This window comes from Falco peregrinus, chromosome 3 (genome assembly GCF_023634155.1).
Source record: "Falco peregrinus isolate bFalPer1 chromosome 3, bFalPer1.pri, whole genome shotgun sequence".
Classification (NCBI taxonomy): Eukaryota; Metazoa; Chordata; class Aves; order Falconiformes; family Falconidae; genus Falco; species Falco peregrinus.
The window spans coordinates 25,308,094-25,421,552 of record NC_073723.1 but is presented as its reverse complement, the minus strand read 5'-3'; the positions used below and the strand labels follow the sequence as shown (position 1 = coordinate 25,421,552).

General features: G+C 40.7%; 2 protein-coding genes across 7 annotated transcripts; one reads left to right on the top strand and one right to left on the bottom strand.

Annotated features, from left to right (window-relative positions):
- Positions 1-3,263: 3,263 nt before the first annotated feature.
- Positions 3,264-22,710, top strand: EBAG9 (estrogen receptor binding site associated antigen 9). 3 transcript variants are annotated; one of them, XM_055799391.1, is made up of 8 exons: positions 3,264-3,402; positions 9,413-9,587; positions 10,499-10,596; positions 13,917-13,995; positions 14,198-14,356; positions 15,715-15,822; positions 16,837-16,928; positions 22,172-22,710. In XM_055799391.1, the coding sequence occupies exons 3-8, from the start codon at positions 10,514-10,516 to the stop codon at positions 22,290-22,292; spliced, it is 642 nt and encodes a 213-aa protein (XP_055655366.1). In that variant the 5' UTR covers positions 3,264-3,402; positions 9,413-9,587; positions 10,499-10,513; the 3' UTR covers positions 22,293-22,710. The 3 variants fall into 3 exon arrangements, with proteins under 3 accessions (XP_055655366.1, XP_055655365.1, XP_027633398.1); XM_055799390.1 differs by lacking the exon at positions 9,413-9,587; XM_027777597.2 differs by lacking the exon at positions 3,264-3,402 and having other exon boundaries at positions 9,410-9,587.
- A 4,596-nt stretch (positions 22,711-27,306) lies between these two features.
- On the bottom strand, positions 27,307-68,636 carry SYBU (syntabulin). Of its 4 annotated transcripts, XM_055799387.1 has the most exons (7): positions 68,476-68,636; positions 68,091-68,277; positions 54,273-54,470; positions 34,334-34,436; positions 31,731-31,934; positions 30,632-30,781; positions 27,307-29,413 (listed from the first exon to the last, which is right to left on the bottom strand). In XM_055799387.1, the coding sequence occupies exons 1-7, from the start codon at positions 68,500-68,502 to the stop codon at positions 28,303-28,305; spliced, it is 1,980 nt and encodes a 659-aa protein (XP_055655362.1). In that variant the 5' UTR covers positions 68,503-68,636; the 3' UTR covers positions 27,307-28,302. The 4 variants fall into 4 exon arrangements, with proteins under 4 accessions (XP_055655362.1, XP_055655364.1, XP_055655363.1 ...); XM_055799389.1 differs by lacking the exon at positions 31,731-31,934 and having other exon boundaries at positions 68,476-68,634; XM_055799388.1 differs by lacking the exon at positions 54,273-54,470 and having other exon boundaries at positions 68,476-68,633.
- Between the last annotated feature and the right edge of the window lie 44,823 nt (positions 68,637-113,459).

Genomic DNA, 113,459 nt, shown 5'->3' with positions numbered 1-113,459 from the left:
TTCACATCACTGAACAAACCAACCAGCCTCTTCCAACCTGAGGTGGGTATACCTCTAGGCTGACTGAGGGTTCTAGCTGGCCAGGCTTCACTGTGAAGGTCAGTGCCTTGCAGAGAGATGCTAAAGAAGATCCCCTTGGATCACTCTCAGGGGAACAACGAAAACTGCCCAGTCCAGCAGAAGGTTGAATGTCTGCAATCTACTCTGAGCACGAGGAGATCTAGGCAGTTACTTGCTGCTCTTTGGTCTCTCTTGGCCACTGCTGGCAAAAAAATTACTTGGTGGACACCTTTCACTGTTTCAAATATATTTTTTAATATATCATATGCTTATTAAAAGTCAGTTTGTTGAATTTTCCTACAAACGTCTGTCACCAAGATCACCAGTCTGGAAATTTCCTCTACAAGGCGTATCAAGCCTTAATGTGCATGAGGGAAGGAATTTAAGGTATGTTGGCAGAGACAGTGGAGAGCAGAGCTTCAGCCTGGAGACCTTTAGAGAGAAAAGAGGCATTCATGACTACTTGCCTACTTACTTTGGAACGGGGACACATTTTCACACACACTAGGACACACATTTGCCTAAACTTAGGCAAACTTTTTTGACAGTACTTAGATTTTATGAAAAATAGCTGGATAGGAATACTGCAAAGGAATAGAAAATGTATCTAATGATGGAACTTCTCCATCTCATCTAGAGTTTCAGGACAGTTAACGATGAAATTTCAAAGAGCAGAATATTAATTTGTAGCAGCAGTATAGACATTTACTTCTGAATTTTATAGTAAAAACCTGCAATTTTTCTGTGGTTGAAATTATAAAAACTTTATTTTGACCAGAATCAAACACTTGTTGAGGGTAAAATCTCTTCTGCAAATGTCAAGCTCAAGTTACTGCACAATTCAACAGGACTGTAACTGAGGAAAAGTACACTTAGATAAAAAAGCTATTCATAGCTTTAACAAATTACTGAACAGTGAGAGAGCACACAAATAAATGAAGTGCATATACCAGAGGAAGAGGAATTCATATCGAAAGAGGGACTGTTTCCCTTTTATAGACAGAATGACATTATTACATAGAAACATGAACATATTGGGATGGCAACTATCCAGTGGCTGAGGTAGAAATTGCTTTAGATGTAAAGACATGACACTAGCAAGCTTGGAAATTGTCAGGTGAGGTGATTGGTATTTGTAATACCTAACACCTGTAAAAGAAAATTAAAAACACTAAAAAAAAAAAAAAGTAGTTCCCTAATAAACTTTATTAGTTTACTGTAGCAGTACTACATTTGCTGTGGCAATGAAATATCTAAGATTGAAGAAGATCTCTTTGGGAAAACTAATTGATCCAAAGGAATCCAAGTTAAAAACTTAAGAGGTAAGGGTTAATGACATTTTTGAACAGAGAAGTATTTATGCTTGCAAAATTTCTTTTAGAAATTTTGTTTATATTATTCCTAAATTTGAAATTGCAGAATTATGTTTTTATGAAGACAGTTATTTTTCATTAGTGATCTGCCAGTTTCCAGTTTTTTTACCCATTAATGTAACAGACACACACAGGTCTGTTGTGCACTTAGGAGGACAGTGTGGGTGAGCCACTCTGGCAGTATTTATATTAAGTATGTATGCTTATATGCATATTTTGAAATGTTTCATTCTCACTGTGGCATATTTCCTATTGAGTATATAGTCTATTAAGCCAAAACCTGAACGTGTCCTTGAAGGAAATGTCACTAGCTTTCTTCATAACCTGACCACCCCTAGTGTGCCACGTTTGCAGTTTTGCTTTTATGGGTAAATGCAGATGAAGATTATTTTCCAGTTGCTGCTTTAGTCAGAAAAGTATTCTGAAAGGTGTTACACTTTCAAAATCATAATCAAAAGGTGCTACACAAATAGTTTTGAAATGGTGCTTAAACTTAAAACCAGCATTGCATATATTTTCTCTTATTGAAGGCAGGTTCTGCAGAAACAAGGGTGTCAGTCCCCACCTGAGCAACACCATAGCACTGCTGCCTTTCAGCTTGGCCACAGCTGACTCCCTGTGGACTCTATTGATTCTGGACTAGCAGACTGACTCTCTGGTTTATCCTCAGATCTGCCTCATCACCAGAGGCCTGCCTGACAGTCTGGAGTCTGAGCTGCCTGAGCCTGCCCTGCTCGGGTCCTGGTTGGCAAGGCCCCTGCCATGCTGCCAGCCACATCATGCTCTGCTTCTTGTCCCTTTGGGGCCTGCTTCCTGATGGAGAGTTGTGGAAATCCAGTTACAGTGTCTGTCAGGACATGGGAAGAGGGAAACAAAAGATCCCTGTGTGTTACCAGTGGCTCCTCACAAGAGCCATTCTCCCAGCATCCATCTCCTCACTGCCTGAACCAACAGTCCAGAAAACAGTGGCTAGCGTGTTATCTGTACTGGCGTAACGGGAGGCCTTTAAGGGAAGATATTTTAAAAGAGTAGAAAGAACTGGGTGGTGTGGTTTGCAGTTCAAGGGACTTTTTATCAGCACTGCCTTAGAAGTTGGACTGGCCTCCCAGCGAGAGAAGTGGACAAAGTCTCCCTTCACCTCATCTACCGAGGCTGTCAAATGCAACTAGGGGTATATGCAGAGCTCTGGAAAATCTTACATTACTTATTATCTCCCTCCTTCCCTTTTCTGAGCATCAGCAGTGAATCAATACACCATACAGAGAGGCCGGCCAGTTAAATGCACAGGCACCTTTTGAAGCATCCGAGTGAACAAACTGCCACACTGGCAAGGCCCACTGCCAGCTGAGGCTACACCCTGTCAGAACCTACTTCAGCAATTTTTTTTTAGTAGGTTCCAGATTTACAGCTCAAAATCCAGCCAACCACATCGGAATACCTCTACAACAGACACTACAGACCAAGGCTTATTTGTCATAGCTCCCCGAAGTGACAAAACGCCCAGCTCAGGGTGCCCCGGGGCCAGGCGGCCGCAGCGGGCGGGAAGCGAGCAGCCTTCCTCGGGCCGCGGCGGGGCAGGAGGGCGGGAGAGGCTGGAGGCTGCCGGCGGGGCGGGCCCTGGGGCAGTCCTGCGGGCCCGCGCTGCGTTCCGAGCGCTGTCCCCGCAGGGAGGCCACGTCAACCCGGCGCGGCGCCTCGGCAGCCGCCGTCCCCGCAGCATTGGTTGGGCGGTAGCCGCGGGCCTAGGCGCGAGCGCCGGTTGGCGGCGCGAGGGGAAGAGGCGCGGCCGGAAGGGGCGGGCCCGTCTCCCGGGTGACAGGAGGCCGAGATGGCGGCGCGGGAGGCGGCGGCGAGGTGGTGCGCGCCTGGCTTTGAATGAGGGGCGGCCGGCGAGCGCGGAGGCTGCGGGAGCGGCCGCCTCGGCCCCTGGCGCCCCGCGCCCCACGAAGAGCCCTTCCCCGCGAGGCAGGTGAGCGGGGAGGGCCGCTTCCTTCACCGCCGGGTGCCTGCTTCCGTCTCGCCTCGCCTCGGGGCGGCGGGGCAGGGGGCTCGGCCTCAGCGCCATCCCACGGCGGGGTAGGCCCCGGTGGAGCTCCCTCAGTAACACCCCCGCCCCGCGCCCCTCCGCGCTCGGGGGCACCCCGTTCCCGGGGCGCTGTGGCCGCCGGCCCCTGCCCCGCGGCCCTAGCCCAGCGGCCCTAGCCCCGCGGCAGGCCTGCCCGGCCGGCTCCGGCAGCGCGGTGCCCGCGGCCGCCCCTTGGCTGTGGCGGGGGGCGGGAATTTCACGGGCGGGGAAAAACACGAAGTGACCGCCTAGTAGGTTGGCGGTGTTTGTGGACATGGAGGCTTGGCGCCCTGTGGAAAAGGATGGAGGCGAGGAGGGGCACGTTCTGTCAGAGCTGGCAGATTTAAGCTTTTTTTTGTGTGTGTTTCGAAGGGCTCTGTGGGACCACACTGCGTGGGGTTACCTAGTCTGAAATTTTTCTTTGTTCTTGCTGACTGACAAATTGTGTAAAACTTTATGGGAAAGTTGCTTAGCATGCATTTACAGACTTAAGAATCTCTAATAGGTCACAGAAAACTTAAGTACTACCATCTGGCTTCAGCGCTGTCTCTAATAATGCTCAAGCCTGGACTGCTCTGTAGAATGGTGGGGCACTACTTCATGGTCATGAATTCACAATGTAAGTGCCTCAGTTGCACATTTAATGAAAAATAGTATAGCTTGCTGCTTTATAGGCCTTCTGAATAATCTCAAAATACAGATATGCCCTGTAGAGATTTCATTAAGCTCTCTTGCACAGCATGTCTTGCAGTGTATCTTGATTGAAAATAGCTGGTGCTTGTTGAGACTATGGATGTTGCAAGATGATTTTGTAGTAGTAGCAATGAGGGTGTGTTAATTTGTTGGCTTTCCACGTAGCTACAGATAACTTTAGTCCAGGATGAGTAACAAGCACTGAAACAGAACTGAGTTCTCTTGAACTCTGGTTCTGTGTCAAGAACTTCGCCAGTGTTATGAACTGAGTTACATGAATTAATGTGTTATGTCAAAGATTTCTTGCAAATGTGAACAGAGTTGTGGTGTAGTATCACAGAATTGCATGACTCCAATCTTTGTGTTCTGTATGCTGGTTTTCAGAAGGCAGTAGTATATATAGATAATGAATTGTCAAAGAATGACTGTGACTAGTCGGTGGATGTAAACTTTCTCTTTTAATTAACATTGCCTTGAAAAGTAGAAATAATTTTAATTCAGAGCAGAAGGCCTCAAGAGTTCACATTAACAAGATTGGAGAGGCAGGGGTGGGATGAGGTGGTATTACTATAGAAGTTCTATGGCTCTAGGAGTAGCATGTTTAAAAAAAAAATCGGAAAATCTATGTGTCATAAAACAGAGTGTTGGGTGTCTAGGAATAACTTGGGAGTCACCAGCATGCATCAGTTTTTACTGCCTTTAGTCAGAAAGATGAACATTCAATCTTCTGCAGCCTCTGATACTCTTGAAATCTCTTCCTGGTTTTGAGCACCATGGATGACTTAACTCACTCTCATAAATCATAGGCAGGGTAGTCTTCCCTCCCAGCTACCTCAAAACAGCCTAGTTAGGGTGCTTGCATGGAAAGCTGGAGCATTAGTATTGAAACTACAATACCTGTTACGGACATTCCCCAACCACCTTGCCTCCTGTCTTCCCTTTGGATTCTGCTCCTCTCTCTACTGCCATAGTAGCATGGCTTCAAGGTTCAGTCATGTTGCAATTTAACCTATTCCTTTATCAAACACAGTGGTAAAGGCATTGACCTGCTAAGTTTTTTCCTCCTCCCCAAGTGTTCCCAATGTTATGTTTCTATATAAAGTGATTGGAAAAAATGAAAAACAAAAAAACCCCACCAAAATCAACCAGGAAGAAGGGAGTGGAACCTCCTTGTTAAGTGACAGAATCTTTGTTGCTGTCTCTGAAATGCAGGAGATGCTGGTTGTGTCTTTCAATACCTGACTGAATGCTGTCCTGAATCATTACTTTGCCTAAAATACAGAATATCTTTGTGCATCTTGTAATGTATGTGATTTAGAGGAGGGTTTGTGTGCTTGAAAATAAAAAGGGTTTTTAGCTCTATCTACTAATCTTCATAAGATTTCATCTCCCTAAAAACCTACGTGGGCATCTTCAGATTGATGTGGCCATTCTACTTTTGTAAAGTTTCATACAAAATGAGCTTTTAAGAAATCAGATCCTTGCCGCTGAAACTTTGGACTAATCTTACGGTACTTCCTAGGGTTTTATCAGCTGTTCTAGTGAAAACATACTGGTTTGGTGGTGCTTTTGTGGAGTTTTGGTGCTGACATATGTAAGCACTCAAGGCCACATGAAGTTTTTTGTACTAGGAAACGGACTACTCATTTTGCTTTAGAAAAGTGATGCTTTTCTTGTGGCTAATTATGTAAATACGTAGTTGGCAGGGAACCTTTCAATTTCAGAGAAGTTATTTTTAGTCTTGATTTAGGTGCCATCCTTTGGCTTTTTAGCTCACTGTGTTTAATATAAGTTAAACTCACTGCTTCCAAGTTGTCTTCATGTATTCATTCCAGAGTCACAGATGAGCTGATGTGAAAGAAAATGATCAGTTCACAAAGCACTGATAATTCAAGGCAGAAAATCCATTTTGAAGATGGTGATATCTAGAGAAACTGCACTGTAGAGGAACAGAGGAGCGCAGGATAGGTGCTCTAATACAAGTATTTTGACATCTTTTTCACTGGCCGTAGGAGGTGAGTTCACTAGGAGAAAACAAGTCTCTAAAGCTATTTTAGTGCCACAAAGTGACTTTATTTTAGAATCAGCTTTGTCTCTTGAAATACTGTTTAGGTGGTGTTTGTATGTGCAATTAGATATAAAAGAGGTCAGTTGAGGTGGCATGTGCTTGTTGTGCAGTGATGGCCAGTGAGAGTCTTGCTTGTTGCACCATAGTTGACTAATTCAGGTGGACTGTGCATGCTGTGGATAATTTGCTGGCTAGTGTTAGTGAAGTCAGAGGTGCCAGGAGTTCGAATAAACCACTGCTGCAAGGTGAAAGCAATGTTAAAATGTTAGAGTTCAATGAACTTATAGGCTTTCCCCTCCCTTCACTATATTTCCTTTATGGATTCATAAGATGGTTTTGGGGATAAGTTGCCTCATTCTTCTGACTTGTGTCTAATGTGTTTAACCTCCTGCTGCTGCCATGCTTTAATAATTTCTGTGCTCATCTCCTGTATGAGCAACTGATGTGACTTCTTAGCCGTAGAAGGCAGTATGAGCTATGAAAGTCAAACTCCAGCTAAATTTGGTGTCTGTTACAAAATTGTTGCATTGACTGCTAGAATTAATTAAGATTCATGTCCTGATTTGTTTGTTTATTTATATCTGTTGTAATGGAACTTAAAAGTTCAGTTGACAGTAAGTCTGATAAATGTAATACATTAGAAGCAATCTCAATAATGGGAGAAGGAAACTTCTATGCCATTCTACAAATGGGAGACTGGGGCATGCTATGCACAAGAGTATATCAGGCTGACAGCTCTATCAGACTTTCTGAATTCTAGTCCAGTGTTTCACCTTTGCCTCCATTAAGAAATGTTCTAGATTTCTTGCTGGAGCACTGGCACTTTGTATTGTAACTGTGCCATCCTGTATCATAGTTGGCTGCTGATATAATTGTAGTTCCTTTTGGTATTGATTATCAAGGAGAACAAAGGGAAGAAAGGAAGGTTATGGCTCTGCCATTTAGCATTGCACTGTTCAGTATTTTTTCCTATTCATGAGTTAAGGAAGATACATGGCTGTGTGTCTTTCCAGTGTTTGAGAAAGATGGACAAGAAAAGAATGAACACTTTGTTTCAATTGACAAATTTAATGTAATGCTATCAGGTGAATTGAGTTTGCAGTGAACTTGGGAAATACTAGAGTTCCGTTTATACAATTGCTTTGGAACATGAAATTATTTACCTTTGAGAAAATCAGTTAACTTAAAAAAGAAACCCAAACAAACCCACCCCCAAACAAACAAAATCCCCAAAGGCACAACCACCCCCCTCAAAACCATTAGCTAACCTTTAACTTTTCTTTTTGGGTAATGCTATCCTTAGAGCAGCAATGCAAATGTTTCAAGTACTCTTTCAGACACTGGGGAGAATGCTTGACTTGTGCTAATCTTGAGCTAGTAATTGGTTCAAGATTCTGTTTTAAACAGCTTTTAGCATATTATGTCATATGTTAATTAGCAGTATTAAAACTAGATACACTGGTGAAAGTGCTTTTTAAAGGTGGATGATTGCTAATACTACTATGGCTAGCTATTAGTGTATTGTTGCCAAAACTGATTGTACACTACAGATTGTCAGGTGTACAGAGCTTAACTTAATTGGGAAAACTGCAATCAAAACTCAGAAAAGAGGCAGGCAAAACAGTACTTACTGTCTTAAAGGGTCTAGCGCTGCCACAGTTGAAGTGAAATGTAGCTCTAACACAAATATGTTATGTGTTTGTGTGTGTGTGTCTCATAACTGAAATTTTTGCATGACAGATAGAAAGTGGAGAGAGACAAGTTACCTGATTGTTACAGAGCATGATAATGGCTATTGAACCCTGCCAAACAGGCATACTGGTGATATTGGAAGTGTAATCACTCATGTATAGGAATGACATGGGAGAAATGGATTAACTTCTGGTGGCTAACTTCACAAGCTTGCAAGCCAAACTTCTTGTGGATTCTGGTGTTTAACTTTGCATTGAAAGGTCAGTACAGTATACAATTTGATATATGAAAAATGGAGATGAGCTGAAAAACTGGGGATTTATATACACACATACATACATATGTATATATGTAACTGACACTTCAACATTGTTTTGGTTTCAGTTTTGTGCTTAAGTAGTAAACTTCCCAGTCCTTTGAATTTAGGCTTTGGTAGACTTTGAAAAAATAACATTGAGCGTGCAGAAGTTTTTCAGTAATGGTTGCTTTGTAAAACAGCCTTTTCAGTCAAGTTTGGTTTTTAATTTAAGATCTGTCTAGACTGTGGCAGTTAGGTAGGATAAAGAGTAGGGATTTTCGACTCTGCCCCCAAGCTGATAGAAAAGTGAATTCTGTTAGAGTGGAGTGAGCTTCTAAACAAGCTTCCTTTCAGAAAAGATGTATCTTTGTTCTCATTTCAGCAGGTCAGCTGTTCTTGATACCTTAAATCTCAGGTAAATGGCTTCTAGCTGACTCTTAACAGCGTCTTTCACCAATTCAGTGTTGGTTTTATTTCTACCTTTAGAGCAAAGAACTGTCCATCTAGTTACTATCCACTGTTGTTTCACTAACTTCCACTAGTTCTGCATCCTTCACATTCTTGACTGATGCATTCTCCTGTCACCTAGATATTGTCAAAATTGGTTAGGAATACTGTCCAGGAGGTTAGGAAGTGCTTGAGCACAATATGAAATTATAGTCTTGTCTTTAAAAGCTAGGCATGTTGTACTGCTCTTGCTTCTTTGTAGGAGGTTTGACTGTTGCCTTTTCCTGTTAGATGATGAGCCCATTTAATACCCACTCTTGTGTAAGGTTGTCTATGTTTTTAAGTCTCCCATGAAATGAGATTAAGACAATGCTAGTGTTGAAGTAGAGGTGAAATGTGTCCTATTAGGCCTTTCTCCTGAGCCGCAGCTTAGTAGTGCGATCTGTAATTTGGTCTGTAATTTGGCAATTACTCATTGATGTAAGCCTTCCATTTTAGGGTAATAAGGGCCTGTTTGTTTAATAGCCACCTTGTATGATTTTTGCAGTGGCAGACATTCCTAATCTGAACCATATGTGAAGCAATATCTCCAGTACTATATTACTGCAGTGTTTAGTACTAGTTATATTATCTAGCAAATGAGCACCAATAAAAAATAAATCTAAGCTCCATGAAGCTCACAAATCCCATTATGTACTTTTTAATAAAATTCTCAGGGCAGTATTGGAGCAGCCTACCTAATGATCCACCTTCCTGACTCTTCCTAACTTAAAGCCTGGAACATAAAAGGTGATTTAAATGCCATAGCGTATTTGAAATCAAGCTGTCCTTCCATGGAATACTCATGGCCTGAGGAAATGTCACAGGGCTGCCTTCTCTTCTCACCGGGAGGTATGTTAAACTTGTAACAAAAAGTGTTAACGAGTGTAGATGTATACAATGAAAAGCTCTTTGTGAAGTCTAACCTCTTATTCTTTATTCTGAGATCTTCACCTGTAGAAGAGAGAAAAGGGATTCTTGAATTATAGCAGATCATCCTGACTCAGTCTGTATCTATGTGAGGGGATCTTTTGGAATAATGTGATATTCTGAGTATAAATTCCCTGGATTATCAAATTGATACTGAAAAATAGCTGCCAACATCTGTGGCTTCAGCCAAACACAATTTTTTTTTTCTTGGCTGGGTTTCCTAGCATGGCATAGGAATATTGATAGATCTAGGGGTTAACTGGTGCTGTAGTGCACACACGATGAAGTCTTTGCTGTTTTTTTTTTTCAGTGAGACTACTAAAATAAATAATATTTGTTTTCATCATATATTTCCATCAAAATGGAAGCTAAATTTAAATGGCCAATTTTGTTTTTTAGCTTAGTGACTAAATTTATTATTTGTATATGCAAGACTTGCTCAAGCAAATGTGAGCTTCTTTCTGATGATTATTCTGTTCATACTTTTCATTGCTGGTGTTCAATGCCATTGTTAGTGTCTAAAACAGGTCAGCTGTAGTCACTGCAGTTGATTTACCTGCACTTCCCTTTTAGAAGTATCTTGAACTGTGACTTTACCTATGATTATGTGCTATTTCTCTAAAGGCTGTATACATTAGATACTTGTGTTACTTACATCAGTGAAATGTGCTGATAGTAGACAGGTAGTGTTTTTGTTCCTGGTACCTCCTTTCTTGTCTTGCATTAATACAGTTTCACAGAAAACTCCTTGCTTATCAGCAGCTAAGGAAATTGACTTTAAGAACTATGTAAAGATGTATAATCCTCTACACCTAACTTTTTTTCTTTTGCAGGAAGGGTTTCCCACCATGGCCATAACACAGTTTCGACTCTTTAAAATCTGTACTTGCCTGGCAGCAGTGCTTTCTTTCATTAAAAAGTTAATATGCAGGTAAACATGTCTTTTGGTTATCTTTTAATTTTTAATTGCAGGTTCTTGCACTTCTTTCCTTCTCTCAACACTCACCCAGCACTTTTCCCCGTTCTGATTTTACTAGTGGCAAAATGATAAGCCAGATAAAAACTAAGTCAAATTCATTCTTTAATCTGTATGTTCCCTCAGAGTTAAAAAGTCTACGTAGTACAGTTGTGAGTGTATTTTGTGGTATGATAGCTCTAATGGGGAGTGTTTTCTAAACAGCTGTGACAGGGTTTTTGCCTTTTAAAACTATTCTGTGTCTAACTTTAAGAAAAATTGTTCTCTGCTTTTTCTAGAAGTACTTGGCAAGTGATATTTTGTTTAAGAGATACAGTTAACGGTAGCATCCACCCAGTCATCAGTCAGAAGGCTTTCATTATAGAAGTGATTCTTATCCTGCTTTGTCAAGAAGCAGTTGCCTGAGACTTCAGGTTCTTCTACCTACTGAAGGTTCTTTGATTCTTTCAGAAGTTTGGAGAACAGTAATTAAAGTTCAAGGAAACTGCCTTTTTGTTTGTTTGTTTGTTTGTTAATTAACAGGACTGATTTTTTTGCTTAGTCTTGTAAGTTGTATGTAGTGTTCTTTTGAGTTGTAGGCCCGTGAACACAGCAGTGTGCTACCTAGGAGCATTCGAAAACCCATCAAGAGTTATGGTTGTATAATAGGAGAGTTCAATGGTACAGTAGCACAGTACCAGAGTTAGATCTTCTCAGCACTGTGCTGTCATACAAACTATTGCTGCTTCTTGCCACTCTTGCAGTATGTTGTTTTACATAAACAAATAGCAGTCTAGAGAAATGTATTCTACCTCTTGTGTATGATGACTACTACCTTGCCAGTGAGGTAAAGCATATGTGGTAGACACAAAGTAACTGTTTATTTCCTGTTCACCTTTACTTATTCCCGTAATAAAAGGAAGCTCTCAACTGATTGGTAAATTCACTACAGATCTAGTACAGGTTTAAAAAGATATATTTTAATGCTGCATACAACTGTGTAGATGACAACCTTAGTTCTGTGATTTGAATTCCAAATTAAATTAAGAATAGTTGCTGTTCAGTTTCTAAAAGAAGTCAAACACTTGAGTTGATGATAGCTTCTATGTTATGTTGCCCCTTCTTCTCTCGAGTGTTAAGATAGCTTTTATAAGCAGATAATTGTTTAGTACGTGTAATGACAGTATTTTCCTCCATTATTCAACTTCTGAATGAACTAAATCCTTGAACAGCTAAGGGAGTAAAAAGTAGGAGAATTTTTCTTCTGTGAATAACAATTAGTTGAAAGAATGAAAATGTAAGATCTTTCACATAAGCAAGTCAGAGGATCAAATATGTTCAGTCCATTAACTGCAGATGTTTCTCCTCTTGAATGTCAGCTGCAAAGCATAGCTTGACTAATTTTGTTTTCCTGTAATGCACACCTGCATATAAGTATGCCTGTTAACCAACAAATGTGATTGAACTAAACGTGCATTTTAATTTACTTACTTAGTCTACATAGTTTTATTAGTTTTTCATTTAAACAAGCACCTGTAGAGATTGTGCAACTTTCTAGTCAACATAAACCTGACATATAGTACTAGTCATCTCTTTAGTTAGAACTTTTTTTGATAAACAACAGCCTGCCTGAATCCACTGTTTCCAGAAAATAAAAGGTGTAAGTATATGAGGTAAAACTTCATTCTGTTTAAAATCTGTAGGTATCTCTCCAGCTGAGAAATCTGGATGCTGCTAATTAGCAAGGAGAAACCAAGAATTCTTGAGGCGTTTGGCATTCAGAGCAGTGATCAATATCTAATGATGGTTGTGACAAAACTCTTGCTATAAGCATCTTGTTACCTTTGGAGAAAAAGAAGTGGAGATGTGTAGCCTTCCTTAGTGCTGCCCTGCATAGCATATTCTTTCACATGTTGTATGACAGGAGCTTTTTCCTCCCACCTTCACCCTTGTCAGTGTAATAGTTTTGGCTAGATGAGTGTTTGTTACTTGCTGGAGTCTTCTAGATCATATAAATAGGGAAATATATATAATTGCAGAAGTGTCTTTAAGTTGTACAGATCTGAAGTAGGATGTTTTCAAGTATGGGTTTCCGGTAGTCATCAACTAAATCTGTCAGCCAGAACTGGAAGCCTCTAATGTGCTTGAGACAACAGTGTTTTCACCTTCCTTTACCACTAAAATGTGTTGCTTTTCAGCTTAAAGGAATAGTTTCTGAAGGGGCTAAAGTTAATTATATAAAGCTTGAAAATTTGGTGATAGCACCTGATCTTTTCCTAAGGAAGAATCTATTGGGCTTAAAGTAAGAAAAACAGATCTAATCACTCATCAGCATGCATCAGAGGTACTGTTACAAGCAATTCAGCTGTTCTGTGTCGATGGTAGAATGTTCTATAATAGCAAAACTAATGGGTGCAAACTTCAAATTGTACTTTCCCAGTTTTATTCTCATCAGCAGTAATAAATAAAACTTAACTTTTTCTGCATAACGTCAATTACATAATTGCCTTGCTATAGGAGCTTACATTCCTTGGGGAAAACATGAGCATGAGATTAAATCTTGTGTTGTAAAGCTTTAAAATATTGTGAATGTCAGCTAAGAATATTATTGTGATCTTTGAATGCCGTCACTAAGTAAGTATGTAGGTAGTTTATTTGCAATGCATTAGTGTTTGTTTTCAGTTAAAATTATTTGATACAGTTGCTGAAATGCTTTCATTGAAACAAAATTCTTGAAGTGAGTAGATGCATGTATTAAACAGAAACCATTGACTTGTGTAACCTTGTACTAACTGTTTAGACTTTGAAAAAGTGCTTCAGGGGGACTTCCAAATCAAGCAGCTCAGAAAGTGGTTTGTTAGACACAGCTTAGCATCTAAGACAAGTAGAAACATTTTTCAGTTTGCGGTAGAAATGGTTATCTGTGGACAAATGTAAATTGATAGCGTTTGCTTCACAAGCACTGACAATCTAAAAATTGTAACTGACTGTATGCAGTTAGCGGAGTTAATTTGTCCATTTTCATATTTCTTAGAGTTGCTTCTCCTCTATTTCCACTGGAGTTTGAAAAAAAATTATGCTTTTTGAAATTTTTGTGAACACTGTTTAAAATCATGATGAAACTCCTTTGTTTAGCACACTTGTACTGGCAGTAGTTAAAAATAAGGTAGTTGAAGCAGTTAATGTTTTAGGCATGACTATTTTCAGTAGCGCTGTTCTCAGACTTGCTTTTTGTTTTTTTTAAACTTAGTGCTCATGTTTTCAGAGCTTGGAGGAATCCTACATTTTTCTTTCAGGTCTGGAAGAGGGAGAAAGTTAAGTGGAGACCAAATAACTTTGCCAACGACAGTGGATTATTCATCTGTTCCTAAACAGGTAATTGCTTAAGTGGCAGGTCACTTAATAAGTAATCGCTTAACAGAGTGATTATGCCAGTCCTGCAACAGGTTTGGTATATATCTTAGAATATTATGAGGTATGCCACATAATATTAATATCTTATAAGTATCTTAGCAAGATATAAAGACAAGTTTTTACTTGCAGATAATATTAATTTGTACTGTATACTTCTATTCAGCCTGAAGTGGAAGACTGGTCTTCGTGGGATGAAGATGCACCTACCAGTGTGAAGATTGAGGGTGGCAATGGTAATGTGGCTGCTCAGCAAAATCCTTTGGAACAAATGGAACCTGATTATTTCAAAGATATGACACCAACCATAAGAAAAACTCAAAAAGTAAGTATTAGACTTTCCAAATACACTTACAGAGAGTTTTCCTTGCTTTAAAATAGGCTATAAGTAAATTGGCAACTTATGAAAGATGCTGCTGGTAAAACTGTTTCCTATTGACATGAGAATAGGTGCTGATGTGTAGTTTAACATGTCCTGTTAAAAGTACTCTTTGAGATCTTCATGAATGTGATGCTAGTTCATGTTTACATCTTCAGTTTTAATGTTAATGGTAACTGATGAATAATTCCTTAGTCTGAAGTGTCTGGGAAGCATAATGGAAGGACTCTCAAGTCTCTTTTAATTCTGAACATGGAACCACTGCACTAAGGTACTTGTGTTCATACCCTTCCATTATTTGAACAGAGACATTATGTCCTGCTCTACTTAAGTTTGAGGTAGCAGCACTGGTTTCAGAAAACAGTGGTTATTTGTTTCACCAATTATACTGGGGAGGCTGGAATTGGAGAGCTGATATTTCAAAATAGGTCTTCAAATATCTATTTTTATTATGGAGGCAAGACAGAAGGCCATATCCACAAGAGCATCAATGCCATAAATAAATGCTGATTAAACTGATGGTAATTGCAAGTTTTGTTTCTATGTGGAAATCTTCCAGCTGCGTACTTGCAGGGCTCTGAGTCAAGTAGAAAACTTTTTTCACAACAAAGGCAGTCACGTACTGGAGCAGGTTGCCAGAGAGGTTTGTGCAGGCTCCACCTCTGGAAGTTTTCAAGACCCAGGTGGATAAGCCCTGAATACTCTCGTCAGCCTCAGAGCTGACAGGGCTTTGAGGAAGATGCTGGATTACAGACTTCCTGAGGCCCCTTTCAATCTGAATCTTCCTGTAGTCCTAGGAACTGGAGAAGATACTGGGGTCACTTCTGTACCTCTAGGATCTGCAGTATTCTGTGTACTGAATTTTTTCTAAGGATTTTGATCTTTAAAAATCTGGGGAGCAGAGGAGGACGGGGGAAAGATAGATTTCTTCTTTTGTCCAATGACATTTTTTGTCTATTAGAATGAGCTTCAGGTTCAGAACGAAACTCGAAGAGTCCATGCTGTTTGAATACAGTGTACTGGGTTTGGTTTAAATGTAGCTCTAGGGGTGACTGCAGGCACCATGAAGGATGACGTCCAGAACCTGAACAGGTTTGAGACAAAGTGCAGTGTTGTGTAGCTACCTTCACAGGCACAGAGTTCTATGACCACCAAGGAATCTGTGCAGTACTTTGACTTAACAAAGTATTTGTAAAATATTTTTTTTATTTGAAAATACATAATTTTAAAAATATAAATTATATATAAAAAAACTTTGGCAAAGTACTTTGACTCTTTGTTCCTTTTTTTATATATATTTTCAGATAGTTATTAAAAAACGAGAACCTCTAAATTTTGGGATTCCAGAGGGAAACACAGGATTTTCTAGCAGATTAGCAGCTACACAAGATATTCCTTTTATTCACCAGTCTGTAAGTATGCTCTAAGTATGGATCTTATATTTGATAGTTAAATGACTGTTCTGTAGGAGAAAGAATAGTCTAACATGTGCATTGTGGGGAGGAAGAGGAATAGTTATGAAATAATATAAATCCGTTTCAAATTGAGTATTTGATGCAAAGCAATGAACTAGTTAGTCTAATTTTAACTGACATTCTATGGAGAGACTTAACAGATCAGTGATAAAAAGGTAAGAAGCTTCCAAACACTTGAACACTTGCAAATTTTTTAAAGCAAAGGACCGTACTTTTTGTGTACTTGGATTCTATGTGATAATTTTATTGGGTTTTTTGGTGCGTTGCATGGTTTGTTTGGTTTTTTTTTTCTTTTAAGGCTCGGGGTTACGTTTGCTTTATTACCTTGGACCCATTTTTAATTTTCTGCTTATCCCTTCCTTTCTGGAGGGATTGTATTCTAACAGCCTCCTAATTTTTGCTCTTTAGCCTTTGAAAAAATAGTCTAGTGACCTAATGGCCTGGCTGTTTATAGGGCTTGCTTTCCCTCCCTTCCCTTTTGCCTCCCTTACCAGTGCTTCTGCTTTGATTAATGTAGTGCACAGTGGCGTTTAGGCAGAAAGCAGTGCAGAATGGTCATTCCTTAGAATGTTCATGTGAAAATAATTCAGGAAAAGACATCTAGTGGTTGAAAGCAGCCACTCAAGTGACACTGGGTACACAGACATGTGGATGTACATATTGATTTGTCTTCCAGAAATCTCTTACACTATCTACTCATTTCATCTGCTCAATTTATCTTCTTCCTAAAAATGCACTCCAGAACTTTCTTCCTTCCTTTGTTACCCACCAATAGAATCCAAAAATACCTCCCAACAATTAACTGGAAAAATTAGAGCAGGGGAAAATGCATAGACAATAAGCTGAGAAGTACTGTCATATCTTAAATATTTCTGGAATTCTGAAGCATTAAGGATAAAAATGTGTTGTATCTAATTTTTCTATGTGCTTAGTGCTTCTCTTTTGTTTCAGCCTGAACTGGGAGACTTGGATACTTGGCAAGAAAATACTAATGCCTGGGAAGAAGAGGAAGATGCTGCCTGGCAGGCAGAAGAAGTTCTTAGGTAACTAGAAAATAATGTAACACCATGTAAACTTTTTGCATGTAAAAGAATCAAATACAGGTTCGTTTGTTGTAACACCTTTTGCTAAGTGCTAAGAATTGTTAAATAATTCTTAAGACAAATTATTTTTATACATCTAATTATGTATCTGGTACTTGGCAGAATATATTTTGGATCTAATTGGTACAGTAAATGAGATAATAGGGGAAATCTGAGAATCACTGGAACATTGGAACAACGTTACCCACTCCCCCTTCCAAAAAAAAAAAGCCACAAAAAAAACCCTGAACCCGAAAAAACAGCAACCAACCGACAAAGCAACTCAAACAATGTGTGTCCCCCAACCTCAACAATTTATTGTATACAAATAACATGTTTCAACTTGATCAAGTAAAATACCACTGGATGTCCTTATAAAAAGGATCATCATAGCAATGTGCTGTAAAGTAAAACCAGCTCAGAATAAAGGTGATGTGATAAACATGTTCTTGGAATCTGTGTAGGGACTATGCTTTTCCAGCTAACTTAACTAAACTAGCTGATAAGGCTTGAATGTAAAATCACTGTCTTGCACAAAGTTAGCGTGAATACTTCATTTGTTCCATTTGTAGGGTTTTTTTCCCCTCTTAACACAAGGAAGGAGTATGGAGGGTAAAGAGATGCAGATTGAGTTTAAGTTAATCACATCCAATGGCTTCAATTGGCAGTGACTTACATTAACCTGCTTCATTTCAAGGTTTTATCAAACTTTTAATTACTTGCTAGATCATCAGATAACCTGCCTTAGATGGCTCCAGCTTCCGAAATGCTCTTGTTCTGCTCACAAAATCACAAATACATGGTTTAAGTGGGACAATAGTGATAATATGAAATAAGGACGTGATATATTAAAAAAATCATTCTAGAACTGTGAATCTTTAAAGGAAAAATATTTTTGCAAAAAAAAAGATGATTCTGGTCAACTATTTATTGTAATATTTGGGAAAATCTACTTTTTCAATCAGTAGAAAGAAGGCAGTCACCAGCACACTTTTGATGCATTAATGATAGCTAATGAATTCAATCAATTCTAATTCTCTCAACCTTGCTCTGCAGCAGCTTAATATGTGAGAATAGGGTTGTAATACAAATATTTTCGTAAACTTAATCAGATACCTTTGTGTGTACATTCTGGTCAGTGTCTTGCATTTTTTTCTTTTTTTAACTTCAATACTGAAACTGGTTTAGGTTTTGTCTTTCAATGATGTATCACAGAAGTACAAGCTTTGTTGTATGAATGATGTGCCTTTGGGCTGGTTTTATTCCAGGGAGAGTACCTTTACCCATAAATAATATTGATAGGCTCAGGAAGATATTTAATCTCTAAAGTGCAATCTAGTGAGACTTAATCTATGATGCACTAGACAAAGAAAATGAAAGGCAATGAAAGATACTGCTTTTTTTGAACTGAGAAATGAAACAAACTGCAGAGGCCACATTGTACTTTACTTAACCCTTGCCACATTCCATTACAGATGTTTTTAGGACTATGAAAAGAAGTACTCAAACTTTCCAAAGCAGGGATTTATCTTAAAAAAATTAGCTACTAAAAATAAGCTGGTGTGTGCATATGCCAGTTTACTTCTGGAGCATAAAATTTGTGTAGTAGATACTTCCAGGATGGTCAAAGGTATATTGTGTGCCGATTGTCAGATTCATGCTCTAGAACATGTAGTAAAAGATCCTTCTTTCTTACTTATGAGGTGATAGCAGTGGAGTTTTCCCACAAAATCCATTTTTCAGAGTGTCATTTTATTTGGTTGAAGCTGTTCTGAAGATTTCAGCCTGACATTTTTATAGTTGAAAGGCTTCAGCTTAAGTGGCTGATTTTTCATAGAATTCCTTCCTGGCCTCATTAAGAAGTATCAAACTTGTTTAGAAGGGACATGTATGTGTCCAAATATTTCAAGTAAATAGAAGGAACGTGGTCAGGCCTGTAACTGTGTATTACATACTGCTTGGCCAGTTGTGAATGGCCCCCTCAGTATAACTGATGATTGTGTAAGCTGTATCCCGGTTGTGTGAAGTAAACCCTTTGTTTTATTTATGGCACATCAAATTAAATATTTTTCTGTAATTGAGGAAAGTGCTGGCTGATTTTTAGCAAGATTGATAGGAAATGCCTTCCGACTTTACAGTTTCGTTTGCAGTAGACATCTGTGGTATAATTAACATCTGACGTTTGACATAAAGCTTAAGTACGGTACTAGAGTACTTGACAGGCCTGGCTCTACAGACTAATAAGGAAGTGATCTGGCGTCTCTCCTTAATGTTATAAGACTGCGTCTTGGTCTACAAAATGACCTGAAGATTTCGGACTGCTAAATGGGGGACAAAGTCCCCCTAACCCTACAGAGCATTAATGCTGAGTGTACTCCAGCAGTGCTTTTTAAGAATGAAATGTGTGTGCAGATAAAGTAAGGATTACTCTTAGCTAGCTGTGTCTGGGTACCTTTTGATGCTCAGTTAGTATTCAGAACCGTCTGACTAGAATAATTTTTGTGTAATAATTGAGCACTGATCAATAATGTGAAAATGGGCTGTGGCCAGCTGAGTAGCAAAGAAAACTCTATCCTGTGGCCTCTCTGGTGACTTATTGCATATGCATACCAGTTGAAACAAGCATGTGTAGTAAACCAAATGCTTCCTGGAATCATAGCGTGCTGAAAGACAGTGCTGAGGTTGAAGGCTGTATTAGCTACTAGTGCCTGAGAAGTTCTTGTGGTCTGTGTTTTGGGGGGATTTTTTTTTCTCCCCGTTCCCCAGCTGGTTCTGGACTGGAGTGCACTGAATTTTTCCAGTCAGTGATGGTTCTCTGTAATGGATGATTAATTGGATTTTGAATTAATTGAAGTTATTTAGAACTGTTTCTTCTGCAAATTGTAGATACCTATCTGCACCTTTAGACTTTCTAATACCAATGAAGTTGTTTTTGCAGTGGGAACAGTTAAGCTAAATGCTGGTGCTTTTTTAGTTGTTGAAGACCAAATGGTATGAAATACTTTTATTACAGTTATTCAGAAGGTGTACAGTAACAGTGTTCTGATTATAATTTGTGTTCTGCTAACCAGTGAGAGAGGTTTTTTTGAATGTAACTTGTGTTAGGAATACAAAACAAGGCTGACATCAGGAATGGATACTTTTGTGGTTTAAACAACTTACATAAATCCATCCAAACTCTGCTGAATTCCTTGCTTTGCAACCCAGAAAATGTGAGTCAGAATGGCTGAAGTTTGTCATAGGCTCTTCCTTTTACTGAAAAATGAAAATCTGAGCCTGAAATGTAATAACTTTGTTGAAAACATGCATGAAGTTTGGAATAGCGATCAATGTTTTGAATAATAGACTAAGTAAAAGAGCAATGGAAAGGTAATCACTTTGTGGTAAGCTGCTTGTTTATATTTTTTTGGTGACTTCAGTTCCTTTGAGGTGATGTGAACTTCTCTTGGGCGTAACTGAAGTCCAATAAAAGGACTCGGCCAGCAGAGGGCATGGAAGCCACTCCTCTGTGCAGTTGTGTTGAGCAGTTTATAGGGGGGAGAAGAAACGTGATCTGTGATTTTCCTCACTTCAGAATGCACATGAATAGCAGCATTGCTTCATACGCAGCATTGCTTAACACAACATGTGGCATCTTTGAACTCTACTGTCTCTATATGCTGGCTGCTGCATGTGTAGCTTCTTCCTCTCTGCATTAGTTCAGAGGTGTGGGGAATATAAGGAAATCTGATATACTGTACATTGGCAAATACTATTACTCTGCATATACAAGGCTGACAGCACTGTCAGCTATCCAGGTTTCTGGTGGAATGTAGAATAGTGGATCATGATCTCAAAAAACAGCCCAAAAAATGGGCTTCCATTAACTTGGGAGATAGATCCTGATGTGAATGACTAATTTCATTCTTCCATGACAGACAGCAGAGCAGCTTAATAGAGTATAGGCAAACTTCTAGCCATTAATAACCAATCAAGGGAAACCATGAAGGTATTTAATAAGCACAGTCCATTTCCTGTCCATTACAAAGATAATACGTAGTCTTTGCACCTCAAATAATGTCTAAGTTTGTGTGCCCAGATTGTCCATAGTTGGAATCTGCCTGAGAAGGTTACTTCAGGTGATGATAGCTTTTAATTCTATTTGACACACTTTAATAAATTACCTATGCACATCCACTAGATACATTGAAAGTTAACTCCTTACTTCCATGTCAACTAGAATTCTTTATTCTCTTCTAATAAGCTTCTTTATTCTTACTGAATCTCTCTTAAATTTCACCTTTTCAACTTAATGAAGTTTCATTTTTATTTTTAAAGTCCTTATGCAAGCAACTTCGGAAATTTTTCATACTTAAACTGAATCCAAAGCAGGATGACCTCCTTATGCCATTCTATTACTACTTATGCGATACAGGATCCAGTTGTTGCCCTTGTACCATTCAGTGATATGTTCTAGCTGAAGTGGGGGAATAAAATTAATGGATTTCTGGGGTTTTTGTCCTTCACTTTAGTCAGCTATATACATACTGAAACTGGAAACTAATTTCTTGGATTCTTTGAGTTAGCAGATAGTGGTATCTGGGGTTTTATAACACTGGTAAGAATTAATGCTAAAAGGATACACAACTGAAGACTTAAATTTTTTTATTTCCTTATTTATATTTCTGCTGAACAATGGAGTACAAAACAGATGCTGAGCATGTAAAAAGGAGTATGAGAAGTTATCATCTCACCTGATCATGAGGAAAATGTAGTACTTCCCTAACAAAGAAAATAATTACTGATGCTTCTGCTGAGGGAAGGGAGGACGCAAATCAGTGTTCTAGACAAGTTGAACTATTTTGGTCTGAAATTGAAAAGATGGGTAATCTTGCTACTCAAAACATTAGCTTCTGCCCCCCTGCCTAAATAGCTCTAGGCCTTATAACTATCATGCACTCTCACTGATTTTACTTACTCTGAGTCTCAGAGAATTTAGTGGCTTTTAGATTGTAAAATAATTGAACAAATATTTCTGCCTAAGACTAGATTAATCTGAAAGGAGGACTTAACAATAAAAGAATAACTGTTCTGAGGCTAACTACAGTAGACTGAACTCTATTTTTATTAGTTATAAAAACCTATTTTTTGACAGGAACTTAAGGTAGGACATGCTGAAAATTGCATTCCTGTTATTTAGCTATTCATGTTTTCTTAACTTACAGACAACAGAAGATAGCAGAAAGGGAAAAAAGAGCAGCAGAACAACAACGAAAGAAAATGGAAAAAGAGGCCCAAAGGCTAATGAAAAAGGAACAAAATAAAATTGGTGTAAAACTGTCCTAACAGAAACCAGGCATCAGTGGCAGTGCCAGTGAAAAAGAGAATTTCAGCTCTACAACATACATATTGGTATTGATTTCAGTATTTCTAGGACTTGAAAACACTGGTTGGTTTCAATGCATTCTTCAGGTCATCTTGGAAGCCAGGATTCTCCCAAAATACCTTGAACTACAAGTAGGTGGTTCTTAAAGGAGAGAAAAAACCCCACAGAAAACCATGCCTTGATGGAATGATGTTTCCTGCAATAGTTCTATTCCAGCACCCTTCTTTGCAGCAAAAGTGATTGAACAAGGATGTTGATTGAAAGACACTCTTAATGAACAGTTCAAGCCTACAGAAAAGAATGTAAATATTCAGTGGTGGGAAATCTACTGTATTGTCTGTGCTTACCTGAAACATGTAATTAAATAGTTTTAAAGAACCCTTTGCTTCCTGCCTGGTAAAGAATGTCTACTATTGCCTTTTTATAAAAGTTTTTATGGATACTTCGGAGTTTTCCATAGGAGACCATACTGACCTGTGCAGAAAAAAATGACTTGTTATGGCGACCTGCAACTCTAAACTGGTAATCATGCTATGGTAGAGCACAAGTTACAGCCAAACACCAAAGTGGATTTTGTGTCCCTTTGTCACTTGCAGCTTCCTGTGCTACCGTGCCCATATACATGCAACACAGAAATGGCTACCAGCAGTGGCGTCACTACACAACAGTGCTGCATGCTGCTCCTTTCTTATAATGGCCGATGTCATGAATGTAGGGGAGGGATTTAATCACTTACTTTATTGGTAAATTTGTATTTCTAGCAGAAATTTTACTTCCTACAGTTAGGAAAAAACCCCATCCTTATACTAACACTTGTTGCATAGTTAGTATAACTGAAAAAAAGTGTCCTCCTGTTGATAAAGCTAGTATGAAAAATCTCAGTTCAGTTAACAGCGACTTCTCAAATACATTTTTTTTTTGTACATTTACTGTATGTGTTTACACTGAAATTCCTCTTGTAAAGTGTGCATGGTAAATATGCAGTTGAAGACAACAACACTTTAATGAAGAAGAAAAGTTTTAACATCTGCTGGAAGAAAAGGTGTATGGGAGGAGGGCAGTCTATGTGGTTCTTATGTCCAGCTCAGAGCTTCAGTGAATGCCTTTTCTGTCTTCTGTTGTGTGGATGTTATCCCTGAATTTGTGGGTTGTATGGATTTCTTGTCTTGTGACAGAGGAGTGAAGATGGCAAGTTTTATGCCTGAGACTTGTTGCCTCTGCATATAAGGAACAACAAAGTTGTTAAAGGATAGGAAGGCATGGGGAGCTATTTGACTAGATCATCCCTGCGTAGAAAAATAGAATTTTTAACTAAGTTGTAGTAGATTCTGATACAAGTTTTGCTTAAAAGGTAAGTAATTGAGAAAACAAGACAGTAAGAATTACCTTTAATGGCTTTAGTCATGGAGAAAAGCTTTTAAAAATATTTAAGTGTGCTTGTGTTTAAAAATCTTGCAGAAATCAACTGATTTGACAGAAAATTTTGGATACAAAAAGTCCTTGAAATACTAAATTATAAAATACTTTTTAGAAAGCAACACTGTGTACTGTTGCGCATATTTTCTGCACAAGTGTTCTGGCGGGAGTTGAATGGATGAACAGTGGTATGGCATGGAAATCTGCTCCTAGTACACACCTCTAAATATCTGATGGTGGGTGGGAGAGAAGGGGAAGATCTGAATAAGCTTTAATAACAGTCCATGTCTATCCTTTTAACCCCACTGATGAAGCGAGGAGGAACAAGTTGTAATTCTTTCACTATTGGTGGCACAGGGCAGAGAAACCTGATATCTATTGCCTATTTAAGGTAAAACCTGTTGGAAGCTACATCTCATCTTTTTAAAAAATTAGTGTAGTTCTTACTATTGCTATTTCTGAGACAATGTAGAATAGATGCATATAAATATTTATTAAAAATAACAAAACATGGGCTAGTTAATAAAAAGATAAAAAAGCCCTTTAATACATCATGGAAGTGTATGCTTTTTTTCAACCTTCAGCCTTTTTAAAAAATGTTTGGTGCTGCCACCTTGCACATCAGCCTCCCTGCGTCACTTTTCCCTCCCCTGTGCCATCCTGCTTTGCTGGTCTTCCTTCCTTCCTTTTGCTTTGCCTGTACTGTAGTGCAGCAGCTCTGGAGATTCATCCCATCTCCTATGCCCTGTGCTGACATAATGCCAGTGAGGATACAGTGCTCTTGGAGGTATTACTTTGCACGGTAAAAAACCATGCATTTGTATCTCATCTTTTTCCTGTGCTGTGTCTTTCCTCCTTCCTCTATCTTGATTTTTATCCTCAACAAATGTGAAAACACTTCTGCTAAACCTTTTATGTAGCTGCTGCTCCATTAGTGGTTTTGCTGTCCGTTTGAGTTTTTTGAGGGGGTCTTGTACACCCAGTGCATACGCCTATTTTCTTGCTCTTCTGCTGCCAGAGGCTCCTTTTCCCTCTACTACTTGGCCTGTTGACTACAGAGGACTGACTTGCCAGAATGATTGAAAAATCCTTTCCTTGACTGTGCTATAGCTGTTCATGTTTGCCGTGTCCTGTGTTCATTTGTCTGAAGGGTTTTGGAGCAAAATGCTGGCTTGTTGTTCTCATGTAGGATATATATAAAACTGCTTGCATTTTAGCATGTTCCTAGAGGTTAGGATTTAGGAGAGAGAGTTGATTTTGGGGGGAAAGGAAGGAGAAAGGAGTATGTAATTAGAAATTAACAGCCTTATGAGAGGGTGGACGTAAATAAAGGTGCAGTTGAATCTCTGCTGAGGAGGTGGGCAGTCCCTGAGGCTCTGTTTTTGGCAGCTTAGGGGCACGTCAGGTACCTCATAAGCTGAATATCAAAGAAAGGCTTTTTTGTTCCTGGGTTAGAAAGAAAAATTGTAATGGGATTACCAACGGGCATTGCTTCAGCCTGGGAAGGAGCTGACTTGGTTCTGATGCTATAAGCCTGAATTCAGGCACGTATCTGCTATTTCACCATTAGCCTGCGAGCTGCTTGTGCTCCCCACCTGTGTGCTTTGAGACAAGACTTTCCTGTGCAGTGTGGGTGTGGGTATGAGCATATTCTAAACTCAGGAGGAAAAGGATACTTTTCATTGAAGTGCTTGGACACTGATGGTCTTCCCTTAGCTACTCTGTACAGCACCAGTAGGATCCAGATGAGAAATGACTAAAGTGAAATATTAGAGGGGAAAAAAAATTAAGATGGTGTGTTTGTAGTGACAACTGGCATATCTTCTGTGGATCAGGGAACAAAGGCCAGTTCCTTAAAGCCCGAGTCTGGAGCACTTACCAAGGTATGTCAGGCCTCTTCTTACAAAGGGCACCTTGAGCCGTCTGCAGCCTTGCAGTGTGGAGGAGGAAAGGTGGATGCTTGGAAGCAAGCTGAATTTTGGGTAGAGATCAGAGCAAGGACTTCTATCAGGAATGTGATGGGAACTGTTACCTCTCGCTGAGTGTAGTTAAATAACTTATGAGAGTTGAGCAGGCTGAAAGATTTTTAAGGGCAGGAAGCAACGCTGGTGTTATTCTGGTGTTAGTGCGTTATGTCTTAAATAGCATGTTTGAAAACACTGCTGCTGAATGGAGCCTGCCCAAGAAATGAGTTCAGCCGATTGAAATTTTAAACATAAATAGGTTCGTGCTGCTTTGTTGCCTCTTGCTGCAAAAGAAACCCGTGTAGTCGCAGGTGAATGTCTCTCCTAGAGCTGAAGATCACTTTTCCCTCTAACTTGTGCTCCATTTCACCACCAAAGTGAAGATCACTTAATAGTGGGTGTAAGAGAAATCCAAAATTGTAATAACGTTGGTAATACGGGGTATAAAATACTGCTCTCTTGGCATTGAACAGACACAGTTTGAAGTAGGAATAAGGCATTTTCTGTAATGTGTTGCAGTCCTAAGATGAGATTTCAAGGTGAATGATGAAATTCCAGGGTTGTGTAAAATTTACATTACCCCCTGCCCCCCAACTATTAAAAGCTTTTCAAACTACTAAAGTGATCTTTGAGCAATACGTATTGCAGTAGTGTCATAAGGCAAGCCAGCTGGGCGGCAGGAGAACATGGAAGAGGAAGTTACGGGCAAAGAAAACAAGATGCTGTCATGGCCATCTTTGTGAACTCTTGGGGACTATGTTACATCAAACTGTTAGATTTCTCTTCCTTAATATAATGCTTAGCAAACCCTCTTGAATCTGTTGCAAACAGAAATGATTCAGAGCCCAGGCATCAAAGGGATGCAAAAAGTCTACCAGGTCGCCTCTGTAAGCATCAGTATGTATCACCACATGTTGCAAATGCTCCCTGCATGCTGCTGAATTATTCCTCCTCCCTTCTGGCTTACTAGAAACTCCTTTCTTCCCAAAAGCTGCAGAGCAGTGCTTGGCACTGCCAGGCTTTAGTAACCTCTCCTGCTCGGGGTTAGACAGGGAAATACTACACTTGCTTTGCTGAAGGGGTCAGTATGGTTTAAATGGCCAGAGGTGGTATTGAAAGCTTAAGTGGAGCCAGATAAGCTCCCGTTGCATCTGTTGGGTAATATTGCCCTCTGATCTATGCACAGAGCTGAAGTTTTGGACACGGAGAATTCATAGCATGATGCACCAAGACTGCATGACTGTCAGCTGGTTTACACAGGGCCTTCTGGACCTCTGTTAAATGCCTGGAGGACTGATGTTCTTCTGGGAGCGCAGAAGTTAGAAGTTTCCAGAAGATCGCATTGAGTTAAAGATCAGGTCACTTGAATCTGTCGGTGCCGTGTGGGTGCAGCAGCACGGGTGGCGTGCGTAGCTGAAGGTGGCTGGAGCCTTACTCTTGGAGCTCTGCTTAGGTTTTTCTCAGTCTATCTGTTCTCCAGGTCCTGATGATTCCTGGTACCCTGACAGAGTGCCTCCTCCCACTTGACCTGTCCCTGACAGCTCAGCTGAAACGAGGTATTTTTTTATAATTTTGCTACAATAAAACACCCACGTTTGACATTTCTAACATGCTTTACTGAACTTGTGATTATAGAGGTAATTTACAATAAAGCAATTAAATAAACAATAAGTTAAAACACAATACATTTATACATAGTATTTCAAAGGGCTCGAAAGACTATCAGGTTCCAATATGTTAAGACTTTAAAACAACATTAAGATCCAAAGTGTATCCACACCTATACTTATCATTGTAACAAGTTTTGAGACTCCCAACAATGTACATTTTTGGTTACAGTCCCCGTACACGCACAAGACCAGTGAAATGCTCGAGCAGTTGTACGATTGAGAAGAGCACTACATGAGACAGGCACGAACGATGTGCTGGAAGCTGCCTGGCAATAGGGGGTTTACCTCTACATTTGAATTGACACCTCGGACAACAAATGGAAAGTGCTAGCATGCTTTCTGAAGTGCATGTGTGACCCTTAGTGGGAACAAGCCTTCATGTCACTCATTTAACGCTGTAGTTTCACAAACGTTCTAGATTAGTGCTGCTTGAAGGATTACCCCACTTTTCTCTGGCCATTTGCTCCCACATGCATCTTGCGCTACCCTCGAGCCAGTGCAGTGCTCTTGTACATTTGCTCAGTGAACCATCCAGGGAAAGTGACTGAGCTTAACGCTGACTCAGCAAACACACGTGAAAGAGTGCTAGCTGTAATGCTGCTCGGTTCCCCCGGTCATGTTCACTGTACAGATGCACTGGCACCAGAAAGACACCAGCAGAAGGGAGGAACACAGTGCCTGGGAAGTGGAGGGCTATTTCTGTAGGCAGCAGTACTATTAAAAACATCTTGTGGAACTACAGGGTTCAGCTTTTTTTATTTTGAAACAAGAAACATGTTTTCAAACCAATTTATAGTGCAAATCAAAGAGTCAAAAGCAAAATGATGGACTCTGCCAGAATATACAATAACTTTTTATGATCTATCTCATCCCTCTTTCTCTCTGCCTCAGCCAGTTGGTGCCCAGGGACAGAGTGGACTTTAGGTTTTGATATTGAAGGGTGTACGGCGTAAAGAATGCAGGGCCACCAGGCAGCAACCACGAAGCAACGCTCCGATGTTATAAATGGGATCTGTTCCTCCCCTCTGAGTACTGAAAGCCCACATGATAGTTGGTACAACAGGGGCTGCTACAGCCAGAACATCTCTGAGGAGACTCCTGCTCCAGTATCTCCTCTTTATTCCTGCCTGAGAGAAAGTATTGACATACCCAAAGGCTTCATCATCATGAGGTTCTGTAAAATCAAGTTCTTTCATGAAACGGTTTCCATTAACTCTGTGCTCCACCTTCCTGCATGGAGACTCCATAGGAGACAAAAGGATGGCAGAGGTTGGATCACTTGGAGTTAAGTCCACAATGATACCAGAATCACTGAAGCTTCCAAGAGAATCACCCAATTCCTTCAGTGAAGAAGGTGGGCTTAGAGGACAGGCATCTTGAGCTCTGAAGATGTTTTGAATGAGCTGCTCCACATCTAGGCTATATGGCACCACATCAGTCTGCACAGACTGTTCCACCATCATGTTGCTTCTTTTCTCCTCCTCCTGGGAAGAAGTTAGTTTTTCATCCAGAACATTTTCAAGCATCCCTTTATTCACAGCAGAACTGGAGAGAGCTGGATCACTCAACTCAGAGGCCGTGGTGGTCAAACTCTCTTCAGATGAATCGCTCCCGTTAGCTGTGTCCTCATTAAGCAGCAGCCCACTGTCTGCCACCTCCTCCAGAGCCTGGTCCTCTGCGATGAGGCTGTCCGGCACTGTGGCACACAGCGCCAGCGGCTTCCCCTCTGAGTCACACACGTACTCCAGGCACTGCTCATCCCTCGCAGAGCCATTCTGAGCCATCTCCATGCTCTGCAGCAAAGATTCCAGTTTCTTGTTTTGAATGTTTATATCTATGAAGTATTTCTGAATTTTTTTGTCTTTCTCAGCCAAGCTGTTTTTCATGGTTTCAATAACCTGCTTGAGTTGTTTAATTTCGCTTCGTGCTTCCTTTAAGGCCAGCTCCGCCTCCACACGATTACACTCTTCTTCAATCCAGTCTTCCCTCATCCGTCCCAGCTGAGCTTTGAGCTCTTCTATTTCTGTTTCCCTGCAGCAAAATAAAAATGCTGTAACACTTCTGCTAACTGGTCAGTTAAAGAGTCAACATGAGGCTCCACCACACCGGGATCCTTATGCTGCCCAGATGCTCCAAGAAGGAAGCAATTTCCTCCATGCACGATTTGCTGCTGCCTCTGAAAGAGCTGGCAGAGACTGAAGCCAGCTGCCCAGACACCCGGGCTGACTGCTTAGGGGAGCCACTGACCCCGCCACACAGCCAGCAGCCTTGTGAGCTGTGCCATGATCCAAGACACCTTGAGGTACAAGTGGTGACCTTTAGGTCAGGTCCAATCGGTACAGCGCTTAACATCCCACCTGCTGCCTCGCCCCGGAGGAAATGAGGAGCAGCTACCTGGATGCATCCCCCATGCCTGCCAGCAGCTCGTTTTGTACAGCCAGGGCCAACACTGGCTGCGGAAAGCAGGACGGCTCGAGGCTGCAGACCCCTGGCTTGCTCTGCCCTGCATGGAGCCAGAGGCTGCCGTCTTGACTTGCAAGCGAGTGGGGCGAGGGGGCCCCGTGTGAGATCCAGCCCTGGCAGAGGCAGAGGATGGGCTGTCCCAAGCTGGACCACTGGGTCCCTGGGGACTCTGCCTGGGGGCTCCACTCAGACAGCCCTTTGTGCCCACTTGGGTTGGGTGCGCTGCAGAGCCAGCTCTCAGAGCACGGTTTTAGTAAAGCAGATTACATCTGTTGCTGTGTAAAGTACATGGTCTCTGCTTAGCATCCGTACAGAGGGCTATTGTGAAAAATTCGGTATTGAAGCAACAAAAATATAAGTGGCACACTGGCTTGTATAAGAGCCTGTCTTTCATTAGGGGAGAAGGGGGACACTTGTAGGCGTATTTCACTGAGTGAGGTAGAACGGCAGACTAAGGTAATGCATGCTGGCAGGTAGAAACTGTTTTATGTATAAAAGGTCCCAACGCTACATAGGAGTGGTAAAAAATTATCCTCTAAAAGTATTGGGAAAGTTCAAAAGAGGGAAAAGAAACAACGATGTTAATAACTAAACTGCATGGTGTGTATTCCCTGAGAATCCTATGAAACCAGAAATGCCTGAAAACAACACAGTCAGACTGATTATATTTCAAATTTCTTAATGAAAACTTTATGAGGTCAAGATATGATTAAAACGTTCAGAATTCCCACCCCTGAATGGTCCTGAGTAAATCTTTTTAACTCTCATTTCTAAAGCGAAATTTACCTTTCTTTAAGTTTGCTCTCAGATTCCTTCAGTTTTGTCTTCAAATGCCGTACTGTAACTTCTTTCTGCTGCAGAGGAGTCAAATACTGCTCTGGATTTTGTGGCTTAATGCTGTGATTGTCAGCACAAGAATTGTACCTCCCTGATCGCCTGAAAAGAAAAAAACCCACAAACCATCACATAATATCATTCCCACAGTTCTTCAGTCCTGGCAAAAAGAAAAACATCCTATTGACTGATACAAAACTTGAGTCATTTGGGGCTCCTCAGCATCCACACAAGCGACTCTCTAGCAAATCAGAGTACTTGAGAAACAGCTGATTTGTGGCTCTAGTGCAAAATCTACTATTTATTGTACTTGGTTTCAGTGCCATTACATGACATGAGACATCAAAATACCTAGCCACGCCCTCCCCAAAATGGATGGTGTGCCCAAGAGCAGGCAACCAAGCCACTGGCAAGGGCACCCAGCTGTAGACACGGCCAGGTGAGGACCAAGTGCAGCTCCACTCATGAGCTATGAAGCTGAGCACGCTGAAACCTGGATTCATCCTATCTAGCTTTACGTGTGTATCTGACATGCTCGGCTGTTGAGTTGCCTGAGGCAGGGAAACAGCAGCAGTGTGGTGGCAACTTCTCTGCCATACGTGTCACATGCTCTGGCAGGTATCTGTTTTCTTTCCTGTACAGGAAACTACACTCCTTACGGGAGGTGCCTAAGGCTGGGCAGGGTGAATTTTCACCTGAGTGTATGCTTTCTATACTACCCCACCCAACTGTCTCCAAAGTGAAAGGACCCTTAGACCAAAGAACCAGTAAATCCCCATGAGAATTGATGGCATGAAAGCACATGAAGGAGCCTGCCTCGGGGTGAAAAACAACTACATAGGACTTTGACTGAAAGTAACTGAATTTTGCAGCGCTGAAACAATAAGGGATGAAGCACCCTGTTGACCGTTGGAGCCACCAACATGAGGAGTCATGCCTATGCTGAGGAGCAAGGTGACCCGCTTGGCAACTCGTACAGCTGATCCCACGTTACAGTGCAGAGCAGGTACGTCAGTGCGCTGAACACCGGGATGCTGAAAGAAAGACTTGCCTCATCACTGGGCTGCTGTCGCTTCCTTTATATGAGCCTGAGTTGCTGCTGCTGGCTGAAGAAGCCCTGTAACTCTGATGGATGTTAGCAGGACTCAGCTGGTTTTTGCACAGTGTTGACAGAGAGTCCTTTTCACGGGAAGCAGGTGGGCTGGCTCCAGACTTGTAGGATAAGGATCCATTATTCCGACCATAAGGGCCACGACTGGAGGGGAACCAAAATGGTTAAAGCATACTGGATTATCCTCATCACACAACCCCACTACGCAAAGTTGTCTGAACTCTACACCTGGTAGATAATTGTGAGTGGTCAGGAAGAAAGAAAGTCCTGAAGTCACCAGCCACTGCATGTTCTTTCACTGACTGTGGGGCTCTCAGCCTGAATTACATGATCTAGGGAAACCTCAGCCATTTGCACATTTCTCTGTGGATAGAACAGTTCCCAGTGACTCCATCAGATCATCCATGTTCCCTGAACCTCTGACTCCATTAAGTAATGAAAGGACTGCAGCCTGGATTAGCTCCAAGAGAACCACACTTCAGCTTTCCCTGGCCAGGCTTGTGGAGCGATGCCCATCCGCAGAGGTTTGCTGTAAGGCTGCTTTTATGCTCCTCAGCAAGCAGCCCGAGGGATCACAGCATGCACTGAAAACAGATTTTGTTTGAGCCACTGTTCTTTTCTGCCTTCAGCATACTGGGTGCTTTAGCTGTCACTGTCAGCTATTCATTCGCTTAGATATAGTTCGAACCCCACTGAGAGCAGACTGAAATAGTATTAAAATAGACAAAGGAAAGCACAGCCTTTTCTTTCTTCCTTCCAATTTCGCCCCATACATATCTACCTTTCTTTTCCCACTCTGTTAAATAATCTGTTAACCATGCGTGCTTGAAAGCAATTGGTATCTGCACTGCCCGAGAGCTGCCAAAGTGCTGGGGTGCTCTGAGAACAGCATCTCGGGGTGCACGCCTCACTTGCTCCCTTGGTTTGCCTTCCTGCACTACTGCGTGGCTACCTTCATCCTCCCATAGAAGTTCTTCTTCTAAATGGTAAGGAAATGGCAGGTTTCAAAAAAATATACGGAAAAAGGCAATTCCAGCCAGCAAAAGAGAAGGCTTGAACATAAAAATTTAATACCACAGAATTATGAAACAAAAATCTCTTCTTAAAATTGTTTGAATTGGTTTCCTCCCTCCTCTGAAAATGGAACACTTTATAAGGAACAGATGGTTGAGTGGCTGCTGCAAACCTTCATCACGCTGCTGCGGTTCGGGTGATTTTATAATTATTTTACAACGAAGTGAAGGACTGTGGTTTGTGACAACATTGAAATGTTTCATTGTGAGTTAAGTCAAACATTTAAAAAAGAACATATTGCAAAGGGGACATCTCTTTCCACTGTGCACAGCACAGCATCAGCTCTGGTGCGAGGAGGAGCTTGCAGGGACTTTGCCTAATGCAGCAATGCATTTGAAGGAGCCTCATTATGGAGGACTTCTGTCTAATTAAGCAGGTCAGTATGGTCTAACTTAAAAGTTATATTTAAATGCACAGTAGTGTATGAAATGGTACATACCCTTACTGAAAGTAAGGTGGCTTAGGGCTTCATATTCTACTTAGTACAGGTTTTTTCCCACAGCCAGTAACTTTACTTGTTAGATTTAATCTAGGGAGAGCTTAAGTAATGTTTATTTTTCTAACAGTCTCACGATACAGATAGGAAACTGCTCATTAAGCATCATTCTGCTGATCCTGTACACTGGAGCACACCGAGACCGTGGAGACGTCTGTGTGACTCCAGCATACGGGTATCCTGCTGCCGGTCCCAGCCTGCCTGCCAGCTCTTCCACAAAGGGCAGGAAACCAGTCCTGGTGATTTCAACCCTTTCCTCCTACTCCAAAAAATGTAACCAGCAGGGATCGCGTGGGCAGCACACAGCATGCACAGCTCCATCCCGGTGCCCCTATATTTGCAAGCTGTCTGGATTTGCACTTTACACATGACAGGGAGAAATCTTACAAAAATCTTTCATGAAAGTTTCGTTTAGATAGAAATAGTTCTGTTTTATCTGTGTGGAGTTTTAGTTATATAAAGGTTGGGCAAGGGTGTTTAAGAAAAAAGCATCAAAGGCAGTATTTCTACTTCTTCGTACAAAAAATAAGGTCATGATCTGCAAAGGTATATGCTGAGCTGACAGTTTACTACAGAAAGAAAACAAAGACCAAAAGGTTAAGGTTAACTGGTTAGAAGTACTGCTGTTCACTAACATACCCCCAGTTTCTCCCTCCTCCCCTACAGCTGATGCCTTTTCTGCCTTACCTGATCATATCTCCCATATTTGTTATGAACAAACGCCCCCCCCCAAAAATACCAGTCGGCTTATCTGGCATATTGACGATTTTTGTGTTCCAAATACAGAATTTTCTTTCTCCTTCTCATATCACTGTTCTCATCAGTGTAAGTGCTGCCCGAGAGCGTAGTGTTACCCTAACTGTTTTAAAATTCACAATACTGGTATTGTATGTATTAACTATCAGATCTTACACCGTAGTCTATCTTTGCACTAGCAACACTTGCAATATTCAGGAAAAATTGCTCTGCTTACTTGCGAGAAAAAGATGATCTTTTGCTTCCAGCAGCAGACATATGGACTTCAGGCGCTGAAATACTGCCTGTGCTGCTTGAAGAGCTAAAATCGGCTTCACTCCCTGGAAAGGAAAAGGGAAGAGTGAAAACATGATGGAAATTATAACTCAAATACTGTTTTCAAAATAACAATGAATCACAAGCATCCTTCCTTTGTCCATCCTGTATGAATCTCAGAAGTTGCATGAATTTTCAAACATCCCTGAGGACAAGCGCTGGATTTGTTCCAGATTTTCAACATTTCTTCAGAACTGGCACTTCAACAAGAGCAGAAAAAAACATTTGGACACAAAACCCTCACGCTACAGAAGCCATTTTAGGACTCGGCTAGGAACATTTGTTGTGACAAACTGTTTGCTTTCTCACAGCCACCAACAGATGAATGAGGCCGCTCACGTGGCTCCTTCAGGAGCACAGCGACTAGGAGCACATAGTTGTAACTGGAGATTTCTCTTGCTTTAAACCATACGAAAATTCTACTGGCTGGGAGGAAAGCTGCTTCTATTTCAGTTTCTAAGATGATGTACACATACGTGTATGTATGTATAAATGTGTATGGGCTAACAGGGTACATGCATACATATAGGTGCCACATATGTAGGTTTTCATGTGGCACAGAAGCATAGTAAGGCAGTTCTAATAGCCTTAAAGTAATCCAATAATCACATGTTGCTCTCAAGCGCTTTTTGGGTGCTAAGCCATCTGTCTGATTACTGACTTTCTACTAATCACAGCTTTTATTTCCCAAGCTCTGGCATATACAAGGAAAACTGCTCTCATTTTGCTAAGGTCAGTAGTAGGGAGATGTACTAAGAAGGTCTTATCACCTGGAAAAAACCCTGACCCTAAATTTTGGATTTTTATAATTCTATCACTCAAAGGGCAAATATCCAAAGCCACGTCGAGGTCTCACGCTGCAGAGCCACAATACCAGATGGTGACTGTATCTGAGGGGGTGGAAATAACTTTCCAACATCCTTTAAGTAGTCAGGGGGAAGCATCATTCATCTGGGAGTTTCTGGGTGCTGTCCCACACACATACAACCCCGGCCAGCAGCTGCAGACTTATCACAAACCATATTTTTGCTATCTTTTCCACAAGGCGGGGGGTGGTGGTGCAGCCACAGCCACCATTGCCACCACCGCAGCAGCAGACAAACCTTTAAGTGCACAACCTCTCTTAAATCCTTCACAGAGCTGATGGTGATGGGCACACCTTGTTCCCCTGAACACCTGGGACTGGGAAAAGGCCTTATCAGAGCCTGTCTTCACACCCTTATAGAGGATGAGACATCCAGCAACCACCTCTACCATCTGGCAGCTCTTAGCAACCAGCCTCAGGATCAGACATGTTGGGAGTTAACCCAATACTGACCCAGCCTCACCAGGTCTGAGGCAGCCCCCACTTCCCTGTGCCTCTGGCTCAGCCCGGCTCAGAGGAGTACTCAGCCCAGTTTCAGGGAGCTCAAATGCAAAGTTTAGCTCTTCAAAAGGGTGCCCCAGGGACCCAGCTTTATCACCTCTAAACCACCTCCATACCTAGTACAACACCTCTGACAATCAGACCCAAGTCACCCCCGCTGTAACCAGATCAGAACTGCGTACCAGTTTGCAAGGGGAGGGAGGGAGAGCAGCAAAGCTGCTTTGTTTCACAGAGTATTTATATCATGTCTGCAGATGTAAATGTCAGTGGCCCTCTCCTTGGGGAAACAAAATGACCCTGGGACATGATGTCCAAAGTTGCAACAGAGTTTTCCCGATAAACATTCCCATCTACAAAACTGAAGTACAGTCCAAATACTGTCTCAGCACCCTCACTATTCCCAAATCTACTTTTCCAAACAAAACACAAACAGGTAAACAGATTTCATACCTCCAGTGTTTGGGCCCCCAAAACATTCCTGCCCTTGCAAGACACCAGCAGCTTTCCAAAGTGAAGTCCTGGCTGCAGCGCAGAGAGCAGGAGCCCTAGCTGAGGCTCATCCCTGGTTAAGCAGACCACATCATAATCAGATCTTGCTATTGAAAGCATTTCAAGGAAGCAAGGCTTAATAATCACCTCTCCCTGACCCGCCTGGCTTGGAGCACAGCGCTGGGAAGGGCTGCCAAGTTAGGCACTGCCGGTCAGAGTCAGCAGAGCCTGAAAACGCAACCACCTCGAAGACTGAGCTTTCTGAAAGACTGAACTGCATCTGAGACCAGGAACTGTGTCTTGCAAAGCACGAATTAACCTTTGTGGCCCCAGTTCTGATAACAGCTACGCACAAGCTTAACACTGAACGCTCCTGGAGACTACTTACGTTTAAAATTAGGCATGCGGCTATTTATAGGATCTTCAAGAACATTTTATAAATTAAAGGGGGCAGTGCTAGTAATGGTTCCAAGTGTGTTAGTGATGTTCAAGCCAGCTTTGCATGCAGCAGAGCTCGACAGCAATGTTACTAGGAGACTTTAATAAATATTTTCTCCCATTTGGTAGACATCTCTAAGCAAAATGACATGGCATCTATCCCTAAAATATCAATTGCAACATATTGTCCTGGGTCAGTGTGACTTCCATCTTACAAATGTCTTAACAAAGGGGTGAAACTCCTTGTCTAGCAGCAATGCGGGCAGGAGCCAAACATGGCCTCTCACTTCTCCTAACACCCTTCTCCAGGCTGACAGCTCCCTAAGGATGCCTGTTGACTGTTTTTGTGGCTGTGACAATGTGGCTGCAAAACCTCACACATGTAACCCCTAGAACAGCCAACTGATCCAGCGTTAATCATGAAAGAGGTTGACATTTCTCAAAAACATATTCTTTTGTCCTAACTGGCCATAACACTTGTTTAGCTCTGATCTGATCTGAGACTGTTAAGAGGACTGTCTTACCCACCCTTTCCTGCAAAAGATGCCACATGTGGAGCCGCGGGCTTCATTGGTATCTCATTGCAAATTCACTCATACATATTCTTCCATGGTCCAGCCGCTCATGTCACATCACCGACAGCCTGTCAGCAGGTGAGCCAACACACTAATACGCTGTGATGGAAACGCTCACGCCGCATGCACGACATCTGATGCTGGGAAGCCTATCACCCCGGCCTCCCTCCGCCTTACAGCGGGCTCCGAGCAGCAGCACACCCACGCCACGGGAGCAGAGCTGTGCACTGCTCTATGCAACAGGAGGAATGACACAAGGGTGGCCAACAAAGTACTGTAACATTTTCCAGGATTGCTCCTTGCTTGGAACGGGTATCTGAGAATCAGCAGTGAAATCATGCAGTGCTTAGTGCTGTTGCTGCACTTTACTGCTCAAGGGGCGAGGGCACCGAGCTAAGAGCACGCTGTTGACAGCATCAGGCTTTGTGCTGCCTTCTAGTGCCACCGCTGCCCTGCCACCATCGCCACAGTCACCCAGCTCCAGCTGGTGTGGAGGGGAGGAGAAGGGAGCCTGCAGCTCCACAGCTGCACACAGGCACAATCCAGGCAGAGGCAGAGAGGGTGGTGACAGTCTGGCAGATGCGTGGGCTCATCTGCAGCATGGGCTGGGGGTCCGCAGCTTGGGGAGCTAAGGCTGTCCTGCTGCAGCATGGGAATCAACTGGAAAACCTCCTACTAATTACCCAACGGCAAATTTCCCATCCTGCATATGATGCAATTAGAAATTTCAGGGCAGTGCTGAGGAGAGGGAGAAAGAGCTGCCTGCGCAAGGGCCAGTATGCCTCCAGCTGGCACTGGTGTGTGTTTATCCCACTCACACAGCGCAGCCATCGCGCCTACATTTTGGCTGTAGGAAAGCCCCACCTTTAACTCTGCTCTGCACTGCCTCAGTCATAGTGCAGGGGTAATGTCACAGTACTGTGACCATATCACACACTGCATTCACAGCTTTTACAGGCTGAACAGAGTAGGTATATTGGGCCTACCTGGATAGTATGCAAGCACAGAAATACCACATCGTGTATGTACGTATGTATGCATGTAGAGACAGTGTATACATTTCTTTACACAGAGTCACACAATAACCCCACAGGTACACCTGGAGTATGGCATCCCAGTTTGCTATTTCTAGCCATTACAGGTGGTTGAATATGGTTGTATGGTCTTCTGGCCTCGGTTTAAAATTTTGCTTGTACTTTAGTATTTAATCTTTTTCCTTCTATAAGAATAAAGCTCAAACATTCTTGTGTGTATTTTCTTGTCCGTTTGCAATCTAAATAGTGAGACTAAAACATGGAAAAAAGGAAAAAGTTCAAGTAATATCTGTGACAGGAACATTGACAGCTGAGCAGCAGAACTGGATTCCCAAAATTCAGGATGCATGAGCTTATTAAAATTTATCCTTTTTGTGTAAGTCTTTCCTATTTGCAACTTCGCCAGTTTCACAGCAGCTGAAGTATATAAACCACAGAGCTCACCTATTTTCTGACTGCATAAACATGACCTCTCTCTCTATATATATATATATATCAGTCTTGATGCTAGGTTTCACCCAGTGAAACAGAGCTGTAAATAAAACAGTGCTGACAGAGATAGCTTGTCCTCAAACTGTAAAGCACTTAAATCTGCTGAGATTCCTTGTTTTCAAAAGCATCCTCTTATAAAGGAAAGAGACCAAACTATGCATACATGTTCACCACTCCTGTGCAGCAACTAGAGGAAAAGTGGCACGCTGTCTCTGTAGATAGCTTTATTTAGAGACCCCAGGGGAAGAGATAGGGCTTGACTGCATAAAAAAATTCCAGCAAAGCCATTAGAAGCAGCTGGAAAAGTAGAGATAATTCAGTTGTCATGCCCGCTATTGAAAGGCCCTGTATTTTTAAGAGATTTTCTTTCATTTATCTTGAAACCTTTAACTCATGGCTACATCTCTAGTTCCAGTCTTCAACAGCATATGCAGTATATTTCCAGGAAATACTGATGCTGCTTCTTTTCTATTTAATATGGGGTTATTCCTGCAAGACTGGTTTTGTACACCACAAACAATCTAGGAAAAAAACCCACACTGCTCACATGTGCTGACAAACATAAGAAAAAGAAGCTGTGAAGAAGTGGTGAAGTCCTGCCTTAGCATTTCAGGCTTTGCTTCAGATAACACCCTTAAAGATGACCCATTTCAAGGGCAAAGTCTCCTAGAGGATAATGTACTCGATTCACAGCATCAAGCCCATAGCTGACTGGGTTTTCGTTCCAGTCCCTGGCTTTTTGACTTCTTACTTACTTGCTTTACTATTACTGTACATGGGATTCTTATCTTGGACTTGCTGTTCTATTTCACACCTAACAGTAACTGGGTAAAGGCAGATACAATCCTGGGAGCAAGGAACAGAACTCTCCTCCATGTGGACTGCTCTGGTCTTTGGCTGACACAGACTGTTCCCATATGTTCTGCCTCTGCCTATGTTGCATGCTCTCCACTTACCATGAGGTCGAGAATCAGCGGAGGAAGCTGAGGATGCCCAGTGGTACAGCAACTCTTATGAGAGGTGTGGATTTGAACTCATTTGGTCCAGGGAGGGCACTGAACTCTGATCTCTTCCTCAAGCTCCAGCTGCTCATCTCTGACCCACAACAGGCGGGTAGCACTAGCGCTGGCTGTTTTTCAAAGGACTGAATTGTGCTGGCTGCCTGCACTCAGAGTGACGGTCTAGCTCCAGTACCGAGGGTCAATGTGAATCCAAGGCATGCACAGGGACACGCTCAGGACTACAAGTAAGTGACGGAAGTCTGGGAGATGGGCACTCCTCTTTGGCATCCCCTGTGGACTGGTGGAGGTATGCTCCTGCCTGGCGTGCTCTCTGCTGTGAATGAATCTTGGATTTTAGTACATAACCATCCCCTCTGATTTTATATGCAGTTTAGTTATCAAGCTCAGATTTCTGAGTTGTGCTCCCACAACAGTGGTGAGAAGCTGGGCACAGCAATGCCTGGCATGGTCAATCCTAAGGGTAACAACAGGCATCCCTCCCCTATCCCCTTGCGCTGGCCAATGAAGCCATCACTCCCCAGCTCTTCAGTGGGCATCCACCTGATTGTTTGCCAGTGCTCCCTCATCACACAGATCTGTTAATCACATTCCAGCTGACTGCATGGTCCGGGAACAGCTGGGCAGCTGGCAAAAATGCAGTCGGGGGGAAGTAGAGCAAAACCTTCAGTGTGACTTTCCATAAATTGTTCAAAGCTGCTGGGTGAGGAGACTTCCAGCTCAAATACAGACTTTGGGGAAGAACTGCAACACAGATCCTGCTTCCTAGCATTTGGATCCAAACTGGATTTCACAGATGATCCTCTCAATTCACACTGCTGGTTGTGTGAGCTAAACTAATAATCTTGATTTTTTTCTCATCTTGCTTGCTTAATCTTCTTACTTTAGAAGAAGGGTTGTTATCAAATAATTAAAATTTATCTCATTAAGCAGTTTTCTGATGTCATCAAATACTATAGTTTTGGTACTAATCTGTACTACATTAATGTAAATTATAAGAACTGCAGATCTCAAAATGAATACAGAATGCGACTTGTGTATGCTGTGAAACCACAATCAATCAAGCTCTTCTCTAAAAACACAGCCACTACAAACTAATTACTGATACTGGCTGAGAGCCATCATGTATATTCTGCATATCACTATGATCTGGGCTTGTGTTTTTCTTAATTGTTTTTAATTCATGGATTTGCACAGCAGCCACAAGCAGATGTTGGAACAGGCAAAGAGCATTACAAGTTGGCATATTTTTCTGCTTTATGAATCTTAAGGAGATTCTTCATACAGAAATCAACCTGACCTAATTATTTTTTCTGCTTCTATACACAGTTCGAGCTGTTCTAACACCACCTTAAAAATGGCTCCCATAAATTTTGTCTTCTCAGCCTGAAATGACCTTTGCCAGGGGGAACATATGTTCATGGAGCAGAAGGGAAGAGCTTATCTTCCTGTTCAAACAAAAAGGTTCTTTGGATCAGAGATGGAAGGATGCTGCTTTGCTGCACCAGCCTCAACAAAAACATTAAGACTGGAGGTTCAGAAAATACACTGAGAATTGTATAACATGATACTCATCTTGCATTTGACAGTTTTATAGAATTTATGTGTAAATCCACCTATGGACAAGTATATTTTATAAGCAAGCATGTAGTGCCACCTCAGGAGATCTTTTTAATGTACCTGGCAGTGCTATTTGATCTGTTTGAAGGGAAATGGATAGGCTGGTCAGAAGTATTTTTAGGAGCTGGAAATTGTCATCTTTGGCAGGGATGACTTAGCAGTACACAGAAAGGGAGCAAACTCCATCACAGACTGGGAAAACATCCCAGCCCTCCCGTCACGTCAGTGGCAGAAGTTTAACAAAGGGCTTTCAGAGGCCTCTTCAACAACACGTCTCCTAAATCTGTTCCCATGCGCAAGGAGGAGAGAGGCTGGCTGGGGCACAGCAATTAACTGCATTCACAGCATATATGCAAATGCATGAAATCATATGCTAAACCTGATTCAGATGAAAGCTTTTGCACAGTCACCCTTAATATAAGATATACAGTTTTCATTATAATGTGCATAAAACTTTTTAGATCAGTTTGAATGTTTTGAACAGGCAAGAGAAAAACACTGGAAGAAGAAACATATCTGGGAGTAGCTAAACCTCCCTGTATTCCCAGGATGAAAAGCAAAATTTGCTGTAAGCTGATCAAATATTTACTGTAACGCACACATTGGGATGACTACAGAAAACTAATAGAGTTTAAGTGTCATCTATTGAAAAGAACAGTAAAACCCTACCCAGTATATCAATTGATTGCCTAAACTGTATTTTTTACAGCACTAAAGCCAAGGTAGGTCTGAAAGCAAGGCATTTCAAGCTATGACTGCTGTCATTTGCTGCTTTATTTCCCCAACAGCATTCTTACCATTAAGAAGGACAAATGACAGACAAGAAGCCTGTGATTTTTCAGCTTATTAATCCTTGTGGGTTTGTGGTCCCACTGAATTCTGCCAACTCTAGCAAACAGTCACAGCCTGCACAGATTTCGAAAGCCAAGAGCTTCCTATTACAGAATTTCAGAAGGGAGGAACAGAGACCTGTAATGAAGTGCCTCAGAGTGGAAGCAAGACAAGCCTGGTAATACTAATAAAATATGAAACAAACCTGGCAGAATATTCATCTCCTTTAAATACATTTTATGTTATGGTATATAGAAGATACGCTGTTACAAAGTAGGTTTACTATTTTGTTGCGTCACATTAAAGGTGATACATTGCAAGCTCCCTGGGGAAGCGATGTCCACCCTTGTAGCGGCTGGATTTATGAAGGGATGCCAGGTCCCCAGCTCCCAGAGGGTGATTTTGGAAGCGGAACTCTCCCTTTCTGCCACCTCACTTGGACAGTACCTCCCACCAACCCCAACAGCAAAGCTTCTCAGCTGGGTGAAGTTCTTGTTTCTGGGCATGCCTAGAAGCAGGTCAGCTTTAAAAGCCCTGAACAATTTGGTGCCTGGCTCCTCTCCTCTGAAGACTGGGGTGGGTGTTTCACACCACTAAATACATCAGAGTCCACACAAAAGCAGCCCAAGGAAAGCTCTCTTCTGCTGTCTGCTTGGAAGGATCCACCTGGTATTCACAAGGCCAGATTTAGGTTTGAACTGTGAGGAGGCTGCAGAACACCTCCCCATCACATCACCAGGAACAGGCACCACGTCCAGCAGTAAGAACTGGATGAAGAGATGGGATTCCTGTCCTCTCAGCTTATCATGGCCCTTTCCAGGCTCTCTGTAAATCCAACCAATTTGAGATGCCTGTCTTCATTACCCCCTGCTACAGGGGTGAAATCCAAACAGGCCTGAATTTCCCACGGCTCCCACCTCCATCAGGAGTCTACCCAACCCCTGCACCTGACGCACCTGAGAAAACTAAGCTCTACAATCTAAAGTTTTGGGCAAAGTTGGGCAACTTCTATCTAGTTGCTCTTCTAGCAACTGGGTTTTGTTTTATGATTTTTCATTGTGGTTTCTTCATTGGAACAGAGATTAGACATGCATTTGCCCTTTCTCCGAGGCTCTTCGTGAGCTCAGAATTGTAACTTCGAGTGAGAACCAAAACAGAGCAAAGGCATCTAAACCACAGCTTCATCAGGACACCTAGGTGTCTAGGTATGTAAAAGCAAGTAAAATACCACTGCTTAAACAGGCCAAGCATTGAAAATGTCACCACTATCTGCAAAGACCTGCTTAGTTATTTATGCTTGAGTTTCTACTGCTGAGCCCAGTAACAACCAACTTACCTTTATACCACAGTGAAGTCAAGTAAGTGAGATTATCAGGACTAAAACAGAGACATTCCCTTAGCTTCCCATGCCTATGTATAAATACAGATTTATAAATGCAAGGAATATATAGACATATCCACTCAATACTGCTCAAAAAGTTATTTAAAGTAATCACTCTGAGGGAAATAAAAAATTTTAGGTAGTGATTTGGTTACCAAAAAACAAAGTTCAGAGAACACTGAAACTATTTACTATTTGAAGTCAAACATGGCCAGAAAATGGAAAACCATAATTTTCTACTTTCTGTTTAAAAATATACTTTAATTTTGAAAACTGGAAAATTTCTCTCTTCTTTTAAAAAGGGGGAAAAACAACAAAAAATCTCCCCAAACATTCTAAGTATTTTAGACTGAATATTGTCTTTGTTTGGTTTGAAACAAAGGTTTCCTTTAATGTTTTGATTTGGCAGCAAACCCCCAAATCAGTTATTCGCATAGCTCCACTTTGAACCTAGTAAGATGCCAGACAAAAAAGAAATAGGGGATGTAAAGGAAAATAGAAAAGGAAGTAATCTATCAATTCTTCAGTAAACATTGCTCAGAAAACAGTTTAAAACCCAGGATTCTCATTCAAAAGGCATTAACAACTTGGAGGAATTCCAGAAAAGGTCAATAATAACAACAGGATTACAGGACACTGTTTATGAAGGGAGATTAAGGGAATGCAATTTGTGTATTCTAAGATAAAAATGAATACTGGAAACACTATTTATCATGGGGAGAAGGAATACAGCTGGAGAACTGTATAGGAACCCATGTAACAGCAACACAGGATTCTGGCTGCAATGCATGTTATTTCACAAAATGACTTGAAATAAAAACTGATGGTTAGTGGGAGTTGTGCATAGTAAAATGTAGCTGGAGTAGGTTCAGAATACTTTAACTGGGGAATCAGAAAGCTATTTTAGACATTGGCATAAATAATACAGTTTGTAATTTAAAAGCAGAGCACACACACAAAAAAAATCTCCTAAGGGAAGATTCATAATGGCCTCCTTCGTATGCACAGTATTTCTTTCTGTGGAGGTGAACTGGGCTGAAAACCACAGAAAACAGGCAGAAGGAGCATAAAATTCACTGCATTAAATAAACAAATTGTAAAGCACCTTCTAGTTAGACCTCACACACATTTTAAAACAAATACTTAAGAGAGAGTGCAGTGTGTATAGCATCGGTTTCTCTATTTTTGGCTCATATTCCACTCTGGATTAGCAGAGGAGAGAAAAAAACCCAGCTTGAATATACAAAAAGAATTTTTTTTGACTGAAGATCACATCTGTCGCCATCTTCCATACCTGCCCCCACTCTGAGCTCTAAACCCCAGTGCCCTTCTTACGCCAGGCATTCAGCTGTCTTTCCCAGATGCAGGAGCACGTCTCCGTAATCCTCGGGAGAAGTGCATATGTATCAAAATGTATTTGGAGCTGAAAGATGAATTGGCTGGCACAGGTCTCACCCTGTCCAGCAGCCCGGGCGCTCTCTGCAAAATTCCTATGTCCGCATGGCCTACTCACTTCAGTTTGCAGTCAGAGAGCAGTGGTGCTCTCACAGACCAAGTGCAACACTCGGCTCGAGGTTGCAGGCACCCTCAGGTCAGAGGCTCCTTTAACGGTGGCTGTCACGCTCTCTGTACATCTGGAGCAGTACTGGAACAATTAACGGGCCAGAGAGAGAGAAAGGAAGGAGTTATGGTGTGCCTGCTGGGAACTCAGCATTAAACCCTCAATAAAACAGTTACTAAATTAAACAAAGTGGAACAGGTTCCCTGGGAGCAGACTCCCTGCGTCCCCTCAGCATGCCCAGCAGCCCTGTATTAGGACACTCTTCTCCTTTGTGCTCAAGTGCACCCTCCAAAAGAGTTGCAAACAGACCTAAATATAAGTTTATTTTCCCTTTGCTGAAATAAGTAAGAGAGATCGCTTTTATTCATGGTGGGGTTTAGGGTTTTTTTGTATAGCAAGGAAGGAGATAAGTACCTGACTGCAGAAGATTTGTGCCCAAGACCCTGAATTGCAGGTGGCCTGTGCCACCAGCCCACAGCAGGACGGGTCACTGTCTAGACAGGTAGGACTTAGGCTTTCACCTTTCACTTGCCAATTCCTCCTTTGCAACTTGCTGGCTTCTTTTTTGGATCCTCCATTTCTGGTGTGACATCTGGGCCCTTGTGGCAGCCTGAGAGTCTTCTGAACAAAAAGAACTTTGCTTGTTCTTGTTTCAAAGAAACACTTGCCTATTTAAACATGTTTTGCACACCAATTCAAGCACATATTTTTAAATTCAAAGTTTAGATCTAAAATATATATAAATCCAAAGTAAAAAAATAAACAGTCCTATGCTAGTAATTTTTACTTAACCTTTTAAACATCTTTTGCTCAAAATATTTATATTCTGGTTATATTCCAGTATTATCTCTTGGAAGTTATAGAGCACTTTTTTTTTTTCACTTCAGTGTGATTTAGTTAGCTTATGACCTAAAAAGACTTCATTCCTGTGAATTCACAGTGCAAAAAAGAGACACAGAATCTCCCTCTGCTATGCTAGGCACCTTGGGCAGCGGTCCTCAGAAACAGGACAGACAGAGAGTGCCTAAGGTTATCAGGGATGAACAGAAGAGAAGAAGGCGTCTAATTAGACCTACTTGAAGATCCACACATGATCTTCAAACACAAACTTTCTTCTGCAACTGAATGTCTAAGACTGCCTTTACTTTCTGTCAAAAAAAAAACCATCTGAAAATAAGAGAGAAATAAGAGACAGAGACTGGACTTGGCTTCAATATGGGCTGACAGCAGAATTATCAGAGACCTGATGAGGAACACAAGAGATGGGATGGGATTCACCTGACTAAATATGGATGTCTCCAATGCAGACACCCATGTCCGAGCCAATCTCAGCCCCATTTTGAGTCAATGGAAGTCAGTCAGCATAAACAGCATGTTCGAGGTACTGTTTATCTTATCTTAAAGTCAGAAAGATGGCACACTAGATTAGAGTAACCGATTTTATTTGTTATATCTCCTTTAAAACAAAACAGGACCTCAGTGCACTTGTGCAGGTGGAGACAATTACAACTACTATACTGGTATGGAATTGAGGTCAGATAAATCACAGGCCATCTCTGCTCTATCCAGCTTGGCTCAAGACCATGAATTCACACCTCACTCACCTCTGAAACAGCTCCTGTAATCCCCAGAAGGGAAATGGCAGGTTCACCTGCTAAAGCTGTTCCGCCTCCTGTGAGCAATGGGACCAGTCACCAGACCAGAGGAATAGAGCCAGTCCCCATCTGCAGTCCACAGCTCCTGAAGGTTGTCCAAGGAGACCTGTAGGTTCAAGTGTCATCTCTTCTGAATCACAAAACCCAAGGGATTTATGCCAGACAGAAGAGCTCCAATGTGATCTACTGGCTGCACTGGGTCCATTGACCCAACCGGGAAGGACCATGCTAAAACTGCTACAGGGACGCAGACATTCTGAAGCATGTGGGGAGAGCTGGGCTCTGCAAATAATGGACCCCCCAACAGCAACCTCCACCCCACCACCATCCACCAGACCTCACAGCACTGACTGCTACAACAGACCAAACCTTTGCAGAGAGATGCCCATGCCCAATTCTAGGATGCAAGCTTTGAGGATAGCATGGGCTTGAACCCAGACATAGCATCCTTGCTCCTGGAAGGCGAGACGTGCATGTTCATCTCCCTGTGAAGCACACCCCGGTCCTCCAGTACCCATGGTGATAGAATCCTTAATAACTCCCTGTGCTGGCAGGTCAAGCAAACAAATCTACACAGCTCCATAGCAACAGACGTGAAATTAAAGTGGATCCCACCAGTAAAATATGCAGGAGTTCTCAGTGCATACAGAATTATTATCTGGAAACATTTTTATTTTGAAAACTCAGCAGCGGCTATTTTGTATGGGCTCAGAAGGAAAGGTGAAGAGAAGGAAGCAAAGTGAAAGTAAATGAGAAAAAGGAATACAGTTGAAAACTGCCACAACTGTATTCGTTAGACTCTGTGTTAGGAAAGACCTTAGAAACTTTATTGTCCCAAATAAAATTATGAAGTGCACATATAAGAAAGGGAAAAGAGTGAGATTAAAACCATACAGGAAATAAATGTTGTATACCATTGGATGTGAATGTCTGGATGGTTATGTTGGCTGCTCTCGGGTGTCGGACAGATATGAAGCATTTGAAGCATGTGCTTACATCTGAGAAAGATGGCACATGCTCAAGTGCTTCCTCCCTTTTTATTGTCAGGGTGATGTTTTAAAAACCAGATGGAAAGCCTTCCAGAAGCACAAGTAATAGACCACTGTGTATCTGCTTTCTGCCAAATATCGAGCTGTTCTAAAAATCTAATCCTTACGTTAAAGCCATCCTCAGCTGCTTTAAGCTACTCAGGGAACCAGGGCTTTTGCTTTTCCTCTTTTTACCGGCAAGTTCCTCTGCACCCCTCAGAGGAGTTATGCTCTACAGTTATCAATAAACATGCCAACATCAGGAGATTACTTATTATTAATTCAAATACTTCAAGGAAGTAAAAAAACCCAACAAATATATGGAGAACTTATGGTCATAGGCAAGATCCTCCATCGTTTGCTACCAACTTACTTCCTTGGCCCACCTTCAGAACATTTATTTTGTTCTATGACCAATTATTTAAAGTACACTGAACCAGGTGTAGCTAATTTCTTAATTTCATATTCATATGCAAATGACACCAGTCAGATATTTAATCATCTGAATATTCCCAGGAATGGAAGCATGAATTTTTCAGTCTCACTGCACCAGTAAGGTTATGAGTAATTGCAGGATGGGAACATGGTGTACTCTGATTAAAACCTGTATTTGTAACCGGGTTATATGCTTTTTGACATACCCTTGTTCTCTCCAAAAAGGTGCAGTTTTGGAATGTGGGTTATAATGTACTGCTAAGTAAGTCATAGCAAAAAGAGAGACACATTACAGAGGCCACCAGTCTTCTCAGTGCTCTCACCTTTGTGTGATTCTGCCTTTAAAATCAAGCCACCAATTTATTTCAGTAATCAGGTTTTCCATTGTCTGTTTTTTAAACAAACAACCAAACAGTGTGACTTTGTGTTAGAATACATAGTACACCACCAGCATTTAAAAAAGTGTTTCAACATAAGAGGTAGAAGTACCAACTAGTAGTTATAAAGAACAATGAATCTCTTTGCATGCCATAGGACCTATTCAAGTTAACATGTTGGGTTTTGTATTCTATACCATTGTTCCTGAACAACGGGGACAACAGTTCTATTATCTTCTCCCACTGCTTACAGAAATTCAGTACAGAGAATGAACAGAAGCCCTGCAAATACAAGATATAATATTCTTGGATAAATGCACCAGTAAAACATGTCTTTTCTAATATTTTATCAGCTTTCTCAAGATAAAACCAAGTCCTATCATTGCATTCTTCTGCAATCAGAAAAGTGAAGCTCTTGAGAGTGAAGCGTATTTCCTGAATTACCTCTAAGACAATTCTCTCACAGAACTTACCAACTTGTCTCTTTTTCAGGTGAAGCACATACATACATATATATATCAGAGTCAGCCAGTATTATTTCTACACAGTCATACTGAAGAGAGGGAGCAAACTGACAAAAGAGCTGTAAAATCATACAGCCAGATGTCAGTAATATAATCTGTCTTTTTTTTTGTTGTTGTTGTTTCGTTTTTAAAATAACCAAAGTGACTGCCTCTAGAATACAGACACATATGAAAGTAAAGCAGCAATATGGATAAACTTAACTGCTAATTTTACAGTAATGGATTAACCAGCCACTACTCTCTGCTTGCACAGGGTGCCCCCAAGAATAAGTTCCTGGGCATTTGGGAATGTAATCTTCACACACAGGACAATAAATAATAATAAAATAGAACAGTATGAAGAACATTATGTTTTAACAGCTAGACATTTTTAAGAGCTAGACATAGTTTGCAGCCAACACTTGCATTTCCTCTCTGATTTGTTTATCTTATTTAGCTCTAACCAGAATATTCCCAATTACCCAGGATCGTTTCCCTTACCTCCTTTTTGTTCACCATCAGCAGCTCCAATGCTGATTAAAAAAGGACCTGCACCTACTGAGCAGTCACAACCAATTTAAGGCCCATACAGTCTGCCCTACCTGTCTCTCCTAAAACTCCTAAGAGTTCTAAAGGCTTCAAAGATTAATCTGTGCAGATTGGGACATCCTACCCCAAGGCTCATTCACCCATGACTTGATGGATTCACTGTCAAGAAAAATAGAAAGAAGTAGAAAAAAATCATACTGGCAACACATGCTGGGTACAATGTTACTTACTAAGACTCAAAGTTAAATGACATTTTTAATTGAATAGCAATTGTTAAAAGTTACTTTTTTAATAACTTAATTTCTATGAACTCATTATAAATGAAATGGCAGTACATGAACATGAAAGATAGGGCAGTAATCACAGAACTGCTGGGGGTGGAAGGGATCTCTTGGGACCACATAGTACAACTTCCTGAAGCAGGCTGCCCAGGACCATGTCCAGATGAGTTCTGAATCTCCATGGATGGAGATTCTCCAGCTTCTCCAGGCAACCTGTGCCAGTGTCTGACCACCGTCACAGTAAAAAAAAAATAAAAATCTTTTCTTGTGTTTAGATGTAATTTCATGTTTTTCAATTTGTGCTCATTGCATATTGTCCAACAGACATAGGTATTCTGTGTGGTGAAAGCCTCTGAGGTTTTACCATTAATTGAAACAGAACAATGTTTTAATATTTGAATTCTCAAGACCACCCTTCTTGAAATATGTCATAGCAGTTCAACCACACTGTAATCCAAAATGTTACTATTTTAGCCAGATTTGTAACAGATAGCCAGTTGTTTTATCAGCAGTGAAAAAGAATAACTTCTTTTGCATAGTCTGCTGCTACCTGGAATGGTTATTACTGAATTGAGCTGTGAATGACAGCCAGCCAGCCCATCTCTACAAGGTTTGGGAGATGAACCTTACTGTGGCTCACCTAGGTCTCCTTTCATGCAGTGCTGCTCACAACTCTACTTTGCAGACTCTTGAAGGTGCAAAATGAGTAAGTCTGGGACAGTCTTAATCTTAAGTCTTAATAATTCTACATGAAACTTCAGTAATTCCACAGGCTCTGAGAGACAGCTCCAATGGTAAGCTCAGCTCATTCAGTAAACTATCCCAAGTGCACCCATGACACCAAAAGCAAGAAGAAAGACCAGAACTTTTGGCAGAAATACTGAATGGCACCAGCTGATCAGCCCTTCTCAAATTACGATGCTCACAGAGATTTAAATACAAGTACATCTCTGTTACTTTAAACAGGCAAGCCTTTAGAAGTTATTGACACAACTCTTGCCCAAGATTCCCTTCTTTATCTACATGTCTTTGGAAGTTTATCAGTACTTTGCAGCTTGCAGATCTAGATTTCGAATCTTTGCACTAAGCATTCTAATGGAAGTCAAAAAATGAGATGAGAAAGGCTATCAAAGCAAGCAAAATAGTTCCCACTATCCTCAAGAAGATGTGGACACAAGCAGGAGGAATTCAGGATGCATCTTTGCAGAAGGAGTTCACCAAGAACATGAATATGTAGAAATTTTTATGCTCCTGTTTATTCAATTACAGAAATGTAGGATTCAGCACAGTGTCTTCACACAAAACTAAGACTAGTGTTAATTAAGCAGTTTGTGCCTTTTTGCGAGGGCATTTGCTACAACACACTGGAGTGGATGTTATATATCTTCCTTAATGTTCCTTATCCTCTCCATTCTTTCCTGGGAAAGCAGGCACAGATTTTATGCCAAATTCACCTATAACACCACTGTGATTCAGATTTAATGCACAACAAAACCCATTACCAACTATCCCAAATGAATAATTTCCTGATGATTATAAATCTTTCAGAGGTTTAGCAAGATGCAGTGATAATGCATTTCAGGATTAAGTATGGTTCACTATGCAAACAACATAAATTATGAATGATATCCAAATCTACTTTGTTAATACTTCAAGAGATGAAGATGACCTAGATTCATATAACAATGCCTTAGGCTGTTATAGAAAGACAAGCTATGTTGTATTTCATATTTTGAAGCATAGAAAAGAAAGATGATGTGATGTTGCTTGAGTAGCAGAAAAGCACTGGAGCTTGGGAACAATCTAAAACCATCCCAGGGTTCATTCTCAGTGCTATCCAACTCTGACATTTCCTGAATTATCTAAATATTTGTGTGAGTGTTACTTCTGAGATTCAGCATGTTCCAAGAAAACAATCCTGGAAACAGATAAATTTCCAGCAAAATGACAGGCATTTTGAAGGTGCACACTGACTGATGTAGTTGCCTACAAAAATGTAGCACAGGACACAGTCTGTAAAAGATAGTGGTGGGCTGGATTTTTGTCTCCCATGTCTGGTTCCTGCTATGTAGTCATTATGACATGACATTTCAGATAAATATGAGTAGAGATTATCTCCATAAATCAGTAAGGGCTTCTGGTAGACAGAAATATATTATGTACAACTCCTTTTGCACTGTAGCTTGAGATATCCAGCTGTATGCAGAACTAGGTTATGTATGACAAGGACACATTGCTGTTATTCTCCTCCCACATCCCACTTCCCTTCTACTGCTCCCCTGTTACTCCATGCATGTTTTGCTACATGATGATGCCTCCTCTTTGCACAAGGGCTAGATCTTCCTGACTTAGTCACCAGAAATTCAAGCGCAAGTAGGTCATGGAGAAGAGACTGGATCTACCTGAAGCCAAGAGATAGCAATGGGAAAGAATTACATTAATCCCTGTGGCCAACAGTGATAAAGATGAACCCCAGCTGTCCCCTGGCACGCTCTCCATTCAAGCATGTCCCTCACCTATGTTGGCTCTCACACTGACTACCATGTGGTTTTTGACAACCTTCCACCAAAAAAGGGTGACATATTTGGCAGGAGAAACATAGAAGTACTCTGTAAATCAGACCTAGTTGCTGTTCTCAGAGTTCTGATGGATCTCAGGAGCAATACGCTTGAAGTATTGAGACAAGTTTTCCAACCTTACAGATCGATCAGTGCAGAGGTATCCAGAGCTACAGAATGGCCTGCCTACAAGAATACCTAAATACCTAAACTAAGTCTGTTCGAAGATTTGAAATAATACCATCAACTAAAATGAAGATGACTTCTGACTATTACTGCAAAAGGCTAATGACTTGATATTATAGGTAAATCTAAGTGTAACCATCGAAAACAATGAAGTAATTTATTGAAACGTGCATAACAGTTTTCCATGTGTATAGGACTCTTCAGCAGAAAAAAAAATTCTTTATCCACATTTTGCTAAGCTACATCCATATTCACATACAAAATGGCTGCGGTAGCCACAGCTGCAGGTTTGACTGCCATTTGCACATTCACCACACTCTGCCTGCATTAGGTTCCTTGCTTTTAATGGAACAGAAAACAAAACTAGATAAAAAACATTATCTATCATCCATTATGCAGAGCAACGGGAGACTGGGAACACTCAACTAACACAGTGCTATGAACTGAGCTGAAGAACTTGCAGGGATAGTGGTAAGTCAGATTTAATCAGCCTTTTCAGTGACCAAGCCAGTGAGGAGTTTTTGTAACAGATTCTCTACTATTTCTGGATTAAATGTGGTGCTGTCAAATCTGAGCTGGCTCCTCATGGAAGTATCTAAATTGCTTCCAGAGGTAAAATGACTCTGGAAACAGTATAGCCAGGAGGTACCTGAGCTCATAAACCATGCTGCTGGGTCTGTCCAGGGTCAAAACCCTCTCTGTCTCCACGATTAATTAAATAACAGCACAAATATCCTGACCATCTGTAATCAAGAGCTGCCTGCACATGAATCACAAAAATATTTTATATCTACTCATTAAAACATTTATAACATATATATATATTTTATATATATAAAACAGTCAATGACACACCAGGATATTTAGTCTTGGACGTGTGACAAGCAGGTGATGTTTCAGTTGATGGCCTGAGGTGGCCCATTTGCCTGAGGCACTGGGAGACATGCTCTTGATTCAGCCAGTGCAGCATGGCTCTAAATCTGCCTAACCCCCACATGCAGGCTGCCTGTTATCTTGCCTTAGTTTGACATGTTGCATCCCAGAGCTATCACAGCCTGGCAGTGTGAACTTTAGGCAGGATCCAACAATAAATCTAACAGCATCAGCAGACTATAATTCTTTGCTTTGATGGTAAGAGTCATTTATCTTTGGCCAGTGAAATATGTGTGCAATTATCATGAAAGAGGATAAAATCCATTTCAGTTATTTGACATCACCATTGAGCCTCACAAAAGAAAGTGAAGACATCAATTAATTATATTTCCATGAAAACACTAATACTGATAGTGTTTTCAAATTTTGCAGGTGGCTCCACAGAAAGAACCCAGCTATTTAATTTTTTTTATTTGCTATCAGCGTTAATGGTATCACAGGCAGCACAACAATGTATGTAGACACCTACAGATGTACTATTTAATTAGAAAGTGTAATTGAAGAAATGAAAGAAACTACACTATACTCACCGGGCTTTACAAGGCTTGTTTTTGTCTCCTTCTTATATCGAGCCAGCTGTGGGTTCCCTTCACTCATTGTCCCTGGACTGAATTTCTTCCTGGAGAAGTCTCCATCACTACCATTGCAAAAACTGATGGGGCTGTTTCCAGCATCAGAAGGAGTCTTAACTGGAGATACTGACTGGCTACTAGGGCAGCCAGTGTCATCTGAAAAGATAAGGGAAAACATCAAACTTTCTAACTAATAAAAACATGAACGTTAGCAGAATTTAAAAAAAAAGTGTTTGGACTGCAACTGTTTACAGTCAGTTGCCTGATAGGCACAACCTTGGCTCTGAAACCTGGTGAAAAGTTACTAGTTTCTCCCATTTTGTGAAGAAGTCCCAAATACCTTCTGGCAGACTAAAATAGCAAGTGCTTGTTTCACTAAGTCTGACAAAATACAAAAGCGGGGGCTACATAATGAAAACTCAGATCTAGAATAAATTCTGGCTTAGCTAGGCTAGGGAATATTACAGCATGAAGGATTGCATATGAGACAGAAAGATGGCTTGTGTAGTGCACACGAGATGAAAAGCAAGCATGGGCCTCGTGCTCTCCTTCCAGATATATTTTTATCTGAACAAAAAGAGAACGACCTACAGTCCATACGCACAAAGTCAGGACTGTCATTTAACTGGAATTAATAAAGGTTTCTCAAAATTGTTTTTCCTTTTAAAGCAACCACAATCACAGAGCTCTTCCATTCTTGACAAGTGGCTGTGAGGTACCTCGTTCTGAAGAGGGTGTGCTATGCACACACTGCTTTTGTTTAAAGCCAAATTCCTCTGGGGCCACACCAGCGCTTCATGGCATCAGCAGTCACCTCGGGAACAGACCTGCGTTCCTGGCCTCCAGGAATACAAACACTCCAGCTCTTAACAATTAAATGCAAAGCAAGAAGTCTGAGCCCAGGTGCAATCCACATATTAAGCATCCCCTTCATCTAGTCACATCTCCTGTAATCTTGAGTAATCACAGCTCCCCTAAAAGTCATGGTGGTTTTAGAGATACACAACAAAACCAAACAGGCTAATCTGACACGGGGAAACCTCGAATATTTACTCTCCTGGAGAAATGTAATTGTTTGCTCTTTCCCAGGACAAAATGAAAATTGCCATCTTCATTATGCATTTGCCCTCTTCTCCCAGTGCATTATCTTTACCTAACACGAAACTCAGAGGTACCTGTAACTGAGCCAAATAATTTGCATGACCATATTGTACTTACCGCTTCCACCCTGTTTGTAATACACGTCAAGTCTGATCCTGCAATGAGCTTTGCATGGGCAGATTGTTTAAAAAGTCAGTATGTGACTGTGCATTTATGAGACAAAAGGGGTACCCCACAACTATCTAACCCCCTACCCACCTGCCTGCCTTCTGCAGGAAAGAGAAGCTTTTGCTAGTGTTAACTACTGCTCCCCCAGTACAGTAGAAGAACCTCATGCTTTCCTGTGAACCAGTTTTCCTTCATGCCTGGCCAATTACTCTGCCCTCACCTATTTGTTCCGATGTTCTGCTTCTCATTTCTCCATGTCCTGCCTCCAATGCTGAGCAAAGTACCTCTAGGTGTTGACCGTCCAAGGCATGTTACATGCATTAGCACTTAACAGCAGCCTGAAGTGCTGCTGCCCAGGCTCCTGCGAAGTGCCAGACATGATGCCAAGCCACGAGGGCAGCCTAGCCTTCTGCCAGAATTACCTCCCAAGGCACAAAGGGCAGTAATGGTGCAAATAACCTAATCCAGTTTAATCATATTTCATTCCTTCAGATCAGCTCAATTAATCCTACAAGCCTTTTGCCATCACACTGCTGCCTTCTGCAACGCAGAATTAGTCCCTAGAAATATACCAGGAAAGCGAAAACCACTAATAAGTTTTTCAGCCCATCCCCACATTCATCCTGACTAAAGCAGGATTGTTGCTCACATGATTTTAGTTTACTGTTTGTCCTTTCCATTTCCATCAACATTGCAATATAACTCAAGGCACAGAAGAGAGAAGGCAGCAATTTCCTCCCAGACCAGCGCCCATTTCCTTTTCTCAGGGGTTCAGAGTCTGTTCTGCAGGGCGAGTGAATGCTACCTACAGGGCAGTGGATCTGCACAGCTGAGTCAGTTACTGAATTGCATTTAAGCAGCTCCTTCAGCTATATCCAAAGCATCTTCTCTTTGGAAGCACACAAACATTTATAATCAAATATATTCAGGAAAAAGTTAAGGTTCATGCAGTTTATTTTTAATTGTTTAGAAGTTTCTCTATGTGGCATTAATTTCAAAACATTGTGTTTTGTTTTTTTTTTTTAAAAAAAAGACAAGAAACAACTATTTACTCCGTCTCTCCACCAATAAAATCATTGTAAGATCTGCACAGGTTTTGCACACCTCACAGATGTGTTTTATATGGGAGACTTTATGTAAAAATAACTCCCAAAACTATAGAGGTGCTACCTGGAAGAACCTCCGGAGCTGATAGAACCTCTAAACAAGGAAAGAACTAAACTAAAAGCGTTAAGAATTAGGGCATTAAAAAAACCAAAAACTCACTGCAATAAGGGAATAGGCTAGCTAGAGAAAGCATACAAAAATAGCATTTAAAAAATACTTTAATTACCATCCCCCCACCACTACCTCTGATACCACACTGGTGACACTATATGATCAGTTTATGTCATATCTACATATCCTCATGTCATCCCTTAAGGACTTCAGCTTTCATTGCAATGGGGCATTTATTAAAGGAACAAATGAGCCTGACACAAAGAAGAACAGCTGTTCTCCACTCATATCCCCTGTGACCTTTAGACACACCAATAACCAGGTAAGCATTCCCACTCGAGCTGAAGTAAATTAATGATTTTATTGTACTCTCTCTCCTCTATTCGTTTGTTATTTTTAATGTAATGTATAACTTCTACTCCTTCTACCTAGTATTAGCCAGAAATGTGAACAAAATTATAAATTTTCCAAATCTAGGGCAAGCTGCAGAGAAACATTTTTCTGTGTCAGCCTTTTGAAGTCAAAATGTTTACTACCACAGAACAGAACAGCTGCATACAAAATACTGGTGCTCATGACCAAATGCAAACAAAGCTTTGCTGTACACTGAGGGGATCCACCTCCCACCAGATCTGCAACTCACTGTTCTGGCACAAGGAGAAGTCCTGGTGAACATTGAGGTTCCATCCAACTGCTCAGTGCAAACCAAATTGCTTGCACTTATCTTCATTCTTCCCTGCTACCGAAGCCTTAACATGCTATTTAATTGTATTTAATTTTGCAGGTGAACTACCCACAGATGAGCAGCACACCGCCCTGTGGGCCCTGACTGCACATCCAGGGGATGCCCCCTCCATCCCACAGACAGCCCGACTGTCTGCCCCGCTCACTGCTGCAGCAACCACCTCTGCATCTCACTCACCAGAGGAAGGATGCATTTGCGGCAGCTGGGCTCAGTATTTCCTGCAGACCTGCAGGCTCCTCCAAACACCTGCTGACAGCTCTGACAGAAGGAGGTGACCTTCATCTGCCCAGAAATGGGCCACGATAAGGAATCTATCTCCAAAGTAGGCAATGGGGTAGCCGGAGCAGATGAGCCCACAATGGGATTCACTTTCTGCTGCAGACATGGTGTGAATGTAGTTTTCAGCAAGGTCAGTTAAGGATTCAGTCCTGTAACTCAGCAAGAGTTTTGCCCCAGGAAGGATTTCAGGTCCAGACTTCTCAGGAATATAGACAGACCTGATTCAGCTTCTCAGGCACGTGAGCATCAGGGAGATGGAAGAGAGAAAGCTGGCAAATAGCTGTGAATGTCCATACTACTGATGTCATCTGTATTATTTACTTGCACAAGAGGGAAAAATGTAAATTTATTACACACAACTTTCACTGCTTTCTTAGCCATATTCATGGTGTCTTTTATCACATTGGCTGCCTCAGAGTGTTCTGGGAGTAGGTTTTCCCTTTGAACATCAGCCGGATTTCATCACTGAAGCTCTGTGTCCAGCCCCTCTCCCAGACCAGACGTGCCTGCCAAGTTTCAAAGCCGAGCACCGGGCAGGCTCTCCTTGTACAAACAACTGGGAAAGCTGCTCAGAGCACTCTGACATCTGCATGCACTAACCAGCTTTCAAATAGTAAAGTATAAACAACAGTGTTAAAGATAGTAATACTCTTAACAACTGACAAAAACATTGTTCTCGTAGACTTTAAGGCCATACATTGTGACTTGATTTTCTCTCATTTTCTGGGCACAGAGGCTTTAGAAGTTTCACTGGAACATGTCTCAGAACCTCCTTTAGAAAAATACTGCCTTTTCCTAAAGGCTTCAAGAAATACCAAATATACAACGTCCTTATATAGTGAATCAAAATAATTAATGATGCTCTTGCTGAGGAACTGCTGACTTATTTATACTTTCCCTCCCAGCTGCCAGATTGAGCTATGCACTTTTATGAATCTGAACTGTCCACCCCCACCACCTGACCCCTATTCCACTGTCCCACTTCCATTTCTTAAGGTTCCCCTGACCAACGTTCAGGCTGTACATACTCTGCATTTCTACTAACAAATGTGGATTCCAGAATTAAACATGGACCTCTAATGAACTTTTAAATATTCAGTGTACCAAGGCAAAACAAGTTTCCTGACTTTTACCTGAAGGTTCCCTTTCTATTCATCCCAGGATCTGTCAGTCTGGGTAACCATGGCTTTGCCAGGATGGTGCACTGTGAGCTGGTTATTGATGGTGAGGGTACCAGCAAGGGCATTTCAGATTATTTTTTTTAGGAGAACCTCCCAATCTGCCCATCCGCTCCACATTTTTTAACCCCCTACATGTTTCTTTGGTCTTCTTTTCATCACCAGTCTTGTAGCACAGGGGTGTTTTATGTATTAATGAAAGTTGCTGACAGACATGAAAGGGAATACATCATCTAGCTTCCACCTGTAAGGCTCTTGCTGTATTAAATGGAGAGAAAGAAGCTCCTCTGGAAAGTGAGTCAGAACGACAACCTAATTCAGGCTAAGTCATCCCACTCCTCTGAGTCACTGTTTGGAGGATCTCACCTCTCTCCATGGATAAGCACAATCACCGTTCTGATTTGGACAGCTGAAGCAGTGAGGTGTAAGGGCTCTCCACCCAGTCAGAAAACATTGCTGATAGGAGATCCACAGTATCATTCTGGAACAGCCAGGTAACACCATAAAAGCAGCAGGATGAAACATAATAGTACAAAATGAGTAGTACACATAGAAAGGCAGAAGTGGAGCATATTCACACCCACACCATGAGGCTCTCAACAGGTAGGAGTCCAACTCCTACCTCATCACAACACTGACTGGCCCTCTGGAGGTACCCTCACCTGCCCAGCAATGATTTAGGGAGCACAGCTTAAAGCAAGAATGTGAATATTCTCCTCAGCTCCTGTTTGTACTAAACAATTTCATTTTTACTGCAGCCATTCCAATAGCTGATTTTATGTAGTTTATGAGGTTAGTAATTTGCTATTATCAATTTGTCACCTGAAAACCTGCAAAATCACACAGACTGCTGAAAAAAGTAATCATTAGTTAACTTTAGTAAAAGTGGAGTCCTAAAAATGCTACTAGTTTAGGTCCTTTTGATGAACTCTAAACTCATTTTACAGCTATTTTAAGATTGGTTTGGGTTGGTATTCAATAAAATTCATGAGAATATCATGTGCTTATGAGGCAAGTGTCTTACCAGGAGTTAAGCACACTAAACCAGAGCAGAAGAGCAACAAAAACTATAGCCCTGTCAGGAAAAGAGAGGAGGCATACTTATACAAAATCCCGCTAAGCAAATTAATTCCACATTTAATCTCCATGTCTCTGCAGACAGAACTCGAATTAACTACGCTCCATTTGGCCTGTGAATGAAGGCAGGCTGGCAGCTCCACCACTCCCCGAGGTCACCTAGAGAGGCTGTGCAAACTCTTGTCCTTGAAGGTTTTCTAGACTCGGATAGGGAAAGCCATGGCTGATGTGACAGTGCTGGAAACAGTCGTGCTTCAAACAGGAGGCTGCATGAAATGATCTCCAAAGGTCCTGCACAACCAACATGCTTAAAGATCATACTTTTCTTTTACATTTTTTAGATATTCCACAACTGGGAACCACCCTGTTTTCCCCAGTCAGTCTTTCAAACTGGAACTATTGATTTTAATGTTGTAGTCATAAAATCTAACCAAGCAGTGAGGTAAGCAAAATCAAAACTAAACATCTTCAACTCCTTTTGTTCATTGCTGAGGTTCCTATCATTAATGTACAGGTAACTTTTACACCTGCTCCTCACCAGCCCCTATGACCTTGCTTCCATCACACTCCACAGGCTGACCATTAACTGTCACTACTGAAAATTTAGTATGGAAGTTGCTCACTGAATTCAGTAAGAGGTCTTCTGCTCATCCACAGCATGGTATGAATAGTGACAGCTCAGATTATGTAGGAGAGGGAGGGGAAGAAGAAAAAAGATGCACTGGTCCACTCCTACAGCTCAGGCATCTTTTACAATGCAGTATTTCTCATCAACATGTCCTTAAAGGTATCTGCTCTTGACATCTGACTGAACAACAGCTAAGCTACACTGAAGCACCAAATTTTAATTGACTTTGGCAGCAAATCTACTAATCTTCCTTCAATTTGAACATCTCACTAACAAGCAGGACCAACATGAGTTCTGGGAAACCATCTGTAAAAAGAACTATGTTATTGTGGCTTACTGGCTTTGTCATTACGTGTATCGCACCACTAATGGTATTAGTATTGTAGAACAATTGCATAAAGGCTTACTAGCAAAAATATCAGCAAAAATAGTACTGTTACTAGGAGAGCACTGAGAGTACTAGGAATAGCACAGCTCATACAGCTTTGATGTCACATCACAGATAACATTTGGACAAGGGGCTTAAGATGACAAAGAACAGAACCCTATTTGAAAATTTTAAAGTAAAATTTTAACTAAAGGTGAGGACAAGAAAGAGTCTGAAAAAGAGACAAAGGAGAATCTTGTTGTTCAGTAGGGTTTTTTAAGCACTTTAGTAGGCCTCACTGTTGCTACCTCAGGTGGGAGAGCCTTGATTACATCCAGTATAAGAAATATTACCCATTTAATGTTAACATTATGTGAAATATATGTGTATATATAGATGGGTTTCTCTGTGTGTGTTTCTATGTGTTTAATTCCATTATGCAGCAAAGGAAGAAATTATAAGTATTCTATCTAATCTTGAAGTACCATTTTTGGCACTAAATACCTTCAATAGACAACACGGAAGTTTGTAGCTCTTCCTCAAATGGTACAACATATTATACTCCTTTGTTCACATACAGCTCTGCCTCCATGGCTGACAGCAAACCACTGTGAACCTCACAGCTTCAACAATCACTTCATAAGGTTGCACATTTTATCTTCTAATGGAAGGAAACGACATATATTCTATCATATATGCATAAATATACATATATATTTTATACATTTTTGTCTCTTTTTAAACTGTCCCCAAGCCCAGACTGGCACTTAGCATCACCACAGAACCCACTCACTCTATTTGGTGATAGATACACATCAAAACACTCTTCCAAAATTTCAAGGACATATATTAATCCTTTAAATGTAGGGTTAAAACAAGTCATGTAGAATTTATTTTAAAACATCAAGATTATCTTTTAATACAAAATAAATCAAAGACTTCTGATTAAAGTTTCATTCCTGCTACACATTGTGACACTCTTCAATATGCATGACAATATTCAATTTGATAGAAAATTGCATGAAAAGCACTTAAATCCAAAAGTATTAGATTACACATTGGTGGCGAAGAAATGACACAATATAGTTTAGAATTCAGTCCATAGTACACAGCAAGCTGCAATAAACAGGGCACTAGAAAGGATGAAGTACTGCCTGTTCTCAGGACACCATCCAAAATGTGCCAAAGAGAACGGGAACTCTTCTGCTGACCTCAGGAGGCTCTAGGTCAGGCTTTAAAGGTTCACAGTGCTGACAGATACATAAAAAGGTGACAACAAACATTCAAAAGGTCAAATAGTTTGGCTTCCAGATGTTGTTGTGCGGCACAGGAACAAAAGGATTGTTACTTACCAAGAGGGAATAAATAGTGAAGTTGAAAAGGACGCAGTGAAAGTCCCAAAACTGAGGAATGAGTAAACTTTGCTCATTAGTACCTAGGCACTTTTCTCATTTCCGTGTTTGGAACAGATCTCTGCACCACAGAAACAGAACTGGTGGTTAACAATATGAAGCAATAATAAATTATTGCACATAAGGCAGCCCAGCAGGAAATTCTCCAGGGAAGCAGCAGTGAGAAAAGGAAGCATGTCACCAGTGTCACCCTTATGCAAAGGCCACAGATGCATTTTTGAAAGCAGATTTTGTTTCAACGTTTCTGTAAATTAATATCACAGTGATTACTCGACTGCCTTAGAGAGTGCTGCAAACAAGTGCACTGGAAAAGACCTCCTGAAGTTTTAAAAAATGGCAAAAGGCTGTGAAAAGCATAGCATCAAGGACTGCAGGAAAGAGAAGCTAACTTTCAGCATCACATATTTGAGCACTTTTAAGATATCTCTTTGATTCAGTAATGCAGACTAAAAAAATACAAATAAACCAGTAAGGAACTACTTAAACAAAATACTTCTTCATATAACAAGAAAGAAGAATGGAAGAACTCTCTGTTTCCATAATAATACATATATATGTACATACATGTATATGCACACACGCACACACAGATAATAGGAGTAATTATTTTCAGTAATTTACATTCACTCTCTGGCCTCAATCTGTTGACTTGTTAAAATACTGAAAATACGTTTTCCTCTATCTTTTTCCATTCAGAAATAGATATTTAAGTAGACACGTTTCAATAGTGTAGCCTCCAAGGCTAACTGATTTACAATACAAACTACTTCAATGCTCTAGTGAAGAAATTATTTACCCGAGTGTGAGAAGGTGCAGCTTTTTGTCCAGTAACACCCGTACAACCCTTTTCTTCTTGTCTGTGGCTAGCAATATGAGCCACACATTCACATGGACTTTAATAAGCCTGCCTAAAGCCTACATGCTTTTTTTGATACATGCACTACGAACTCAGCCCCACCATCCATGGACAGCTGGGGCAACTGGAAAACAATCTCTGAGTTCAAGGGGACTGTGCACAGGGGCAAGTGAGCGGGGAACAGTAACATTGAGACTCCTGCTGCAGGGTCCATATGCCAGGGCTTTACAGTGCAGCCGCAGTATGGTGGCACACGAGTGTTGGCCTCTTCTCCCAAGTAACAAGCAACAGGACAAGAGGAAGCAGCCTCAACTTCTGCCAGGGAGGGTTAGATTGCATATTAGGAAAAATTTTGTCAAGCACTGGAACAGGCTGCCCAGGGAAGTGGTTGAGTCAGTGTTCCTGGAGGTATTTAAAAGACACACAGATGTGGCACTTAAGGATATGGTTTAGTGGCAGACTTGGCAGTGCTGGGTTAATGGTTGGACTCTATGATCTTAAAGGTCTTTTCCAACCTAAATATTTTTATGATTCCATGACTGTATATTTATTGTGTCATGCATTTAAACAACAAGATTTTAAAAAAATCGTTTTTACTGTTTTAAAAGAGAAGTTTACAAAATAAGCATTGAACCCAGATCTTGAAATTTGAAAGGAAAAGCAAAAGAAGCTTCAACTCCTATGTTTGAAAACTTTGTTGAAGTGAGTCACAATCATTCATGTACAGAGACACTACTGGTTTTCGTGGCCCATAGTACTATGCATTCTAGTTAAAGAGGTGATTTGCAGGTAAACCTGAGGAAGGAGAAATTGTTTGCTAAGGGCATGAAACAGGTCCTCTGGCTCACAGAGTCTTTTGCTGAATCAATTATTAAATGCCCAAGTGCTTCCTGCAAAGCTGCATCTCAGTTAACAAAGTGCCGCTGCATTACCTGCAGAAATTCAGGCAGCTGGCCCTTGAAGAAAGGCTGAAGGAAAGCTTGGGCATCATTATAAAGGGGGCAATAATTTCCTATTCATAAGGAGAAATTCAAAAAGCTATTCAGAGGCAGAAACCAGAAAAAAGTAAAAACCAGATTAGCTTCCTTTAAAAATGTAAAGTTAACAGACTGTTACTGAGCTTAGCATGGCCAGGCTGCCTTCGACCCAATATACAACTAGCTTGGTATCAAAGGACATGCACACAAAAATCAAGGATAATGCCCCACCCTAAGTATCTTCTTTCTTACAAGGCAAACCCTGTAACTGGAATTACCAAAGGCAGCCCAGCAGCCACTCTGCCAGGGACCCCTGAGCAGATGATTTGTTCACGATGTTTAAGATTGCACTATCCACCCAACTGACAAGGTAAGTGTGTGCAGCCACTTCACAACCAAGTGCAACTTATGAGGAAAACACGCATGATTCGTGCAAACACTCAGTAGCAGTTGAGCCAGACGAAGCTTCTGGGAGAATGCTTTTTCATCGTTTGACATCACACGAGTTCTGTGGCTGACATCCAAGCCAAAGAAGGGCAGTGGCTGAAGGGAGAGAAGTGTTCCCATAACAAATGACAAACAGGACCCCAGATGCGGTAAGATTTTTAAGGAAGGGTTGTGCATGGTGAATACTGACACAAAGGCTCAGCTTGCCTACACAACATCCAGAGAGCATTCACGTTCACTTGGCAGAAACAAAGCGTATTAAAAACACATTTCATCAGGAATATCACAGGCAAAACTAACAGTCTCGCCATGTTTCATATGGACTTACAAAGCAAAACTGACAAAGTCAATTGCAAATAACTGACCAGCCTCATCAAGTGAGTCTGATGAAATCACATAAGACAAAGAAGGAGCTGATCGCATAAATTTAAAACTTAGCCAGAACTAACAACTTCTTTAAAAGAAATTAAGCATTAAGACACAGGGCCTCTTATCTGTTGCCAAGTGGTATTTTTTGCTGTTGCCACCATGCTCACAGCAATGCCATGGTTCCCAAAGGCTCCCCCAACCTAAACCAACATTAACGATACCTAGAAGACCCTGCTGCTCTCATTTAGAGTGCAAGAAGAAACCCAAGCTTTCACTTATATGTTGTGACCGTTGTAAGCACACAGAGAAAATGGACAACCTCAGAAGCTCTAGGGAATCAACCAGGAAATACTATTTAAATGGATGAGGAAACGAGGAAATAATTTCTGCTGGGGGAAAAATAAATCCACCCATTATGACCACTTGGTGTCAATGATAAAGGAAGACAGGCAGAGAGCAACTTGTCAAGAGAAAGGTAAAGAGGAAAGGAATTATTCCAGGGGTCAATTCACACTGTCTGCTGCTTATCAAGAACCTTTTGGAGTTTAATGCTACAAAGAAGTTACAAAAATACATTTATCCAAACACTCATGAGCTTTTTCATACTGCATGACACTACTATTAATACTATTCATCTGCTCATCCTTTCCAAATTTATTGCTAATTTTAAATCCACTTTCTGCACATGCCAATTCTCAATTAAGATGAAGCACCAGGAGAGTCAAGTTAGGGGCTGCAGCCCCTCCACTCACCTCTCCACACAGTTCTTTGCCAACCCCTCCCCAGAAACAGGAACCTGCAGCCACTGGGGAATTTCAATCTAAGATTCAATTTTATCTATGATAAAGAAGGATCGTAATTAGAAGAAAGGGAAGCAATGTCAGGGAATGAGGAAGTCAAGTCAGTGACTGTTGTCATACCTGCACCACGGTGAAAAACCCATTGAACCTATCAGCAACAAACCCACATACTGGGATGGAGGGCAGTGCCTTGGCTGATCCTTGGCTGCATAAGGTTTGATGACTCCCAGCGGTCCAACTGAGTAGCGCATACCTGTATGGGTGCTGCAGGCAGCTGGAGAAGCACAAAGCTCTCAGTATGGGAAAAAATCAAACTAAATCAACGCAGCATTCATGGAAGAATAACTGATGAGTAAAGGAAATAAAAACACAAGCAGTTGTGCATAAGAGGCAGGTTAAGAGACCACCATCACACTCTTGAATATCTCTGTGAAAGGCACCTTAAAACTATCAAGCCGTAAGATCAGACACACCCAGAGTAAATACAAAGCTCTGCTGAGACTCAAGGCAGCTTATATATAGTGCAGTGGGACAGCAAGGGTATTTGGCAGCTCTGCGTTGAGCAGATCTGAAGAACATGGTATAAACCCAAAAGATATAAAAAGGAATGTCAGCAACCAGGATGAAAGGCTTGTCAACACACAGGGAAAAAAAAAAGTCGGGATAAAAAGGAGCCATTTGGGAGAGATCATAAAAATAATATATTTCTAGAAAACTTCAAAAGATTTTACTTCTTTGTAACACGCAAACTCAAGCAGATAAGGTAGAGTGATCCCAAAGGCATGGGAAAAAGACTTCAGCATTCTTACAACAGTATGTTGTTTGCTTAATGCTCTGCATTGTTCATTAAACAATAACCAAACAGATCATTCCGCTGTGCCTGAATTGCAAAATCCATCCAAGCAAGACTCAAACACAGCTATTGTGTTTCTCATCTAGGAAAACTGACCATTCTTGTACACAGTGTCCAATAGACTGCTTTTCCTTAAAAGAATTGGAAAAAAAATCTGATCCACTATAGTGAGGACAGAGATAAATATGAGCGTTTCTGGCTGTTCCCAGGAAAATCTTTGGTAACTGGAATACTTTACGAATAAACAAAAAGGAAGTTTAGGAACGTGCTCTGATATTCACTATTACAAAAATACTTGTAATAATTCAGATTTTTAGTTAGACAGAGAATGTTATGCTCTCCAAAACGCCATTAAAAACAAATGTTTAGTCACCAAAATATCTTCCATATTACCACACACATATAGAGCCCAAGGTGTTCATGATGCGACCCTCAGTGCTGTTATCCAAGTGCATGATGTCATATGTAGTGAAGAGTTTGACTGAATTAAAAGGTTAGTCACCACTAGTAGGTATCTGAGTCATTCACGGCTAGCTGAGGCACTTAAATTGTGCTACACTCAACACAGAACAAATATTTAATATAAAGAAATCTGGTTTCAAGTTGTCCCCGACATAAAGGCATATACTTATTTTGAAAAGCAAGTGACACTTTTGTGGTCTACAGTTGGGGAGTAGTAATTTACTTCTGATGTATCACCCAGCCGTTGCCCTCTCTGTCGAGAAGACATCATGTGCAGCTCACATCTGCCAACATGCTTCTCAGGAGTGGCCTGAATTCTCAAATAAACAGAACTCAATTCAATATGACAGTGAAAACTTCACCTGCATATTTTGTTCCGATTAATGCACAGAGATCATCGTCACAGAACCAAAAGGAAATGCAGTATCTGACCTGTGTCTGATACCCGTAATAGCAGCTCCCCTGTTTAACAGACCCTTTGATTACGGGCTTTTCAAAATGCCTCAAACCCATGCTGCAGTTTTTAAGGCAAATCTTTCTTTTTAAGGCAACTCTTGTGCTGCAGTAAAACCACCAGCTTTTTAGCAGCGGATAGCTGAACTTGAAATGGAAACATCTGGTGTCGCTTACGGACATGTATTAAAAGAACAGATACTGGATTTCCCTGGAAAAATCAATGGTTGCCCTTCTTCATCTGCAAAGCAGGATGCTGACGCAAGCCCAATACAGGGATGCTGCGTCCGCGGGTGACCGCGGAGCCTCAGGGCTCGGCGTGGTGGGACCCCCCCCATGACCCCCAGGGGCAGGGCTGGGCCGGGGGGGATATCTGTCTGCCATACCTGAGCAGAAGCTGTTACTGCTGACGGTCCTGGCGGAACCCCCGGAGGAACTGGGCGGGTTGAATTCCCGGCTCTCCTCCTCCGAAAAGGGCGACTCGGAAGCGGGGGATACCTTCTGCTGCGGCCGCAGGACCAGGCGGGGGATGCGGCTGCGGGACACCTCCTTCTCCAGCTGCGTCTTCTGCTCCTGCTCGGGAAGGGGCACCTTGATGTTAAGGCCCCCTCGGATGCGCCCTCCTCCTTCCACCTTCGAGGCAGGGGCACGCAAACCCCGGTCCCCCCCCCGCCCCTCCAGGGGCGGGGGGGGGGGCCGGGGTTTGCCTGCCCTCCTCGGTCCCCGCAGCCATCCCTGCCGCCCCCTCCGTCCCCATCCCCATCCCCTCACCTTGCTGCTCTCCCGCAGGGGCCCCATGGCTCCTCAGTCGCCGCGCAGCCGAGGAGGGGCACCTGGCATGGGCCGGAGGGATGCGCTACGCCCGCCTTGCTGCTGCCGCTGCTGCCGCTGCGGCGCTGGGGGTGGCGGAGCCCGGCCCGGCCCCGCCGCCGCTCCCCGCCCCGACACGTGGTGCCGCCGCCCCCGCCCGCCCCGGGGGCGCCGAGCAGGTGCGGGAAGGGGTCGCATCCTCCCGCCCCGGCTCCTCATCCCCGGGATGCGGCCGCATCCCCCCGACAACCCCCGGCGGTGGGCTGCCCCGGGGAACCAGCCCTCTGCCCCCCGGTCGCAGAAGGAGCATAAACACGCTAAAAATACGCGTGTGCGGTGTTACAGGTTTCACGCTGGGGCACCAAGCCAGGTACGGAACGGCGGGCAGATGTTACCGGTGCTAATATGATGGATGTATATAGCTGTATAAATAGCAAAATGCGTCAGATGTTCTCTGCTCGTTATTACTGGATGACAGCGTTTTATGGAACATGTGGAGACCTAAAAACTTACTCGATTCTCAGGCAACACACTGCATAGTATAATTACTGTATTGCCTCCCTTACCTTTAATTGTGGTAATTGTTGTTGACTCTCCTTATTGATTAATGCACACATGCTAACCTTGTTCACCTGCTCCCCAGAGCAGGTGTGCTTATAAAGACATGCATTTATTAGTAGGACTGTGATCTGGGCTATATGCGTATCTACGCAGTGGGTGAAACAGGCCTCTTTTCTACAAAGAGGATGATGAAATTTTCGGTACGAAGCTCATTTGAGATTCATGAACAGGAGTTCATGAGCTTGCAGGAGCTGTGCTTTCAGCAACAGTATTTTTGGGCAAAGATTTCCTTTGCATGTGTGCTTCCTGCAAAGGGCCTCAATCCCTGTTGGGAACTTCTGTTTGCTATTAGAGCATAAATATTAAATACTGTCTCAAAAATAATTAAGAGCAAATGTGTCTTTTATGAGCAGTACAGAGAACATACCATCAGTAATAGGAAAGGTGATGCATTCACCTAGTCCTCAAAGAGGAAAGGGGACACTGGTGAGTACTGACACACTGATTGTTGCATATACAAAGGCTTATAATTACTAATTTATTAACCTGGCATCAGGATTAGATCCATTACTTATGTAGAGCTCCAAGCTATGCTCTGCCAAAAGGTGATACCATCCTCCCCTGGCAGTGTCAAGGCATCTACAATTCAGAGAAGTGAGATATAAGTGAGCTGAAAATAAAGCTTAAAATTCATGTATTAAAAGGTCAGTGTGCTTATAAGATATCTTCTAAGCACTGGAATACACCTTTCTGAGGCACAAAAGAGCAGGAAGAATCCTGGACCTTTCCATACTGCTCCAAGTCTGTTTCCATGGAAAATAGAAAATTGCAAATTGAACATTTTAATCACACAAATTTCCTCTTCCTTCAGGTGCACCTTGCCTTCAGGGCACCTGAGACCGTAGGCGGCTTCTGTGAGCCACGCATTGCATGTGTGTGGTGGAAATTTCCCATGTACATTTACAAAGCTGTTGTACTGGTAGAAAGAGTGAGAAGAAGCTGTGCAGCAGTGCTGCCATTGCCATAGTAACTCAGCTCGAGAGTTGATGATGATGATCCAATTGTCGGAGCCTGCTTTATCTTTTTCCATTTCAAGCTCAAATTTTTGCTTTGCTAAGAAACAAGATATGAAAAGTGAAGTCTTCAGGCTGCCTGAGGATTCATAATGGGATGTGATTCCCTTTCATCTCCTCTTCTCTTTGCATAGAGATTTATAGCCTTATCATAAATCATAAACCAATCATTAACTTTCAAGCAAACATTTTTTTTTTACCCTTACAGTCCATGTATATCTTAAATATTGAGGAAATAAACCACTTTTCAGCTTATTAAAATATTTTTAATGTGCACTAGTTAATCACCAGTACTGGGAGGAACACATACTTGACATGATCATGTGATACCACTCTTACCTCCTCTTGATGTCTTTTACAAACCAGCACTATTGCTGTATTACCTATACAACTAATTTTCATAACCAGGACGTAACTCTGAACAAATCTGTATTTTTTGTGCAAAGGAAAAATATCATACATTCGTAAGGGCCTCAGAAAACCTACAGAACACAACATCTTCTTAGGCTTTTTCTTGCTCTACTCCCTCCTGAAAAATAACAGCTCTCCAGGAAGCCACAGAGGGCTGCAGATTCAGCAGAAGCGCCTGGACTCCAGGAGCTGCCAGGGGAAGCTGGGCACCAAGCCAGCCCCTTGGGTTAGACCTTATGCTTTGCTGAAAGGGGAGCAAGGTACGTGGAAGCAGTTTTTATTCCAGGCTTTGCTACTAAGATTTTCACTCAGATGGAGTGCTCCTCCAGAAAAAGTTGCAAGGGAGAGAAGAAGGGGTGAATTATAGCTGGCCATGGAGTACGTTTTGCTGTTACGTCTGCTTCTGTTCTGCTGCTATCTCTGAACTTTCTCAGTGGGAGGGGAGTGGGATTCTAATCCGGCAGAGTTTTGCTAGCCAGCAGTTAGTTGTGTCCTTTAGCACAGATGCAAGGAACTCAGTGCATTGTTGCTTCCACATCTGAACTGCTAAGAGAAAAGCTTCAACTGATGTTTTTGCAAAGCTTTCTGTGCAATTTGGTTTTGTAAGTTTATTTGTTCCATCTGATGGTACATTGTTTCTAGACATCTGCAAATGCTGTTTTCCAGTTTGTTTTCTTGCAGTGTAGTATTCTTGCTCATGAGCCGTCAGAGTAACAGTGGTACGGCAATGGAGTAAAGGTCTCAGCATCCTAATTAAGGACCCAAATACCTCTGTTTGGAATCAGGCACTTCAGAAGAACAAGTGAAAAAAATACCGTATCCAGGAGAGAATCAGTTAGAGCTCAGCAGTACACACAACGGTACCTTTGCACCCTTCAGCACAAGAGGTTTATTCATACTGCCAGCAGAGACCAAATCTCAGTTGAGACCTTCTCTGTGGTACAAATACATACTGCCTTTCTGATTCCATGAATTTTCCTTCTTTTCTGTGCAGTAGTTCAGTTTCAGCAAAAAGGCTTCCACTCCTAGCTCACTTTACTTTTGACCAGTCCCTCAACAGAGTGGAAGAAAGCAGGACTTCTAGGAAGTCAGAGGCTGTAGTCTCCTCCCCAGGTGGCAAAAGGTGTGGAACTTGAATCTGTCATTTTCTTTTTTTCATTTTTCATTTTTTATTTTTTATTTTTTTTTATTTTTTGTGTAATAATTAAAAGTCTGAACAAAGATTCCTGCCTTAGGTGAATGAATTCTAAATAAATAGTCACCACATGCACCTTTGCTAATTTTATGCTGTCATCTGTCATCATTTGGCAGTTCTGTATACTTGCAAAATTTGATTTTGTGGGGAAGTGGCATGGCTTCTGAACTCAGTTTATGGGCTGGAGGATGCTGGTTCAAAACCAGGCTGGCTTATTGCTCAGATCAGGACAGTTCTAAGTTTTTATAACACTGAAAGCACTTGTGAACATTTGGGGTTAAAACCAGAGAGGCATTTTCTGACCTTATATTCATTGGGGTTGGGTGGCTTTCCTGCAAAATTATTTTGAATTGGGGAGTTTTGGTGCCTAAATCTGCCTAAATTCAATTTCAGGTGGCTGAATTTTTCTTTTAGGTTTGGCACTGGGCTTTCACAGGTCAGTGGAGTGCAGACAATACCTTATACTGCTTCAGGACCATAGGCCAGGTTTTGTTTTTGAATCACATCTCTCCCTGAGGTCAAAGGAAAAGCTGAATGGGGCAGAGGGCAGAGCTGGGCCCTGTAATCCTGATACTACATGATTTCATTAATGCAGGCACATAGCTGGTAATGCTTTTGTCCATGACCTATAGAGCATCTGTACTTTGCCAGCTGAGGTCTATGATGCTTTGATATTTTTTTTCCCACCTGAAACATGAGAATGATGTTGACGTTAGGTTTTCAGAGTTTGGAAATGGATAAATGTTAGGAAGCTTGTGAAAGCACATGAAGCTGGAGAAAATGAAGAAAACACTGTGAATTGTCAATATTAGAAATAATTGACGTGGAGATCTTCTTTAAACATCTACTTTGCAACCAAGTGATTAATATACAGGTGAGCAATTACAGTGAAAAAGCATTGCCAAGTATACAGGACTGTTCATTTGCAATCATGTATATTGGTATATTAGTAAGGATAGGACAGATAGAAATGGTGGAGAAATTGGAACTTGGAGAATTATAAGATTACAGATAAATATAAAATGTCAGACTCAAAATTATTTTCCATAAAGTTTATAGATGAAAAATCAGATAAACACATTCATATAAATGCAAAAATAGAGAAAAAAATACGAAACATATAAGTATTCAATGACTATCATATATATGGATTTCATACTTACGAATTCTACTTGTACATCTGTTATTTTGAATGACTGATGGAAAACAGACATTTTTTCTGCTTTAGAAACCAGAAGTGCAATAAAATTAAAATCCAAGTGCAAAGCCCTGCACCTGAGTCAGGGCAATCCCCAGTACCACTGCAGACTTCCGGGTGGATGGATTGATAGCAGCCCTGCGGAGAAAGACTTGGAGATACTGGTGGATGAAAAACTGTACATGAACTAACAATGTGTGTTTTCAGCCCAGAAAGCCAACCATATCCTGGGCTGCATCAAAAGGAGCATGGCCAGGAGGTTGAGGCAGGTGATGCTCCCTCTCTACTCTGCTCTGGTGAGACCCCACCTGGAGTACTGCACCCATGGCAAAGACATGGACCTGTTGGATTGAGTCCAGAGAAGGGCCACAAAGATAATCAGAGGGCTAGAGCACCTCTCCTATGAAAAGAGGCTGAGAGAGTTGACGTTGTTCAGCCTGGAGAAGAGAAGGCTCTGGGGAGACCTTATTGTGGCATTTCAATATATAAAAGGTTTTTATTAAAGAAAGATAGAGACTTTTTACCAAGGTCTGTAGTGACAGGACAGGGGGCATAATTTTAAATTAAAAGAGGGTTTACACTGGACATATGGAAAAAATTTTTTATGATTACAGTCATGACACACGTGATCAGGCCGCCCTGAGAAGCTGTGGATGTCCCATCTTTGGAAGTGTTCAGAGTCAGGCTGAATGGGGCTTTGGCCAACCTGATCTAGTGAAAGATGTCCCTGCCCATGGCAGTGGGGTTGGACTAGATATTCTTTAAAGGTCCCTTCCAACCATTTTATGATTCTATGATCTCCATTCTAACTAGTTCAAATGAGTTCCAGTTCCTGAAGGAGAGTAACACCTTCTAGTTTGTTTATCAGATGCATTGATCCTGTTTTTCTGTTCAGATAGGTTGTGTAACGTATCAGCAGATCTCACTCAAACATTTCGCAAATGCTAAAAAACCCACCAACTGGTGATAACTATTTTCATAGCAATATTTTATGTTAGAAGTCTTCAGACAAGTACCTGAAAAATTCTCTCATTATCTTTTAAAAATACTGGAACATGAGAGAAAGATGAGAAGAATATGAATATAATTTTAATATACAGAAAAGGGCAAAAGGGAAGCACTGCTTTGTGTTAATTGGGCAAAATAAGAGAATAATTCATTTGGGACTCTGGCAACACAAACCACATGTTAAAAATTTAACTAATAGCTACTGTATGTCTTTATAGGAAGCATACCTTGTAAAAGAGACTCAGTTAGATAGAATGCATAACATTAAAAAAAAATACAGCCAAATTCAAAGAAAAACATCTGGGACAAATAATAAAGCTCTGCCAACACGATGGGAAAGTGTTTTGGAAAGCAATTATGAGAAAAGTACTTTGGGCCCATAGTAGTGAATGTCTCAATGTGAGTTCTTAGGCCGTGGCTGCGGTTAAGAGAACTAATGCCAAAGAAGTGGAATATTTAGCTGAAACAGTGGAGTGATCTTGCCTGTGTACACAGTGTAAGATGTCTGCTGGAACAGTCAGTTCAGTTCTAGTGGGGAGGAGTTCAAGGGAGATGTTTTCTGTAAGACATTTATTTACTCTGACTTCTGACAAGAGTTGTGTGATCTGTTTCTACTAGACAGATCTCTGTCAGTACTACTCAATGAAATGCAAGCAGAAAGCAACCTAAAACACTGCACATGGTGTAATCAATAACCCCAGTTGCATTAGGGTTTGGTGTGATGTTGCTGAAACATCAATAGTCAAGGAAGATAGATTGTTCCGAGATGGACACATACATAATGACTCTTACCTAGTTTTGAAATCTTTTTTCTTGGAGTAAGCATTCCCCACTTGTATCTTGGCTCACTGGATATTAGCCAACCATCATTTAAACTGGGGGGTATATGTATGGTGGATCGGACAGAGGTGCTTTTTCATATTAAGTCAGAATGAGTGAGAAAGCAAATAGCAGTGGTATTCAACTGTTAATTATTTCTGAATGCTGCAGCTCCTGGGGTTATCAAGAAAATAATTTAAGTATCTCACCTTATTTTCCTCAGTACCTCATGTATGTTTCCATAGTATATAGCACTTGCAGCACACAGTGGATAGAAAAAGATTGGGAATCTGGACTGAAGTACCACTTTGAGAGGCATAGTTGACGTTTTTAGTTCTGTCTGGAGACAAGTGTCTCTTGATGAATACAGCACTTGTGACAGGAGGTTTATGACCCCAAAACAGGCATCTGAGAAGTGTCTGCTCATTTACCGTACACACCTAGTGGGATCTCTCCGTTCTGAGGAGTAAAAGTTTTATTTCTGAGCCACTTTTATGCTGTTCTTATCCTGCAGGTTGAGTCTGATTTCCAATGCTCTTCAGTGTGGAAAAGACAAAGGATGCAGTGATGCTTGTATATCAGAAAGTTTCCCAGAATTCAAGCACACTGTTGCAGAGGTCTTTAGGTGAGCCTGAAATTGGTTGATGACATTTGATATGGTTAAGAGGATAAGCTCTCACTGATATGGAATCTAACACGGTTCTTATGAGCTCTCCCCTTTGAATCAAAGTAATGCCTTGCCAATTACCACATGCTTCTGGCAAAATGTAATGACTGGAACTAGGACAAATTTCATCAATATATGGGAACCCTTGCACTGAGCAAAAGGCAAAATAGGAGACCATCATGGTGGAGAAGGAGACAAGGGCTAGCACGTCCCCACAGGCTCCATTGTATGAGCCTGAAATTGCTGTATGTGCTGTAGCCAGATGAGACGTGGTATAGGAGGTGACGATCACTATTAAGTCCCTGGGAAGCAAACACAAGGTAATGGGGAAAGGATATCTAGGGTGCAGTTGTGATCCAAGACACTTCTGGCCAAAATAATATGATTTCCCATGCTCACTATATGAAGCACAAATCCATCTGTACTGCCACTGAAATAAGAAAAGCAGTGTAAATGGTATACAATTCTCAACATCAGTAGCTGTACAATTTAAAGGAAGCGCAGAAACTGTGTTAGCAGAACATTATAATTTGAGCTCAGGATAACTGAATTGAATTTTAACCATATTTCACAAGTAACAGTAATGAAGAATGGTCAAAAAAGAGACTTTTTCTCTCATGTCCTTTTAAATAACAAAAATGTGAACTGTACTTCCCCCCTCAAATTAGACTTTAAAAAGCAAGACTTTTACAAAGTCTTTTATCCTAATTATCTTATTAAGTACTCTATCAGTCCTTCTGGGTTGCTTTAATAATAAAATCTGGGATTTGAATGTTTTTTTTCAGTACTGAGGCCCTGTGCCTAGCAAGCAGAAATTTATATATGGGTATTCATTTATAAATTAGATCATGAAAAAATGAACAGCATCAAAGGAACCAGAAACACAGCTTTTATTTATTCAAATGATGATATAGTGTTTATATTTTGCTCTTATCCTTCTGAGCCTGGTCTTCTGTCAACTTCACAGTATCAATATATATATCATATATGTATCAAGGATCATATCATAGTTATTCTCACCATCCTGCTCTTTTTCCTTTCTCCTTTTAATTGATGTTCTTGGCTAGACACTTATCCAGCAGTGCCCTCCACATAGGCACTCTCTGGGAAGGTTTAAAGCCTGAACTATGAACAGGGACAAGGCCTTTTGGCTGATTTTTCAGTATCTATTGCAATGTGCTCTTGAACAGGCTCCATATGAACAATACATGACAATATTAATAGGAGTAAATGATAAAGCTTAATGCCTTCAACAACAGAAAAATTGTCGGGATACCAGTTGGGCTATAAATTCTTCAAGTGATCAGACAGATTGTGTAGTCCTTGATGGCTTTTAAATCAATGGTGTAAGGATTTTGGAGAGGTGTGTTTGTGATTCATGTGTGTGGTTCCTGACAGGTACATTCCTGCTTGATAACATCCCCATGTGAACGAGTTATGTTGTTTACATTGTCTCATTCCCTTTCAATAAGAGAATTGTGCTATCTGGGTCAATTAAAAGTCAAATGCCACATTTTTATCTAGGCATCAACTTTCAGACAATGGTAGTATCATATTTTCCACAACAGTCAGTAAATAACAGTGACACGGCTTTGATACAAAGGCTTGTGAAGTTTCTGAGAATACTGAATATGCATAAGGCAGAAATAGAGCATTCCATTTTCAGGAAAAGAGGTGTGTTTGTAGGGCGGCTGGAGAACCTTACTGTTATTTAGAAATGTCAAGAAGAGAAAATGAAATTTTTAATCTTTGTTTTGCATCTCCTTTGATAATTTTATTTACATTGTAAGTTTGCAATTTTTATTTCATTTTTCTCTAAAAGCAGACAAGATAAACAAGAAGGTATTTTTTACTGATCCTGAATTGTCGTCCATGTCAAATATGCTGTTGATTTATAGTCTAGTTATTCAGCTGAAAGAAACAGGTCCAGTTTGAGCCATGAACTTACATTATGGGTAAGAATTAAAGACTACATCAGCCTCCCTTACCTCTTTGTTCAGACTCAGCTGCACTTTGCAGACGTTGCCCTTCTCTCTGGACGAGGCCCTTCAGCTATAGCCCAGCACGATGGCAAAACTCCTCCTGAGATATGTGTTGGCTCACACCCTGTTGTTCCAAACTTGCTGGAGGCACTCAGCCAGCAATCCCCAGCTGCACACGTCTGACACCCAGTCCCCTGACTCGGTTTAACTGCTAATTGCACCAAATGCCTCCTAGAATTTGAGTGCAGGGGAAACAGGGATGCAGCAGGGCAGGGTCTTCTTGCATTTCCCCCTAGCCTACCCTATATTAAAATAGGCAATGGGAACTGGGAACTGGCTCCCTGTTGCTTTCACTAGCAAAAAAGAAAGCTGCCTTGTAAGACTGTAACATGCTGGCAGGGCAGGGATCTGTGTAAGTGTAGGGGACAGGAAGGAAGCCTGTCAGAATGGATTTTACGTCCAGTCCCCTGCAGGAGGTGTCCTGGGTGCAGTGACACCTGTCACAGCTGGATTTCAGCATCCCCTGATGCAGCACAAAGCAGGTGCTGGGCAAGCTTCAGTTCAGGAAAGACTACAGGATCAGGCTTGAATATTTCTGAAATATGATTCAATCCCATAGTCCTTGTATATGCATAATTACTATCATAGGTGAAAGGTCATGTCCTGCCCTGCAGTTCCTACCTGAAGTAAAGGCAAAACTTTGAAAACCATCTACTAAAGAATTGTTCTAGAAACTAAGAGTAACTTTAATTGATATGAATTTCAGAGGATTCAAAATCCTTGCTAATAAAAACATCTATTATTAAAAATTACCTATTTTACACATTTTTTCCCCTGATTTCCTTGTACTACATTAATCTGGATGTCAAGTGGTCAGTGGGTCTTCTAACTGATTTGGGGGGTAATCAATGCAGATTGAACCTCTTAGTTTCAAAATTGTTCATTTTTCCTCTGTAAAAGTATATTGAATACATTTGAGTATAGTAAATGGTAGTAGATTCCCTTTCTTATTCCATCTACCTCTTACTTTTTTTTGTCACTTTCCTGGATATATACAATATAGATAATTTATATGTCAGCATGAAATACTATCATTACTGTTTACCATAGGCTTGAATTGAGTTTATCGCAGTCAAGAGCACCCACTCAACTCATTCAAACACTAGTCTTCAATTTTCATGGAATGCAAGTTTAACCCACATCAGCACATGATCCTACAAACACAAGCCTGGTGCAAGGAGGACTGCCATTCAGTTCATCAGCAGTTACATACTGGCAAGTCTGCAGGATCTGGCCTCAATCCAGTATTAAAATTATGCCAGCACTGCAAGATAATTTAAAATAAATCTGCATAAACAATACTCAAATAACACCCAGTGTTATTTTTTATGGTATCAGTAGAGTTAAAGGAAATCTACTTCTAGCTTCGACTCAAGAGAGAACTTGTGACAAAATGAGATATAGCCTGCTGAAACCTAATGTAAGCAAATACCACAAGCTGTGCCAAACAATTATGCTAGTTTCACTGTAAAGGTAACACCAAATAGAAAGAAAAGACTCGCATATTGCCATCACAATTGTTTTTAAATGGTAGATCCATGAAGAAGGCTAGCAATCATCTGGCTAAAAAGTCATTAAACCCTAGTCGGTTTATACAAATAGCTAATAGAGGCAGAAGTTTTAGGGGCTTGCTTTTTTATAAGGAAAATGGATCTGAATATCAGATCTGCTTCCTAATACTATTTAGGAATATTTAGAAATCCTGTTGTTATTTCAGAATTTGATTTTCATTACAGTTTAAATGCTGGTTGGCTTCTCTGATCCTACATGCATACAGCCTCATTTTCTACTTTTAATTTAGAAAAGCTATGGTGTAATGCATCTGCTATTTGCAACAAAGCAATAAAAATGGGATTAGTGTTTAGTTCATGCCTAGTACATTATAGCATTTGTAACTATAAATGGGTTTCTGTGAACACTGGTGAGGTTATACATAAAACATCAGGTGAGGGATACCCATGTCAAAACCAACAACTTCTGATGTACTCTTGCCAAAAGGTACTAAGTTTTGCACGCTTGTCTGAGAAAAAAATATGCTGTCAAATGCTCTGAGATCACATACTCCTGTCTCAGGGCCTTCGATGCATTTTCTCATCAGATACTCCAGTGCTTTTTCAAACACTTTGTGTCTGTAACTTGACCTTGGCCTCCAGAGAAACTCCGCTCTCCACCACAGCAGATGAAACTGGACATGACTGGAGAATATAGAACTTGATAATGAGGGTAGATTTTATCTTTATAGTTTGTCAGAACACACTGCCAACAGTTTTTATTATAGAGAGGAGTTCAACTGTATTTTTAAGGAGCCCTTTGTTTTTGCCAACTGGGAATCTTCACACTCAGTTTTAGCAGTGCTTCAACAAGAATACAAATACCTCAAGGGTTTTATATCTATATTAAAAAAAAATGTTTATTGGTTTATTTCTAGCCTCAAATATCATGTATTGGTATGCATCTTTCCATTGTACCTCACTAAACTTGTTTTTCACATTCTACCATGAATCAAAAATATCCATGTCACTAATCCCGCACAGTCTAATTCCACCAAAAGTTACTGAGTTCGGCTGTTTTTTGCATCACCTAACAAACCATTCAGTATATTTTCAGTGTTCCCTTATTCATCTTCTCCAAATACTGTAAAATTTCTCATTGTTGTGTTACACAGTAAATCACGAGTATATATCTGAAGAACAGAAGGTGAAGTTCCAGCTTTGAAAGTGTTGACATTGTTAGCAAAACCTGCAATGTGAACATCAAGCTTGTAGTCCTGTCTTATCACTATTTTTAATTTTTTTTATTTTTTCTTTTCTCATTATTTTTGCATTATTTTTTTTTTTTTTCAAAATTTGCACTATTTTCTCATTATTTTCTCTTTGTATTTTCAAGCTGTAAGAGAGAACTGGAAAGAGCTTTTCTTGCTCTGTTCTTCACCCCCACCCCCCTGTTTCATTTGCTTTCTAAAGTTAGTCTAAACTACAGTTTCTTCCATGACCTCAGCTACCTTTTAAAATCACACTAGCTTTTATGGGTGCTTTGGCATGAATCATAAAAATGATCCAAGCATTTTAATGACTTAGCTGAAATACACATTTTTAACAGGGCTTTTATCTGCCAGCTCCCTGTGACTTGCAAGGCAGTGTATTGAAATTGTTAATGACATACAGTTCTCAAAGAGAGCAGAGATTTCTTTCTCACTTCCCAGGTTAAAGCTGGTGCCATGTCCCATAAATTGTACAGGTTTATAATTAAAGGGCACAACAAATTATAAGAAGTCATTGAGAAGCATGCTTCATGCTGCAGCATTTTTTAGATTAAGGAATATTAAAATCTGAGCCAACAGTAAGAACTGAAAATACAGAAGCTGTTGCATGACCCATTACTGTTGTGTAGCTTGACTGATGATACTAGTAACTCCTCATTTCTTCTTCTGGTTATATGTGCTTGTCCAAATTCATGCCATGACAGGCTTCCAATTTGGTTTTGTGAGGTATTTGCATGTTTTCTATCATGTGAACAATATCATCCAGTTTGGTGAAATTCCATCTTCTGTCTACTTCAATGTGCAAGAAACATTAGTTTGGAAATCTGAAGTTTGTTTTAATCTGAGCTAAGAACATTTAGGGATTTTAGAAGCAAGTAGTTCTTTGGTGCTTTGCAGGGTGGAAACATCCACTGACAAGTTTGCTTTCAATGACAGACAACTAACAGCATCAGCAGAGGTGATGTGATTTCTTACTTCTCCAGTTAAAATCTCGTGTTCTGTAGACATAGAAAAAGTAATTATATCTCTTACTAGATTCATATTGCAATGTGTCACAAGTGCTGTTCACACTCCCTGACTCTTTTTCACAGTTCCTAGATGATGCGATGCCTTTTCTAACTTTTCTTAATGATCACTTATTTCTGCTTTTATTGAAGCCCTTGTAAGTTTTCTCCAGTTCCTTGTCAGGTGCTGCTATTCAATAGGATTAAAAAAAAAAATAAATGAACGATATGAAATCATACTTGGAATTTTTCCCATTCAGAAAATGCTCTTAGATTAAAGAGTCTGACCTCATTTGATATTTAAAATAAGGGTGACATTCAATAAATCTGAATTCAGTTTGTTCTATGGAATGGAGAAATTAAATGGTACCTTATTCTGTAGAGTAATCAAGAAGTTTACGTGGGAGTTGATTTAGTGTTTTTAGTAACAGGACATCTTTGTCATCCTTCTGCAATTTCTGGATTTTGGCAAATATCATTATCTTTGTAATAATTATAAATGCATTTGAAATGTTCTAGGTTGTACAGATGGCACCTTGTCCTGTTGTTTCTAATAGGGATGTTGGAGGAACATGAGAGAAGCCTTGATTCTGCAGGCAGCTGTGTCCATGTGCATTCCCCAGGGCTGCATAAAGGCACAGGCATGTGCTTATTGGGAGATGCTCAGACTTTCTGTTGCTGCATGGAAAAAATCATGTTCCTTCTTAATGTCGGTGTGTGTTTTGGCTTTCTCATTTGTTGAATATATCAAATAATAAATATTGTTCTCTGTAAATGCTAATTTAAATTATTCTAGTAGTAAGAGTTCCTGCTATACTGATATTGTTTCTGGTGGACATATGTCTAACATTCTCTTAGAAATTTCCAGTGATGGTTTCCATAATCTCTCCAACTAAAATATTCTTTCACTCTTAATTACCTTTACTAGGTGTTTGGTGTGAATTTTCTGTGCAAAAGTGTTAAACTCATTACTTCTTGTCCTGTCCACCACAGCCATGAAGAGCAGAGTGCCCTTTTTGACTCTGTAGCAACTTTTTGTGTACTTGAATATTGCCCTCTGCTTATCTCTTATGTATGCCTAAAGCAGGTATTTTGTGCAAACTTTTGTTTCTGTTTCTTTTTGCCATGATTTCTAGTTCCTGTGACACCTACAGCAGCTCTAAGTGGCATCCAAACCTGGACATGTTATTGCAGTTGATCTCCTGTGAGCTGAAGTACTTCATGGTTAGTGTCTATAGAAACCATTACGTGCTTTTTTCTGTCCATAGGACGGTGCAGTTAGCTTGTGTTTCACAGCAGTCCTGATCCTTTACTGCAGAACGGCTACATAACAACTTCCTCATTCTGTTCAGCTCATTATTTCTTCATTAATTTTCATTTACTCTTATTTAGAACATCATCCTATTATACTAAGATGATGTAATTTATTAGGATGATTTTGAATTCTAAGCATTCTTCCAAGCACTGACAGTCCCATTCAGCTTGGAGTTGTCTGCACATTAATAATATACTCCTTATTTCATCAGGCAGGTTATTAGTGGAACTGCTTGCCAGACCTAGGGCAGATCCACGAGGACCCTACTGAAATATACACTGCCATTTTTACAGTGAACCATTGGTAACTGTCTTTCTGATAAGATTTTGTAACTGGTTTCACACCAAGTCAATGATATTTTCACCTCTATTGTACCCCTAGTTTGCTTTGAGAGTGTACTGTCAGTACAGTGTCAGCAGTACTAAAATAAAAATATATGACTTTGGCTGTTTCTCTCTTGCCTACAGGCCTGTCACCCTATCACAAGGCAGTTTATATTGGCTTGAAATAATTTATTCTTAACTAATCCACCTTGGCTCTTAGTCATCTCCTGTTCCTCCAGATGCTTACAGATAGTCTGTACAAAAACAATGGTTTTGGTCAGGACCTGGGGTGGGGAGGAATTGACATAATGCCAGCACTGTGGGGGGCTCCCAGCTGAGTGTTGATAGATATTACCAGAATAAAACCTACCTCCCCAGTCCTTTCACCCCAGTTGCCATTCAGACTGCAGCAGATCATTGCTACACAGGGGGTTAGTAACAGGGCTGTGTCTTGGCCGGTCAGCCCTTGCACCAGGGACTCATTCCTGCCATGTTCAATCGACTCCTGGGGATGCAGCTTCAGTGTTTTTAGCCTCTTGAATCCATTTTCAAAGCTGAGGTCTTTCACAGTTGTCACAAGTGATAACCACTTGATTGGCAAGTAATATTTTTAGTGAAATGAAACTTGGTACCATTGTTTGTTCATGCCCACTGAGTAGTGGACTAACAATTTAAGTTTTTCTCTTATTATTTAATTGCTCCAAATGTCCCTTGCTGGTTGTATCACTTCTTTTTTTTTTTTTTTTTTCACTTGTATGAGAGAAGTAAGTTTGTCTTGCAATTTAAACCTGTTATTCGATAGTCCTTTTAGAGCAAATTTCCATTGAATTGTTGGCAGAAGTATTTATTTTCACCAAAACGTGACAGCTTAATATGTATAATCATGTCACTACTTTTTAAAACATATGGTGAGATATATTTTCTTAGAAAGTGCGCATCTTGAAGATGAGAACAAATGACATAAACCTATATATATTTCTGTGTATATATAATAAATGTATTTCTCTAGGAATAATGTGTATTCTTTTGGAATAATGTGTACTTTTTAAAATAATAGATTAATCAAAATTAAATTAATGAAGCTCTTTATACTTGGCTCTCCCCCTTAAAAGAAAGAAAATTGGTTTTGCTATCAGGTAGTAAATACATAGCATTATTTGAAAAGACAAAGTAATTACTAACTATAGTCTCCCTGCATAGTATTATGTCTACTAATATTACTCTAGCTAAACAGAATTTTCTATGACATTAATAGAAATCCTTCCTCTGTTTCAAAACCAGAAAATACACTGTCATTAGAAGGAATGTCATCTGGCAGATACTCCTCCTATATGAGAAATGCAGTAAGTAATGCTGAAGTTGAATATTTTTTTTTTAATATAAGGGGAAAAGTTTTAAGCTAAAATATCAATGAAAGAAGGCCTTCAAAATTAAACAGCCATAAAAGTGATGCTGTGCTGTCAAACCTTACTTGGAAATTTTTGGGGTAAATCAAATTTTTCCCTTTGGGTTTCAAATTCATATTGTAATGCAAACACTTAAGCTAATGAAACCCTAAGAAAGAATAGAATCTTGCAAGCTAAGAAACCATAGAAGCTCAGGACTAAGGGTTGTGTGACAGTGTTCAGCCTGCCACTGACAAGCACTGCATGCATTAGAAAGTATAGGTGGTCAGGGTTGTACACTCAGTAAACACATCTGCAAATATATTTTCTCCACCTGTGGGAATTTGTAGGTCAAGGGCTTTCTCCAGCAGAGGTGAACTCATCATATTTTACAAGTCTAGCTGGCTTTTGATCTATGAATTTTCCCAGTTGTTTCCTGTAGTCATCTCTACACTCTCAAAGTCCACCATATTCTGCAGAACAGTGTTCCTTGACTTATTTAGATATGGGGTCACATCACTGCTTTTCGTTAAATTTTCCTTGGTGGTCACTGTTTTCCTATGACCGGCTGCTCATTCCTCACTTGCACAAGTCCATCTAGGATGGAACATGCTACTGTCCCATCCTTAAGCCCTTCCTTCCTTTACCTACCGCTTCCCCCCCGTACTCTAGCACAGAAAAGATGGGACATGCATTGACACAGCCCCTGGATGTTGCTGGCACGTTCCCCAGCTGGTCCATGGAAGCAGGCTGCAGTGCTGTCAGTCGGGGCAGCCTGGGGGAAGGACATCTGCATGTCCTATAGACTCGGGCAGGATGGATGGAAAAGGTACCTTTAGGAAGATGTTGTAGCTGATACTCTATTCCCAGAGCTGAATAACAAAAGGGTGGCCTTGCTGTCTCTTGTTCTGTCCTCAGATGGTTGAACCGATGAATTACACATATTACCTCCAGTTAAAAGTTTGCTCTGACAACTTGACACAGACCAGGTGTGTGGAGTTCCTTCATCTGAAAACTCACATGCATTTAAAAATAATGATGGCTAATTCTGAAGGCAGTAAAAAAAAGGTAAATGGTGTGAGGTTAGGAAAAAAAAATTTCAAATGTGATAAATTAAATTAATTGTGCCAGAAAAAAAAATCATTATGCAGTTCATTTTAACAATATGACAAAGAACTCCCTTATTTGGTTTGATGGGTCACATGAAGGTGCTTCTGCTATTAAGACTGGAGAACACAGGTGACTGACTCTATGTGTGGAAGCTCCTGGAAATAATGAAAGCATGGGAGAAGGGAGTTCATAAACACTGAGCTACACACTATACGTTCGTTGTCATATTAGCCTAGATGTTTTTTCTGCCTGAATGCAGTGCCATCTTTCCTGGTTTTGTTCTTTAATTATTACTGCTGTTTCTCACTTTCTGGAGTCAGGGATTGTAGCAGCATTTACAAAAACAGCAACAGCAAACTACTGTATTAGCATTTTTTTCCCATGCATCTAAAAATATCAGAAACATTCTAATTTAAAAGGTGAGGTGGTGCACTACTTTATCTAAACACTTTCCATTCCAGAAGACTTCTGTTTCCTAATTCCAGGCTGCAGGCTAAGAACACTAATAAATTTGTTCTTTGGAACTTGGATGGACTCTGATGGATAAGGAATTTGCTGGATGGGTATCCAAAGAGTTGCAGTCAATGTATCAATGTCCAAGTGGAGATCAGTGACAAGTGCTGTCTCTTTCGGGTCCCTGTTGGGACTGGTACTCTTCAGTATCTTTATTAGTCTCATAGACAGGGGGATTGAGTGCACCATCAGCAACTTTGCAGATGACACCAAGCTGAGTGATGCACTTGATACGCTTGAAGGAAGGAATGCCATCTAGAAGGACCTTGATAATTTGAGAAGTGAGTGTATGAAGTTCAAGAAGGCCAAGTGCAAGGTTCTATACCTGGTTTATGGCAATCCACAGTATCAATATAGACTGGGGGTTGAGAGCAGCCCTGAGGAGAAGGACTTGGAAATACTGGAGGATGAAAAATTGGAGATGAGCTGGCAACATGCACTTGCAGACCAGAAAGCCAACTGTATCCTGGGCTGCATCAAAAGAAGGATGGCCAGCAGGTCAAGGGAGGTGATTGTTCCCCTCTATTCTGCTCTGGTGAGACCCCACTTGGAGTATTGCATCCCGTCCTGGGGTCCCCAGCACAAAAAAGACATCGACCTATTGGAGCAGGTCCAGAGAAGGGACATGAAAATGGTCAGAAGGCCAGAGCAGCTCTCCTGTGATCAAGGGCTTTGAGAGTTGGGGTTGTTCAGCCTGGAGAAAAGAAGGCTTTGGTGAGACCTTCATTGGTGGCATTTCAGTAAAGGGTGTTTATAAGAAAGATGGAGTTTTACCAAGGCCTGTAGTGACAGGACAAGGGGCAACAGTTTTAAATTAAAAGAGGGCTTAGACTGGACATAAGGAAGATTTTTTTTCTGGTTACAGTCATAAGACACTGGATCAGGTTGCCCTGAGAAGTTGTGGATGCCCCATCATTGGAAGTGTTCAGGGCCAGGTTGGATGGGGCTTTAAGCAACTGACCTAGTGAAAGATGTCCCTTGCCCATGGCGAGGGGATTGGACTAGATAATCTTTAAAGGTTGTTTACAACACAAACCCTTCCATCATTCTATGGATATATGATTTTGTACAGAACCTTTAAACAGGTACATGGGTGATGCAAATACATAAATTCAGGTTTAACATTAGAGGATGTTAAATCTTTTCCAAATAACAGATAAATCCAGATCGACAAAATTCCAGACCTGAAGAGATGTGGATATGTTATTTGCCTGCACTTGTAATATGCCATTTGAAAGGGATAGAGTGGACAGTAAGAATTCTGAATTAGCAAGGGAATGAAGTAAAGAGATGGGATAACAGAAAAGCAAAATAACTTTAATGGACTTTGGTTTGCATTTTGAGGAGCAAAACTACCCAAGTTGCTGTTTGGCAGACTGTGTTCTCCAGCACCCTCTCCTGGATGGCTCAAAAGTGCCATTACAACCTTGAAAAGCTTTTTGGGGGGAAGGTGAAGAAGACAGATTACACCCACATTTTAAATGGAAAGCCAAAGTGGGAATGAAATGCATGAGAGAAACAAAATTATTTTCCTCTTTCCCAGCAACCTAGAGGATCAGAGAGGGCTTAATTTTGTCATAAATTATTATTTGTGGTCAGTTGATAGGGCTGTGTGGTAAATGAAATAATACAATTGCATTTTCACATGCTCAGAAACAGACCCAGAATAGCCACCTGCGGTATGTTGTGAAGCCACAGTGCTGGCACTGCAGAGGAGAAAGCAATCTGGTGGGTACAAAGAAGTCCACCTCCCTGTGCCTTCCCCAGCAGTGGAGCCATAGCTTCTAGTCACTAACCGCAGTGTTTCCCAGGGGATACAGGCCAGGGCTTTTAGCTGTGATTCTGGATGGAGGGAAGTGGTAAAACAAAATCTGTGTACTGCTAAATTCGGTTTCATGCCTAACATGAATATTTCTACAAAGTATCCAAGACAGAGGGAGAAAGAACACTTTCTAATCAGGTAACCACTGACTTCAGTTAAAGATAGATATTTCTGAAACATTGTATTTGCATTAATCTTTCATTTCATTTGGTGCATATGAACGCTAAGATGTTATGAAATGAAAGGCAAGGTTCTTAACATCAGGCTATTTTAAGAAAATGTTGACAAATTCTATATTGTAAAAATGTGTCAGAGACATGAAAGTTAAATGTTTTTCATGACTTGAAGGTATTTTGCAAGGCTGTTTATACTTAAAGAGGTATAGATTAAATTAATAAGATTAAATAAAGATTAAATTAATCTTATCTATTTAAAATATATGTAAATAAATACATATGTAAAGGACTATATACAAAAGGAAGAAAATACATGTTTAAATGCATATGAAGAAGTGAGTGATTTTCAAACCATTTTTGACAGCCATTTTCTCATAACAGCAAGAATAAACTGAACGTAAAGCATTAGTTTTTAAGAAATTTATCTTTGATCAGAGGGTATTTAACATCCTTGGAATATTGGTCTGAAGAATAACTGATAAAAGATGAAAGTATTTTGGTTACTAAAATGATACCCCATTGTTTTCAGCCAGGTATGGCAGGTCAAACCTTTCCCAGCTGACTCCATGTGATGATGCTTATTAGTTGTCCCATAGTTCATTGACTTTAAGTAGGCTACGACATGGGAATAGCTGCACCAGGAAGACCCACATTCCAGTGCTGTGGGGATATTTCCAGGGAAGTACCCTTGATGATTAGAAAAGGAAAATGCCAAGTCTCAGCCTGCTCAGCTTCAGGCAGTGTAACGGCAGCCAGGGTAATGGGCTCCATGTCACCACGCAACTGCAGAGGTCCCTCAGTGTTGCAGTGGGTGGGGGTTCCTGTGGTTATACCTCTAGCTTCCCCTCTAGCTTCTTGTAGCTCCTTGCTACTGAAGTCTCCAAATTGTCTAACACTGAAAATTTAGTTGACACTTAAATATAACTCTTTCAGTTCTTTACATGGCTCCTGATGTGCAGAATTTACGTTGGACTTTAGGTGCTATGGGAGAAGAGGGGCAGATGAGATGGCCTAAAAATGGTGCTTCTGAGAAACAGTTTTTTAATGAGCAGTGAGTAAATTGTAGTGGCAGTTTTATCATTTTATTTGGCAGTATTGTAATCATTTTGTCTTGAAACAGATGTAGTGACTTTGGTCATAATTACTGAATAGGAAATGATGAAACTGAAGTAAAAATATCTGTACCCTTATATTCTTCAGTGGTTTGTGTAACTTGTCAGATCTTAATACCAATAGCAAGTCCTACAAGCACATAAATTATTAGTTATATGTATATGTAAATCTCACTTTATATGCATATACAAATACAAATATAATTCAAGCTGATGTAAGAAAATGAACTTTTTTCAGAATCATAAAATCATTCCTTCACTCAGAGTAATTATAGTCACACACCAATGTCTCCATACACATGAATCTGACATAAAATCACACCCCTTGTACTGTGTGAACAATGGAAAGTAAGAGATTTTTCCTAATGCACATCTATTTCAACTGTTAGAGAAGCTGTTACTATGTGAATAGGAATAAAAATTACTTGTAACTAATTTATCGATTTTCTGCTTAGTTTTGTGGCTATTTTTAGGGTTTTAGAGAAATCACATTTTCTGTAACTGCAGGTGCAGAGAAAGTCCCTTAAAGATTCACTTAGACATTAGGGAGATAAATGCGGTTGCCTAATTTGTTAATTACAGAGCAGTCTCAAGTGACCAAGCTGGCAGCAACAACTGCTTCATAAGAAGTTTGCAGAGGCTATTAATCTGAAAAGCTCAGAGAACAGGAAGAACCTTGCTCTGACAGAGCTGCCCTACATACCTGCCTTCATGGGCTTCATGGGAGATGGTGACCTGTCTAAGCTGGTGACTCTTGGTGGACAAAAGCACTGCTCATTCTTTTGATAGACTGAACTTTCCTATGAATTGTGCTAGAAATTTTTGCTGATCAAAATAAATGGAATAATTACAGCTACATGAAGAATGAAGTATAATTATTGGCAATTAACTTGATAATCTTGAGTGCTGCAAAAATTCCTGCAGCAGTTAAAATTCCTTTGCCAAAGCCTTTACTATTGAGATAGAGGCTAATTACTTTCATCACATCCAATACAAATAAAATTTGTAGTGATATAATAAATGCAATATAAAACATTAGGCATAAGGTTCTTTTTTAAGTTTTTTTAAAAAATAATCAGATCTGTTACACCTTGCTTCTAAATCCCACATCTGCATTCAAACCAATTGCACTAATGCCTGTGAGAAATACTGCAGAAATTTAGGTCAGGAAAAAATGCAGTGCTACTCTTAATTTTATAGAATTTAATGGTATTATAGAAGTTTCTAGACTATCAATTTTGAAATCAATTTACTGAAGTAGTGCTATTTGAGTGACTCAGTCACCATAACACCACTGTAGCTCATGTGTATTGAATTAACTATTATTATTTAGGCTTGAAGTCAACCTCATGAGTAATATTGGTAATTCTATTCTGATTGAGATTTAATGACAATCTTCCAATCTTAGTATTCTATAGAGCTGTAGTAAAGACTCACTTGATTTTGATATCTTGCCAGCATGCTAAATTCTTCTAACTTTATAGATCATTTTGAAAGATTTAAAATTATTTTACTGTTCATCTGCTCTGCTTTTAGGCAAAGAAGAAGGCAACACAAGTCATATAAACTTTGAAATTACCTGTCCTGGTTTCAGCTGGGACAGAGTTAATTTTCTGCTTAGTAGCTGGTGCAGTGCTGTGTTTGGGATTTGGTGTGAGAGCAATGTTGACAGCACACTGATGGTTTTGGTTGTTGCTGGGTGATGTTTGTACTAACTCAAGGACTTTAGTTTCTCAGGCCCAGCCAGTGAGAGGGCTGGAGGGGCACGGGAGGCTGGGAGGGGACACAGCCAGGACAGCTGACCCCAACTAGCCATAGGGATATTCCATACCATATGACGTCATGCTGAGTATATAAGCTGGGGGAAGAAGAAGGAAGAGGGGGACACTCAATATTATGGCATTTGTCTTCCCAAGTAACTGTTACACATGATGGAGCCCTGCTTTCCTGGAGATGGTTGAACTCCTGCCTGCTGGTGGGGAGTGGTGAAAGAATTCCTTGCTTTGCTTTGCTTTGCTTGTGTGTGCGGCTTTTGCCTCACTCATTAAAATGTCTTTATCCCAGACCTCGAGCTTTCTCACTTTTACTCTTTTGATCCTCTTCCCCATCCCACTGTGAGGGGACTGAGTGAGTGGCTGCGTGGTACTTAGCTACCAGCTGGGGTTAAACCACGACATGCCCACAGAGGAATTTACTGCTCTCTGAGGAAATACATACTAGGAGTAGTGCTCTTCTAACCATTAAATAGTGGGTTAGATGTGGACATGATTTTCAGTTGCTAATGATGTAGTATTTATGAAAAAATCCAAGGGAGATCCTGATCCAAAATTCTTGAAATTATTTAGTTTAGGAAGGGAGAATCTGATAAAAGTAGTAGTATTTCACATCCATGTGTCTGAACAAATGCTTCTTTAGTATCTAGTGTGCAAAAGTGACTGGCCTTTTGACTTACGTGAATGAATCTGAGAAGGGACAGTGGAAATACGGAAAATAACACATGATGTAAAAATATGATGTCTTCTGCTTCTTTGTCCATGCTTCACATTTAAATTCCCTCTCACAACTGTATTTCTTACACCGTTATGGAGAGCACCTTAGGTAATTGATTGCCTACTTGGGAGAGATGGCCAATAATTTAGTTCCTCAGACTTTCAACCACCTCCTCTCCCAGATTTTTTTGCAATTTTCAGCAAGAAAGCACCCGTGGATCCCTCACTTCTCTTGACTGGCATATGCACAACCAGCTGAGATTTCATAGTGTACAGCTAATCAACATCTAGGACTGTTTTGCAACCCCCAGTCTAGATCACTGGCTTTGAGGGCAGACTTACTGAAACATGTCCTCTCTCTGTCCCCTGATGTATCGCTGATGGCTCAGATGACGGACTGCATTAGTTAGGATGTGGTAGTACCTCCATTACATCAGCTGAGGGATTGTCCCACAGCCAAGGAAAGGACAACACTTGAGGGCTTCGGTAACTCTCAGGTAGAAGTCTCCCAAGTCCATGTGCTATAACCATTCAATTAGTTCCAAAATATTAATTAGAGGTGGAAAAAACGTGCCTATCTAAACAAACAGACACTAATTCCCAAAATTATTTTTGAAATGATAAATTTACTTGAAGAATAAAACCTAAAGCTCAAATTCTTTCCATGAACACTGAACTTGAGAAATTTGTTACATTATCTGACAACTTTTCACAGAGGCACTTAAGGTCTACTGGTGGGTAGTTAGTGCAGTATAAGCCAATTTTCCTCTTCTACACTAATGTTTATTGATGAAATTTTGCTGCATTCATTGAGAATACGAAAAATCTTCATAGCTGTAAATGAAAGGAAAATAATTTCTTTTGCCATTTTCTAAGTCCATGCCACACACAAGTGACACATAATATTTATTAATATCTCAGATTTATATGTATTCAGAAAATCTTAGAGAAAAGCAATTATAATCCCTTCATAAAAGTGGTATCTTTAGCATGATAATTCCATGAGAAATAGCTAGCTCCAAAGCAAATAACCAGCATTTATAATCTCAAAGCCCATTGTCATCAGGTGAATTATCTCTTTAAACACCTTTGGTCCAAGAGGATAGATTATGTTTCCAGTGATCTCTCTTGGAATTATACAGAGCAATTTAATTAAATTCATAGTAAATTTCTCCTCTGTTCCCTTACACAGTTTTTGTGGCAATTAATTTATTTTTGCAGTATAGAAACACTAATAAAGTCAAAGAAAATATGTTTCACAGTATGAGACACTTCACAGTTGTTTTGTATCACTTATAATTTGTTTTTATTACAGTTTAATGCCTTTGTTTATGAACAGATCAGGAAATAGTGAATTTCTGAAAAATTCCATAAACCTCAAACCTAATGCTATATTTACTTGTAAAAGCACAAAAGGCTGACTCCAATGAAGCCACTTTGGTTCTGTTCTTGACACATTTTCTAAGGCTGTGCCAGGTGCAATGGAAAGTTATAATTTCACAGTTTAACATATTGTTCTTTCCCATAGTCAGCACAGGCTAAGAAGGGAATAGCATCTTATTGTCAAAACAGCGTGCACAGCTGATAGCTGTACTTACCGTTATATCTCTTCTTCACAGGTGATAAAGCAAATTATCCATATACTAAAATTGGTCCTTAAATGATCCTATTAAAACAAAGGACTTAGGCATAAAGTTTCTCTAATGTAGCAAGTTGTGTTGCATTGACCTATAGTGATGAACTGCATGCTTATTTTTATGACAGAGGCAAAGTCATTTTAGTTAATTTAGCCATTTTTCAGTGCAGGCTGAAATTACTTGAATTACATCACCTTTGTGCCAAACTAGGAAAGTTGAGCCTCTAATTCAGCTGATAGATTTGATCACTTGTTTCAGTCCATAGATGGCATTTGCTTTTTTTATGGAGTATTTTGTTTGTATTTTCCTTGAATGAATTAACATACTTTAGAAATTGTATTAAATTTGACCTTCCTGGAGTTGGAGGATAGTTTATGCTTGTACACAGATACTTTATTTACTTTAATGTCTGTAGAGTTTTAAAGTCTTGTCATGATCTTGAGTCTACAAAATGGTACATAATTCTGAGCTTTATAAAATTTGCTAAAACAATATCAGTGCTTCAGTGTATCCCAGATTAGACAACTGATCATGAGTCTTCCCACACACAAGGTGGTTCTAAGGTGAAGCATCACATCAGCAAACTACCATACATACTTTGCAGCAACTGTGTTGGAATTGTTTGCTTCTCTCAAATGAATGGGGAATTGCCTTTCAGTCTATAAAGGGTAAGCTATCTTAAATTACTTCACTTTTTTTAGGGGATAAGAGGGCACATGAACAATTACTGTGTAAAAAATTATGTTTGATAACTTAGTTTGAGCACTTAAACTCCAAGCGTGAAATTGATGGAAGAGCTGAGCAGTATTACAGCTTTCCCCGAGGAGTACTGACTGGTAAAGAGGAAACTACTGTAAATTATTAAAGCAGATAAGCATGGCAGATCAAGTGGAGCACCTTTTCTTTCTTAATCCCTAGTTATTGGTAAAAGTATTTTGTCTTAACAGATTCTGAGAATCCCAAATTTCATCAGATAAGGATGTAATAAACTCATTTCATGTAATCTCAATGTAGGTAAGACAATCTGCAGAGAACGTTTTCTTAGGTCCTTTGCACAGCAAGAATATTACATGTGGTTTTGCAACAAAACTGCAAGCAATAAAGAACTCAGATGATGAGACATAGATTTCACAGTTGCTATATACATTAAAGAATCCATTCTTTATAGCATACGTAACTGAAAAACTATTTGTACAGAAACTCCATATGAACCCTTTATATGAGCCAAATAATTCCAGTAAATGTCAAATGAGACTGTGTGTATCAATAAAAGACTAAAAGATGACATTCAAGGTCATCTACTTCCTTTATTTATGATGACTTCAGCAGGGCTAACTGTGAAGTAGAGCAGAATTTGAGTGTGGCTCAGTGAAGCACATGACCGTGGGCATCCTTGGCATGGGGAAATTAAAATATAAATGAGAATTTCAGCTTTCATTTTCCTATGAAGTTAGCACAGAAAAGGAAACCCAGCTATTTCTGAGTGGAAGCTTATGACAGCAAAAACTAGGGCACCTGTCTGTACTTGTGTTGCCTACATTTTACTAAAAATCATAGGCTCCTCCCATAAAAAATCACTGCTCTTCCTTTCCTCCCTGTAGCATATTTACCACTTAACATCAAGGAAGTAACAACAATGAACTTCAATATATACTCACAACAGATCAAGTCAGAAAGAACTGCAAATATACATGCTGCTCTTCTAAACTGCACAGTAAGCATGAAGAAGACCTCAGAATAAAAAGCAAAATGATTTGCCACTCCTTGTGAGCCCACATCTCCAGAGGAACACGCTGCCTTGCCAGTTAGGCAGTGTTATGAGTTAAGCACACTTAATGTACCCATTTACACATTTTGATATCTTAAGGTACTCTAACTTCAACACTTTCATGTTAAATATCAAGATTTTATAAAAGAAAAGAGTAAAAATATTTTACATAAAATCAAATAATTACATAGACTGGACCAGACTAGGCTAGAAAAGTTCCATTGGAAGAGACATGCAATGGTCATCTTGTCCAACTAACTGACCACTTCAGGGCTGACCAAAAGCTAAAGCACATTAGTAAGGGCATTGTCCGAATGCTTCTTGAACATTGACACACATGACCACCTCTCTAGGAAGCCTTTTCCAGTGTCTGATTACAGTCTTAGTAAAGAAATGTTTTCTTTCTATGCTTCAAAACTCAGCAACCTCTAAAAAGGCAAATTTTTATGTGTCAGACCTTTCCAATAAAGTTATATTTTCCTTCAAAATATATTTCTGGTGGGTTTTCACTCATATTGAAATGCTGCCTCCACTGATAGACTATTAAAATCAGTTAGTACCAAATGCTCTCTAAAAGGCCAAAGGGTATCCAAAATAATATTTTAAGGATTATTGTGACAGTCAGAGATTAACAATTCTGTGTTACTGTCTGAGATGAAACATGCTCATTTCTTGATTGCTGTATTATTTTGAAGCTATGAACTTGAAGGATTTCCAAAATCATTTCCCTCCCACAAACATTATTTTCTTAATCTTTATAGTACTGATTCCTGGAATAAATCCTGTTGATTTGATTCAGGAAAGCAAGCAGAGCTTAGACCAGCAATGTCAGTACAGTAGGAATGATAAATCTTCATAATTTAAACAAGAAAAGACTTGTCTTCTGAGAAGAAGAGATGAGATAACACAGCAACAGCTGTGTTCTTTTCAGATAACACTGTCTTGGACACACTGGTATAAGATACCTTCCTTTTTGATTTGGACCTGAAGAATGAAGCTGTTTAAATGCACTTACCATGCGGCTGTCGTGCTCCTTCCAAAACAGAAAACAGAGAGACATGCACTAAGTCCTTAGCTGCAGAGCTGGACCTTTGTTCTGGGCAGAATGCTAATGGAAAACCTGCTGCTTCACACTGCTCCTGTTACTTTGCTGAGCAATTATTTGATCTGACAAAGAGCTTCTAGCCAAATATCCTGTTAATAAAATAAGATGCACTGTGCTGCATCCTTTCAGAGTTAATGTGGACAAAAACCCAGCAACAGATAAGGGCATGAATAAATGAAACTGAAGGATATAAAAGCCTTGGCCATGGTAGTGTTTGTTGCCCTTCTAATAAATTCTTGTACATAGCATATGCAAGCGATGAAAGTAAAATTTGAATGTTGACTAATTCCACCCCTTTCTTAACATAGTCATATCAATTACAGTGTGCCTGTCTCAAAGACAGTATGAATCAGACATGTCAGTACTATTTCGGAGTACTATACACCTTCTGTGAAGGACATATATTGTTTAAAATGAAAAAGATACATAAACAGGAGTAAAGGAGATGAACTGAAGCCAAGGAACACTTTCTTCCATGAAGTCTATGATAAGATTTGAGTAATTCAATTCTATGTGGCATAAATCAGTGGAATCTGTTTTGGACAGTGCCATCTGTCCCATGGCAAGTGTCACAGCTGGGACTGTGAAAAAACTATCTTTTTAATAAATCTACTCACATGCTTTGAATACTGCAAGTTGAAAGTTAGTTGGTTATTTGGACATTCAAATCCACTAATTCTGACCTTTTTTCACTCTTCAGTAAGTATTCATAAACTCCTAGTAAGGGGCTGGCGGTGAGCAAAAAGTAACAGCTAATCAAAGTGTAGGATAGCGATTGTGTTAATTGTTATCTTACCCACTAGAGACACTCCTGAAGGACCCCCAGGGAATTCTCATGCCTACAAGCTTGGTAGCCCTTCTTTGGTATCTCTCTTTGGGATTTCCATCTTGTTTTCTTTGTCTCGGGAGTGCCTTTCTGCTCTGCTTATGAGTGTGACTGCTTTATTGCCTTTGTTTATGTGCTTCTCTTTCATGTCCTTCTTCTCTGGCCACTTGCCAGCCAGAGAACAGCTTCCTATGTCCCATTTATCTTCCCAATAAGCCTCCTTCTGAAAACTCCTAGGGACCGTGTATGAAGGACTCGCTATCCCTCTGTGGAAGTAACTGTTGTCTTCAGTGCTTCCTTGACTCAATGTTTGATCTTACCTTTCTCTGGTCTCTTTGAACTACTTTATTCATTCCAGAGGGAAGAGAATATCACCCACAACACAGGTTTCTTCTTAAGTTCAGCCAGGTGTTCTGTTTTCAAAAAAGAATATGAAATCTCTTAAAGTGCACTGTTAAAACCAGAGAACTGCTAACTAACACTTGATCACAAGAACCCAGCCATAACATAAAGATGATTATTTGTTTCAAACCTACAGCAGATTCTGAAACAATCACAGAGTGACTGCACTCCTGTTGGAGAAATATGGTTTATTCTAGTAACATTGATATCAAAATGTGTCTATTTTATAAAGGGATTAGCACTGTTTTAATCTGCTTAAATATTCATAGAATCATAGAATGGTTTGTTTTGGAAGGGACCTTGAAAGATCATCTAGTCCAAGCCCCTGCCATGGGAGGTGACATCACACAAAGATCTTTGTGTAAGAATTAGTGTTCTCCCAGGGTAATTAGGATTCTTTTTCTTGATCATTGCAGGTGAGACTGTCTTGCGTTGTTTCTGTCCCTCTGAATTGGTGGCCTCAATACAAATTCTAGCTTTTGCTCTGCTTAAAGCGTTTCCTTTCGGCCGCGGTGCCTGCGGGGAAGCGTGGCGGCGGCGGCGGCGGCCCATCTCCAGCACCGCGGACAGCGCCCGCAGAACTGACCCCTGGGGAGCCGACCCGGGTGGCGCTGACCCCCAGCGAGCTGACCCCGGTGGCGCTGACCCCCGGCGGAGATGACCCCGGTGGCACTGACCCCTGGGGAGCTGACCCCCGGTGGGCCCACACTCCGCTGCTGCCCTCACCCCCAGCGCCAGCTCAGAGCCCACCCTGCTGCCGGGCAATGCCACCCAACAGCCTTTAGTGCAGGCTAAAGCCATTCAGTGTCTGCAGTGTGCATGCTGTATGCATTCGACGGCCATTAGTCTTAATGGGATGCAAACCAGACTCCAGTCTTACGGGAATTGTGCTTATGGATGGAGCATGACTGATGATAATGGGAAATGGACTCCCCCTCAAGCATACCAAATAGAAGAGCCGAGAGTGATTTGCACCTCTCTGAATGCAATATCAGAGGGCTTTGAAACAGCAGAAGACTAGCATAATGTACCCAGATACTCATCCAGTCAGTGTTACATTAGATAAATCTGATCTACAGCATAACCCGACTATTTCACTTAGATGAGTCACAGAGTGTGTAAAACTTATGCTCAAAGGTAGGTGGTATGAACTGCAAAAATGAAAAGGTATAAGCAAGGCATCATTTACATCTTATGTCGGTCAAAGGATTGAGTCTATATACCCAATGACAACAATTGTGATGGTAAGTAACACGATTCAACAAAGTTAGTAACATGCAAACAGATCATCTTTCTGAAGCTCCTTGTGTGATTCCAGTGCTGCGTTGTTGCTTAGTAGATGGGTAGAAAGACTGATGTTTTCTCAAAAGCTTTGCCTTTATTGCATACGTACCTCTGGGTGTGGAGCACATCCAAGAGAAGATTTCATGATTTCCCTGCTGGCTAGATTTTGGCTCTTGATGAAAGATCTGAACTCGCATGTTCATTGCTGACATATAGCACTTGCAGAGTAGTTTGAGCCCTTTCATCTGTAACAAAGTATTATACAGGCAAAAGTTCAAACAAGAAGGCTATTCTTTCAAAACCTGTGCAGGCACAATAGCTCAATGGAAAAGGATGTGTGTTTTTTTCAGTGTAAAAACCTGAATATATAGTATTCCTCGTTATGAAGAAATGGTCTTGACCCAACAGAGTTAAAGTAGCATTTGAGTTTATTATTGGAAGTGTTCGCATGAACTTTAAATAGGCTTTTATACAGTGCTGGAGCTGCTTCTCTAATCCTGAAAGAAGAAATGCCTTTAAAAAAAATCAGACATACTTTTAAACTAGTGCAGCCTGTCAAGTACTGCCCATAAAAAGAAATCATCATATGACCTGCTTCTCTGTTCAATGTGTTAGCTAAAACGTTTTTGGCACAAGAAGAGAGAGATGGCTTCTTGCCATATGCCTCTCTTTCATACCTGGAGCCATCAGCTGCTAAACTCCCCTTCCTTTCTCTCTCACTATATTCCTTAGAATACAAAATTCTAGATAAATATACACTGTACTTGTACCTTCAGTTATAAGAGTTTTCACATTCCAATATTAAACTGAATGTATATATGAAGTTCTCAGAAAATAAGTGGATAAGATATCCTATACATAGGATCTCAGAAAAGAGAGAATTCACAGTAGTATTTTTGGAGGTATTATGTGTTTAAAGGATCAGTCTTAATCCCTTGAGCTTCACACAGTCCCAGAATGCACCAACACTGATATTCTTAAACACAGCAGTGACATGATACTTCAACAAGCCAGGATCTAAGCACGAACTGAAAGATAATCACTTTCTTCTGTTACGTTTCTGAAGGACAGAGAAAGTATGAGGAGCAGAAGACATCACATGCACCCTACCAAAACTCTTGCTGCAGCTCTGGAGATGGCAGAATGAGCTGTGAAGCATTCATGCCATCTCCATAGTAACAGAAAAGCAAAGATGATGATTCAGTATTGAACATGCACTCTTCCCATTGCTATGCAACCTCTTGCCTCAGATTTTTTTATGTGCAGTCTCCAAATAGAACCTTCCTTTTGCCCTAAAACATCTGAAAATACAAGGGTGGAAGAGCAATCCTGTACTGGAAAGGTCTGAATAAACAATGGACAATTTTATGTCAGAATGCTAAGCCATCACAAATGTAAAACCCATAAATATATTTGCTGAAGAGATTGTGGAATAAATCCTACACTTACTGAATAAATAGTAAAGTGATATTACATGCTTTTAGATTCCTTCTGTTCCCTCCCCACTCAGGGAGCTCAGCTGTAAATCTTTCAGTTGCTTAGTGAAAGGAGGTGGATTAGACTGAACGTTACCTACAACCACCTCTGTGAATCACTTTGACAAATCTGTATTTTTTCTTCACCAAAGAGGAAAGCAAAAATAGGTTGAAATTAAATTACCTGAAAATATCAAAGGGAAAAAGTTATTTTCTAAACAATATCTAAAAAGCCTTCAGTAGTTTGGAACCTGGTTACTGGTGGGTGCATCTGCATGGAGCTTTGCCAGCAGACTGAAGCCTGCTCTACCCACATACCAGATTTCTCCATTTGCCTCCAAGCTAACTGGTACTCAGATTACTATATTACTGTAAAGATATGCTATGGTGCACCTCTTATCAATGCTTATTAGCACAGACTTACTGTCATGCACACCACAGCTTCTGGGATGCAACTCAGCATTACCACTGACAGCCATGCTGATAAACCACAAAGACTTTCACATACTCTGTTCCTTGGTTAGTGCAGTAAATTTGAGTGCAGGCACCACATTTCAAATAACACACATTTGATACTAAAGTTTTCATATGCCAAGGGCAGAAGCGATGCTGGAGCTATGACCTTTTTCTTTGTTTATAAACTCAGAAAATAAGGAAGTGTGACTATTTCTTTTCCACATTTTTTCCAGATTTTCCCCTTCTATTGGCACCTTTCTTATTTCATTCCCCACCAAATTAATCCCTTGTCTTTCTCCCTGTACTGTAAGGTTTTCATTGGTTTATTATATTTATTGCTTCTTTCTCTGGGATTTTCTAGTGTGTCTATATAGAGAATGTTGGCATGGTCAATGGGCAGAAGGATTGGAATCACTAAGGCAGTAAAATGTAACGCTATTTGCATACTGTTTATCTGTAATGGTGACTCTTCCGCTGGAGCATTGAGAAGAGGATTTATACATGGTCAAGGATTTAACCCATGGTTCCTACATATGATGGTGATAAACATGTCAGAAATTCACCCCAAAAGACATTATTGCTAGTATGTACAGGAAATTAAGTACGTATAGCTGCCTATACTTGTTCCTTCTAATGATTAGATTCTAAATCTTTTCCTGGACATAAATGAATCGTTTTTTAAATTTATGCTTTTTTTTCCCCTGAAAACAGCAAGTGGTGAGACATGAAACCACATGTCTTAAGCAAGTGAGAAGAATAAAAGAAATGTTTCCAAGATGCTGGTTTTGATATTAACATTTACTGACATGTTTGTTACACTACCCAGCAGCACTGACCTTATTATGCCAGTCTCATCTTCAAGCAGCCTCCATGCAGCAATGGGAAAAGAATTTAAGCTATTTTTATAAAATACAAAATGTACACAGATCACAGTGCTCACTGAAGCAAACACATTGTAGGATGACTTTAAAGGAACAGTAAAAGAAAAATAATAATGGGGTGTATTTTTCTTTACCTTGATAAGAGAAAAACAATGCTCTGCTATTCAGTGCATTGTGCTGGAGTCTAACCAGGACAGATTTGCAGCAATTTTGCCTGATAATTCAGTAAGTAAGGCATTTGAAAATAAATCCCTGAGCCAGATGTTACTAACATTGGTATGTGTATTGGTTTACATGGCAAGGCTTTGGTAGCAAGAGGGCTGCAGGGGTGGCTTCTGTGAGAAGACACAAGAAGCTGCCCCATGTCAAACAGAGCCAGTTCCAGTCAGTTGCACAATGGGCCTGGTACTGGCCAAAGCTGAGTCACTTAAACTTTGCTCATGGTGCCTCTGTGATTAAGAAAGGGTAAAAAGTGCTGCACAGCAGCTGTGAGAGATGAGTGAGAAAATGTGAGAGAAACAGCCCTGCAGACACCAAGGTCAGGGAAGAAGGAGGGGTAGAAGGTGCTCCAGGCACTGGAGCAGAGATTCCCTGGCAGCTCATGGAGAAGACCATAGTTGCCTTCCTGCACACCATGGAGGGCCCCACAACAGAGAAAGGGGACATGCCCTGAGGGAAGCTGCAGCCCATGGAGAGCCTGCATTGGAGCAGGCTCCTGGCAGGAGCTATGGCCTCTGGAGAGGACCCACACAGGGGCAGGTTTTCTGGCAGGACCGGTGGAGGATCCACATCTGAGCAGTTTGTTCCTGAAGGACTGCACTCCATAGGAAGGACTCATGATGGACAAGTTTGTGAAGGACCGTATCCCATGGGAGGCACCCCACACTACAGCAGTGGAAGAGCATAAGAAGGAAGGAGCAGCAGAGACAAAGTTATCAGTTACGAATTGACTCCAGCCCCCACATCCCATCTCAGGGCAGAGAGGGTGGAAGGGTCACAAGTGAAGCTAAGCCTAGGAAGAAGGGATGGTGGAGGGGAAGGTGTTTTCGATTATGTTGTTATGTCTCACTGTCCTACTCTGTTATTAATTGGCAATAAATTGAATTAATTTCCCTGAAGTCATATCTATTTTGCCCATGATGGTAACTGGTGGACGATGTCCCTCCCTACCCTTAACTCATGAGCTTTTCATTGTATCCTCTCCCCCAGTCGTGCTGAGGAGGGGGAGTGATAGAGTGGCTGGGTGGGCACCTAATGAACAGCCATGGTCAACTCAACACAGTGTGTTTCAATTTGATCAAACACATTTTGCTTTGGAATGTTCCTTTTACATCTCTTTGTTGGGAAACATTTTTAATGAGCTTTAAAAAACCACCAGGTATTCATAAGTTACAGTCTTCCTTTGTAGATTATAGATACAGAATACCTTTGGTCTAGCTCTCACCATCTGAAGGCCCTTCATGACCCATTGGAAAGGAGTCCATATTCTCAACGTGTCCCACAAATTTTACTCCTGTCTGAGAAATTCACAATACATACATTCAGCTATTGTCCGAGGTCTTTCCTTCTGGAACAGGCTCACAGTAGAGCTAATCAAAGGCAAATGCAAACCAATTCAGTGGAAGCTAATGCTCTGGCTTCAGATCAGAACATGGCAATCAAACTTCATCAGTGGTGCAAAGAGAGGATGGTTTTATTTATATATGAAAGGCAGAGGGAAGACATCCATTCTCTTCCTCCTTAACCCCTCTATATCTTACGATAGTACAGCCTTGTTTAAGAGAGTTAGCAGGAATTCAGAATAATTTGGTGAATTTGTTTGACTGCTTCCAGGAGGTAACAATAAAGTGGGTAGTGATTGGGAGTTCAATCCTGAGGATTAGTTTTACTTACAGAATAGTCCAAGGATTAGCTTTTTCTCTATAATCCAATTTAACATCTACTTGCAGAGAGTTTAAGATTATATGTAATGGCAAGTGATACAGAGCTACCCGAGCTTTACCACATATAGCAACAGAACTGTTAGAAAAATTAGAAGTGTTAGCACATGATCTACTGGTAGATGTGTGCAATTCTGAGCAATTCTGGACAGTTTTGGTGCAGCCTTTTTTGTTAGAAGCAGTATACCTGTCACTACCTAATTCAATCCCCAAATGAAGATCGCTTCTGGATTCCTCACTGACATTAAGCCTCAACCATTTTAAGCTGACTTCTGTTTTTCACATTTTTCTGCTGGCTCTACAGCTGTCATGACCATTGATGGATCTGAAGGCCGCAGAGCTTGAGAAGATCCAGTTAGTGGCAATGGCAGCTACAAACACACCAAACCAGTTTAATCTCAGGGCTGGTTTCCCACAGAATATCAGATCAAGTTCAAAACCTTTGTCTCTTGTTTTCAAAGTACCGAAAGACTTGAGTTCAAAGAGTCTAAAACATCATTTAACCTCCTAGGTTGAACACAATGGCTGAAGATAAAGGAACAAGCAAATGACACAAGTTAATCACCTATGCTTAATACAGTACCAGAAGAACTTGTATTATGCCAGAGAGAAAGAGGATAACATAGACTCACTTGCTGGTAATCTTAGTGGAGGTGATGTAAACAACTAGCATTTGTCACTAAAGTTACTCACTTGTGATTATAAGTGAACCATGTTTGTAAGAAATGTGTTTGGTTATGGCTTACCTTATATTTTAGTTGTATATTGAGGATTTTGGTTCTCAGAGCTGTCACCCTGAGATGTATTGCAATGTCCCATATCCAGTGAGCTGCATGTGATACCTATCAACTTGATGGCATTAGCCCTGCAAAGCTCTTGTGTTCCAGTTTGACTCACATCCCATCTTAAGTTCTTGCCATGGAGCGAGATCTTTAGATTATTTTCTGCTCTGTGAGCTCATTTCATTTGATATAGAATCATAGAATCGCTTAGGTTCGAAAAGACCCTTAAGATCATTGAGTCCAACCATTAACCCAGCACTGCCAAGTCCACCACTAAACCCTAAGTGCCACATCTGTGTGTATTTTAAATACCTTCAGGGATGGTGACTCAACTACTTCCCTGGGCAGCCTGTTCGAATGCCTTACCACCTTTTCGGTGAAGAAATCTTTCCTAATATCCAATCTAAACCTTCCCATGTGCAGCTTAAGACAGTTTCCTCTCATCCTATCACTTGTTACTTGGGAGAAGAGACCCTCATCCACCTCACTGTAATCTCCTTTCAGGTAGTTGTGAAGAGCAGTAAAGGTCTCCTCTGAGCCTCCTTTTCTCCAAGCTAAAGAACTCCAGTTCTCTTACCTACTCCTCATAAGACTTGTTTGCTACCAGCTTCACTGCCCTTCTTTGAACACACTCCAGCGCCTCAGTATCTTTCTTGTAGTGAGGGGCCCAACACTGAACACAGTATTAGAACTGTAGCCTCACCAGTGCTGAGTATAGGGGGACAATCACTTCCCTAGTCCTGCTGGACACACTATTTCTGATAGAAGCCAGTATGCTCTTTGCCTTCTTGGCCACCTGGGCACACTGCTGGCTCACACTCAGCCAGCTGTCAACCAACACAGATCCTTTTCCACTGGGCTGTTTTCCAGCTGCTCTTCTCCAGGCCTGCAGCACTGCGTGGGGTTGTTGTGACCCAAGTGCAGGACTCAACACTTCTTGTTGAACCTCATACAATTGGCCTTGGCCCATCGATCCAGCCTGTTCAGATCCCTCAGCAGAGCCTTTCTGCCCTGAAGCAGATTAACACTCCCCCCTCAATCTGGTGTTGTCTGCAGGCTTACTGAGGGGTGCACGTGACCTCCTCATCCAGATCATTAAGATATGAAACACAACTGACTCCAGCAGTGAGCCCTGTGGAACACCAGTTGTGACTGGCTATCAACTTGTTTTAACTCGATTCACCGCAACTCTTTGGGTTTGGCCATCCAGTCAGCTTTTTACCCAGTGAAGAGTGCACCTGTCCAAGCCATGAACAGCCAGTTTCTGTAGGAGAATGCTGTGGGAAACTGTGTCAAAGGCTTTGCTAAAATGCAGGAAGACAACATCCACAGCCTTTCGCTCATGCACTAAATGGGTCATTTTTTCATAGAAGGAGATCAGGTTTGTCAAGCAGGACCTGCCTTTCATAACCCCATGATGGCTGGGCCTGGTCCCCTGGTTGTCCTGTACATGTCATGTGATGGCTTTCAAGATGATCTGCTCTATAACCTTCCCCAGTACTGTGGTCAGACTGACAGGCCTGTCATCTGGAGGACTTGAGAGATGCTGGAGTTGTCTTGGTCATTAGTGGTAGGATGTTTCCAGCTGTCAGTTCCAGGATTAGGGTGTACTTACATTGTTTACACACTAAAGAAAAAAAAAGAAAGCCTCATTTTTTGAGACTTCAACCATTTGCTTGTTAAGAAAGCTTGTTATCAAATTTAAAAGTTGTGCACTTCTATGAATCATTCAGCCTGTGCTTTTGTGCTCTTGTAACCAGACATTTAAAAGAAGATAAATGAGGATAAAAGGTTGTAAATGACTGTAAAGCACAAACTATAAAACTAACATGTGGCAGAAGTATGATTTTAATGAAGGTGCAGGTATACAAAGAAGGCCGGTATTTACTGTAAAGTTAAGAGGCAAGGTGACAGAAAAAGCACTCCTTTCTTCCAGGAAATGTATTTAGTTAACCTTATGTTTTGCTGGTCCCTTTAGTATCAAGGGGTATGTGGTATATGTTTTCTTCTGATGCCAAACACTGCCATGAGACCCCATGAGTATACTCAGGAAAGAAATTTTCCTTCTATTTTATGAGCAAGTTAGAAAAATACAAACCAGGAGAAATGCAACTTTTTGCCAGTGAGGTGAAAGGACACGCCTCACTCCAAGCTGTAATTTCTTTGAAAGAAACCATTGCTTAGCTGATATATAATTTGTCATGACTAGTCTGGTTTCCTGTGCTTCTTATGAGAAGTGATGGTGACAACATACTTGGAATATGTTACTGAACTTCAAAGAAATCGAAGAGAGAAAAGAGAATGAGGGAAGCTGAACACTGATCAGACTTTCTATCTGACAGCAATTGCATTTTAGAGCAAAGGTGTTACTTATGTGCAGATACTGCAGTTCATCTCAGTACTCAAAACCACTTCCAACACCCCAGTGAAAACAAAGCCCACAGAATTGCCTGCTGGCTTTTTCAGGGTTTCTGTAAGATTTCATCATCCCTTCTCCACTGACAGGAAACAGGAGCCCTTCAAACTTTTAAAATCTTTTTGTTATCCTACAAAATGTCTGTGCTCTGTGATGAGAAACTCTGGATCTACCCTCATGTAACTGCCATTGTATTCATTACTAAAGAATTACAAAATCTTATGTGTGTGGATGGCATCTCTTCCTTTCTCCACATTAATCCCTTTTGTTCAGGACCTGCATTATTCAGAGACCTCTGGAGCTGAAAGCTCTTGATGTAGGTTTTGCTGTGTGAGTTGATCTGAAGATATCCCAGCTTGACCCCCTCTTACTGATTCTTCTGAGCTTGTTTTGTCAACAACCAGCTTGTTTCAGCAGCACTTTTATTTCTAAACTTAAGCATCCTATCGGTTCTGTAGTTTATCTGCAATTTTATTCATTGCAGAATTATACCTCCCAGATATTTTGCATTCAGAGTAAATTGTATTTTTTAAAAAAATAATCAAGCCTTTCTTTTAAATTATAGTCTCGTGGCCATCCTTGATATAAGATTTGTCTAAATTCAGTGTTGAGTACTTCTGCTCTTACATTTAGAGTTAACAGGATGCAGGTAGGGCAGCAGTTATCAGATCACAAATTTATCTATAAAGCTCCACACCCCCCGCCCCCCCCCCCCCCCCCCCCCCCCCCCCCCCCGGTAATCTATAAAATCTTAATGAAAGACAGAATAAGTAACTGACAGTGAAGCAAGCAAAGATTACAATCACTAAATCACTTTCAATTTTTCAGGGTGTCTGGCTTTCCTTGAGTTTGTCATGGGGGCTGGTTTTTCAGCAGAGATTGTATTTTCATGCAGCACGCTACACCAAGGGGTGTCAGAACTGATCAAGAAATAATAGTAATTCACTTTGATTTCTTCATTGGAAATAAGCACTTATACTTTGATACTGAAGCAAAAGGAGAATAAACACATGAATACAGGTAGATTCTGAGAGTTGTTCAAAGCAACCTCGACCTTCCAATCTGTCTCTTTGGTTTGGCTGTGAGGATGTAATGGTTCACCTATGCCTTGCTAAAGCCACATGTACACGTCTCTACCTGTCTAATGACCCAGTCATCTCATCATAGAAATTCATCAGGCTCATCAGGTATGATGTACCCTTGGTATATCTGTACTGGCTGCTCCCAATCAAATTCTTGGACATCATGTGCCTGGAAATGGCCTCCAGGAAGATGTGCCTCTTAATTTTCCTATGGACAGATATTAAGTGAAATGGCCACCCAGTTCTTGTTGCTTTTTTTTTTTTCTTTTTTTTTTTTTTTTCGTTCTTGCCCTTTGAAGATGGGTACAACATTTGCTTGTTTTTCAGTCATTGGGGATTTACTTAATTTCTGTGACCTTACAGTGATGATTCAGTGGCCTTACAATAGCATATGGCAGCTCTTTCTTGCAGTACCCACAAACACATCCCATCCAGTCCTATGGGCTTGTTTACATTCACTTTCTTTAAGCGCTCCCTAATTTGGTTGAAGGCCAGAGACAGCTGTGTAGCGGGAAGGTATCTTCACACTTGTAACTTAATATGAGAGCATTTATACCATTTTCATTACACTTGGGTTTTGTAAAAGCATCTGTAAATCAAAACCACTTTAATGAGTGATTGAAGGGGGGGAAAACTGAGATATGACAATATTGCTCCACCATATTTATGTTGAAGCAAACTACATTTAGCATGGAAGGGAATTAATCTCCTATAAATATCAGAATTTATTGAAAATTTGAATCTTACTTCTGGCAGATGTAGTGTGACTGTGTTATTCAGTAACTGTAATGCATTAAATCTCATCAGAAAACAAGTGTCTTTCAACACAGAAGATAACAGGAACTCTTGAATGTTCCCTCCTTCTAAGACATTTCTTGTCTTACCTCACACCCCAGTGCAATGAACAAAAATAAAAGAAATTTACGGAATTCCATGGATTCCAGCATAAAACTATAGGTCATGCTTTAGGGGGCAGCATTCTAACAACACACTGTGTCTGTCAGACTGAACTTGTTAATGTATGACAATATGAATGTAAATCCACATGGGACATAACATTCTGGTTTGCATTCATGAATTGTCACTTTTTTCTCTTTTCTCAAGAAATTAAATCTTAACAATATAATTTCCTTCCAGTGATTTTATGTAGGGATTTTTGGTTTTTTATATTGGAGATTATTGGGTTATATACTATATTGTTGGATTCAAGCACAGCGTACCTGGCCACTTGAGGAATGTGATTGTCCCACTCTATGCCGCACTGGTGCAGCCCACCCTTGAGTATTATGTGCAGTTTTGGGCACCTCAATATAAGAAGGACACCAAACTACTAGAGTGTGTCCAGAGGAGGGTGACCAAGATGGTGAAAGGCCTCAGGGGCAAGACTTATGAGGAGCAGTTGAGGTTACTTGGTCTGTTCAGCTTGGAGAAGGCTGAGGGTGACCTCATTGCAGTCTATAGCTTCCTCAAGAGGAGCTGCAGAGGGGAAGTTCTGATCCTTGGTGACCAGCAATAGGACATGAGGAAATGGAATAAATCTGCATCAGGGGAAGTTCAGACTGGACATTAAGAAAAGGTTCTCTACTGAGAGGGTGGTCAGTCACTGGAACAGGCTCCCCAGGGAAGTGGTCATGGCACCAAGCTTGTCAGAGTTCAAGCAGCATCTGGGTGATGCTTTAAGTCATATGATTTAATTTTAGGTAGTCCTGCGAGGAGCAGGGATTTGGACTCTATGATCCTTATGGATCCCTTCCAACTTGAGATACTCTACGAATCTATGAGTCTGTGTCAAAATAAGAAGCAAAATTTTTTAAGAAAACAGATTTCCACAGGACATGATTGACCCCCAGTTACTGAGATCTAGAGAAACTTCACTATCAGTGCCTCTGAGCTCACATATTAGGAGCTCCAGAGAAGCAGAGAATCAGTCCCATGAAATGCCGAGTTCCTTCAAATCTATTGGGTGTCACTGAGAGTCAGGTGTTATGGAGAACCCTCTATGACTGAGCCTGCTGGAGTCACACTGCAAATCCACAGGGTTTGAGAACTTACTAGTGTGTACTAGAAGAGAGAGACAGCTGGCAGGCTAGATTGGATAGGCATTATGGTACTTCAGTTCAAATAATCATTGTTCTCTCCATGCTCCTGATCGCCTTCCACATGACATCACTCTGACAGCATTAATGAAGAGCTGGATTCCCTTTCTATAGCTTTGTCCCCACCACCTGGCCATAATGCAGACTGGAATAATGCAGCCTTGTACACCTCTTGCCTCAGAGGTAAGCTTTAGCTCAGAAGAAAAAGCTGTGTAGAGCTTTTGGTCATCTGATAGTATATCAGCAAGCGGTTAGCATAGCAGATGTTTGAACCTGTTCTATTTTTTCTAATTTCTTTTTTCTTGCTCATGGCTTGTAGTCTGAATGTTGGAAAAAAACGTGAATTCAGGATTGAACCTCCTTCCTCCTACATCTTAGAAGGGAAATCCTGAAAAATTATCCCTTCTTAATTACACAGAGAACATAATTTTCTGATTCAGCATGTTATTCCAGTTTACCTGAAAATGTTCGTAAACCAGACCAAACTATTTAGACTATTTCAGAATCAGAGTTGGAATCTGCTAAAATCCATCCGGTTTTGTGGTTTCTTAGGGACAAGTGATTCTAAGGACAATTTATAAATGTTTCAAAACGAGGGCAAATGCTGACATCCAGAGGCAGGATAGTGTAATACTTTACAGTGGCTCATGCAAATGTGAACACTGAATACAAGACAAAAAGGAGCTTCAGGAATTGCTTCTAAGGAACCTGTTCACATATTTACACTTATAATACAGGTAAATATTAGCATAAAAGAACGAAAACAACAACAACAAAAAGGCAAAAGAAACAAATCCAGAAGAGAAATATATATTTTGAAATGAGATGGCATGGATCCTGTAGAGGTCTGTATTTCTTGGAGATGGCAAATGTTAATAGGCAGTAGCTGCAGCTTCAATGCTCCTTCTTATACATGGAACATTTTCCTATTGCACCTCAAACAAAGGCCACTATGTACTTCAAAGCCCTCCTTGTGACTTCTGCATCTGTGATGTCTGAAGCAAACACCCAACTATTTTACGAAGTCTTATTAGAGAGAAATCATGTGCATAGTTTAATTATTGTCTATTATAGAAAGAAACTTTACTGAAATGACCGTACCGAGGATGGAAAGAGAGAGCATTTAATTGTTAGGAAATATAAGCTTACAAATGTTTTAATTCATAACATTTTGTTCATGACTATGACAGATAATATTTTTTCCCCACAGGACTGCATTTCTTTCTTAGCATCTGACCCAAATCATTATTATTACTCACTCTTCAAATCCTGGTTTAGAACAGAGCTATATATTTGTCATCTGTTTGATACAAAATCATTTTAGAAGTTAATGAGTCTAATTTCCCAGTATCATGACAGGAATGTGTTCCATTAGTCCTATTTCACAAGCAGTGAGCTGAAGCAGATTGAGGGTAATACTGAGTGTCTCTTAGTTCTGGTGCCCAGCTTCAGACAAACTGGAATTGATTTTTAAAATTGTCTGAAGCAAGATGTTATTACATAAGACTTTATATATTCAAAGTGGTGGCAGATTCCTAGGGTTTAAAGAAAACCTTTTCACCATTAGGACAGCTGGGCAATGTGACAGGTTGCCCAGAGAGGCTGTGTTGTGTGTATCCTTGGGGTTATTAAAAATTTGACTGGACATGGGCCTGAACAATGCTGTCCCTCACGGCTGAGCATGCTTTGAGCAGGAGGTCAGCCTAGAGATCTCCTGAGGTACCTTCCAGTCTGAATTGTTCAGTGATTCTGTGACTGAGCAATCAGGGGATTCATACAACAATATTACAAGTTATGAAGAGCATAGGACAGGGCACTACTTGAAGAAAGCTTCCTTTGATTTATTGGCTCAGTGCCACTCTGGGACAGAGATAAAGGAAGACATTCACTACTTAAATCATCACATCATTTTGTCTCTTTCTGTAACATGAGTTAAGAATAATCTAGACAACTACCTTAACCTGAAGTTCAATCAGCCTGGGAGGCTGTAAAATATGAGAAACTATTGGACCATAGTCCATGAAGAGATTTAATTTTAAAAAATATATTTGTCCACAGAAGCAAGGCTAAAAATATAATACCCAATGATCATTCATTGCTTTGCCTGAAGTTTAGATGTACATGAATTAAAGCTTCTGTGGACTTGTTGGTGTGCAGAGATTTTCCTAAAATATTGAGCAGTCCTTCCCTTACAGAAGGAGCAAGGAAAGACTGATCTAAGCAACAGTTTTTTCTTCCTGTTATCATAAAGGACCTGAACATTAATTTCATGAACATCACTCAGAAGTAAATGTGTAATCATGTAATTAATTACTATGCCAACTTCCAAGTTCCTAACTTTGTACTGTTAGTAATATTTTATACTGACAGAAATGCTATCACATGGCATGAGTGTAAATGTTGGAGCTACTAAATTCACTGCAAAAACCTTAAGGGACTTCCTCTTCCCTGCCTTTTGTTACCAGACTCTTCAGTCTAACAGCATTCAACTTGTACGTTTCTGGTTTCAGTGCTCTGTCTGCATGAACCCACCCCCTACAGACATGAGCTGTATTTTGCCTGCCCTGCCAAGGAAAGGGATTTCTCCAATAAACTTTGCTGAGACTGGACTGTGTGGATGGTGCAAGCTCTCATCTCTAACAAACAAGCAAGACCTGTGGATCCAATGCCAAAGGCTCTTCAGGGATCGAAAATGTCTCTAGCTGGGATAAAGCAGACTGGTGTGTAAAAGCACGCTGCTGGAGGCAATAAGCTGTCTGTAGAGCCATGTTTTCTGCTGATGTCCAATACCTGTTGTGGCTGAGCAGGAGCCAGCCTGTAAGATGGTAAGCTGTGGTGCATTTGGAGAAAATGCAGCCTCTCTGCATGGCTGAGGATGATAATGTACAGTTCCAGCCACAACAGTAATGTCTGGTGTGACTTCAAAGATTCTCTTCTGAAACAGGGACAGAGCTCTTTGCTGCCATTCCAGCCCTTTCCATCTACCTTTTTGTTCCCCATGGCAACTGTGGCCTCATATTTGGAATAGCAAATCCAATTTTGTCTTACTTGCTGTGAAGCCTTGGGTAGGCTCTGCTCAAGTCTTGCAGCACAGCTCTTTCCGATCACTGATGACCCGAGGGTGTTCCCAAGTCTGCCTGTGTCCGCTCCTGGTTCCTCCTCACTCCTACATTGCTTCATCCTGCCCTCCACAAATAATAACATCAGGAAAAAAAAAGCTGTCAGCTATTTTGGGCAAGATTTAATTTCTGATTTGGTGAGTATAACATATTTCTAATCCAATCTAGTGTCTCACTTCTCACTCAACCTGTTGATGGGAACATTTTACTTTAGACTTGCCACCAAGTTCTGGAAAAGGATGGAGCCCGTCTTGCCATGGGTGTGCCTAACATGACATAAAGAGCTAGCGAGCGTCAGGAGGGAATAATCTCATAACTGCAGGATGGGCAATAACTGCTTTGGTGCTTTGCTGCATCTGTCTGGAATGGTTTCAGCCAGAGCTGAATTAAATTTTTACTGCCACAAGATGGCAGATGGGAACAAGAGAAGACTACAGGGAGGGATTTAACAGACCAGTGGATTTTCCTTACCTTTGAGCCATATAAAAGTTATGCACAGTGATTCATTTACCTTGTGGGCCACAATGGGATCTCGATTGCAAAGAAGGAATTTTTTTCATTGATGTCAAAGGGAAGAGATGACAGGAAGCAGCTGGCACTAAAAGAACAGTATAAAAACAGCTCAGAGACTAATGACGTCAAGATTCAAAGTAGCATTCTGGCTTTTATAATGCTGATCTTTAAAAGAAGTA

Excerpts from the sequence above, each read along its gene's own strand:
- SYBU (XM_055799387.1), bottom strand. The coding sequence starts at position 68,502 with ATGGGGCCCCTGCGGGAGAGCAGCAAG. Across the intron at positions 68,278-68,475 it reads CCCTGCGGGAGAGCAGCAAG|GAGCAGAAGACGCAGCTGGA; the intron begins GTGAGGGGATGG and ends CTTCCCGAGCAG. Across the intron at positions 54,471-68,090 it reads CAGTAACAGCTTCTGCTCAG|ATGACACTGGCTGCCCTAGT; the intron begins GTATGGCAGACA and ends TTATCTTTTCAG.
- EBAG9 (XM_055799390.1), top strand. The coding sequence starts at position 10,514 with ATGGCCATAACACAGTTTCGACTCTTTAAAATCTGTACTTGCCTGGCA. Across the intron at positions 13,996-14,197 it reads ATTCATCTGTTCCTAAACAG|CCTGAAGTGGAAGACTGGTC; the intron begins GTAATTGCTTAA and ends ACTTCTATTCAG. Across the intron at positions 16,929-22,171 it reads CAGGCAGAAGAAGTTCTTAG|ACAACAGAAGATAGCAGAAA; the intron begins GTAACTAGAAAA and ends CTTAACTTACAG.